Here is a 119,224-nt window from a genome sequence, read left to right as displayed (position 1 = left end):
AGGTGCTGGGGCTGGGTGCGGGCCAGCCGTGCGGTGCTGCGGCGGCAAAGGGTGCTCGGGCACCCAAGCACCGGTTCCTCCCCCCCAGCTCCTGAGGTGAACGGGGCGGCAGAGGTAGAGGCATAGCGGGAGTGGGATCTGTTAACTCTAAATTACTTTGAAAGAGTTTTGTATGCAGTCAGATAATACACACACATATGTACTTATTTAAACTAATTTAGGGCGTTAACACACTCTATAACCATATATGGATATGTACGTGACTATGTATACAAAGACATACATATATGTTCTCTATATACTAGAGAATTTACAGTAATCTAGATATATGTGTGTATGTACATGTATATATTTATATACATATGTCTGAACATATACAAAGTTATATACACATGTATGTGTATATATATTTAAAGTAATGTTTATATATGTGTACACATATGTATGCATACGTGTATGTACACATATATGTTGCTGTTAATCAATACAGGAAAGGTGCTTCTACCAAATATAAGAAAGACAACATTCTACTCCCACTAATTAAAAGTTAAATTTTGTTAATTTAGAGTGTTAAAAGAACATACTCTGTATACATATATATGTAGGTTCATATATATGCATATACATGCTATATAATATGTAATATTATATGTTATACATTATATATCATATATGTTATATATTTTATTTACGCATCATATATTGTATCCTATATTAAATACAATTATATATAGTATATAGTATAGTATGTGATATATTTAATATATAAAATAATATATAGTATTTTAATATCTGTATTATCTATATGTTGCCCCCTATCAAACATGTGATAGTCACAATCCTGTTCCTGTTGGTTAAGAGATTTACATTCTGTTATTTCAGGGAGTTAAAAGAACACACTGTATAAACATGTGAGTGTTCATACATATATTCTCATATATGCTTAGATAAATATATAACTAGTAATATATTACACACATGTATATGTATGTGTGTGTGTGTGTGTGTGTATGAGTGTGTGTTGCCAATACTGAACATGTGACTGGCAAAATCCTGTTCCTGAAGGCACTGGGATCCGATTCCATCGGATGCTGCTGAGCACCGGCTTTTTGTGCTTCCTGAAAGAATGGAATCTCAGCCACGATTTGCTCATGACTTCACCGCTTGTGAGTAAGACGGTATTCCAAAGCTCAAACTCATAAAATCTTTATAGCACACCATTCTGCATGCCTTTATAGCAAAGCATGTCTTTCTTGACTTCAGATAAAACTAAAGCAGATAGTAAGAGCTCTTCTTTTTGCCCCAAATGGCAACAAGTAACCAGTGGCTACCATTTCTGTAGGATGTTAAATGTTGTTATCTGTTAGCTGAGTATCTGTGGCTGTCATTTTCTCTCACGACCTGAAAACAGGGCACTAAGCCTATGGTTTTAACGACTAATTTAAAACCATGACACTAATAAAAGTTTTTTTCTTTATTTTATCTAGAAGTCAGCCAGGAGAACACACTTGAATACCTAACCAGTGTATACACCCTCTAAACCTCTAGCTGCATGTGATATCTTCATAGGTCCTTTTATTTGTTATATTAGATTCTCTGAAATAAGAGAAAAGGATAAATATTGCCAGTTCTTAGGACATTCTCTTTATATGCAAAAAAAAAAATTCAAAAAGAAAATGCTCTTTCATTCCTGAGTCTCCTGTCCCTGTCAGAAGACCATCCATAAGAAAAGAAGTCTCACCCTCAGGTGAAGGAGATAGCATTATCTCTCACATGCAAATCAGACTGTAAATCATAAATTTAATTCAGTCTAAAATCATAAGATCTGTAATTGTACTTGCATGTCTCACTTTATGACCTTTCCCATAGATGAAGAAAGCCTTTCTGAAAAATACAATTATGAAAGTGTAACTACCTGCTCTCCCAAGGGCAGTGTTATAGATCCTCTCTAGTTATCTAACCTGTGCCTTCAGGATATTGCACTGGTCTGAGAACTATCTTCAATAATGTCAATGAAAAAGCATTGGCAAGAGCAAGCTGGCCAAGGCTATTGGAAGTATAGTTGTTTATACACTATCCTATCGACCCTTTTCTCTAATACCACCTCATAAGCCCTCTCTATGCTGGGATTCATAGCATAGACAGAAAGATGCTGTAGAGCAGGGAACTGGCCCACTGTCCGACAGCCCTGCAGGCGTTTGGATATTGTGAACAACTGGATGAGGATTTTCAACTTGCCCCAAGAGGGGAAAGAAGCCTTTGGGTGGGAAGGTGCTGAGGCATGCAAAGGTGGAGGAAGGTCCCTTCTAATGGAAAATGTTCTTCATTGCTGCCCTTTTCATTACAGGCAGTGAGGGATGACAGAGTCCGGCTGCTGCGGACTGGCAGAGACAGAGCTATGCTTTGGCACCCAGCTCTTGCCTTTACAGTCACAAAGTTTCTCCCAGACGTAGGAATATGGACCCTTCCTTGGGGCAGCATCCACATATTTGCCATTATTTATACTCTTACTTTCCTCCTCTCCAAAAATAAAAGGGCACACACAACACCAATCCTTCTAGCTCTGATGCTGCTGTGGGTCTGGGTATTAGGCTAATTTTTTTTTATAATATTATGAAAATGAGAAATTGGTAAATGGGAAGCAAAAAAAACAAGGGAAAGACAGCATTAGTCCTGAGGCTGGTGACTTACATGCCAGTAATAAAAAGGGAAACAATACATTGACACAGACCCCAAAAACCTGGGAGAGCGAAGAAAACTGGAGTTGAGACTAATTACTAGAGTTGATACTGTCTATTGTTACCCCAAATAATCTGTTTTACGGATGGATAGTCAAGAATATCCAACATTCAGATAGGAATTGCCTTTACAGGATAACATGGTATAGCGGGGAAGTGGACCTCATTTGACTTTGGAGCTTGTTGAAATAGATGCAGGGAAGCTCAGTACAGTATAAGGTGCTGAAGGTCTGTGGAGTTTCTCTTAGTATTTTCAGCACTTGCTGGTTTTCATTGCCAGCAGCCTTGTGCAGCTGGTCCCACAGATGCTGAAAGGTTTCACCACCAGTGTAAGGTCTTTAAATCCAGCCAGAGATTTTCCCGAGACAGCAGAGTGGGGTGTGATATTCCCATTATCTCTGCTTCACCCAGGCTGTATGAGACAGCAGCAACAGCTTCACTCCCTCCACCACCGCTCATGCTGTGCCCAGCTCTGCTTGTATCTGCACAATAAGCGGCTTCGTTTGAGGGCATGGTCAGGGACATCGCCGGGTGGAGAAAAATATTCCCAAGTATCAAAGCTGCCCGGGGAGGGGAGGGAGAGGGGTTCCCTCAGCCAGGGAGAACGAAAGAGGAGATGTGAAGGTGTGTCCCTGGCGCCATGGTGTCTGGTCACAGCTCTGCCCTGACAGCTCAATGCATCTGCTCCCACTTCAGAACAATTTTCTGTCGGGTCACTCTGCACCATTTCAATGATAGCACAAACAGAAAGCACGTACGCCACACTTGCCTGATCACAACTGATCCATAGAGGACCCTCCCACAGTGCCCCCACCAATGCCTCACTGCCCGCGCTGTGCCGTGCCATCTGCGCCCGGGTGTACTTTCATCTCTTTAATTCTGCTCACAGGCATTGTCTGTTTTACCAGATACAGTGCTAACAGCATTTCACGTGACACAGCGCATGCTATTTTACACATCAAGATGGTAACTCACATAATTCAGTTTGTTTACCTTTTAATCTCTTTATTGATTACTACTGGAAATTACTACCAGAGCAAGGAGCTGCTCAGGCTACCCACGGCGTGCTGTTTGCGAAAGAGGCATTGGTAGGCACACCACGCAGGTTTGCAATAGCTCGGGTGGTTTGTTCGGGTGTTACAACAGTTCAGTTTTACTTTTGCTGTAGTAGGCATCGGGACCTTTTCGTTGTAGTCACAGCTTTGAGTTACAGGGTTGTACATCATCTGTTAATATTAATCCAGATTTATTTATATAGTAGGAAAAGATCTATCATTATTGCTATTATCAAAACTCTGCTTTCACAATGAAAAAAAAAAGCACTGATTTGAACAAATGAGGATTTTCACTGTATCGTAAATTTAACTCAATTTTTAGGGATTCCCTAAAAATTATGAGGTCATATTTTCGTACGTAATTTTCTGACCTTTCTTTGATAGCAAGGAAGCATTTCTGGAAAATGTTATTGTGACTACTTCAGTAACTGGATCTCCTATGAGCAATGTTATAGGTGTTGTCTAGTAAATACGATCAAAAAATCAGAATGGTTGGGGGAAAAATCATAAATATATTAATAAATATTTATCTGTAATTTTAATTGCTGTTTTAGTTTGACAGATATTTTCAGAAGATTAAAAAAATTATCATATTCTACTGCTGATATTTTATTTTGATGGAAATTAACTCTGTGTAAAGCAGCTTTTAGGTTGCATACTTCTTAAATTTTCTCTGACACAGTCCAGATAGCAGTAGTAAAATCTGTGTTCCTGGTTCAGAAGAAAAGTATAAATTTCACCCTTCTTCCTAGCCACTTCTCTAAAACAGACAGAAAGATTTTCTCCAATTTTCCCCAAAAGTATAGTACAGGAGACTTAAAAACAGACCATCTTGCTGAAATACACTACTGTGTTACTAAAATAAATTTGTTACAAATTCTAGTATTTCCCTTAGAACACAGAAGGAAGTTTTCAGGTTGCCTCGGGTAAAAAAGCAGTTCTTGACATCTGCAGCTGCATGGGGATCACAGTAACACAGGGGAAACCTGTTCCCATGGTACATGCAACCAGGATGGTCAAAGAGTTAAGGGAGAACAGACACCAAAGAGGTGGCATAGTTCTCTCTTACTTATTTAGAAATAGCTTCAGTGGAGATTTGAGGATTATAAAATAAAAACATGCTTGACTGAGAGTTGTTTTCTTTGGGAGGGGAACTGGTTTGCTACCTCTGTGCATTATGCTAGCAAACATTTCTCAAAATATCTCTTTCATTAGAGGCTGGATCCTTTTTATGAGGGCTATGTCATCAGGGCCTGACCATGTAACTCTGTCTCTAAATCTATTAATTAATGAAAGAATATCTCAGCTATCGAGTGATTTATTATATGAAATCAATAGTCCATTGAGGATGTGTTTTTCCAGAGCCTTCTCCAGGGCTGCTTAGCAACCATCCCCATAAACCAGGTCTACCAGAGGCATTATACCATCCTAATATGGGCACTTTAATGGCAGCAATTTACTTGTGCAGGTCTGAACTTTGGTAAGACGTTTTAGGGCCCTTACGATATTAACTGTTGTGTCTGCACAACTCGGTTTTTAAATTGGAAAGGATTGAGAAATGGCAGAGGTACTGGCAGATGCCTAATTCTCCAGAACTCGAGGAGTGGCAGGAACAGCAGGCTACCTGACAACAGGCGTGGAGCATGAAGGAGCATAGCTATTTTTTTAATCTTCAAAAGCAGCCCCATGAACGAAACAGCAGCAAATCTGAGCATGACTTTGTGGAGCAGAGCAGAGATGGCCAGCACTGAATTCAGAGCGATGAACTCTGCTTTTTGGGGGTCTCCTGAGGCTGCATGCAGGAGCTACTGCCCCACAGCACTGGTCACGGTTATTCCAGTGTGAAGCCCTGAGGGAGCAACATACTGCTGCTTCTGTGGGCTATGGGCAACCACCTCCCTAGAGTCAGAGCTAATCTGTGTGTCAGAGTAATTGCACCCCCGCGAACACTCTCCCAAAGACTTGTCCTAAGGCCTTCCCCAGCCGGCTGGTGTGTACACAGGCACTGCTTCTCACTGTGAGTAAGCATCTCTAGCAGGTTCAGTCAGGAAGCTCTGGGAGAGCATTTCGTGCCTCATACCAAATAGTGGAGAGGTTTTTGCAGTGCTGCAGGGCATCAGCACTAAATATCATCCGGAAGAACAAAAAAGGGGCCTGCCATCAGCTACTGCAAGAGGGCTAAGTGATATTTCTAGCTCCAGAGGGACACTTAGAACCCAGGAAGGCTAATAACCCATGAAGTTAATTTTTGCCATTACTTGAAACTAAAGTGCATTTCTTCTGTTCATAAGCCAGACAAAATCGAGAGGAGCTGCCCAGAGGGGGTTTGTGCTGTTTTTCCTTTCTTTCATTACTTGCTTTCCAGGTGATCTGAGTATCACCGGAAAATGACATTGTTGGGCACGTTTGCTGGAAACCCCGAACCAGAGATGACAGACTGGTCTCCATCTCTTAAGGATTAGAACAATCTAATTGTTTAATAGCTAAGCAACATGTTTAATGTTTAAACTGTAAATTCCCTCTTTAGCTCATTCTGAACCAGGACACTTTGTCGTTGAATGATTTCTGAGGCTGTGTCCCCAAGCTGGCTGTCAAAAGTAGCCACTGTTCTCAAGCCCAGCACCTGTCACTACCATGAATACAGAAATACTAATTTAAATGTTTAACTTTTTGGGGAAAAAAGTTAATGACTAAAAGAGTGCCTCCAGTTTCAGCCTTACAATGGCATCATGACAATGAGAATTTTCCTTTGAAAGCAGAGTTTGAAACATTTATAAACAGATTTTTCAATGCTTTCCCATGAGTTCAAGTGTTGGAGTTGGTGACTGAAGTGATTCCTTTAGTGCTATAGCTTATATTTACAACTCTGGCCACCTTTAAAGCACAGAGGAGTAACCTCTGTTTGCAAAGGGCAGGGTAAAGACTCCCCAGTCCTAGAGTCCTGGGAGGCCTTACACTAAGCTATAGTTCCTACTCTGCTACTACCAGTAACTGGAATTCTTATGCATATGTAGGTAATACAGGGAGCTGTTCACCCCATGGCCCCTTCCTTACCTCCTCCTTTGTTTCTGACTCCCTTTTGTCTCTCCCTTTTACACCAAGAACCCACCTGCAAGATACAAATACATGCACCCTGTGCTTGCTCAGTCAGAGCTGACCAGCACTGGTCATCACTGAGCCAAGAGGAACCATCCTTTAGCAATGGCATAAAAAAAAATACCTTAGATCCTCCACAATCCTCAGAGCTGACTCTCCGTCGTGGATGATGCTACACGTATCCCACTGAAGCCAGGGAAGAGTTCCTGACAGCTGAAGCAGAAGCAGTCCCAATACAAAGAAGGTGTTTTGTAGTTTGAGTTGCACTGAACAGTAGTTTGTGAATTGCTGCACTGGTCAGCCAAAGAGTTAACTGCCTGTATACTAATACTGTGTACACAGGGGTTAAATAGTGAGCATATGTTATCTAGAAAAAGAAGAAACCTAGAGTAGGTAATATTTTCTATACACTATGTATAACTTTGTTAGGGTTCAGAAATACACATTTCAGGAGTTGATGGTCTCTCACTTCCTTTCAGTGGCTTGCGTTTATGTTTTGCTTATCTGTCCCAAATTTTCCTTATATCTTATTTCTCTTTACAAGCCTACACACTGAAGTTAATTATCCATTGCTTGCATCTCTTATGTCACCATATTTTCACTGCAGAAGGTTGATAAACCCTTGCAGAATCTTTAACTCTTGATCTCAGTTGCTTGGCTTTGTGATCAGTAGACAGCTGTTGTGAATGTAGGTTTTCCACTTGACTTGGTGAAAGTTTGGCTTTAAATTTTACACAGAATGTTATATATGGCTTGTTTTCAGTAACAGTTAGTCCAGTTCATTGTTTTCCAAAGTCATGTGTAAAAATAAACCTTCCTCACCTCTTCACATAATCCTGTCCTTGGGAAACTTGGCACAGAACAATCAGGTAAGAAATTAATGAAAATCATTCATTCATTCAAGAAGAAATATCATGGGAAAGTCCACCCTCCACATTGCTGCATAAAGATAAAGCATATTTGGGAGAATATAGTCAGGGAGGTTGTGAGAGTTAAAAGAAAACCTTTGGTTCGAAGTTCCCTGTAGACACCATAGAGTCAAAAGGACTACAGCTGTTAAACTCTGCCACTCCACTCCAGAGATAAAGGGTACAGCATTTAGCTATACACGAAACCCTCCCTAACCTGCAGCCTGTTTTTTAGCCCTTCTGAAGTGGAATAGCACCAGTATGTGGGGTTAACAGAGCCTCAGCCTAAAATATTCAATGTTACAGTGGTTAGAATGAGCAGCAGCCAAGCATCAAAATCCTTTGTTTTATAGAAAGAGATTTCTCTTGATCTCAGAGATTATATGGTTGAACCCCATGCCTCATTTAACCTTCCAAAAGAGTGTAAAGAAAAATGCACAACATTTTGATTTTCAGAGCTTTCCAAATAAAAAATGAAAAGTATTACTGTGAATTCTGTGAACTACTAATATTGTAAAACTTTTCAAAGAATTTTAATGGCGTTTTAAGTTGGGAAGATGGATACAAGAGCTTTCAGGAATGGAAAATGTGGACACTTCATCGGAAAGCTTCCAGATGAGTGGAAACTGTTGCTAACAAACTAATGGTTGCTGGCTGCTATAGGAACAAACTGGACACATTGGCACCATAAGAAAGATGGCAAATTTTCTTTCTCTCAGTGAAATGACTTCAGTTAACTTTAACAGCATTTGATAAACTTTTAAAATGCAAGACGTGTAACTTACACCACTGGAAAGATCTGATGAACATTTTCAGTGGTCACAATCCTTTGGTGATCATCAGTATCACTTTGACTCCCATACCCTCTGTATCTACCTATATTCTGGGTTTGATTATACTAGAATACTAATGGTTCAGTAGAGAACAAATTTACTGCTTCTGCATGATCTAACAGCCAGCCTCTTTTCCTCTTATATATAGATATAGGTGTTTTATATCCATATCTATATATTTACACACAAACACACACACATATATATGTGTATAATATTATTTATATTTCATATATCCTCCATATAATTAGCTCTGATCAACAGTCCTACATTTCAAATTATTTCTCCCTTTCTTCATGAATGCAGATGTTGCAACTGGAATCTGCTCCTCTGTTTTTAAATTTTTATAGCTAGGCATAGATACTTAAATGTTAGAGTTCCCAACTTAATCCCAAGGATTTACAAGTTATAAAAAAAAAGCAATAGGATTTGGTCCCACAATTACATATGAGGATCAAAATGTGATCATACCTTTTAATCAGAGAAAAGGCTGCACAGGGGAAAAAAAACAACAAAAAAAAATAAAAAAAAAAAACCCTCAAGAAAACCATTTTAATAAGCATAGCAGGAAAGTGCGGAGGAATGGTAAAGTGCTTTCCGATGCCTACAACAAACAAGTCTACTCACAGAAGCCATGTCAGGATAGCATTACTTTATTGAGAAAATTATATCCATTTCCTTGTATTTTAACCTGCCTCTGATTGCTTTCTTGTGCAACACTCTTTCTTGGAACATTACATCACGGAAAAAAAAAGGGTGGAGCAATTATGTTCATAGTCGTTAACTACCAGTACTTTTTTTAACTCCTCCTGCGTGGAACTCCATCTATACCTCCTGAGGAAGAAATGTACTGCCAAAAAATAGAATTAGCAAAATTTCTAACAGAATTGGCAAAAGGGGTTATCATCTCCTGATACTCAGAGATAAGTAAATCCCCTTTTCCATTTGCAGGTACCTTGGAAAATGCCAGGGAAGTTATAAAGTCAGTTCTGAGGAGAGGAGCAGAGGCTGAATATCTGTCCTGTGCAATCAACCTCTGCTTGTCTTGTGGTGAAGTAAGTTTGTCACATAAGCAGTTTGGTTCTCATCTCAGCTAGACCAGCATGTTGGTGCCAGTCCTATAATGGCAGCAAAAACCATCCCACAGTGTTTGAAATAAACCAGAGCAGCTAGTTATCTGAAAAACCTCAGAGGGGAAAGAGGCATCAGTCTGACCTGCGTTTTCTATTGTAGAAGTCGAATGCCTTAAAACTTGAAGCTGCATGAAGTCCAGCAGCAAGGGATTAACAAATTTTTGATACTACGTGTAGTCCAGCCCTGGCAGTGGGATTCCCAGACTAGCTTAGGACAATACACACGTGGACAGATACGTTCTTAGGGCAAAATAGCTGGGCTGGTTAGATGAACTTGGGCACAGGGCTCGTGATACGGATGTGATACAGCTGTTGTGGTTCTGGAAGTTGCTTTTTTAGAGCTAATGCAAGTATCTGGGTACAGAACTACAGTAAAAAGTATCAGCACGCTTTTAACAAGTGCTCACACGTTCAGCCCTAACATCATATAAAATGTGTACAGATGCTGCTCATAGAAGGACCAAAATCTGTTAAAACCCCTTCAACTCCTCAGTAAGAGGTAGCCATAACTTTATTTTCAGAGTGGCTCATCTGTCCTTTAGCAATGGCATCTATGTCCCAGCTTGTCACCCTGGGCTCTATTTAGGGCTCCTGGAAAGCAGCAGGCACTTCAAAAGGGTCTGCTTGTTGCTTCCCAGTACAGGTCCATCAATCACTGCTTATAGATGCTGCCTTTTACAGTTGAGCATGAAAGGAGCCCTGGGTTGATAGGCTGGCACACACATCTGAAGCCAGATGTGGTGGATTCCAACCCCTCATTTGTTCTGCTGCTGCTATTAAAATCACAGGCAAAGCTGTGCAAGGTGCCTCCTCCCTCATTGTTCACTGCATGGACCTCTTTTCATGATTTTTTCTTACAGTGATGTGATGGAATATGGGTTTTGGCCATTGCTAAGAGACTGCATGCATTGCCCAGGTCTTCTTCAAGTGACTACTCACAAGAGGGGAAAGGAGCCATGGATGAGGGGTTGGACTAAATGACCTCCAGAGGTCCCTTCTCAACCCTTCTGTGATTCTGTGATGAGAAGGGATTTTACCTATCAACTTTGCAGTGGTTGCTACTTGGGAGATTTTGATGAAGCCTGGGATTGGGCCTCAGGTTTGTCCCACCTGCAGCATGCTAAAAGAGGATGAGAGATGCAAACAGAGAGATGCAAATTGCAAAAATCACAATGGTCAAAAGAATGGCAGGTTCAGATGCAGTTTTTGGAAACAGGCATAATTGTTAGGGTTCAGAGCTGGCACTGGGCAGAGATGTTGGCTTCTAACTCAAGAGGTCACTCGAACTCTGGGTTTGGACTGTCCAGTTTACCCTGAGAAATCATGCCCAAATGCTTCTGTGTGAGGCCAAAACCAGAAAGTATGTAAGTCTCCTCACTGTAAAAAATCAAGCAATTGACCCAACCAGCAATTATTGCAGAATCCAGATAATCTCCACATACACAGAGAAGTTTGACGCTGCTTGAAAGAGAAAATCCTGCCTTGTTGAACTCAGTTGCAAAAAAATCCAAATCCAAATATGATTTCACCCTACATTATGCTCTTGCCAGTGTGCAGATTTTTGGTTATAGATAAGGATCAGCCAGGGTTTATTGCAAAGTTTATTTTGTAGTAAGTCTGTAGCAGCAATTAAAGTTCCAAAACAGTTTTCACATACTAGTAATTTAAAGAAAAGTACATCTTTGAAGATGTAATTTTCCATTTTTAATCTTCGTCCAAAGATATTCTTTAACTTTGAGCAAATTCCTGTCAGTTAGTTATAATTGTATGAAAAAAGATACTTTTCCAGATGTAAAAAAAGATGACTGCTGACTTTTTCCTTTCTCTTCTATAAGATAAGCCAAAAGAACTGACCTCTGAAGGCTGGTACATAAATAACCACTCAGGAACTTGTTCATAAATGCACTGTGATATTGAACTGGAAAAGAACTAAATTATAAAGCCTGTATAAAGTGTTGGGTAATAAGAATGCACAGTAGAAAAATGGCAATAAGATATTTTGATTCCTTTTGAGTCAACCTGCTTCCTAAACCATACCTGAGGTAGCAAAGCTAATACACATGGAAATGGGGCTCAGCTTTAACACAGATATCAGAGCATGGGTGATTTCAGCCTTCAGTGCAAAAGTTGTAGCTATATGCAATATTACAAATGTTCATTTTAGAATTATGTCAAGCAACCTAAAAAAAATAATTGTCCTATCACAAGGTAAGCTCAGCAGGAAATAATTATTCTTTATACAGAATGGTTCTATGTGCTATTCTAACATAGAATTAATTTACTTAATGTATAAACTCTCCCAGGAATAGAGCCTTTTCTTGGGTTATCTTTAGAAGAGTGAGTGGGTAACTGGAGACCTTTAACATGTAGAGGTCTTTGTGTAGGATGCTAAATATATTGAGGCAAAGAAATCTTTGATCCAAACTACCACCCACCTGTACTTCCCATTCTGACCACTCTCCACAAAAATTTGTCAGACTCATGCAGAGTGAAAAAAAACAGACATAATTTCCCAGAATTCAATGAAGATCTTCGCCAGGATCATTAATTAATGATGAAAGATGCATCAATACTTCCTTCATGCATGACAGCATGAAGTTCTCAAATAGGTAGCTATAATATTTGTCTTTATTGTGAAATTTGTGTAAGATGCCATAACATTTACGGCATCTGTAACATTGCAAACCCAGTTTTATTTTAATGCTTTACATTTTGTGTATCTTGATGTTCTTAGATTGGCAGAGCAAGTACACCTCTAATATCTAGTTAATTATATCATAGTGCACTGATCTATTATTTCATTTTCTGATTTTATCTATATCAAAATAAGATATTGCTTCATGTACAGCTCTTCGTACTTTTTATTAAAACCAGGATGAACTTGGGTTTTTTCCCTCGTTACACTTGCAGAAATTATTTTCTACAAAGCCTGAATGAGGATACCATAGTGGATACTAATAAAGTTTCATTACCACTATCCATTTGTCTCTTGCGAGAAGGACATTTTAGGATCAGAGGGACAGCAGTGGTTCTGGAAAGTATACTAAAAATAAAACTTCTCAGGCTCTGATGGAGGCATTAACAAATTAAAATAACTGAACTGGGAAAACTCCCAGCTTTGTGATCACAGTCAGACCTGCCGTAACACCAGACATAGGAGGAAAAATACACCAATCTGTATTGCTGTGGCTCCTAAAGAAGCCAAACAGTGTGAGTACCAATTGTGTACTGGACAGCTCAGAAACATAAAATAACTGTACGAAGCCCTGACCCTCATTTACGCCTCTGTTTAATACTGAGTAGTTCTTAGCAAAAGTACAAGTCTGAAAAAAAATAAGGACATAATATCCCGATTTCCCCAAGCTACTTAGCTCTTAATGGATTTTTTTTTTATTGATTTCAATAGCTTTAATTGTACAGAATCAATCCTTAAATGCTTGGCTTTACTAATACTACTCCCAACCTTGAAGTTAAGTATTAAGGTCCAGATCCTTGTGGGTATTTATGTGTTTAATTATTTTCCTGGATCAGAACTAGCCCACAAAGACATGTTCCAAATTCTTGGTCATAAAAGCATGACAGTTCCTAGATACTTCTCTCTGCCACAGGCAGCCTGCCAACTGGAAAGCTTCTTTGCCTCAAAACTTCAAGAATACCGTGTGTCAGGCTGGCACAGGGAACTGGTCACCAAGTTCAGATCACGTAATACATGCAGGCATGATGTTTTCCTTTGGAGATATAAACTCCTGGAATGCAGTATAGCACTTCAAGAAACCACATCTCCCCTAGTGTCTTATGTCCTCTATCGTCATGCACATAGTTTTTAATTCCACATTAAAAAGGAACAAATTGTCTAAAAATTATTTTAAAAAGGCAACTGTCCTCATAAGGGTTCTAACTTCAGTGGGTGTTGGGAAATAGTCGTTTTCATATGCAGTCTGAAAGCTGCTCCCTCTTTGCACAGTTTACTTTTGGTCCTATTTAATCCTAGCAGAGGATTTGAAGGTGTCACCTCTCCTTTTTGGCTCTTTAAATACATTGCTTAATTCCATCAACAGAGGTCACTGCAGCTCTTTTCCTCTTCGATGAAATCATGTCTCTTCCAGCAGATAAAGCAGAAGAACATGCTCTCATCGATCAGAGTTTTAGTTTATTCATTAGAGACTGGTACAGAAAAATTTACACATAGTGGGAGGCTGAGAAAAAAAAAAATAAAAAAAATAATAATAATATTAAAAAAATAAAAATAAAGAGAGGTCTTTTGAGCTTTGGAACTTAATTCATGCAGACGTGTTTATAGTGATGTTTCGAGCTTTGTCGCTACATCTATCTTTCTTTCTTTTCATTACCTTGGAACAAGACTTGTAAATTTGGTCTTGTCACTGGCTGTTAGATCTGCTCTGCAGTGCTTGGTAAATCAGTGTCAGGCATTTTTGCATTAGGGAAAAATAAGAAAAAAGCTCCTTAAAGAGCTCCTTCAAATTGCTAAGTCTTGATTAAAAAATTTGTCAGCAGTCATCACATCATTTGAATCTATGTTTGCATACTTATGAAAATGATGGGGAAAGATTTTGCGATATGTATCATTAAGAGGAATTCAAGCCAAAGGGTCCATTTGAGCCAGCAGTAATGGGAGCTTTGCAATTTTCTATTCCTAAACCCATTACAGCAGATTGAGCCAAATACACTTGCAGACAGAGTCCTTTAGAAACAAACAGAATATAGGAGTTGTACACAGTGAGACACTGTTAAAAATATATATATATATTACCTTTTTTACATGTATATGCAGAAGTAGCTTAGTTTATTGAGGAAGAAAAGAAGATTAATCTCAAAGCTAAAGCAGTCATAATGCCTAGCTTTGAAAAGATGTTTTTCATTCGTAGGTGCCAAAATTGCTTAAAGGATGAGGACAGCGGAATTCACTTCAGACTCAGTAAGCTGCATTTAGATGTTCACCATGAAGGTGCCTACATGTGGGGTAGGTGTCTGAGCTCCCACTGGAGTATAAGCTGTTCATCAGATCACTGCAAGGTAGCCATCCACATGTGCTCAACTGATTTGTGCCATTGGCTGCCTTGTGCAGATCCCCATCGACTCCAGCCCCAGGGATGCAGTCCAGCTGCTGTAAAAGTGCCCCAGGGGACCTCCCTGGCTTCCAGTTGCTGATCCAGGGAACAAAGGGCTCCTATGGCTCCTGTGCCAAATCTGGCAACTCAGATGGTTTGAGGCACCTGTGATGACTTAGCTCTGAGAGTCTTTATCCCTATTGTACCTGTGGGAAAACGGAGGCGTAGAAAGCTGAAGAGATTTGTTCTAGGTCTAACACCTGTGCCAAAGACCTATAGCCTTCTATCCTCAACAGAACAAAATGGAGGAGAAGCAACTTCCAAGAGTTTTTGTTGCAGGTTCCAAGGAAAACATGGATTTAGCTTAGTATCTTCACTTCTTACAAGCCCCTTCAATGTTACCAAGTCTTTGTAACTATGCAAAATATGCAGAACTTATGTAGTTTTTTGAAAGGAACAACAGTGAATGTATGAGGGAAAAACAAGTTAATACATCTTTTTTACTTTACATATATTTTATAGGTATATCTTCAATATGGCAAACTTTTATGATGTCTTTTAGGACACTGAGTGTTTGTAAACAGCAAGTCCTTATGCCTGGCTTGAAGCAGTGCACAAACAATGTAAGTTCTGTGCAGATCGTTCCTTTTTTTTGTGGTAAGAGGTGGAGGAACAGTTTCAGCCTGTTCTTTTGTTCCTTTCTGCAGGTTTCAGTCACCTGAAAGCCTAAGAGAAGTAAAGGGAGACACGGGGTCAAGGAACCAGGGTCTCATGTTCAGTTCCTGGCACTGTTCCTGTGCTACGTGTACACACGGCTCATTTGCTTTGTGCAAGTTTCTCCACCTTTCACATAGGGTTTTAACACTGGCATAATTCTCAGGATGCCTTGCCTCTGAACAGTCTGAGCCTTGTGTGCACACACCACCTGGAAGACACTGTGCACCACTGCAAGTATTATCAATGTTAATCATCGTGTAATATTGAAGCTGACTATATTTGGGCAGGTGACTTTCATTTATATATTGTTTTCTCACCCAGTGCAAGCTTCTGTGATGGGAAATTTGCCCTTAAAGAAAGTCATGAATAAAGTTAGCTAGAGGACTATAAGTTTTATTCCAAGATATCTTAAAAAAATAAGAGCCTTTTCATTTTGGCATTTGTGCATAACCATTATTTTCACCCCTTATCACTGCTGATAATACATTAGAGCAAGGCGAAAATGGTGTTAGGCCCAGTACCAACTAATGAGTCTAAATTAATACCTGACATACATGCCAGCAATAAAAGCCATTTAACTTCAAGCCTCTTTTATGATAATTTTGTGTTTAGTGGAATAAGTTACTGATGGGAAAGCACTGAGACGATTTGTAATGATCTGACCTGTGTTTGCATGTGCAAAAATGATGTTGCAGGTGACTAATGTACAGTAATGACTGTACCCCTAGCTCACTGTGGCTATTCTTGACAGATATTTATTTTTTTCCTAGCTTGATCCCACAGCAGAAAAAGTCAGGGATGATGTTCAGTTTGAGTGTCTGCTCCTGACCAGCTGTTCGCTATGGTGTGGCTGAAATCTGCCCTGCCAAAGAAAGAAAACTGAAAATCAGAGCATGGCATTGTTTTCTTCAGTCCATGTCTCATTTCTTATAATTGGAAGGTAGCAGAATCTCGAATTTTTCAAGGAGGAAGAGCGGACTAGAAATAAAAAAGAACCGATATTAACTTTTGAAAATTCACACTTGTGAAACCAAAGCAGGAAAGAAAAAGAGTTTCACTTGTGATTACTTTTGAGACAGATTCTCAAAAGGAAATAAATTAGGCAACTTAGCTCAATAGATTTCTAGTCCTCTTAACTGGTTCAGAATATTACTCATGTTACCTTGCACCTCTATTTTTAAGGTTCTTAAGTACAGTGAGTTTGGCAAAACAATAAACGTAATTGTCCTACCTAAAAAGCAAACAAAATATAAAGATAAGGTAATCTGTTTTTCCACTCTTAATGTTTGTGTTTTATCCATATATGTACATAGAAAATTAGAAGAAGTATATGAAAAAATTATGAAGAAAAGAAGCTTGGAAATATTTGTTATATTTTCCGGAGTCTCCCACAGGCTTTTAAAGAGTAGATTCCATTCATACATGACAATACAACGTGAGTTTTCAGAGTCTAATGGCTGCAGGAAAAGCCTTGAAAGTGTCAGTTCTCAATACCAACATGCCAGCAAGAAAATAAGAATCATTTCATGAGTATTTTCATCTTCTGGTATGTAAAAATCAAGCTTTTCATCCATAGTAATTTGATTATTTCCCCTGCAGATATCACTGGTCCTCTTTCTCTGACTACCTCGCTCATAAATATGGATTAATCTATCCTTCTCATGCTGAACATGGTCATGGTTACTCCTTCTCTACCAGTCTCTCCAGCCTGAAACCCCCATCAGATTTTCTAAATCTCATATAACCTTCCTTAATTGCTCTAAGCACATCTGAACTAACTTTTGTCTTTTAAGTTGGCCTACTTTCTTGGCCCAGACACAGAGCAGTAAACCAGTCCATCTAGAGCTCCCGCCAGGGCAGGGATTCTTTTCCAACTATTACAGCGTCTCCTCTCTGGCTTTGATAGACACACGTCTGCTCCACTCACTTGAGTTTCGAGCCATACTATGAGGTGAATTATCCCCCTGCTTCTGCACTCCTTTGCCAATGTCCTCCCCTAGTGTGACACACAAACTGCTTTTAGGTCCTTCACAGCATCCTGCCCTGCCCTGCTTGCTGGCCTTATCACATAGCCAGTATGCTGTTTCCCTGGGTGCCGTACAGTCGGCAGTGGCAGCCCTGACTACGCAGTTGCAGACATTCCCAGTGGACACCATTCCCCCTGAAAGAGGGACCGCAGCAATGCCTTCTTTCCGTGCACTCTGTCAAATGGCATTTCTGGAGGTCACAGCCTGGCGCTCCCTGCACTAGCTCCTATGGTGTCCTGATTGCCCGCGCTCCTCTCACTGCTGTGTCCTTGATGGTAAACTCTCTGAGGAAGAGATTCTCCTTTTACTAGACATTCCTACTTGCCTGGGATGTTAGTTGGAGAGTAACAGCTGCAGCAAGAACAACAGGATCTAACAGTTAATCACACCGTGCAATAAATAAGAAAGTATTGCCAGTTGTTCACAATGTACTAATGACCTTGATAACTCCTTCCCTCTTTCTGCAGTATTCTGTTTGACCATTGTTGCTTTTACTATTAAAATATTTTCTCATTATGACTGTTCTTACTATTGTCTTATTTTTCTCTTTGGTTAGCAAGTTCTGTTCAAGTGTATCTCATATTTTCTCTACTGTCGAAGGTACAGGCTATTCATTATTTTTCCTTCCTGAAACTCACCTGTCCTGCACTATCCTCCTGCCCTGAGGAAATAATCTTAATTCCCTGAGTTCCTATTTCCTGTCTGGATTTTGAGTAATAATTCTTCACCTTCTGGGCATGAGTTTCCTGTGCCAATTCACCTTAAATCAGCATATAGTTTAAATTCCCCAGTAAATAATACTGTACCAGTCTAAAAAAAGATCTTGAATTAACTTACTTTTGCAAATTATCAGCACAAGTTTCTTGGATGTGACCCAGGTTAAGGAGTTTAAGAATGCCCACACACATGAGGACTTAAATCCACCAGCAGTGGATTTAAATTCATGCCCTAAACCACTTCAGTTTTCTTTATGGACCAAGCCTGAGAGCCTATAGACACAGAGTAAGTTATTTGTAGTGCAACATTGCTGTAGTTATTACTATTTAAAACATAAGCAATGTGCTTCTTTAAGGAGAATTCTTGTCCACAAGTATGAAATACCCATGAAAACAAATAAACAGTGAAACTTTATATATTAGAACACATTTTATATGGGCATCTGCAGCATTGCTTCTTGGCTAATGGTCAGCAAAACCATTAACAGCAACTAATGGCACAGAAAGAAATTTTCTTCCAGTCCTATTTTCTAATTGCTAGGAAAGAAAACTAAAAATAGATTTTACAAGTTTGGGGGCCAGACTGCAAAAGCTGGGAGAGCTCTATTAACTTTGAGATGCTCTATAGCTTTATACTCTCTGAAGATCTGGCTTACTGATTTTGTCAGAGGAAAGATTAGGAATGAACCAAAAGAGGAAGATTTGACTCCAGCTATGCACTAGTTTTATTTGTATTTTAAAAACACTTAATTATTTTTCTCTAGGTCTAATATAAATGGTCATTAGAAATTGAACGCTTTGCTCCCTACCTACGATGGGTAACTATATATATGCTCCACAACTTTTATAATATTTAATAAAGAATTTAGGAGTCAATTTTAAGCATGCCTTTCAAACATATCCTGACCAAATTGCACAGACTCTTCTTTTTCATGTTGTATGTCTAGTTCCTTTCCATGCCACTCCAGACATCCCATTAACCTTCCTCATCTCACACAGTTGGTGTCTGTCCAGTTCCCCCAGACAACATGTTGATTAAATCTTCTTAAAGAGGAAATGCTGAATTTGCAGCTCACAGTAATTCTTCTGTTGAATCTCTCTCCTGTGCCTCCCCTTGAAGAAGAGACTCTATCCCTTCTTCACCTTCCTCTCAGGTTTCTGCTTTCCCTTCATCTCTGTCCTCAAGGATTGCCTCCGGTTCGCATCACCCACCAGCCCGTTTTGGAGATCCCGCCCCCTCCTGACTCTGCAATGCAGAAGCAGGTCCCACACCTCTGTCACCCCACTCCATGCGCCTATGTCAGCTCTGTGGCGTAAGGACCACGTCACGTGGGCACTAGTTTTGCCCTTAATTAAATTTCATAGGGCAACTGGGTACCTCACAGTGCAATGTAAAACCTGATTTTGTATAACTCTTTTTCTTAAAATAATGTTTTCATTGAGATTTATGACATGTCAATATAACTTGCTATAGGATTGTGATCTGGCACAAGGCTTTTATTTAAAAAATACATGGAGCACTTCCTCTTTTGGTGGAGCTGGGTTTATTTGTTGATTTTCAGGTACAGAACTGTATTTCACTGCTTATTCAGTGTCGGTACAAAAGCCAAATCCTACCCGCTTTTAATAACGTACCACTGCTTTCATAAAAGGAAGTTGTATAATTTCTCTGACACAATGAGGAAATGCAAACAGAACTTAAGTTTCATAAAGCTTTGTACAATTTCAGTACAGATGATTCATTATGACCTGCTAAACATAAAAGCTGCAAACATGAGAAAAGGGGAAAAAGGGCTTCTATTTTTTCCTCTCGTGGCGCTTTTCAAATTTGTTAGTTTAGATGCTACCTGTCTTGAATCAGAAATCCACTGTAAGAAATGTGAAGTCATAACTTACACTTAAAAGTTTTTTTCTGGATCAGGACATCCAAGCACTTAACAGTAATATAAAAAAGAGAAACATAAAGTTGGCACTGCTATCTCTAATTCTTATGTCTCTGACTCTTACGGTAGCATTTACAGACCTTGAGCTGGGCAAATAAGGAAGCTCTGAATAGAAGAGAGAGAGGGAAACTTGAAGGAAGCATGACTGAACTTGGTGCATTTCTCAGCTGTAGATGTGAGTTCAGTGCAGCTATAAGGGTGGGTTTATGGACTTTTGGTCTCAAAACATCCCTTTGGATAAAACCAGCTCACCTACAGTTTCAAGACACAGATGACAGTGGCAAAGCTGCATCCATTTTGCAGAAAAGAGCTCCATCAGAGGAATAGTGTATCTGGGATTTTAGACTTCACCCAAAATGACTCAAGACCATGGCTTTTTGGTACCCCTGCCACTAGGGAGACCCACCATTGAGACCAGAGCGTGGTCACACAGAGCCATTTGGAAGGGAGCTCAGTAGGAAGGCTGGGATGTCACAGGCTCCGTGCATGACCCCTTGGTTCTTTCTGTTCTTTTTTAGCAAATGCTTCTTTGTAAAACATACAGGCAGACACCCCACAAAAACCTGGGAGCAAAGCGCAGGGCCCTTTTTTCATGCTAGCCAGCAGGCTACAGTTAGAGTCCCTTTACCTTTTGTCCCTGTTTCTGGCTCCCTATCTGCAGTGCTTGTCCAAAACAACTGTAGGTGGGAGATAGGAAGTAGCAGGAGTTATGGACCATCACAGCAACTGACTTTAGGCACTTTTGCACGGCCGAAACCTGAGATGCCAAGAGATTCCCAAGTGCTGAAAGTGTCCACTCAAGAATCCTTTTGACTTAAGTACCCCTTTAGGCATCTTCAGTGACATTTAGGTGCCCTAAAAATGCTTTTTTTTTTTAAATCTTTCCTGGAATATCTCAACTACTCTGAGGTCAAAAGCCCTAGACAGTTGGTTGAAGTTACCAATCTGGACACTCACGTGTCAAGCGTGTCCTTTGGTGTTTCTTTCTTCTGGATTTAGGCCATAGTATAGAACAGAAGGCGGCAATATCAGCTTCCATCCATAGCATTGCATGTGCCCAACTATTGTCATTTAAATCCATGTCCAAACCTCTGCAAAGATCACGTTCCCCTCTTCTCTGCAGTGTTCTGTTGGAAAGAGAGCTTGATATAAACATATAAGAATTTGAGTCTTCTCTGAGTCACTAAGTACCTTGATACAGCACTTGAAAGTGATACAAGAATGAGTGCACTGATCTCAAAAGGAAAATTGTGGTTTGGTTCGTACAAAAGCTTTGTTATTTTCTCTGGAGCAGTGTACAAAGGACCCTAGAGATGCAAACATCACTATTCTCTGCTCCTCATATGTCTAATGGCCTGGCTGGTGCCATCGTTTCTGTCTCTTCTTCTGACTCATACCCCTCTACTTCTCCTACAGTGAATCGAGACTTTGGCACTAGAGCTGGATTGCCTGCTCTGGTGAAACGATGCTGGCTGATTGAATTTCCTCTTCGACCAGACAGATCGGATGGGCCCGCTCGTCTATCCAAGCGTGCCATTGGAATCTGCTCTTCCTGGCGGTGCTTTGCTTCAAGTGGCCGTAGTTGGGGCTGAGGTCTGAACATTACCGGGAAGGCAGCATCAGAGCCACTTCTGCGATGATCTGAAGGAAAATAGACAAATAATTCATATTTTGAAGAAGAGAAAAGAGAAACGCCATGGTATTGACGAGGACAGTTAAAGGGTATTCAATACAATACAGCATTATGTTTTTAAACCCTAGATCTGAAGCATTTAAATAATTTCTGTAGAATAAGAGAGCAGTCAAGAACTAAAAATAACCCTAAATTTTTATCTTCATCACAAAGCTGAGGTTTAGAAGATTTTATTGGTCTTGCCTCTACCCTGAAACCCCGGTGAATAAGCACACTCAGCTATCTTTCAGTGCCTCACAGAGCTGCTCAACGCCTTCACAGGCTCCTTTATGCAGCTTTCAATTTTCTAAGAATTTCGCAAGTCTACCTAGTCCCGTAGTTGAAAAGCATTGTGAAACCCACAGCAGAAGACAAAAAGTGACCAAGGAGAAGACTCTAGTGCCACTGAAAATCAAGTTTACCAGTCACCTGTGAATAACAACTGGGAAGAAAACAGTTTCACCTGAAACCAGGAGTTTGACTCTAGGGCGCTTTGATTACATAGGGTGTGTCAGACCTACTCCTACCAGCTTTATTTGCCACAAGTACACAATAAAAATTTGCCTGCAATAGGCCAATAACTGGCTCTTTCATTCTGTTGAGTTTACAGAATATGCTTTGTTACTTTTCTTAAAGCCGCTTGTAGTCTGACTATGCACTAGCAAATTAGTTAGTTTAAGAAACAGTTAGTAACAAGCTAGGAGTTTTGGGGAGATAAACACAAAGGTCCATGAATAATAAAATTAGACTATATATCCTGCTGCAGTTAAAGCACACGTGTATTGGGTATAGACACAATCAAAATTTATCAAGTTATTGCAGCTTAATAACTATTAAGTTATTTTAAGCTAATGTTTACTTCACAGTTTGCGCAAAGTAAGAGTGCATGCACCAACACTTAACCTCCACTGAAGAGGGCCACAGATTTCTTTTACAGCAGAACCTGCTTCTGTTAGGCCACGTGGGCATACCACACCACCAGCACTAAAACAGGAAAGGTATTCTCAGATTTGGAGGTCTTCTACTTAGCCCTTTGGGGGCATCACAGCTACAAAGTATGGGTGATACATACTGTCAAAGAAATCAGTCATTTGTGTGAATGGCAGAAAGAGCTGATAGGCAGTTTAAGGATCTATTTGTAGTCACTTCTGACCTCTTTGTTACTAAACTTTCTGCACATGCTATATATAAGAGCTAAACCAAACTTGCTGGAGGATGCTTGTTCCAGGAGGGCTTGTAGGCATAGACAGAAGAGGTGGCATTTATCTCTGTAAATGCGTATGTGCATATATGAGGTTGTCATTCTAATTTCGTACATACTGAGTATTTCCCTTTTCAGTTCCCAAGTGCAATTCATCTCATTCTAACACAGTTTATGAGAGGAGTTTATGGTGGCTTCTTTCCACTGCAGACATTTAAAGTGGTGGGAATGCTATGCAATGGACGTAAGATGGTGCATGGTGTCAGAAGCTAGTCCAAGAAGTCTAATTATTCGGATTAATCACGAGGCAGGGCCCAAATTCAGGCCTAGCTATCAGTAAAAAGGTACCTGCCTTCATTGCTTCCTGATTTACTCCTCTCCCCACTGAAATAATGTGCCTGTCTGCTATAGCAGGACTTGGTCCCTTGAAAGTGTCTGAAATGCTTTTATGTTTGAGGCTGCTGTGTAGAATAATTTTAGTCTTTTAGAAAGGCGTATATCCCCGACCATGACATCCTGACAAACAGAAAAGAAAAGAATCAGCTGTATGGAAAAAAAATAAAATAAAACCCCTTGAGTAACTTTGATTTTCCCCTCTGAATAGACCCTATGGGTTTCTGTTCTGCCTCCATCAGGTGTGAGTGCCCAGACCCAAGGGGATGGTTTGTCTACACAGATCTCTTTTGCTTTCATCTCTTTCACAGTAAAACAGAAAGTGAAGAAAGAAAATAATTTTGCACCTGCAGCAAACAAACTTTGTTGTCCAAGTTTTTGATACAAAGACAAAGATTAAAAATATGGTTTCAATTGCTATAGCTAATTTTGCCAGAAATTAAAAAAGGAATTTTTCTAAGCAACACAAATGCCTTTCAGGTTCATATAAATAAACTCAGAAAGGAGTCAGGGAGATTACAGACGGAGACAATAATGAAGATTCAAGTGTCCTAAATTCCATGTTTTCTGTGACACTGTTCTGCTGTGTTTCCCCTGACAATTCAGTGTTGCTCCGTCCCTAACCTCTCTCTCCTTACTTAGAGTGTGAGGATGGGTCTGCATTTTACGGTGTACATAGGATAACCTGAGACTAGTTGATAACTTTATGCAGTAATACCAGTATTACTACAGAAATATTCCTAGAGAGCAAGCTGGGAATAGGGGAGAAGCGACCAGCTGCTTGGGGACAGACTCTGCCAGGATTTTTTGGTAGGTTATATGATCAGGGGCTCATGTCCACAAACACAGAGGAGCTCCGAGGCACAAGGGCAAGTGGAGGAGCCCTCGATACCCCAGTCAGAGGAATGAGCCTGAGATCCTGCCCTGATCCATCACAGGGGTGATCAGCCCCATGGGCAGAATGAGACCCACCATGATGAGAAAACACAGAGGGTCTCCGTGGGGCACCTCACAGATTGAGAGAGGATTGCCACGGACTACGGGGCTCCTTGTGGGATGCCAGGGGAGAGCATTTTGGGATCGTACAGGACGTATGATGGGATGTTTAAGGCAGGAACCAAAGACAGGGACAGGAAGGGATCAGGGTAATTTGGTGTAGGAGCAACAAGTGTAGGAAAATAGAGGAAAATGGGATAAAAAGGGCTGCTCGCATGTAAAATGGGGCCAGTCAGTACATTTGTCTGGCAGTGCCCTGTGCCTCATCAGTGCAGCCTGTCCTACTTTCTCATTAAACTCCACTTCTGACCGGTCTATAGACCGGTCAGCCTCACCTCCATCCCCGGAAAGGTGATGGAACAACTTGTCCTTGGTGCTGTCTCTAGGCACATCAAGGATAGGGCGATCATTAGGGGCACTCAGCATGGCTTCACCAAGGGGAAGTCATGCTTAACCAACTTGACAGCCTTTTATGAGGATGTAACCAGGTGGATACATGATGGTAAAGCTGTGGATGTGGTCTATCTTGATTTCAGTAAAGCATTTGACACGGTCTCCCACAGCATCCTCGCAGCTAAACTGAGGAAGTGTGGTCTGGATGATCGGGTAGTGAGGTGGATTGTGAACTGGCTGAAGGAAAGAAGCCAGAGAGTGGTGGTCAATGGGACAGAGTCCAGTTGGAGGCCTGTGTCTAGCGGAGTCCCTCAAGGGTCGGTACTGGGACCAGTACTATTCAATATATTCACTAATGACTTGGATGAGGGAATAGAGTGCGCTGTCAGCAAGTTTGCTGATGACACCAAACTGGGAGGAGTGGCTGACACACCGGAAGGCTGCGCAGCCATTCAGAGAGACCTGGACAGGCTGGAGAGTTGGGCGGGGAGAAATTTAATGAAATATAACAAGGGCAAGTGTAGAGTCCTGCATCTGGGCAAGAACAACCCCATGTACCAGTACAAGTTGGGGGCAGACCTGTTGGAGAGCAGCGTAGGGGAAAGGGACCTGGGGGTCCTAGTGGACAGCAGGATGACCATGAGCCAGCAATGTGCCCTTGTGGCCAAGAAGGCCAATGGCATCCTGGGGTGTATTAGAAGGGGTGTGGTTAGCAGGTCGAGAGAGGTTCTCCTCCCCCTCTACTCTTCCCTGGTGAGGCCGCATCTGGAATATTGTGTCCAGTTCTGGGCCCCTCAGTTCAAGAAGGACAGGGAACTGCTAGAGAGAGTCCAGCGCAGAGCCGCGAAGATGATTAAGGGAGTGGAACATCTCCCTTATGAGGAGAGGCTGAGGGAGCTGGGTCTCTTTAGCTTAGAGAAGAGGAGACTGAGGGGTGACCTCATTAATGTTTATAAATATGTCAAGGGCAAGTGTCATGAGGATGGAGCCAGGCTCTTCTCAGTGACATCCCTTGACAGGACAAGGGGCAATGGGTGCAAGCTGGAACACAGGAGGTTCCACATAAATATGAGGAAAAACTTCTTTACGGTGAGGGTGACCGAACACTGGAACAGGCTGCCCAGAGAGGTTGTGGAGTCTCCTTCTCTGGAGACATTCAAAACCTGCCTGGACGCGTTCCTTTGTGATATGGTCTAGGCAATCCTGCTCTGACAGGGGGATTGGACTAGATGATCTTTCTAGGTCCCTTCCAATCCCTACCATTCTGTGATTCTGTGATTCTGTTTTCCTGAGTGAGCAGCTCCCTATACTGTGTGCATGTGTGTGTGGAGGCCTGAGTGCCAGCAGCTGGAGGGAGTGAAGTGTATGCATATCATGTGGGTGTATATGTCAGTGCAAAATCACTAGCAATCACCAAGACAGAGTAGGATAAGAGGCTTTGGAACCAAGCATTGGAGCAACTGTGAGTCTGGGACTGAGACTGGGGAGAGCAGAATGTCTGTGAGTTGACTACTGTGGGGGGCAGGAGGTCCAGACCAATGACTGAAGAGAGCATGGGGACTGTGGTTGGCTACTGGTAAGGCCATCATCTGGAGCAGGTACCAGAGAGATTTGTTGGCACGTGTTTGTCCCTGTGTGTGAGACAAGGGGATCCAGGACCCCACTATGGGGAAGACTAGGTGTCCAAGGCCTGCTACTGGAGGGATCTACAGTGCATAGTTGGGGGGAAGAGTGTCTGTGCATGTGTGTACCTCTGTGTGTGTGCATGTCTATGGGTCCGAGTACCAGCAGCTGCCACAGAGCTGTGTCCACAGGGGCTCGTATGCCCCAGTGCCACCAACTGGGGAGATGGAAGGTCCAGTACCAGCTACTGGGAAGACTGTGTCTAAGGCCAGCTTCTGGGGGATTCAGATAGCATGTGTGTGTATATATTTTTCCACTAACAGGCTGTCGTCCTGATCAGCCAGAGAGAGGACCAGGATGAGGCATCAGTGCTGTTCGCGTTTGCGTGAGCGCTGTGCCCTGTCTGTGCTGCTCTGTGTGTCCGGCTGCGTGGTTGTGTGCACTGAATCACAGTGTGGGGGTGCCTGTTGGGAATACCTGCTCAACCTCGCTGCCCATTGGACCTGGGGGCATGGGGCTGCGCCAGCCTTGGGTTCAGCAGCTCCTAACAATTCTGCGTGTAATTGTGTCTCCGGGGCTGCAGGGAACAGATAATTTCCTTTCTGGGGCTTACATGGATGCCCTCATGGCCAGGCCAAACTGCAGGGATTGCAGGAATATTTGTGCGAGAGGGAAAAAGAGAAAACTAGGCAGTGCTGGATTGAGATAGAAACTGCTGTAGTGATGGCCGTATAAACAATATAGATAAAAAAGATAGGAGAGAAGCGTGTACCTCATTTAAAGAGGCCAGAGACTCCCATGTGAGTATTCACTTAGTACTGTTAAATACACTGAGCATCTTTCACTGCTGGAGCAGGATACAGAGTAAAGTACTTCTATTACCTGTAAAAGTAACACGCCTGGCTTTTCGTCTGGTGGGCTGGCTGGGGCCCTGAGGCAAAGAGAGGTAGCGTACTTCCGAGGTGCTAGTCTGTGTACGGAGACAGAAATGTGTTCAGTGCCTGTGATTGCCTCCACAATTTGCACTTATTTGGGTGGGATGGTAAAAAGGGATGGTTATATGCTTTTTCTGCTGTGTCTCTGCACATTTACAGCTAAATTTAGAGAGCTGTGGACAAGATCAATGCTTGGCTTGGATGGGTTGAACTCAACATCAGCTCCAGTGAAAATGTCTGTGTCTGATATAACAGCCCTAGGTTTTTCCTACAGTCAGTGGAAAGAACTATGTTCTTCTAAGATTCACCTTTCCAATTTTAGGTGACAACTTTAAATAAAATTAATATACCCAGCAAGAACCTATTTCTCTTCCTTAACTGTGATTATCTCAGCTGTAGTAAATGTCTGTGCTATCCAATGCCTACATTTGATCAGACAGGTCTTACTGTTACTGACTGAGAGCCCAAACTGTCAGTGCAAGGTGTCCAGGGCTTTGCATCAGGACTTTGTGAATCCACAAATTGACACAGCTGTGATTATACTATGTTTTGCACATGCCAAAACAATGCAAGTTACATTATTTTAGTACTTCAGCCATAGTAGCTGATTTCTGACCAAGTATAGAGGTAGGACATAAAAATGTTACTGTCTACATGCCAGTGAAGCTCTTTGTTCTTAGATGCTGCATGAGGAGATTGGGGAAAGTATCCATTTTAATTATTGCAAAAAGCATATAAAATGAGTGTCTCTTTCCTTATTTACAGAGAAGCAGGGGCATTTTTTACATGAATAGTAGTTTACGTAACAGGTACCTGTCTACCCCAAGGTAAGCTGTTTCCCTTCCTGCAAATCTGCGTCAGGCTGTTCTGCCAACGGATGAGGATTTCTTGGGCTTGTTTCTCATTTGGGTTGGTAGGCAGGTTGTATCGGTTGTATGTTGGTGCCTGAAACAGAAAATACACCCAGTTGATTCTCTTTGTGCTTGCAATGTTAACAACCTCACACAGTCTGGTCAATCATGGGCCCAAGGGGATACCTGCTCTGGCTCAGCCACTGACTTACCACAGATCTCTTTATCACATGGAAAAATGCAGCCTTGCACTAACCTCACTGCTGCAGAGCAAGATGGGAGGACGCACGAACACAGCTGTAAGTCTCAGACCTCAAGGGCTGCATTTTGATGCCATTTTTGATGGACTTCTTCTTGCTCAAAGTGTGCCATAAAAATACGCCTACCTACACAAGGCTGTTAAAATCTCTGGGCTTATCCTCCCTTTGTCATCCCTCTTCTCATCACACTATTGGGAGCTACAGATCTGAGGCAGGTCCCAAGAGAGAGAGATAGCTGGTTAACACACCTCTGAGTCTTGGTACTAATATTACTGAGCCAGGAGCAGGTTGCGCATGTGTGCGGGAGGAAAAGACTATATGTTAAGAAGAGTACATCTCCTGAATGAGATGCACAGCTGAGTTTCCTTTCCATATTTGGACAAACTATGCCTTAATATCACCCTAAAACTGAGTATCTGGTAGGACAAGCTTTTTAATTTATCGCATACATCTAGTCGAATGAGGGAAATAATTATCTGCCTTGAAGAGAAAAATTCACTTAAATTTATAAGTCCTCTTAAAACACAGAATCTGAGCTCAGTCTCACTTGCAAAGGTCTTTATAAAATTGGTCTTGTGAGCCAGAGCGTTACCAGGCCTTCAGAGTTGAAAGTGAAGTATGAGAAGTGGCATTATTTTTCTTCCTATCTTTCATTTCCAAAAGCACACAGTTTTCAATACCACATAGGAAGTGACTGGCGCAAATAGTCATTACTGTAATTGATTTTGAAGAGAAAGAGTTCATTTCAGTAGTCTAAGAGACAGCCATATATGCAAGTTTTTGCTGGTAAGATAAGAAATTAATATCATAAGGATAATTGGCCATGGCAAATCAAACAATATTAGGAATGAATATCATATTAATAATGACACATTTAAATGAGCAGGGACTAGCATTTTCCAGCAAATGTATGTTACATGAGTTAGCCCCGTTTATCTGCATAATTTCAAGGTTACTGCAATACATCCTTTACCACTCATTGCTGTATGAGAGCACTCAGTTGTATATTCTGGGCCCAAGACTCGATTAAGTAGATGTTATACATTGGGCTGCATCAGAATCAGTACAAACTTCTGCAAAACAAATCCCTGCGGAGGTATTATCACCCCCATTTTAGGAGTGGGGAAAAAGAAAATAAAAAACAAAACTAAAAACCCAAAAGCCTGTAAAGTAAAGCTCCAGAGGAGGTGGAATACGTTTTTTCTTCTTCTTCTATGGCGAGGGTAAACTGTGACTCCCACAGGGACCAAGGATTTACCAGCCCAGCTCTCAGCTGACTTTGGGCTACGCAATGTTTACACCGCTGCTGGTCCACCCACCTCCACAGGGCAGTTTCGCTGCTGCTGGCGACCTGCCAGCCTGCTGCCTCCCACGAAGCCCTGCATCCGTCCCGGGGTGCCGGGCAGCCGTCTGCCCAGCTTCCATCCAGCCCGCTGCATGCAGGCTGCCCAGCCAGCCAGCCTCCACCATGCCGGCTCTGTGTGCTCCCAGGGAGAGGACCTGGGACCTCAGACTCCCCCGGGGATGTTTGGCAGCCTCAGGAAGGGTGTTTCTGAGTCCCAGGTAGCTGTGCAGCGAGGGAAGCCTGACCCCTACAGCTCAGTCACAGATTTTCCTGGCTTTTCGCGCTGCCTTCAGAGTGAAAAGCAGATGAAAAAAAACTTGCTTTGCTTTTTTCCACCCAGGAATGAGCCGCGAGCCAGGGATCCTTCCCCTCCTCCCCTTCCCCATGCAGCTCCTGGGTCGGAGAGGCTGCGGGCTCCGGGCCCAGCGTGACCGCAGCGCCGGTCCTGGTGCTACCACTCGGCGTGGCTATGATATGGGGAGGGCAAACAAGAGCTTTCAGTCTGCAATGTGTGACACCAGGTCACATACGCACCCTTTGTCGCACTTGATATAGATTATGTGCCAGGACATCTCTCATGGACTCCACCTCTGCAGGGGAGAGCCTATGCACACGCCGATTTCTACTGCTCCTGTAAATAAAAGAGAAGTTTAAATATTATATTGAGTTGATTAAGTACTATTCCCATGAAATGATGCATGATTTATTTTTAGTGCTAGAACAGAAGGCTATGGAGAGCCTTTCAGTACTAGTGACAACACGAAATCATCCAAAGATGAATAAAAAAATGTCAGATTTTGTTTTTTCTGGGTTTTATCAGTATACTGCGTAGTCAGAATGGGTGCTAAGCCCTCATACAGATGGCAGCAGAAACTCTTCTTTCTCAAAGCTTCATGAGCAAGATCGTATTTAAGGATTAGACTGGGCAACAACCAACTGTACTTTCAGGAAGGCACTACAAGTTTCCTTCTCTGTCTGAATATATTTTTCAGCATGGTCTAACAGTCTGGGCCTTGTGGTCCTACTGGTTTTAACACCTTTGAGAGTTAAATGAAAGAACTACCTAAAAGATAGCCATCTTTGTATTTTTAACAACCTGTGATAAGAAGCCCACAGTCACTTGTAGCTGCCTGGCTTTTTCACTAGCAAAACAATGGAGGAAGGCTGCTGTGAAATGTTAACGTTTTACTAAATCGGTCAATCTGTGAGAGTTAGTGTTCAGCTGAACTCCTAGGAAAAGAAAGGGAAACAGATAATGATCATCCAGTATGAATCAGTCTGAGTTCATCTTGATTCTGTTTTTTTTCTTTTCTCCATTTTGCTTTCCTGCCTCTTTTTTTAAAAAAAAGTAATTGCAAATCTTCGTTCTCAGCTAAGTGACGTCGCTTAAAGTGCTGTTTGTAAATTGTGCAATTAAAGAATGGATTATGATCAATGTACAGTATTGCCAAAGCTTTGTGTGCATTTATTTTTTACTCCCTCTAAAATAAATTTAAAACTTTTAACAGCCAAGGAAGGTGGATTCAAGCTAAACTTAGATTATACTGTAGACGTAGGAAAAGGTTGAAATTTGAAGTTACAGCTAGTTTAACAAGATTACCATTGTTTTCTGCTATAATCTAACATGAACATCTTGAAAACTTGTAGGACCATCATGAGCTGCCTGGATTCTACATTTTACTGCCTCTTACCATCAAGTAGACAGTGAGCACTGGTGGCCTGGCCCTGTACAAAGTCCCTGGAATCTAAGAATTAATTCCTGATATATTTCAAGGTTTCAGAATGTGTTTTCATTCTGCATCAGACCAAAACTGAGATCTGCCAAGTTTTTCATGGAGTAAAAAGTAAGAGAGAAATTGACAATAGGTTAAGGTGTAGTGTTAAAAGTAGGGCGGGGGTAACAAGTAGGTTAAGGATCTCACTGAGTCATGAGAGACCCATGAGTCTATCACTCAGCTATTGGCAAGCCAGAGTGACAGAAAAAGACTCCCTTTCTGGATTTGACCAGAAATCTTATCCTGGCCCTGATAAATCCTTCCCAAAAAATGTTTAATTGACATTCATCAGCTCTCAACAACAGCAACAAAAACAAAGCTAGGTGTTTACCAGCAGGGAAAAAAGACCATCACCATCATCCAATTCCAGGCCAGCTGGGTGGATTGGTTGGATGGTTGGTTGGTTGGCTGTTTTTTCACTTGCTTTCAGCTCTCAGGGATAACACTGAGAAGATCCAGCAGGCTTAGGTGTAATGCACCTTTATTACATACTGGGTCTGGTGTGTCCCAGGCTGTGGGACAGCCCATGTGTGCTACTTTCTACAGCAAGGAAACCAGTCTCTTTGCTGTCAGCAAGCCCGAGCTACTGTCCCTTTGGACAACAGACAGACCCGAGGTACACCTGGGAAAGCAAAAGCAAGCACAGCCCCTGGGGACTAATGACAATCTAGCCTGTGAATGAGCAGTGGTCTATAAAATGCAGGCTTGGCTCATTTGTGTAATGAAAACTGAACAGACATAGTTGATGCAAGCAGCTTTGACATCATAGGGAATAACTGCCTTTCTGGTCCACACTTCACTGAATGTCTCCACAGGGTCTTTATACCTTACAGTTGGGAATAAATAGGGGAAAGCAGATAAATAGGGGAAAGCAGAACTCCACTGGGAAGACATCAAATCATCTCTTTACTTTTCCAGTTGCATACCTGACCCCCTCCACATGTCAACACAGAAGTGGCCAGTCCTAAGTCATTTAAAGGCTTATCATTTTGCTCTTAAAGTGACTTAAACAGAATAAGCAAAATTCCCTGAGTTTCAGCTGAGCTGGGATAGCAAGAGAACAAACAGCATGAAGATAGTCTGTATTGTTCTGGAGCACAAATAAAAAATGTGTGTTCTTTTGATGGGATTAGATATTAACCTATTCAACCGATAACAATGCACAGGTATGGTAATAAGGAACAGATTGCTTTTATTTATTGCAATATACAACACATTAAAAAAGAACTTTCAAAAAAACCCAAACAAGTTTGATATGTTACCAAATCCACAAAGCAGTCCTTATTGAAACTATTTCTTTGTTCTTATTGAAACTTCCAGTGTGTAACAACAAAGCACGGCATAGGAGATATATTTGTGAAGAAAAATACTGAAATGATAATATGCCATGAAAACTGACTGTCTCTCTATAATGAGTACCATGACAGTATCTCTTTCTTCTTTAGACATAGAGATGGTTGATACATGGAGGAAATAAAATGCCTTCCACAAACCTTGTAAGATTATTTTTTACATATTTTATCTAAAATTCTGAACTTTGTGAACTCTCCACCAATCTTCACTAGTCCTTTGAAGGAAGTAACATTCATCAGGCACAGCTCTTGCACAACTGCAGCACCACTAATGACAACACAGCACTTGATTCTGATCTAATAGATTCTAAGATTTACTCTTACCAAAGTCAGTACTGTGGTAATATGAAGCCAATGTTAAGTAAGCTCAGCATCAAACCATCTCTCTCTAATGGGCATATTTCCTCCAAAACAAGCCATACAAACACAGTTTTGATAATATCTGCTTGTCTCTGCTTTTGCCATTTTTATCCTTATTTCTAAGGCTTATATTCTCCAAAACATCATAACAAAATGCTCTGTTTTCATTCAAATGTGGATTCTTTGTGGCACAGTCCATGGGAAAATTTCTGCAGTCCTCACTGGAAATACTTACTGCGTATTGGACACCCACTCCACCTGCAGGAATCACACCAGCATTAATGCAATTTCTGAGAATAATGCTAATGAAGATCTGCTCAGCAATGAAGATCTGCTCTGATTATTATAGAGCATTTCCCTTCATGTGCCTGAAGGCTGAAGAACTTATCAGAAGTGCTAGTGAGAGAGTTTTCTCGCTACTCTGGCACTGCAAATACTGCTTTACATGCCATACATTGGAATTTGATTTCAAATCTCCACTTCCTCATGGCCAGATTTTTGTATCCTCACTGAAGACAGGGACTTTAGGTACAAGCTATCTCAATTATAACAATCAAACAATTTACGAATACATTTAGAAACCTTTTCATCTTAAGCAGATTCTCTTAATTGCTCAGGAGAATGGAGATATAAGAACTGCTGCATTGTCTCAGACCAAAGATCCAAAAACTAGCTCACTATCTTGTCTCCTCTAGTGCTCAACAGCAGACACCTATCAAGGAACAGAGCTGGGAAAACATATATTTTCCTAGAACACTCTCACAGCCTCCAAGAATCAGAATGTTTCTAAGCCACAGGCTGCACTTTCTTTTTTGAAGTTGACACTTCATTTTTAAAAAGGCTGTCTCGGTAGGAGAATCTGTGCATCAAAGTTTGATGCACAGTAGAATTCAATTACAGTTGGAGTAGACCTGGCAAAAATTAGTCCATCATATCAGCTGTTTATTATAGAATATTGTTCAATATAAATTCTCAGCTCAGGAGAGAATTTCTGAACTGTGCTGAAGCAATTTGTCTTGTTTTCTCTTTCCCTCAAAAAAAGAAAAGCAATGTGGTTTGATTGCCATAGATTGTCTCCCAACCTTGCACTTTTTCTCTTGGCTCAGAACAGTTAAGGGAATACAGCAGACAGAAAGGACCCTCACAGACACACTAGCTTTTTTCATATCATCCATTCAGCAAAGAATGATTTAGAAAGAAAAGGGCTAGATTTTACACTGCATGCTGATACCAGCTTCAAAAAAGGAGATGAATCTTGACATGATTAAGCCAAAGTTTCAAGAGAGATTTTAATTTAACGTCCAGTTGGTACTTGGACTTTCTGGTATGGGTTTAGATGATCATTCAAAAAAGAAAATATGTTGGGCCCTGCCAGAGGCTGCTGCAAAATGGAGGGGGGTTGAAAGATGCAGCAGCAGAGAGCAGGTAGCAGCAGCAACACAGGCCAGTGGGAGCCCAGGAAAGAGTATGTGGGGACAAGTGCCATTAGCAATATCCACACTCAGGAAAGCGGCTTGCAAGGTGAGGCTAAATACATGCACAGCAGTTAAAGTATGCAGGACTGAAGACTTGTACAGTCTTCTCTCCTAGAGGGTGGTTCCCTCAGTGATGGCTCTGGAGATCCCACCAGTTTTCTCCCCTGGTCTGTCTGATGCCAAGTTGCATTACTGTTTCATAGAATCACAGAATCACAGAATGGTTTGGGTTGGAAGTGACCTTTAAAGGTCATCTAGTCCAGCCCCCCTGCAGTAAGCAAGGACATCTTCAACTAGATCAGGTTGCTCGGAGCTCTATCCAACCTGACCTTGAATGTTTCCAGGAATGGAGCATCTACCACCTCTCTGGGCAACATGTTCCAGTGTCTCACCACCCTCATCATAAAACATTTCTTCCTTATATCTAGACTGAATGTACCCTCTTTTATTTTAAAACCATTACCCCTTGTCCTATTGCTACAGGGCCTATTAAAAAGTCTGTCCCCATCTGTCTTATAAACCCCCTTTAAGTATTGAAAGGCCACAATAAGGTCTCCCCGGAGCCTTCTCTTCTCCAGGCTGAACAACCCCAACTCTCTCAGCCTGTCTTCATAGAAGAGATGTTCCATTCCTCTGATCATTTTTGTGGCCCTCCTCTGGACCGTCTCCAACAAGTCCATGTCTTTCCTATGTTGAGGGCCCCAGAGCTGGACGCAGTACTCCAGGTGGGATCTCACCAGAGCGGAGCACAGGGGCAGAATCACCTCTCTCAACCTGCTGGTCATGTTTCTTTTGATGCAGCCCAGGATATGGTTGGTCTTCTGGGCTGCAAACACACATTGCTGGCTCATGTCCAGCTTTTCATCCAACAGTACCCCCAAGTCCTTCTCCGCAGGGCTACTCTTAATGTTTAATTGGACAAATTTGGTATGAAAGTACCAAAATATGGCAAGATAGTTTGAGAGACTGCAAACTGAGGTAGCAAAAATTGCAAATGCTACAAGGAAATCTGCTCTCAGCAAAAATTTGTGATTGGGATAATGGAGTCAGGACATGTGCTCTAACCTCTCCTGCAGGTCTCTCAGCACCTAGCAGTGATGAGCAAAACCCACGGGCCAGCTAAGTGACATGTATGGCCACCTTGAACCACAGATTTGATTTAAAGCAACCAGAGTGGCTTCTGCACCTAACTCATGATTCCTCTTCAAAATTGCCCCATCATTGAAGAGAAACAGAGAAAATGTCCCTGGTTTTAATTTCACTCTGTGAACAAAAACCCAAAATGCAAATATGATGAGCAGCAAATTGCCGGTACAAAGCAGTGACTTCTCTTTTCGTAACTGTCTTTTTTTTCTTACATTTCTATTGAAGTCATAAAATTCCTCGGGTGTTTCCTCATTCTTGTCCCCTTCTTTCCTGCCCCTATTCTGCAAAGGGTCAGTAGGTCAGTACTCACTGTAAAGGAGGTGTGGATGATTTTGAAGTTTTCATGCCACTCTCAGCCATCTCGATGGCCAGTTTTATCTCCATCTTTTTGTATAATGACACAATGCTGGATTTGGGCTGGTGTTCCCGAATTAAGATTTTCTTCAAATACTTATTGTCAAACTTCTTAAATCTGCAAAAGAGATATTAAAATCAACGTGTAAAAAAAGGAAATGTTTTTTGATTTCTGTGGTGCAAGCTGATCTTCATTCACATGCACACATATATATTTCAGTGGTGGAAAATGAATCCAAATTGGAAGCATCTGTGGACTTCTGAAGGTGTAGTGAGTGGAGACTTTTAGGGAACATTTGGCATGGTCTACTGGTCCACAAAGATTGCAAAGCCCACCAGACAAAAGGAAGAAACAAGCTGCAATCAGAGAAAAAAAGAGGGCTGGGTGTGTGTTTGCATAGAACACCACCACATCTGTCAGAAAAGAATATGGCCAGTCTCCATGCATTTGTACAAATGTTGTGTTCTAGTAGGGTACACTACTAGCAGGCAGCTGCTCTTACAGTAATCCTGGCCCATTCAACCAGCCACCAGTGAGGCTCTAAATGGCCCAGCAGTTACAGTAGTTTGGGCCCATTATGTTGCTGATAATTTTGAATCCTGACAATTAGAGCAGAGAAAATACATTTCTTTGTATTCTGAATAACAGAGAGATTGAATGGACCACAAAATACTATGTGCTCGCATGCTGAAGATTGTAAAATATCACTAATGTGTGGCATAATTTGAATGTGAATGTGTGTGTGTGCTTTGGAACAGGTATGTTCTTTCAGGCAGACGTTTAGCAGAACAACAGCAGATCTTCTTATAGGTTTCTTTCAGAGGAACAGTTTACCACAGCAAGGTGATGTGCTCCACAATGCTAGGAAAAGCACTGCAGTTTGTACGTATTTTCTTAACAAAGGCTAGTTTTTATGCATTAGTAGCAGAGATAGGTACACAAGTGTTTCGACTGGGATGAGAGCTCTTTTATGTTTTTCTGTGTAACAGAAAGCCTCCTGGAGTGTCATCACTTAGGTGATTAATTCTGATATATATATATACTAAACATCTTTAAAGTTGTGGAGAAAAGTCTAGGGAATGCCTTTTAATATGATCTTCTTACATTAAATGTCTTTACATACAGTGTGTTTTTTTAATCAGCCCCTGAAGTGAAACACTACATTTAAGGCTAGTTTGGGCAAAATTCTCTTTTCATAGCTGTTGGGTAGACGTCAAATAAGGTGTTAACATTTTCTCACAGATACGTGTAAATGCAGGTATTTCAATGGAATTACAGCTGCAACAGGGATTTGTTTAGCTTATTGACTGCACAGACAGTGGTGTGGTCCCAGCAGATGTCCTAAAGCTACCTCTGTACTGTGAGAACCAAGAGGACATTTAGCTTCTGGATCCAGGTATGTGCCCTAGCACATTACATCATTACTCTTCATTGGGACAAGAACTGGATGCAAACCAGCCACCTTCTTCCCACACTTAATTCCTGATTTCCTTAGGGAGAAACCCAGTCATGAAAGGAGTCACCACATGTCCCAACAGACCCCGCTGGCTGGATTACTGGAGTCCAATGCTGAAAGGTGAGACAGAGTACTCCTGCACAGAAGTCTAGGCATAGATAGGATAACTAGGGACAACTTTTAGCCCACAGCATCATGATAAGATGTTTGTGGGAAAGGAAGATTAGTCTCTCCCCACACTTCACATGCTGCGGTGGTGGCCAACATGATCACAGAGCTCCCTTTGGGAAAAGGTAAAGGGAATGGCAGCTCAGAATGGCAGGTCCATCTCTTCTGGGCAGTGCCTGGAAAAGCCACAAAGCTTCACAAAACCACCTCATCCTGCTTATAGAAGACACAATGCAGGTCCTGCATTTCTGAGTGAAGAGTAACTTGAAAGTATCTATGGTATCTATGTTATGCTACTGGATATTTAAATTAAACCATTCCCTTCAGTACTCTTATTTTCAGTATTACTGAATGCAAAGACCTGTAAGGATGGGTGACTAATTATTATTGAATTTGTACTCACCAACAAGGGGTTGTTTTTGCTGTGGAGGCTTACAGCAAAAGTCAGTGAAGCACAGACACCTTAAGTAGCTTCTGTTCTAAGTCCAGACCAAAGGGGCACTGCCACAGATCTAAGACTTATGCCAAAGCTATGTGCACAGGCTGATGTCTGCAGCGTGAGTTCCTGTGCTATGTTTTTTCTTTCAGAAGGCTTATTTTCTGTTTGTTTGTGCAGAAGCAATTTAGCAGGCAATATACGAGCACTTCACTCCCAAGAGATAACAGTTACTCAGGAGTTCACTTTTTAAAAAGAGATAGTGCACATGTCCACCAGTATTTTCATACTATTTTATGGGGCTTTGTGTGGCACAAGACTGATTTCCTATTCTATTTACCCATTGTATTTTATATGATAGATAGATAGGTTATTTTATTATAGTAGGCTGCAATAAGAGATACTTACTTATCTCTCAGCTGATAATGACTCCAATGTCCACATATGTCTTCAATACCAGCCTTCAAGTGATCCATTAACTGGGGAAACAAACATGGAAAAATTTTGATTGGCCATTATGAGAAAATAATGTCACAGTTGTTGACAAATATACAATTGTTGACAGGACTGTGAGATTTTTTAATTGGAGAGTGGGAGTTAATTCTGAAAGCATCTACATTTCTCTAAAAATCAAGGCAAAGATCCCACTGTGGCAGCTCTCAAGCTTGGCTGCAGTGGAGATATTTTGATGAAAGTGACAAGTCTGTCAGTCTGCTGTCATCTCACCATCACCCAGCAACATATAGGCCCAAGTAAAGGACTATGTCCAATGGAAGATGATACTGAGCATCCAAATTTTTTACTGAGACAAAAAACTAAATTCTTGGTTCTGTCAACCAAGTTTCCCTTCTGCATATATGACCTCCCTGAGAGGGAACAGGGCCATGTCCTCCACACCTCAACCTTTGCCTTGACCGACAAGTCCTCTGAGGATTTTGCAAATTGCCTTGGGACTAGTAAGTTCATCACTGCTAACTAATAGGATTTTCAGTCATCTTTTGTGTGTTTCTAGCATTATAGAAACAGACAGAAAAATGGCCAGTTCTTATATACGTATTGTTATAAGTGGTCCTTTTAAACGTAAATTCCTTTCAAGGTTAAGTGTAAAGGCTGAAATAATAAGAATTAGATGTACTTCAAATTCAAATCAGTTGAGATGCTCTAATTTTGCTAATGTGTCTGCATATGCTTAATTTTAAGGCACAATGTCTCTGTTATTTTCAAACATATTCCCTATTGTGAAAATGAAAGCATGTATGTATGTATAGAGTTGTTAAGTGAGTTTGAGCAGCTTTCTGTTGTTTTATATAATGGTAAGTTCAGAGCTAAAGCAAATTTTGAGAAGGGAAAAAATCATTACTCAGAATAACCTGAAACTATATTTGCAGACCAATTCTTCAACTGATTTCAGTTGAATAAAACTGATTAAAGACTTTTAAGGTGTCAGTGTGTCTAGAGCCAGTCAAAAGATGGCAACAAAGGTATCTGACAAATCTAGCTGGGAAGGATGATGAGTGCATTTTGTAAACACTACCTCTGTGTTTCTGTCCTTCCATGGTCACAAGGATGAAGAAGGGCCCTGATAAGCCATGACACCTGTGGTACAATATTATAATATGATAGTCACTACAAATATAAATGAGATATCATTTTTTCTAAAATTATGCCTAGGGTTTCCTCCAAATGTTTTTAAAAGCATTCAGTGTCCAAACCCACTGAATGCCAGTGCTACCAAATGCCTCCCTCTGTCCAGCTCTTTTGGAATACCCTTTCTCTTCTTTTAAGGATACCAGCTACTGATATAAAAAACTTACTCGCACATGAATTTCTTCATTGATAGACTCCTTTTTGTTGGTCTTTTTAACATCTAGATATCTGACCAATGGTCCAATTGTGATTCCCTGCATTTGGAACAATGAGTTGAGATGTTAATTGTCTTTTAGAAAAAACAGAAGGAAAGCAAAAGGATTAAATTTTAATCAATTGGGAAAGCTGTGTCTTAGACACAAGAATGATCTATTACTTGTATGGAGAGCTACAGAAGAGGATTAAAACTCAAAAACCTAGAAAAATTATGCAACAAGTTTTTTTTAAGTGAGATTGTATTTATCAACATTTTAACTATGTAAAGTAACTGACTCATTGCCAACCTTCTTCAAAACAACACTCACTTGAAAGAAAACATTATCTTTGTGAGGTTCTTACAATCTTGAAACCTCTTACTTCAGCATTTTCTGAATTAAATATTTTGGGGTTTTTTCACTTAGAAACCATTTTCAGCTGTTCTAAATTCTTTAGTTCACTGCTACAGAATAGCATTTAAAAAGGGGAAATAGAAATAAAATGTTTTTTCTGAAACATTCTGGTGGAATCTAAGTGCCTAACCAGAAGTGCATAGTTTCCCATTGGCACCCTAGAGTATCTGAGATATTTGTATGGGAAAATACAGAACATGGGACGCAAGACCTCCAGAAGATCCTGTTCTTCCAGGTACAGCAGTGTAAGCAAGCCAAGTGGAATAACCCAAACATCTGAAGTAGACACCTATTCTTACAAATCTGAATTATTCACTTTATTTTTCTTTAATATTCTTTTACAAAGGATTTCAAATTATTCTCATTTGGTCACCAAGATGAATGAAGATAAAAGTAAAAAATTCAAAATCCTTCATAGAACAGACATATTGTTTTCTGTTCAGTTTGAGATATACCACTAGTAGAGAACGATTCTGTGCTAATGTGTAAAATGCTTCTTAATTTGGAAGCATTAAGAAGCACTTGTGGAGTGAATATAAGAGATTTCAGCCAGAAAGTGCCCTTTTCCCTGAATGTTTTAGAAGGCACAGGTTTTCAATACAGACTTTCTGAAAAAGTTATTTAATAATACCTAAAATAGACCTGAAAGTGTAATTACACTGTGCAGTGCTAAATCTGTCCATAAAATATGATAGCTTGTCCTAGTTTAAGAGTAAATTAAATGTAATCTTCACTATGAAGTTTTCAGTTACCTCTATTACATGAAAGCTATCCATTAAGAAATACACTTACTTGGATGAACACAGTGAAATATATAATTACAAGAGTAGCCGTAATGAACAATTTTTTTCTTGGGAAGAGATTCTCTGGAAGCAAGAATGTAAGAGAGAAGCTGCTGGCTCCTCGAAGGCCACTGTAGGAAATAATGAGTTGGTCTTTGAAGGTGAAGGGATATGTTCGGAACTTGTTACTGATGTAGAAGAGAGCAAATACACCTAGGAAGGGAAAAAACCACAACTATTCTTAATCAAGGAGAAAAGGAAAACATTTAAAGCAAAACAACATCTTGGCCCAGGCAGCTGTTGACAGACATTTCTTTTCAATGTTGGGTTCTTGTAGCTTCTCTTTGACCAACTGCTGAATCTGTTTTGTGTGAAATAATCTCCTAGAAAAGATCGTGGTTCCTAACTGCGTCAGGATCTAAATTCACTTATGTGGTTTAGAAGTGAGATTAGGCAAATGATTTACTTTCTGTTTCTATGTTGCACAGTTCTTCTCTGAAGTGTTCTGGAGACAAGGCAAACCACTGGATGAGAGTTTTTCCTCTGCCTTCCCTTGCAATGTTTCCTGCTTTCTGCACAGCATCTGCCCAAAATGTTTGAACAGTACTTTACCAGCAAGTCCTGTGGACAGGTTCACTGAAAGGCAAAGAGTAATAGCATTTTAATTTTTAATCCTCTGGTTTATTGTGTCTCTAATTCTCTGTTTATTTCTCAAATTTCATTTTGCTTTTAATAAAAGCTAAAGTTAATCAGACAGTCTGTGGCTGTGTAAGGACTGCAGCTTTTCTTCATAGAGTACATCTAACAATTTGCTTGATTTACTCTTAATCTTCTTCATCTTCCATAAGAAACATGTATCCTATGTTTTGTGTGGAAACTCTTAAATTACTGAAATAAAAGCTGACAAATGCTGATAATTACTGGTGTCATTTTACACAGCTGTCACTGATAAACTCAGTGGATTGTTACAGGTAAATCCAGTAGCAGTATCTTGTTATGTAGGTTGCTGGATACCTCTTTATATAAGACCTTTTTTGGCTACTTATAACTATGCTAGACATCAGCTACTCAGACTGAAATTGTGTATGTGAGGTATAGCCCTCAGGCCAACTCTCTTTATTCAAGCTTCAGAGAAAATTATGTAATGATTTTAGCAAACAAATTTAGCGGAATATATTTCGGCCTTCCTCTGGAAAGCTCTAGCACTCCCCTTGGTGTTTGAGAGAAGGATGGACATGTGGCAGCAAAATATCTTCTTTACTAAGAGAGCACTTTTTCTGTCTTGATTGGAAGGATATTCCAATATGGACTCTGAAAGTAAGCCTTTAAAAACTTAGAGGCCATGCTTGATCCAGGATTAGACAGAAAATATTTAATTACTTTCTTTTTGCTGTCAACCCACAAGAATCACATCACCTCTACTGTTGAGTACTTGTGTCATCCCTATATAATAGAGCTGTTCAGATGCACGTACTTGAACATTCACAGGTTTCCCCTTTCCTCTTTTTCCTCTGGTTAAATGCCTTCTTTCAGGGCTCCCAGGCTTCAAAGTCAAAGGTCCTGAAATGTATATGGGCTTTGAGGGTCAAGCCAACATCTTCTTCCTGCTCTGTATTCTTTTTGACTGACGGATAAGCCACCTGAGAGATTTAAGAAATAGTACCTTAATCTCAGGTGTTTGATGCCAACACTTAGCTGGTCCCAATATTATACTCAGAGTACTGTAGGCTGGAAAGGACCTTTGGAGGTCAACTAGTCCAAGTCCCTACTCAAAGCAGAGCTAATCAGATCAGGTTACTCGATGTTCCAGTCAAGTCTTGATTGCCTTTAAGAATGCAAAGCCCGATCACTGTTACAATATTGGATCACCCTCATGTTAAGAAATGGGTTCTTACTGTCTAATCAGAATTTCCCATGTTCCAGCTTGTGTCTGTTGCCTCTTGTCGTATTGCTGTGCACCTCTGAGAAGTGTCTGGCTCCATCTTATCTCTCTCCTCTGATCGAGTACTTGTAGAAAGTCATAAGGTCTCTCCTGTGCCATATCTTCCCTGTGCTGCATAGACTCAGCACTCTCAGACTCTCCTTGTACATCCAGTGCTCCAGCCTCTGACCAGGTTGGTGGCCTCTATTGCACTTGATCCAGAACCTCCATGTCCTTCCTATATCGAGGAGCTCAGAGCTGGAAAGAGCATTCTGGAGACAGCACACACTTCCACCAGTGTTGAAGAGAGGGGAAGAAACACTTAGCTGAACCTGCTGGTTACACGCTTGTTAATGTAGTCCAGGACACGGTTGGCCTTTTTTGTCACAAGGACATAATTTTGGCCTGTGTTCAACCTATTGTCTACCAGGCCAGGTCCTTTTCTGCAGAGTTGCTTACTAGACTCCAAGCCTATACTGGTGCACGGAGTTATTCTAACCCACATGTAAGTCCTTGCATGTGCTCTTCTTGAACTTCACAAGATTTCTGTCAGCCCATTTCTCCAGCCTGTTTGGGTCCCTTTGAATGGAAGCCATCCAGAATATTGTCTGCTCCCTGCAGTTTGGTGTTGGCCACAAACTTGCTCAGTGTGCACTCCATTCCATCCTCCAGGTCATTAATGAAGACATTAAAACAATATCGGTCCCTGTACTGAGCCCTGAGGGATGCCATTAGCCACCAGCTAAACCAGTATTTTAAGCCCATCAGTCCAGCCAATTCCCTTCCCACATTATCAACCACTTCAACTGGCCAAAATCTGCTCTTTGAAGTCCAGGGTTGTCATTCCGCTGTTTGTTGGCTTGCTCACTCCTCTCAGGATCTTAGCATTCACAGTCTCACGGTCACTGCAGTTAAGGTTGCCCTCAATCTTCACATCTTCAGCCATTTCTTCCTTCTTTGTGAGTGGTAGAGAAGACAAAGTATATACTCGGTTGATTCATCAACCAGTCTCTAGCAACTATCACTTGCCTTTTCCTCTCAACTCCTTTTTGCCTTTCCCTTTAGGTCACAGCTGGCCCTGATGAATCACCTGACAGGTCTTGTTCCTTCTCAATACCATAGCAGATAATGCAGGGCCAACACCCAGAGCTCAAGCCTGGGCTTTGTATGTAAAGGGGAATATAGACAAGGGCTGAAGGCTGGAGGAGGTGGTGGCAGGTGTTCAGTGTAGATTTCTGCTCCACAGGATGCTCCAGAGAGGCCTCCCTTGATTATAAATGAAGCATGGGGGAACTAACCTACTTAGTTAGCCAAGGTAGGTGCCTAAATTTCAGTGCTCAGAATATCTCCTCTAAGGCCGCCTGATGAATATTTGGATTTCTCATTTTCTTTAAAAATATAAATTACTCTGAAAAATCCTACTGAAATTCAAAAAGAATGTTATTAAGATGGTCAATTCAGGCACTCAGAAGTTAAAAAATGTCAGAAATAACGTTGCCTGCATAATTGCATTTTTGGCCTTCTCATGTGTACTACTTCCAAAACATCTTTCATTACAAAAGCATTGTTCACTCATATTTTCAACTAAATTTAAGTGACAAATAACAATGGCTGAGTAGGGTGTTTTCCATAATTCATCACTTCTCTGGGAGTAAATGCGTTTGCTTTCTGTTGCAGCAGTTACAACTTAACCTGATGCAGAATAGAATACTCAGGTTCGCAAAAAGGATGGCATAATTCATGGGCAACAGGTTCAAAACAGACCCCTATGTAATGTAGGCAAGGAGGGTACCATCTTGCATCCCTAACACAGTGACTGTAGATGCTGAGGAAGTAGGAGGTGAACAGAGCTCAGAAAGTGGCCAGGCTTGAAAGCCTTTCCTAATTAGCATCTCCTGCAGGCTCTGTTGAAGACACTACTAGAGGGTTTGTCTGACCCAGTAGGTCATTCCTTCTTTTCTTATGTCAGCTAGAGTGTTTGGCTAGACTGTACTAGTAGATGAGAGAGAAGATGGCAATGTGTTTCCTCTCTGCTTCCACTGTTGTGGTAAATTGGCTAATAGGCACAAAAGCAGCTCATATGAGAAGTCTGCCAGGACTGCTACCACCTCCAGAACACCACCAGCCTTCTTATTTTTTCTCCTTTTTCAACGTTGCTGTCAACCCATCCTGGACATTAGAAGATGAGAAATTGTGTCCCACGGCTCGTGTGACATCATCTATAAACTGCCCTGCCCATGCTGGAGGAATCCCAGTCTTGCATTCGAGGGAGCAGGAGACCTTTGCAGAAATGGGGAGATATTGTGTGGAGAAATTGAGTAATTTCAAATAGGCACTCTTTTCTAGCAGTTAAAAACTTCAGAGTTGACTTGTGAGGAGCAGGAGCATAGCATGGTTGGCCTAGATGTGGTATAAGGAAGGAAAGAGTCCCTGTTCATTTATCTATCAGTGCTAATTTCCACCTTCCTTCTTCTTCAATGCCTCTGGCACTCCTCACCCAGGACCTGTACTGCTATAGTGCCAGAAGTGTGGTGATGTACATTATCTAATTAATAAGTTAATTACAGTGTACAATGAAATTATTATGAAGCCCACTTACCCAAGGGCATATAGTTAACTAAGATATAAGCATCTATATAACCATAATAATGGTAATATTTTAATTTTGCTTAAAATATTCCATTCTCACCTAATTATAAAGTCTGTGCTTGAAAACTGGCATTCAGATTTGTTTGGGGCTTTTTCTCTCTTTTTCTCCTTGTGTAGATTTGTGAAATTCATATGTCAGTAACATAAGCCTCGTAAATTTTTTATTAAACCGGTTATGCCAGTCAGCACAGACTTTTCTAACATATCTTTGCACAAAGGCTTTCTCTCAGAGGTGCACAGAAGGTGGCCTGCAAAAGCTGACTTACTCAGTGTCCGCCAAACGAGACAGAAGAACAGAGTGAAGCAAATGAAGGCCCAGTTCCACTCGTGGTTTTTCCCCACTGTAGACACTCCCATGAACACAAAAATCAGGGTCTCACTGACGCTGCTCAGCATCTTCATGAAATATTTTATTGTGGTATAGGAATTCTGGGAGACATTCTCCTCCACGTATTTTTTCATTGTCACTGCACATGCTGTCATCCTGTACCAGGCAAAACATCAGATATCAGCCACAACCTGTTTTGCTTTTAAGAACAACCTCAGCCTTCATTCCCTGCACTCTCCATCACCAGCCTCTGACCTTTCTAACATCAAGAAGCATTTTATTTCTTCATTAATATTTGCTATTTTATTAGATAGAAGAGCATCTTCATTCAACTTTACAAATCCATTTGGCATACAGGAAAAAGGAAGCAAACGAGTCAGCCTTCCTGATGAGGAAGTGAGGGTATCATGTTCTAGTTCAAAGTCCATTTTATCCTGAAAGCCTAACACACAGCCACCAAGCACCAAATATTTGAGTCTCAAACAAAGGGCAAGTTGGTTTTCTACCAGTCTGTGGATGGATCAGTTAGAGAGACATAACCTCTTAGTGATCTTTTCCTTTGAGGTGGTGGTGGGAGAACATGGTGGTAGTCCCATGCTGGGGCCAAAGCTTCTGGTGGCTCCCTGCTAGCTGGCTGGCAGATCAGCAGGGCCAGGCTAAGCTTCAGTGACTCTCCACTCACAGCAGCCCATTGCTGTACAGCAGGGGGAAATTCAGTTATCCTACAGATGTGTCCTTCCCCACTTCTTGTTACCCAGGGTGTGGGTAATGTGCCTAAGGAAGCAAAGGGATGTTTTCCACCTCTTTGCTGTTAATGAAGACTAGAGCCTGCTTCAGAGGCATCAGCAGCCACCCAACACAATCAACGCTGGTAACAATCAACGGAGCAGTAGTATTTGAGCAGCCCTACTGAAGGGAGTTTCCTCTTCTCCCCTTCATTTTCCATAGTCATAGGTAATAGATAGTTTGAGTGCTATGCTAGTAACATGTTTCATCATCTATCTAGTTTCTACTGATACTATTTTAGTCTTTGGGGGCTTCTTGTGATAATATTTTTCCAAACTTGTGAATTCAGAGAACGCTGACTGTTCATTAAATAACCCTTCATCTAGTTTCTGCGCATTTCATTTCCACTGAAGAGATCTCAAGGGTATTCTGGTGGAGCTAAGACATTTAGCAGGCCCAAGAACACTCTAAGACAAGGCCATTAGGCATTAATGTTTAATGCTGTTGACTTTCAGCAACACATACATAATAGACTTCCATGATCCAAGTGAAAAATGAATGAATTCCTCAATAATTCAGAAGGGTGGCAATAAGTTCCCATCCCTAAAACAAGCAATAATTTCCTTAATAAAGCAGTAAGAATAATAAATTCCAATTATATTAACGTTCTTTTATTACTAATAATTTCAGCACTGTAATGAAAATAAGAAGCAAAAGAAATAACGAGCTATGTAGTCTAGTGTAATGAATAGGCAGGGAAGCAGTACTTTGGGAAGTGCAGGTAGGAGAGGGTCCATATGGTATTAGCGCTCACTACATAGTAGGTCTAACCCCTCTCAACTAAAGTCATCAGTCACCTCAATCAGAGCAAAAGTGTTGGATATGCAAAACATAGTACGAGACTCGTCTGCTTTGTCTAATTGCTCAGAAAAACATATCTCCTGTCTAACTACTTATTTAATATGGTTAAATATTCAAACATTGCTTCCCAGGGCCATCCTGCAAAGGTTGTTTTCACAAAGCCAATTCTGCTCTGAATCTGAACAAATTGGGGTTTTTCAGCCTGAAGAAGAGAAGGCTCCAGGGAGGCCTTGTTGCTGCCTTTCAGTCCTTAAAGGGCACTTACAAGAATGATGGGGATACAGTTTTTAGTAGCGCCTGTTGTGATAGGGGTAATGGTTTTAAACTGAAAGAGGGTAGATTTAAACTAGATATAAGGAAGAAATTTTTTACTATGAGGGTGGTGAAACACTGAAACAGGTTGCCCAGAGAGGTGGTAGATGCCCCATCCCTGGAAACATTCAAGGTTAGGCTGGATGGGGCTCTGAGCAACCTGATCTCGTTGAAGATGTCCCTGCTCATTGCAGGGGGATTGGACTAGATGGCCTTGAAAGGTCCCTTCCAACCCAAATTGTTCTATGATTATATGAAACCAGGGGTTGACAAGTGGAGCCTGCAGCAGCCAACAGTGCTAGCTGGAGCATTTACCTCCATCAAGTTCCCATTTCTTTACACTTCACCCTGCTGAGGGGCTGTTTGGTGTGGTATCTTTGAAATTCACCTACCAGCAGTTTTCTTGTAAAGTCTCTCAATTTCACCTGTATTCCTTCCTTTCTCTTCTGACTCCTTTCCTGCTGCCATCGTCTTTCCTTCCCACAATACTTCCCACAAGGGAGTGGAACATCTCCCTTATGAGGAGAGGCTGAGGGAGCTGGGTCTCTTTATCTTGGAGGAGAATGAGGGGTGACCTCATTAATGTTTATAAATATGTAAAGGGCAAGTGTCATGAGGATGGAGCCAGGCTCTTCTCAGTGACATCCATTGACAGGACAAGGGGCAACGGGTGCAAGCTGGAACACAGGAGGTTCCACATAAATATGAGGAAAAACTTCTTTACAGTGAGGGTAACTGAACACTGGAACAGGCTGCCCAGAGAGGTTGTGGAGTCCCCTTCTCTGGAGACATTCAAAACCCGACTGGACGCATTCCTGTGTGACATGATCTAGGTAATCCTGCTCTGGCAGGGGGACTGGACTAGATGATCTTTCGAGGTCCCTTCCAATCCCTAACATTCTGTGATTCTGTGATACTCACCCTCTCTGCATTTACTGTGGTCGATAGATGTGCCAGCTTCCTCCCTGAAGTGGGCACCCGTGCCACCACAGAACTTTAAGGAAGCAGTCCCCGGCATTACAGCAGTATCAAGCTACCTTGACCACATCAAAATATGATCATCAATATCCATATAAATGACTATATGTATGCATATGTGCTTGACGTTTTTGGTTGTCTGGTTTTGCCCAGTTTCATTTCCAGTGATGCTGTTCAAACGTAATTCCAGTAAATTGTGTTAGAGCTGATGTTCACACCTGTATACCAAAGCAAGAACTCAGATGTTCTTTATTATGTTTTCCATACTCATTACTTTTCTTCTCTCTTGTAAGCTGATGGTGATGCTGCTTAGAAATACAGATGCACTGATCTATTATCAAATCATTCTCTCATTCTGCTGACCTTATCAGAAGTAGCAGCCAGATGGTGGCAGCACTAGTCATTTTACCCACAGCTTGCAATATTTTTTCCAACAGGCAAAAATCTAAAAAAATTTCAGAGCAGATATGCACTCCTCAGTAGTACATCTATGCCTACATGGACCATGGGTTTGTTCTTCCTAGTTACCAATGCATTTTACAGATCCCTTAGAAGACGTACACTGCAGATCTCTAGGCCAGAGACTGAAAATCCCTGTATTGTACCAACCTCGAGCAAACCAGCTCCTCAAAACAACACCACTTCCCTCGAGAGGGCATCCAAAAAGCCATAAGGGGTACTCACGCCAAAATGCCTGAGATGTAAAGGGTTTCAGCGGACAAGTATGACAGATAGCTGAACATGAAGACCAGCAAGGGTTCGATAGCAGAAACGTTGTGGGTGAATCGAGTCACGAACGCTGAAATAAATCCAAAGACGATGCCAAACAACACGCCACCCAGCCCCACCACGAAGAAGCGAGCAAAGCCAGCAAAGACATCGATGGATTCTATTTCTTCGTATCTGTGCATCTGGGTGAAGGCGATGAAGATGTTATATAAAACCTACATGTGAAAACAAGGAGACAGCAGTCAGGTGTCTTTCTGAACCTGGCAGGCTTACTCATTTTATGGTGGGGGAGGGCGGTGTGTGAGTGTGTGTATATATATATTATATATATGCCTGAAATTGTTTTAGACAGCTCAGCAAAGTAACAGTTGAAATCTCAGCTGGTTCTTAACAAGTCCCAGAATTAAGTGTCTGTTAAGTATCATGAAAAACAGAAAAAAAAAGAAGAGTAGATGGTTATGTAATAAGAGTGAAAATCTGGGGTATCAAATGCAATTGAAGTAACAAAAATACTCAAGCTTTTTTGTTTTCTGAAGGTAAACCTAATTATTGGTCTTGGTTGCAGATGTTGAAAGCCAGCAGGGTATGTTGCCAACACCAGGCTCTCCCCTCCACTTTCTCTTTCTGACTCAGGATGAGGCAGGGCAGCTACTAAGAATCACACTTTTGATTTAAATCCCATTTAGGTTGTCTGTATGATCAGTAGACTGGACACACTTAATTAGACAGACTCTGGAATGTTAATTGTTTTTCAATAGTGCTTGATGCATAAAAATCATGAAACATCACTGGGAATGGGAAAGGAAGCAGGAGAAGGAAATGGGAAGGGAAGGGAAGGGAAGGGAAGGGAAGGGAAAATAGTAGCCTCAGTTTCATATTATCTCTAGCTAGATAAATACAGCCTCTCTATCCTCACATGTTTTGGGTTTGATGTCCCTTAACCTCCTTACCAGGAACTCTGTGTCAATCTCAAAGTGGGAACCAAAAGCTGTGGCACTCTAAATGGCCTAAAGACCCTTCACATATATATTTTGACTAGAAAGCTTGAAATGACAAAAATAAAAAAAAAAATGTCAGATTAGAAGAAAGATTGAATTTGCTACATGATATAATTTGGTCTGTGAAGAAAATTTCATTTAGTTTAGAGCACATAAGTTTACCATACTTCTATTATCAGTAATTTCTTTTCTGCAGAAATTTGTAATGAAAAATCTTCAGTGTATTCCACTTTCATCCATCTTTTAGAAACTAATAGAGAGTTTCCACAGTAATGAGTGGTGTAGTAATAAAAAGGTCTTAGAGGTTGTTGACAGTCGATTAACATTAAGTCCTATCAGATTTGTTTACAGGGAGTGTGTAACACATGAAAGTCGCCTTTCAGTTTTCAAGAGAATTTGGGGAACCTCTAAAGACATCAGCTCTCTAAAGCTGTTGCACCAAAGCATTGGTACAAAAAACACAAAACAGACCAAAATCATTTGCCTTATCTGTTTTTCTTTGGTCTTTCATCTTCATATAGTTAATCCCAGAAGGCTATTAAGAAGATTAAAGCAGGTATTTGCAGGTAGAAGAGTCAAGCTCATTAGGATAATAGTTGCTCCCCAGCTACTATCACATCTTAAATTGCTACTGGGAATATATGACCTTGAATTGTCACACAGCCTGTTCTCCAGGAGGCTCATTGCTAATATTTCTGGGGGACAGACAAAGCACAACAAAATACTTCATGTGAGAAAATACCCAGAGCTGTTTTTTGCTATGTGTGAAATTAGGCTCTTCAGTGGCAGATAAGGAAAAGGGGGTTCACGTCTCAACAGTAAGTAAACCTTACTGTAACTTACCATATAGCTTTTAATTACAAAGTCTGTTTTCTCTCTGTTCCCCCTTTCTTGCAGACTTCAACCTCTTCCTAAGACTTGTGGTTCTTTATAAATGATACCCAGGTGAATCTATGCTGACTTATGAATAAAGCAAATTATCCTCAGCAAATGACTTAGTTTTTCTCTCTTTTTCTAGTTCCTAAAGTGTCTATATGATATAACTGAATTGGCACTGAAATGGAAATTATGGAAATATGACATAATTTCCATTTTTTGGTAAAATGCTTTGTGGGAGTAAAGTGTTCTGTACAAAATCCTGCACTGCATCATACAAGTAAGGCTCCATGTGAATGCTGCTCGGCTAAGTTACATTGCAGTGTTTATGCCAGTAAATGGAGTGCTGTAATTCTTTACATGGTAAGAAAGCCTAGATCAGCTTAGAATGCCTCTGTTCACTCAAAAAGAAGGGATGATTTGACAGTTGGCCTCTTTGAACAATTCTGAGAATGTCATGCTTTGGGTTTTTTGTGGGGGACATTACCGTGTAGTGGTGTACCACTGGGTGGCTATTACAGCCAGAGAGAGGAAGAGAGAGCGTGACACTGTAGCCCACAGGGGACGTCCCCTGGGACTCGTCCCTGCTCCAGTGTCTATATGATACAAACATTGCACATACCACCCACATCAGAAGCATTGGAAAAAAAGATTTTCAAGTGACTGCCTTAACCACCAATTAGAGAAAACAGTCACTGCCACTTCATTTTGAGTACAGCATGATGTGTAGGTGTTTTCAGTGTTTCCAAAATCAAACCTCAGACATGAAGTAGTCAGGGGAAATATTCAGTTTCCTGATGCACACAGGTGCTCAGCTCCTGTTGAGACAGAAATGGCCTGTGTATATGCAGGAGCAGAGCTTCAGATACCTGAAACACTTTGCAGCAAAGTCAACATCCTCCATCTGTGTTCAGGTTTGAATGAAATCTGCACTGCATTTACCAATATCACTGTTTTGAACGGGGCTTTGAACTCCACTGATGTATGATACATGCTAGGACCAGTCCTGTTGCTGTCTGCGCGATTCTGATGCTAACAGTTCACTCAGAAGCAACTGGGAAAAGAAGCAGTTAACAGGACCTGAAGCCTTCATGTTCCATTTGCGGACATGGCCCTATTGAGGAGAATGGGAAAAGGTACAAATGGGTAAAAAGGGTAAATTATCCACTTTTGTCCCAGTCCCTTAAGTCAAAGGCATAACTCCTGAATCATCCTTCTAATTTCACAATCCCTTATTTTGCAAATATTTTATACCACGATATTAAATTAAGTATAGGAGAGGGAGCAATTTTTGCCTCAAATATAATATACAAGATCAGCAAGATTCATACTAGTTTTTCCTGCTGGGGAGAAAAATGTTCAAGCTGATAAGCAGGCTGGAGAGAACTGGGGGATATTTGCATTTAAACAATAGAAAAATATGTGTGCTTAATATATCTAAGTGATATTATCTTTTTAAACACATAGAGTTAACTCAAAGGAAACTGTTAAGAGAGAAATGAGGAGGAAATGGTAAGATAAGACACCTGAGGTAAACAGTTTTAAGACTTTTAAAAAGCAAGTGGGGTATCACAGATGAGAAAACCACCTATTGAGCTCCTTCCGGGTGACAAATAGTTCAGTCTTCTCAAATATGAAGCCACATATAGATTCGAACGCCCAGAAAATGGGTGAGAGGTGGGTGATGCGCAGATGCATCAGCAGCACCTGACGAACGGATTGCAACATAAGTGCTGTGAGAAGAGCTCCAAAGATGAGGGCGCGTGGGGCAAAGAGAACTCACAGTGCTGTAGCCAACATTCCCCATGTACAGCTCTTTGATCTCTTTTGCTAACACACCTAGAGCTGCTGAGGATTGCTTAAATACCACTGGTTTAAAAGGCTTTCTGTCACTACAAATTTATGCTGTAACAGGATCCTGACTGAAAGCTCATGTAAATACCATCATGAGTTGGATCCACATTGTAAATAACAGCTGGGAGCAAAGGGCTGACAAGGTAGAGAGCCAGTCAAAAAAGGGATGAAACAAGCTCTTCCAGAGTGAGGCAGAGGTATCCAGAGTGAGGCAGAGGTATTACTTTTTGAGGTCTGCACTCAAAGGAACCAAAAAGACAAGTAGAAGTGATAGATGCATTGGGAATTTTTTTGTTACAACCATAACACATAAGTAGTTTCCATGTGAAGTTAAGTCACGTTTGTCTCTTAGTTCTACATCAGCCCTACTACACCTCTGATTCACCAAGACGAAGGATTTATGATCAATAGGCTGTGACTGCAAGAAATTACTTCATTCCTTTTCCTTTTCACATTACTCATAAACTGCACTTCTCCCATGAAGCCTTTCAGCAATGAACTCTGTACAGATTTTACAAGTCCAGGTTGTGCTGCACCTCATGTATAACAGTATTGGGATAGATTTTATGTGTTTTAGATTCCTGTGATTTAAATTCTGTAAAGATCTTATCTAGCAAAACTCCTTAACCTGCAGTTAACTTTCAGCGCATGAGCAGTCCTGTTGGTTTCTGAGCAATTAATTTCCTGCTTGAAATGTCTTGCTTGAGAAGCATGTGTGTTCTAAGTGGCTTTGTCAGTTGTGGTTTACAGCCAGAATTTCAGATTGCTCCAAGTTTTAGTAGAACTAATGGGAAGATGGGAAAAGTATTAGCAAAATGAAGTCCGTAAAAAACTCTTTTCCTATTTAAAAAAAAAAACAAACACAAAAAACTTATTCCAAAAGCATTGTTTCAGGACACTTGAGATAAGACACCTAAGAAAGGTGAACATTTGTCAGATGTCAATTTTTTTACTGATAGAAACAGGGTTCTGCAAAGTCATTACTCGGTTTTGAAATTCCTGTCTAAGGTCTCTGGAGAACTTTCTAGAGGGAGCTGGAGGTTGTCCACATCTGGCTTTTTTTTTTTTTTTTTTTTTGCAGAGGGCTCTCTAAGGCATATGACAAGGGAGAGTGTCCTGTATTGCTACCCCTGCTGCCTTCAGTCTTTAAGCAGTGCAATTTTTTATTTATTTGCTTGCATAATGTCAAGTTCACTCCTAGGTCTTACACTGATCCTACCAGCAAAATGCAATGTAGCTTATCCATTCACTCCAGTGGACACAAGAGCAAGATGTGATGTTTAATGTGTATGCGTATGTGTATGCTTCCCTCTTCCAGCAGCTCTAAACCAATATGGTTTTGAGTTAATATAAGATGCAATATTTTACATACATCAAAATTACTTGTGTGTTGCCAGTGGAGTATCCATAAAATAAATAATGTATCTAGGATCTCCTTAGAGATGCTCTTGCCCTGTGCCAAATAACCCTACAAGTCACGAGAGCCCAAAGAGGGGAAGACAAGGCATGGAAAGAAACTCACCACAGTTATGCCATCATTTAGCAATGACTCTCCAAAGATCATCATGTAAAGCTGCTCATTAACGGAGGCTTCTTCAAAAACTACCAGAGCTGCCACAGGATCCACAGCTGAAATCATGCTGCCAAAGAGCAGGTTCTGCAGCAGGTTGAGGTCAGTCAGGCCAAAGGCTTCAATCTGGCAGATTCCGTAGAGTGAGAGGCCGATCCCAAATGAGTTTAGCAGAGATCCCAGCACAGACCACCAGAGGATAGATCCAAAGTTTTCAAAAAATGGGCGAGTTGGCATGAAATAACCCTCCTCCAGGACAATGGGTGGAAGGAGATACAAGAAGTAAATACTTGTGTTCATCACTGGTGGAGATTTGTGATGAGAAGCAAAGATGATCACTCCTACTAGTGCTCCAATGGCAATCAGGATGCAGCTTTCAGGCATGAGTCTTGGTAATCGATGATAGAGATGGAAACCTTGAATAAAACATTAGGGTATTTACATAGTTTAAATTAACCTGAAGTCAGAAAATGTTTTGCCTGCCTTTGAATACTTTGTCTTTAGCCAGCCAGGTTTTGCTTTTAGGATTATGAAAGTAAATACATAAACAGTACTGTTCCGTTCAAAATGAAATGTTCACAGAGTTGTATCACTACAGCAGGGAAAGAGCTTGGCCATGAATCTCTTCTCTTCCCCCTCCCTAGCTCTCGGTTTCTGAACAAGTGTGCCTGAGTCTAAGTTCCAAGTCTAGGAATGCAGAAACCTCTTTGAAAAACTACTCCACAATTTGGAAGGAATATATTCTTCAAGAATCGTTGCTGTACAACCGTTGCTGCCAAACCTCTGAGGGACAATATTGTCCCTCCACCTCAAAGAGATTCCCCCATCCCTGGCCGCAGGTTTGAGGACAGCTCCCGACAGTGCCGGGGAGGGTCCCTGGCTGCAGAGCTCCTGCTGGACTTGGGCCAACCAGGAACCTGGAGAAGCCCAAGGGAGCAGGGAGCAGCTCACATGCCACAGTCTGCTCAGCCCCCTCCATTTCCAGCACTCCCCTGAAGCATAGCATGGACTCCATGTAATCCACAGACTGAGGGAGTGGGTACTCATGAACACCAAAATGTCCAAAGCAGCTCAGGTACTGGCAGGAATCAAGCCATAGTAACATAAGGCTTTGTACAAGCTGATTAACCTTGCTTTTCTGGGAAAACTGCTGTTTCTACATAAGATAAACAGCATTCTGTAAAGAACCATATGAGTTAGTTTACTGAAACAAAACTAGTGATTTCAGCAGAGCTGAAAGAGCTACCAGTAGCCATCAAATATCTGAGAAAATAATGCGTCCTGAGGGATTTTTTTTCCTCACTAGAATAAAAGCTGAGTCTACACTAGCAAATGAAGCAGGCCAAAGACTTTTCCAAACAGAAAGATTCAGCTTGCATCCATACAGCTGAATTCTCTTCCCTACCCCAGCAAGAAGTGATCACATCCAACCTGCCTGGGGGAACAGACCCTGGCCCACAGCCTGCCTGGGCTCTGCCTGGGAAAAGGCTTGTCCCCACAGGCCAGAGCTGAGAAGGAGCACACCAACATTGACGTGGTATGGACACTCACACACAGCTTCCTGACAGGGTGCTCATTAGTTTACAAGCATAGATGTAGCTAAGATGTTTTACAGAGAAAGGGCTACACTTACCATATAAATGTTGTGGGTGTGAATCTCCTCCTGCCTACTTTGATGTACTACTGCTGCAAGTGCACTCATGTAATTCTTCCCATTAGACATGAATACTGATACCAATACTAAGATAATGTCTAACAATTGCTCATCTAGTCGCTATAGCAGGAACTGTGTAATCATATCGCGAATGAGAGGTACCTCAACTAGAAATGTAAGGAATTGTTCAGAATTTACAAGAATGAGAATGAGACAGACTAAGAAACCTATGAATCCCATGACTGTGTCTCCATGTCTGAAGTTAGGTCAACCTTCATTCCATAACTCTAGCAGCTAATGACATGACTGCATTTCTGTGACCCTCAAGTTATCAATGTTCAAAAGTAAAGGAAAAGAAAAACATTTTAATGAAATTTTAAATAATTTATTTAGTAGACTATTTGTTTTTACAAAAAAAGCATGTTATGATAATAACTCTACTCATCTCCTTTTTTAACTAAAAAAATTTGTGTTCAAGTCTTTTGTCGTTTTCCACAGTAAGGGGATTGCTTTTCCTTTCAGGATTTCAGAAATGCTTCCCATTCTGAAATCTTCAAATCCAGAAAGACAATAATACTTGAATAAAACTCTGAAAAATGTTAACAGTTTGGAAATCATCTACCCTGTGTAACCAGACTATTCAGACTAACTCTTTCTTCCAAGTGGATTTGAAGTCAGCAGCTCCACACTTTTCATCAAAAATAATAAACAAACTTAATTTCTGAAAATTTTTATTATTATTTTAGCAGTGAAGACATTTTTTAATAAGAGTTGGATTGAGACCATCACCTATTATGAAACTGGCAAATCGTGGTCAGCAGTAACAATCATCTTTGACAATTGTGTGCCTATGACATGAAAAATGGTCATCTTGTCATGGTTTAAGGCTGGGCCGGCTATTAAACCTGTGGCAGATGCTCTCTGTTAACCCTCCCCCCACCACCCGAAGGGAAGGGGAAAGGGAAAAGGGAGAGAGGCTTACGGATTGGAAAGTTAAAACAGTTTTAATAAACTATAATAATGAAAAAGAGTACAATAATAATATTGGAATAATCAAATACATACAAATATATACAAACCCAAGATCGAGCTCCCCCGATGTCGGCCACGTCACCACTGGCACTGCAGGGCAGGCTCTGGGAAGGCCCAGGCTGGGCCCAGCAACAGATGGGAACTGGATTCAGGGATGCACAGATCAGGATCGGGGGCAGCAGGAAAACCGACAGAGTCCTCCTTGGACGCTGGCCAAAGGCTCAAGCAGCAGAAGCAGCCCAAGTAGGCAGAGGCCCCCCCAAAAAAACAGCAGGCCGAGACCCCCGTGATCCCCTCGCTTTATACTGAGAATGACGTGTATGGGATGGAATACCTTCGTTGGTATTTATGCCACCTCCAGAAAATCATCAGTGCCACCTACCAGCCTATTCTATAAGAATGTTTGAAAATCCCACGGAAGATCAAAAAGGCCTGGAAATAACATATGTGCAGCTCTTCACATAATTACCATCTTCTTCATTTATTTGATATCGCTGCATTAATTCTGAGTGGTCAAAACAGTTTTACCCCAGCCATGCAAACATGTAAGACACATGGTGAGCCATTTTTGCTGTGTTAATTGCAGTCCCTACTTCTCCATGTGTTGTCTTTCTTCATTCAGATAGTTACATAGAGCTCTAACAGAAGCTAAATGTGTTGGTATGTATCCAAAAGGCACTTACCCTACATCTCTGATGACCTACACCCTCTGAAGACTCTCAGTCCCTCTCCTCTGGTATTACTTTCTGAGCAGCTTTAAACAGGAAACATGTAAAACAAAGACTCATAGGGAAATGTTTCCTATTACTCAGACAACAGAAGAATTCTTCCCACTTTCCTCCCCCAAATTCAATATGCTTGAAGTCTCAGTCTGGTGTTACTGATTTCTACTATGTGGAAGGTTGGAAATCCTGATATCTTGTGATGTTTAAAGACTAGAAAAAGGGATGGACAGCACTGTCTAGGGGAGCTCCCTTGCTACACGCTAGCATGGACAACCCAAGAGACTTGAGGGTTAGAGGTCATATATTTACTTAAGTAAGCTGGAAGTGTTCAGAGGTGGAATTTTGTCATTGTCATGGTAATGAACACACCTGTTCTTTTGAGGACAGGACCTGTAAAAACGATCCCAGGTACAAAAACGCATGAAAGATACTTGGTTATATGGTACATTTTTAACTTCTTGCCAAGGTAGAAGGACACAAGATCCCATTTTCTACTTACCTATTTTTGCAAGAGAGGCAAGGAGGATCCAAAGAGTAACTTCATAGGGAATTTGCACATAGTCATAGTCCAATGTGAAAACATGTAGTCTCATTTCTTGTGAAGAGCCACCAGCACTCTTGTGATCAGGTTCATAGTGAGGCAAGAAACTCTTGCTCAGGTTGGGCTCATCCACATAAGCAGCAGCAGAACAGCACACCAGACTCGACAGCGACAGCAACCAGTTCAAAAGCTTTGCATGTGCAAGCGCGGCACAGCCCATGTCCGAGGCTTTAACTATTTTATTATAGAGATAGCATATAGTGGTGCATGAAGGTATTCAGCACTCACTCCTGTTGATTCGTGCTGCTCGTAGCCACGGCAGCTTCTTCCTCAAGGCTGCTTCATTTGCCTATTAGAGGTCATTTTAAAAGCCCTAATGTGCCTGTCCTGTTCCTTGTGTTACAGACAGACCTGGAGCTTTTATGAAGATACCGGTTCTGCAGGTTCTTCCAACCCAGATAAACCTTGGCCACAGCATCACCCTGTTAAGGAAAAAAAACCCTTCCAACTACATTAGTTATCCAGCCACTCTGATTTTTTTCCCACTGTCAAAAAAAGAAAAAGCTGCAATGCACACCCTCAGGCAGCAAGCGCAGCACAAGCAAATAGCATCAGGTGGGAGAGATGGTGGCACCCCGGGCAGGCAGGACAGCCTGCTCCATACCTTCCTCTCCTGCCCTCACTCCCCGTCTGCCTCCCCAGCGCAGCTGGCACCTCAGGCACCACGCTTGGCACTGCTCACTGGTCCTGTCCCACCTGGTGACAACAGCCTTTATGTGTGTCAATAAAGGGACTCCGCAGGGCTGGCAGCAGGGACACCTGGCGGGGGAGCACGAAAATTACGTGTTCCTTTAGAAACGTGTGCTCTCTCTTGAATGCGTGTGTGTAACTGTGTATTATAACAATAGAAAGAGGAAGGTCTGAGTCACATTATGTGCCTGTAACTGGCTCTTGAATTGTCTTGTACTTAACATTTGTTTTACTCATGCCAGCAAGGCATTTACTGGACAACCACGTTCTCCTCCTCCAACACGACATTCACCCTTATGGAATATTTTTTTAAAAAGTCAGCCTCTTCTCTCCTCCACAAAAACTAACATGTTTAGTGTTAGGATAACAAAGTGTGTAAACATAGTAGCGCTGATTTGAAGCTGCTAAGGCCTGTATTACATACATTAGAAGTGAGTAGATTTAATTTACTGAAAAATTATTCAAATTGCCCACAGATTTGGTTGTGTGGGGAAACAGTGCAGGCTAGTAAGAACGGAGATATACCCGAAACAACTATTGCTGAGGACCCCACATCCGCACTGCACGTGTTTGGGAGGGGATTCCTTCTGGCCAACTGGTCCCACAGACCGAATGTCCCTTCATAGGCAGAGAATATCTTCCAACTTGACTTTCTGTGGAAAGGAATCCAGTGTGTTCACTTGTGATGCTCTGTAGTGCAAAGCAAAAGGCAACAAGTGGTGACTACTGGGAAATTTGCTTCAAAAGCTTATCATTATCTGAACTAAATCCCCAGTGAAGGTGCAACTGCAGTGTCAAAATTTTCTGTGGTACAGCCAGCAATGCCGTTTGATGTTCTACATGAGGCACTATGTTCTGCTTCTGCCCCACAGCACCACCACCAGTTCTCCCACTGAAGGCTTTGAACCCAATACAAAATTAGGTAGATAATGCTCAACCTCCTTGCAAAAAAGTTGTTCTTTTTTCAGTATACTGGTCCTGTTGACAGCAATATTTCTTTAAGTCCCTTTCCATCAAGGAATCTGGCAGATGAGCTATTCAATTAGCATTATAAAACAAGGATTTGTTAATTTGAAGGTCAAATGAAGTCAGCAGAACACTGGGGCAGTGGCTCTCCTACTCAGATTTTCTTAACACTAACCATTGCATTTCACTTAGCTACAGCCAAACACACACAGACTGCAAAATGCCTTGACAGTAACAGATATGAACCCTGGAGAGTTAGAAGCCAGAGGACTACAAGGAAAAGACTTCAGAGTCCCTGGAAGTCTACTAGCTGTGACAACCAGGATTTTGATATACCACTGCGACACACCCATAATACCAACAGGTTCAGTGAGACCTATAAGTTACCAGCACCAGACAGGATCAAAAATGTGCAGATGTCTTCGAGTGTGAAATGTTTCACGACTGGTAGAAATGCTTTCTCCCATTGCAGGAAGGATGAAGATGCCTGGGATCAGCCCTGACACAGTGCTCCTTCTTTTCTCAACCCCTTCAGCATACCCAGTTGTACCAGTCTCCCATGGTACTTCCTTGGTGCTCCCACAGAAGGAGGTAACTCATTTAAAGAGTTTGGATTTGTCCCACTGGACTGCACAGGAAAATTAAACTGCAGGCTTCCTCTGGAGTTCCATTTTTTAATCTTTTTCTAGGAAGCAAGTATAAAAATATTCCAGAAGAAGTATAGCACAAAGAACAAAACATTCACATGTATGTCTCAAAATAACAGCAAAGGAATACTATAAATATAATAAAAATAATAACAATAAAAATAAAATAATAATTTATGAAAGATAGCTCTTACAGCTCTTACAGTTGTATGCAGTGCCACTTAGTTTTACTGTGGGGCTGCAGCACTGTCACACTGAAGTTCTTCTCACTGTTTTGGAGTGAGCTATTGCTGACAGCAGTGACGGTCCACAGTGGTTAGCCGATGTAGAAAAGGTCTTTAACAATCACGTCACCATTTCTGAGCCTGCTGTCATCCCTCTGTGAAATTTCTGCTATTGATATACCAGGCTGAATAATCCTTGGAAAAAGCCCTTTAGGCTGCACTTTCCCAACATCTTAGTAGTTTTCACTGGCATGTGGTAACACATATATTTCCAGAACTTCTTGTTTGGAGCAGCAGAAATAGAAGACTTCCAGGTAACGACTGGTAAAATCCGAAGAGCTTTCTTCACTACTGGAGGCAAAGTCTCTGGCTCTTGGAAAGCCTGGAACTTTATTAATACCAGTTTGATCTTTCTGTCTTCCAACGCACAGTTCACTGCTGCCTGCAGCTCAAAGATGCTTGGCCCGCTGATGTAGGCTGGGCTCAAAATAATTATTGCTCGTCTGCTTTTTTTAATAGCTGCAACAACTTCATCTGTGTATGCTGTAGAAGAAACAGCAATTGTTACTGCATTCTATAGTGGACTTTTTATCTTATCAGTTCCTTTATCAACACCTAAAACCCAGAAATAGGGAAAACAAAAAACAGGGATTCTGAGCAATCACATAACCCCTACAATTGTGTTTGCTATCAGAGGGTGCTGCAGCCATTCTTACACAGCCGGGAGAACACAACTTGCTGTTCAGGAGGTGGAGGGCACATCTGAGACCTCAACACACTTTGCTGCTACTCAAACTGGGTCTCAAGGGACACTTGGACTTGTCTTTGTCTCTCCCAGGGACAGGTACTGAGGACTTTCTAATTACTGCACGTAGCACTGACTAAATTTTTTCAGAAAGTAACTAGTGAAATATTTGCAGTCTTCTTTTCAGGAAATGGAGTCTGCTTGCAAAGAAATTCTTGGACAAGAAGCTTTGTCTCAGCCTAGTAACTCCCAGCGACCGCACTCAAAGGTACGTATGCCTGAGGTGCAGGGGCCAGATATAAAGATAAAAACATTATGAGATTTGAGCAGAAACTCCAGTACCAAAATATACCTTTTACTGATCCGGTGCATGATGTTTTTTTGAAAGTGAAAAACAATGTTATAAAGAACTGAAGATTTTCTACCATCCACAGAGACCTTACCTCCTCCTGGAAGAATATCTCTTTCAAGAATGCATAACTTGTATCCATATTTATTTTCCAGCATATCTGGAAGAAGGTCCAGAGCAAATTTTTCCTCACTAAGTAAAGTAGAGGCACTTTCAGAAGAGTCTAGTTTTGCATAGGACACAAAGGCATCAAATTCTTTGCCATCTAAAATAAATAAACACTGCATACATTAATAAGTCTGTCTGAAGTGTTCAGCTTCTTTCTTAATACTCAGTTTCCATTTATATCTACTTAACACAAACCTAAAATTATCACCTGTTCATGAAGTACAGCCATCCAGTTACCCAAAGCCAACCCTTACTCCTCACTGTCTTACAAATTTTGTAGACATACACTTTCAAAGCAAATGAGGAAGCTACAGATGACTAGTGCAAGGAAGTGTAAATCAAGCATTTTTCTGCATTTTCACAAACATGGTCCAGTTTTCACCAGTGGAAGATCTGGCCCCTTCCAGACAAAATTCATGTTGTAGGGAATGATTCCCGATCTTTTCTCTCATTTGCACAAACGCTGATTCCAAAAATACTCAATGCATAACCAATTTTGAAAATACAGTGAATTTTAAAGGAATGGTGTTCTTAAATACTAGCTACTTGAAAAAGATGCGCTATTTTCATACAGTTATGTTTCTGATCAGAGAGACTGGTGCAAGTAGCAAAGTCTAAGTCTGATCCAAATATCAGCTCAGATGCTGAGTATTGACCAGTTCCTGAACTTTGTTTCAGTCTCATTAAAAGAATATGTTTGTGAAGTGCAGATGAAAAATATATAAAGAACTTTTCTCAGCTTTGAAACACCCTGGTACTTGAGGGAAGAGGAAGGAAAACAAAAGGAATTGCGGGTGGAAGCAAAAGGTACAGTGGACTCAGTCTGGTTCCCCATATGTAGTTGCTTGATGCCATTTAAGGTGTCGTAAGGTTGATGGGACTGCCAAATTTGACATGGGAACTATTGGAGACTCAAATCTTTTGGAATGGCAGGACATCCTCAGGCAGCACAAATTACATCAGACACCTATGTTCATTCAGCTGGGTTGTATCATATGTCAGCACAGTTAATAAAAAACAGAAAAAAATTCAGCTGTTTAGTGTAGAGTCACACAGAATCACACAGAATCACACAGAATCAATCAGGTTGGAAGAGACCTCTGGGATCACCGAGTCCAACCATTGCCCTGACACCATGTCAACTACACCATGGCACTAAGTGCCGTGTCCAGTCTTTTCTTAAACACGTCCAGAGATGGTGACTCTACCACCTCCCTGGGCAGCCCATTCCAATGTCTAATGACCCCTTCTGTGAAGAAATGCTTCCTAATGTCCAACCTGAACCTCCGCTGGCGAAGCTTGAGGCTATGTCCTCTTGTCCTATCGCTAGTTGCCTGGGAGAAGAGGCCGACTCCCACTCCACTATAACCTCCCTTCAGGTAGTTGTAGACTGCAATAAGGTCACCTCTGAGCCTCCTCTTCTCCAGGCTAAACAACCCCAGCTCCCTCAGCCGTTCCTCACAGGTCATACCGTCCAGACCCTTCACCAGCTTGGTCACCCTCCTCTGGACTCACTCCAACACCTCAACAAACTACTACTACAACAGGGTGCTGCTGCAGGGCTAGCTGAGAAGCTCTTTAGATTTCACCATATTGACTACATCTTCACTGCGTGGGAACTGAGATGCCTACCTCCAGCACAGATACCTAAGTAATGGTGTTGAGTATCACCCCATGCCTCAGTGTTAAACTCCTGATTTCTATCCTAGATGTAAGATTAGGATCAGAAACCGGACCTAGATCCATCAGGTTCCCACAGGATCTAGAAGAGACCATATGGATTCCAGGAAGCAAAGGAACTACACATGGAAAACTAATGACATGCATGAGCTGGGGTTGAACAGCTACACTCAGAACCAGCATGTAGCAGAAAGTAAGTCATCAAAACAAAACATAGGTGTGCAGATTCGGTTTAGAGGCCAAGGATATGATTAGACAACACACATTATAACTCTGCTCCTCCCCTCTGCTCCTGGCCACATGCTTCCACCACTTCCTTCTACTGGTGCTAAAGCTCTTGTGGTAAGAGAGGAAGCTGATTCACTTTGCTAGATGCTCACTATCTTTTACTGAGTTATTTTTCTGCCAAGTTGAGCCAATGTAGGCCCACAAGAGTGAATCACCAACAGCTGGCACGCAGGACTAGTGTGGGACTTGAAGGTGGGGCAGTGGGTCACTAGATTGCTTTAACTGAACTTCAACTATACCCTGAACAGAAGCTCCTTTGAAAACAGTTTTTAAATGGCAATAAATTGCACTACAAGCCAGATATTCCTCATTTCACCTACAGAGGTCACTGCAATTTATTAGACAATGACCATTAATAAATACATCGACATTTTCATTTATGATATTACTATGACAATAGCAAGTTAAACACACATACACAGTAAGCACCACTGGGATTATTTTTCCCCTGGAATTGTACACAAGGACAGTTATAACCTGAGGAACTTTTGGCACAAACATTTAAGATGTCCACAAGGTAGGTAATGAAGAATACCTGAGTTAAGCAAAGCCATTGCGTACGTGATCTATAAATGTTAGTATCACAGCTTCTGCATTGTTTCTTTCTCCTTGTGGAAGAAAGCAAGACTTTTAAGAGGTTTATCTGAATTGGCTAAGGAGGGTTAGAGAGGCACGAGAAGAAAGGTGACCTCACTGCTGTCTTCAACTACCAAATGGGAGGGTACAGAGGTGATGGAGACAGATTCTTCTCTGAGGTGCACAGTGACAGGAGAAGAAGCAACAGACACAAGACGCAATAAGGGAAATTCTCATTAGATGTTTGTGAAAAAAAATTGCACTGTGAGAGTGGTCAAACACTGGAGACGTTGTCCAGAGATGTTGTGGATTCTCTGTCCACAAGGTCCTGAGCAACCTGGCCTAGGTTGGCTCTGCTTTGGGCAGGGTGTGGGATTAGATGATTCCCAAGGGTCCCTTCCAACCTTGTGGGATTCTGCAATTCTCTGATTCTGTGCTAAGAGGGGTGTGAGAGAAGAAATGATTGAAAAGAAGAAACGGTAAAATTAAGTCGTAAGTTCTGCTTTGCTGATCTACGAGCAAGTCCTTTCAGACCTCAGGTGACTTGATTGCATCCACATGAAGTGAGAAGGACATAATCCTACAGGTGAGAACACATTTTGTGGCCAATCACCTTAGGCAGAATGCTATCTGGTAGGCACAGCTGGTCTGCACGCTTCGTGCCCCCATGCTGCAAATGGTGCTGTGTGACTGCGGTACATGAGCATCGGGGAGCAGGACAGAGGCTGCAACGGTGGAACCCAACGGTGTCTTCAACTTCAATGCACAAATCTTGGCAGGTCTGTCTCTGTCCTACTGACACACAGGGTGAGTTCTAAGGGGACTTTCCTGAGGTTCTTAAATCAATTTGTTACCAAATAGAGGGGAAATTTTGAGTGATTTCCCAAATTGCTTTTGCCAGCTGCCTCAGGGTTTACAAAAATACTTTCCAAAAGGGCAGTTAATTGTCTCATTGTGTATGTATTTATAGACACAGTTATTTCACACTCATGCATGTTCTACATGTACACACACACACACAAAAGCAGACTCAGACACATGTATCTCAAGCTGCATCAAGATTCAAGAATTTTTAGAAAAATTTCCTTGGGCACATACTGTCAGATTTCTTTCAACTCATGTAAGATTATATGTTAAGTTCTTTGAAGTAGGTGCTGTCATTTCTGATACATTTTTATACTGCCTGATATGTTGAAGACCCATTTTAGCTGAGAGCATGGGGTGACACTACTACAGACATTTGAAATATCGGAAGCTGATCACTCTGGTGTAAATGTCAAGATGGCTGACGTAATCTTTAGGAAGAAAATACGTATATTGCCCAAACATACAGTTCTTAGCTGGTGCCGTTATCATCCTATTTCTCTATTTATTCTTCTGGGAAATTATTTGGCTTCAAGTGAAAAATACAATAGCTCTGGAGTCCTTCACTTAGTTCTGCAAGGGCATTTGATTCTTGTCCACAGGTTCTGTTGCATGTTTTGTGAGAATGAGGTTAAAACGCTGGTGATGCTCTATTATTCCCTGTAAAGGGACTGCCAAAATCCAACTTCGGGTCTAATCTTCCATGGGTAAACTAGGAATCTTGTAAAAGTCTGTGACATTTCAGTTGGTGTTAGATAGTTCCTCCACACTGCCTGGCTTTTTTTCCATCTGAATCTACTGAGCATCTTGCTAGCTAACAGCCTTTATATCGGCTCAAAGAGAACAAGGTCATTAAGAGAACTGTTAATGGTTAATTCACACTAGATTAATCCATATGGCAAAAGGCAATAGAAAAATTGAAGAAGATTAATATTATACAATGTTTCTTACCTCCTGTAGTTTCGTTGTGGACCAGATAACTTCGGTACATCAACACTATTTCAATCCAGTGCTGGTAAATAAAGGCAGTGCACAAAAGGAATGCAAATAGAGTAGAAATGGCACTGCATAGTATGTATAAGAGAAACACTGTAGAAAGAAAAGGGTCTATCATAACTCAGGCTTTCTTCATTCTTGCCCCGCTGGCAAACTAGGGAAGTCAGGAATTCATTTAGCTGCAAATCTTAACAGAGTTTCATTCTACCATCAGGGACCTTTTTTGAATGGTTTCTCCTTGATGGTATGAAAAGCCAATCTGTGATGGAAGGCACAGAGAAAACAGTCTGTGATACACTCAGCAGGCCTGAAAGTAGTCATTGCTTGAGAAGGGAAAGACACATCAGAACATACACAGCTGCACACAGTGCCTTGCTGGAGACTTTCTGTGCCACTCCAAAGATGAAACTCCACTGTGAACTATGGTTCAATGGTTTAATTTCCAGACTGATTCTGGTTTTGGCCTTTGCTTGAAAGGCTGCCACATTCATATCAGTTAGGGTAACTTCTCAGAAACACGCATGCTAAGGACTGAGGAAACAAACAGAATTGTTCTATGAAAATTAAGGAATACTATTGCTTTCAGCAGCTGCTCTGCTTCAGTTTAGTAGATTGCCTATTAACGTTCAGAGATGCTACTCTCCTCTTCTTCCTCCCAGTTACTCTCCAGCTTCCACTTGACCCACCTGCCTGCAGCAAGTTCCCAGATACCCCCATCCTTCTGTGTAGTCCTCAGAATAATGTGCCTTTCTAGACATCTGACAAACCAAAATTTTCCCATCCAGCTTCAAGAAACTTCTGCATCAGGCTAAAAACCTAGTGTCAATGGGAAATGAATTTGCAGCAGTGAGTAAATCAAAATATGTTTTCAAGGGCAAATAGTCATCCATCAATAGTTTTACCTCTCTGCTTTCTTTTCAGCTGTATCACAGCAGTGGCATTTCCCACCGAATTCTCAGCAAAGCACGTGAAGTTGCTTCTGAGGTCCCTTTCAGTAACTTCTTTCAGTTTCGCAACATGAAGAAGTATGTACCCCTTTAAACCTTTTGGATAAACACTAAAGAGAAAAAAATATGTATTTGCATGATACCTTTGCTGTTCATTCACATAATCCCCAATAGTCTTAAATACAAAGAAAGAGGATTTTGCAACTCCTTAACATTCATCTTGAACTTTTAACACCAATGCAATATTCTGGTTTGGAACTTCCATTTGGTTTTTACATTGTAAGAAAATACTAACATCAAAGGTCTGCAGATTGAAAGGTTTATTCTTAATTCATCAACTCAGCAAAATATGTAAGCACTTGCCTAGTTTTAAATATATAGCCCCCTTTGACTTCTATAAAATTATTTGTGTTTTCCTAAGGTGTTTTTCTAAGATGTAAAAGATTCCCCCAGCAGAAATGCAGGAAAATTAAACTTCAAAAAGGAGCCCCAAGAGACAACTAGCTGGGCAAAAAGGCTGAGCAGCACAGCCTCTTGCACAGGGGTAAAAAGCCCAAGAGCAGGATAGGCAAACAGAATAAGACAGATACAAGGGAAGGATGTATAGGAAATGAAGAGGTAACAAAGGAAACGCATTAGGGCTGAGAGAGAGCTGTGGGGAACAGATCTGTGTCCAAAACCACTCAAGGATACTCAGAGTTTCTGAAGCTCAGAGTTTTTCTTTGAAAGCCACAAGTACAGGCGCCTCTGTGTGACCCTGAAGGTGCCTCACATCATGCCACTGCAAAATGACAGTCCACCATGGCCCTGCCTCTGCTAACTCAAGGTATACAGGCACAAGCATGGGCAAGGATTCAACGTGTACTGAAATTCCGTTGGGAATGTTTTATTCATTTGGGTTTTTAAAAAATAAACAAACAGAAATTGCATGCACGCAAAAAAGCTAAAACTTTGGTAAGAAGAACATTACAAAGCTAGACATTCAAAAGCTAGGAAAATCCAATTTCCAGTCTACCTCATGAGTGAGTGTGTGTGTGTGCATGTGTCTGTGTAATATCATCTTTTGTTATTTTTTTCCCATATGACTCTTATTAAGAACTTGATTTTAGCAGTGACAGCAGGGCTTTTGTTTCCCCCAGTGTACAGAAAACTTTTCCCATAAAGATGACCCAGGGCTGTGTAGTGAAAGACACACTTGCCTGTGTTGCCTCCACTATGTTTCTTGCTGAAGTTGGACACTGCATAAGTGCATGAGACAGAGAAGTACAGGAAGGAAAGGGAAGCGTGATGACTATTTGGGTTATCCCAAAGTCACAGGAAACCTTTCCCTGACACATTGCTTCTCTGCAGAGTCTAGTCAATTCTTGCCAGGGAAGACTCCTGAAATTCAGTGTCCTGAAATTCAGTGCTGCAAGTACTCAGACTGACTCAATAAACACACCCCTGCATCTGAGGCACACAAACTCCTTTCAATGTCCACAGTACTGTTTTACTAATCTGGTTTATTCCCCACGCAGAGACATGCAGGCACAGGCAACCAAGCATCATTCATGTTGAAGTTGTCCATGTGCTAAATCTTTAGGAAGAAGAGTTAAGATTGCACAGAAAGTTTGAGTTCTTGACTTTATGGCCATCCATATGCACTTCTGTATGTGAAGCGCATGTGCCTGTCACATGCTCATGGACATGTGAGGAGGAATCTGTCTTGGTTGATGAGGGCTGGGTCAGGGACCAATTAAGCAATCTGGACGTCCATAAATCCATGGGCCCTGATGGGATGCACCCGCGGGTGCTGAGGGAGCTGGCGGAAGTCATTGCTAGGCCACTCTCCATCATCTTTGCTAAGTCATGGGCAACGGGAGAGGTGCCTGAAGACTGAAGGAAAGCAAATGTCACTCCAGTCTTCAAAAAGGGCAAGAAGGAGGATCCGAGTATCTATAGACCGGTCAGCCTCACCTCCATCCCCGGAAAGGTAATGGAACAACTTGTCCTTGGTGCTGTCTCTAGGCACATCAAGGATAGGGGGATCATTAGGGGCAGTCAACATGGCTTCACCAAGGGGAAGTCATGCTTAACCAACTTGATAGCCTTTTATGAGGACATAACCTGGTGGATAGATGATGGTAAAGCTGTGGATGTGGTCTATCTCGATTTCAGTAAAGCATTTGGCACGGTCTCCCACAGCATCCTCGCAGCTAAACTGAGGAAGTGTGGTCTGGATGATCGGGTAGTGAGGTGGATTGTGAACTGGCTGAAGGAAAGAAGCCAGAGAGTGGTGGTCAATGGGACAGAGTCCAGTTGGAGGCCTGTGTCTAGCGGAGTCCCTCAAGGGTCGGTACTGGGACCAGTACTATTCAATATATTCATTAATGACTCAGGAGAGGGAATAGAGTGCACTGTCAGCAAGTTCGCTGATGACGCAAAACTGGGAGGAGTGGCTGACACACCGGAAGGCTGCGCAGCCATTCAGAGAGACCTAGACAGGCTGGAGAGTTGGGCGGGGAGAAATTTAATGAAATATAACAAGGGCAAGCGTAGAGTCCTGCATCTGGGCAAGAACAACCCCAGGTATGAGTACAAGTTGGGGACAGACCTGTTGGAGAGCAGCGTAGGGGAAAGGGACCTGGGGGTCCTAGTGGACAGCAGGATGACCACGAGCCAGCAATGTGCCCTTGTGGCCAAGAAGGCCAATGGCATCCTGGGGTGTATTAGAAGGGGTGTGGTTAGCAGGTCAAGAGAGGTTCTCCTCCCCCTCTACTCTGCCCTGGTGAGGCCGCATCTAGAATATTGTGTCCAGTTCTGGGCCCCTCGGTTCAAGAAGGACAGGGAACTGCTGGAGAGAGTCCAGCGCAGAGCCATGAAGATGATTAAGGGGGTGGAACATCTCCCTTATGAGGAGAGGCTGAGGAAGCTGGGTCTCTTTAGCTTGGAGAAGAGGAGACTGAGGGGTGACCTCATTAATGTTTACAAATATGTCAAGGGCAAGTGTCATGAGGATGAAGCCAGGCTCTTCTCAGTGACATCCATTGACAGGACAAGGGGCAAAGGGGGCAAGCTGGAACACAGGAGGTTCCACAAAGATATGAGGAAAAACTTCTTTACAGTGAGGGTGACCGAACACTGGAACAGGCTGCCCAGAGAGGTTGTGGAGTCTCCTTCTCTGGAGACATTCAAAACCTGCCTGGACGCGTTCCTGTGTGATATGGTCTAGGCAATCCTGCTCCGGCAGGGGGATTGGACTAGATGATCTTTCGAGGTCCCTTCCAATCCCTAACATTCTGTGATTCTGTGATTCTGTGGCATACACGTTCATATGTTGAAGAACAGAGCCTTCTGAGTTTCTTTCGGTAAAATGTATTCAGTAAAGCTGTTGTAGAAGGATGTTTACAGTTGCTGACTTAGTAGTAATCAGACTACTGTTTTTTTTCTTACCTTGTTTCCTGATTCAATTTCTCATTTATATTTTCTTTGTTGTTTCTTTTCCATGTTACCCTCATTGAAGAAACTCTTTCGAACCCAAACTGTACACGGCATTCCAATTCAAGTGGCTTTCCTGGAACAAATTATCACAGGAAAACTATGCATGGAGGTCACCAGAATATTTTTCTTTTAAATAGTCTGGGATCTTGCCATCCAGAGGGACCTTGACAGGTTTGAGAGGTGGGCCTGTGCGAACCACATGAAGTTCAACAAGGCCAAGTGCAAGGTCCTGTATGTGGGTCGGGGCAATCCCAAGCACAAATACAGGCTGGATTGAGAGCAGCCCTGAGAAGAAGGACTTGGGAGTGATGGTTGATGAGAAGCTCAACATGAGCCAACAATGTGCGCTTGCAGCCCAGAAAGCCAACCGTATCCTGGGTTGCATCAAAAGCAGTGTGGCCAGCAGGTTGAGGGAGGTGATTCTGCCCCTCTACTCCACTCTTGTGAGACCCCACCTGGAGTACTGCATCCAGCTCTGGGGCTCAAATGTAAGAAGGACATGGAGCTGTTGGAGCGAGTCCAGAGGAGGACCACGAAGATGATCAGAGGGCTGGAGCACCTCTCCTATGAAGAGAGGCTGAGAGAGTTGGGGCTGTTCAGCCTGGGGAAGAGAAGGCTCCGGGGAGACCTTCTAGCAGCCTTCTAGTACCTGCAGGGGGCCTACAGGGAAGCTGGAGAGGGACTTTTTACAAGGCATGTAGTGATAGGATGAGAGGGAAAGGTTTTAAACTGAAAGAGGGTAGATTTAGGTTAGATACTAGGAAGAAATTCTTTCCTGTGAGGGTAGTGAGACACTGCAACATGTTGCCCAGAGAAGCTGTGGATGCCCCCTCCTTGGCAGTGTTCAAGGCCAGGTTGGATGGGGCTTTGAGCAACGTGCTCTAGTGGAAGCTGTCCCTGCCCGTGGCAGGGGCGTTGGAACTAGATGATCTTCAAGGTCCCTTCCAATCCAAACCATTCTATGATTCTATGATCTGTATAACACACGATGCTTCCTTTAATATCCACAAAGATATATATCAAGAAGAAAACTACACTTTATATAAAATTCTCATATTCCTAGAAAGCAAAGCTGTTTTGCTTTATCAAGATCTATCATTATCTATCAATACCTCATTTAAACATTGTCTTTCACTTTCAGATAAGGAATTGAAACTTACCAAGCTCTGCTTCGAGGATCGCCACACCATTGGGATACAAGAAGTTTGGTGGATTGATAGTGTTTTTTGCTGCAATTAACAGGAATACTGTTAATACCTATAATGCTATCATCAGTGCACAAGACCAGAGAAAATACCTTACAGAATTTTCTTTTTCAAATGTTAGGTTGAATTTAGACACCTGAGTCTAAGAGGATGACTTACAGTTGTTGAGGTGTCTGAAAGTGCACAGGTAAGGGAGTTTTGACTGCAAAACTTATGTAGCTACTTAAAGATCTACTATCTTAGTTACTCTGAGGCATTGCCATCTTACATGAGCTGAGGAACTCAGCATGTAGCCTGCACTTAAGGTTATTTAAGATTCAGAAATTAGGGGTCCCCCTTGCAAAACACCCTGAAGGACGCAATCCTCATACCAGTTCCCTGCCAAGCCCCATTCCACGCCCAGTAAGCACACATACAGCACACACACCTCATTCACAAGAACAGGCACTTGCTTTAAAACAACCATGTTTTTTTTCAAAACAAAGGCTGCCAAAGGGCAGAGATAACACCCACAGTTCATACAATCTACTAAGCAATTACCCAGGCTCCGGAAAAACAGCCTGAAGGGGCTAAAACCCACAGCTCTGATGTTCTAGGAAAGTCCCATATTGCAGGAAATAGTGCCACATGACACTTTTTGTTTTAAAAAAAACAAAGCCACAGCAGAGAAGTGTGTGCAAGATTCAGGGGGAGTATATATGTATATGGCACCTTTCAAGCGTTCTTCTGACTGTGTTGTGAAGTGAGGGAAAAGAACCGAGAAGCCCAGTGCGTTAGCTCAGGTTCAGCTAGATCAGAATAAAAGCAGAGCTAGTCGATGCCTGCTTGGAAAATGTTGTGGGAATATAGCCACAAAGAGTGAAAGAGCACCAGACATTGTAACCCAGGACATAGAGGTCTCAAAAGTTGGTGAGACATGGTTTCCAGGCCCTGTCCTAATGGGGTGTACATATTTTTCCCATGACTTCTTAGTACCAAATGCATCAAACATTTGCTAAAAAAGAGACCAGCTATTTCAGACGAATGCTGTCCTTACTAGACCATAGAAGCAGGTTGCCTCACCTGACACCTTTCTTTCACTCCCTAAACCTTGTTGTCCCTTCCACAGAGTGGCCCACTTTCCACCAGGATGCTGATAATAGTTCCTGTGCTGTTGGCATACAGAACCAACTGTACTGGGTCCATCCAGCTCAGAATATAGAATAGATGTAGCTATGCTTTCCTCTGGGACCTATGATTGACTGGAGTGACTGACGAGTGTCTTACAGCACTTAACCACAGATACCTGGAGAAAAGCAGAACCACATCTCTCTTTTAACAAACTAAACAATCCCCCTCGTTCCTGATCCTGACTTGCTAGCATGCTCCCTTGCACAGTGCTGACATTGTCCAAGAGCACTCTTCCACGTTATATTTGGGCTTCATCTGAAGGGCAGCAGAGGACAATAAATATTACAGAAAAAGTCACTATAATTTGAAGGAGAATATAAGGGTCATGCCATATCACTGTGCCATAGAGTTCTGGCCAGTTTATTTAGTAATTCATACAAAGCCTAAAAGAACAGGTCATGCAGGCAGTGATGCTTTCCTCCAAACAGTACATGTAACAACAAATGGCTTGTTTGTTAGATTGCTCACAGACCTCCCGTTTCCTCTGCTGTTAAAAAGTTATGTGGAAAATGGGCAATGATCCCACCATCACCTTCCTCATCATTATCAAGTGAAAAAAAAATTAAGGTGTCATCCATGCCACAAAGAATGATTTTTTATCTGACTCTGACTTTCACATAAGCCTCTACTTGAGGGACAGAGGTAGGATTGAGATACACTACTTTTGTCCACATTTCCCATGCAGGATTAGCACACCTTTCTCCTAGTATATGAATATCTTCCTAGCACTCCCCATACAGTACATGGAGAACACTGGCACCAGTTGGAGTTTCATGAGTTCTACTCCCAGATCAAGAGATCTATATCCTTTTGTAGATTTGGTCCCCGCTGTTAGGAACTGCAATAAATCCAAGGCGGAATTAGATCTTGAAAATGATGGCATTTTGTGCTACATGTTATTACTGATCATTGAGATTCTAGTCAATGTCCCAAGATGTCCTCAGAATACTTGGAAGAGGATTTTAATGATCGTGTAGCTAATTCAGTTTATGGGTTTTTCAGAGCAGGAGCCTGAACAAAAAACATAAATAGGGTAGGAAAGAATAGAGAAAACGTACTTTACTTCAAGCATTTTATTCTGAGTTATATTACTCACCAATGACTTCTACTGTTACTGTTGTTCTCATTGTCCACTCGGTAGTGTTGTCATAGAGAGTGTAATCACACACATATATTCCAGCATCTTTGTCATAGGTTGGATTCAAGACAATTTTATTATGCTTAAGCTTTAGGCTTTGTCTGCTTTTCCTACAGTTTATCTGATGGCCATCCTAATGAAAATAAAAGAATATCAAGGAGGTAGAAGTCCTTTTTTTGTTGTTGCTGTTGTTATTAAATTATATTTTAAGATATTTCGATAGGATTACCATGGCAGCAGGGCTAAGCTAAACTCTTTCCACTGAAGTCCAAGAAAAGATTTATTAGGAATCTGAGGACATTTGCCAGTTATATTAAAAAATCATGGTCTATAACATGTGAATACCGTTGTCTTTTTAAAAAATTATTTAAAATTTGTGGTTGCTGAGAGAAATGTAAAATTATGAACCTAATGTAAATTAAACTCCTATTATGAAAGAGCAACAAAAAGGATCGCTTTTTTGATGGACTGGGTATTTTTTATTTTGTAAAGAAAATATTTTGAAAACATTTTCATGTTCTTTTATGAGAAGTAAAACATGGTTTTGGATTGTCTGAGATGGACAACACTGTCACTACTTTTAAAAGGATGAAAACTGACTAATTTTTAAAATGCATCATTATTTTTCAGCTTAGTGTATTCATATTCTCCAAGACCACTAAGAATTTTCCTTAAATCAAATTCCTGAAAAAAAATCCACTAATGCAAAATGGAAATAATCTCCTTCAATTCAGTGGGCTTCAAATCAAGATGTAGGTAAAGATATACCTCATTTAAAGTCTGAAAATAAATGAAGAGTAACTTTGACTAGATCATAATTCTACTTGATAGAATAAATAATGTAAAAAATACCAGGTAGTAAAATGCACAATTGAAATTTCGGTCACTTTCATTTGCTCATTTATACAGGTTTAGATAGTATATTACAATCCTTACAAACACAATACGAATAAATTTTACCTTGCAATTATTTTAGTGGTCATTTGAAAAAGACTAAGTCAGTAATGTTTCAGTGGAATAGTGTTTCATTAAAAACAGGAGTCTTGGAAAGAACAAGCTGAAACATTAATATTAAAAGAATTTTGTTTCTAACAAAGCCACTTTTTCTTTGGTATATTTGATATTTTCAGAATTTAAAATATCAAAAAAAACCTTAAAATTTTAAATTTCAATCATATGTCAGTTTTGTAAAGAACCTATTTTGATTCTCAATTACTTCAGTTTCTTAGTTGAAGAGAAAACATTTCTAGGCTTCTATTTCATGGTATAATATTTTGGGTATGCCAGATTTCTTCAAAACTCTTACTTACAGACTTGATATATAGCAATTCAAGATTTTACTTTTGGGTTGAATTTCTCAGGCTGTATTGTCTGCTAAAGAAGAGTTCAAGAACCTATGGCACATGAGCATTAACTAGACCTAAAGCTATACCTCCACTGAGCTTTTTCAAATGCTCAAGAGAGTGATTCTTACCTTGTACCATTTTACATTTGTCTTTTTTATATGGCTGTAGCATTTTGTCCCAGGACAAGTTATTGAATTCCCTTTGCCAGCAAGAAGATAAAGCATATTTGTGCCATAATCTGAACATTTTGCCGCCTTCTTTGTTTGAACGTCCAGAACAATTTTGAGACATGGGATTTTTTCCCTGAGTGATGTAGAAAAAAAAAGTTAAACATTTAATACACAAAACAATTCTTGTACAGAAATGTAAGCCTTTTGCTCCATCACATACCTTATCATACAGATGTATACTCCAGAAGCACTGTCTCTTACTGGTTTAAACAAAAGCGCACCCCCTTGGAGAGCAGGATTAGAGCCTTCCTTGATAGCCTTTAGTGGCTCTTTGTCTTTCTGGTGCCAGAACCATTTCACTTGATTTTGTTTTAGAAGTGAGTTGTTATAAATGTGAGTAGGATCTCTCTCTGGTAAACCACATTGTAAAACAAACTCCTCCTCACTAATTGCACGATACTGTATTTGAGGTTCAATATGGGAACATCCTGAAAAGCAGGACAATAAGGTATCAGTACCACCTGAAAGAACGCACAGTCATCATGTTTAAAAAAATAATTAGGAATGCTACAAAAATACAACTTTTCTTTGTTTTAAATAATTTCTTATGTGACTGGGTGCTGGTCTAATAGGGAATTGATTCCCTTAAACATGGAATTTGCCAATGTTCTCAAAAGTTTATTCAAAGGTTTCCAAAGATTTATCAGGCATTTTTCAGAAGTCTAATATGAAAATAGCCTAAGATTTTTAGTGAACTGAAGATTTTCACATGGGTACTAACCTGTTAAACCTTAACTTTCTAGAAAAGCAGATGCAGCTCTTCTAGCTCCCTTCATATTAATGGAGAAGGGACTGACATAAACCTGACAAAGCAGAGCCTGCCCACCACACTCCCTATTTAGGGTAAGATTGACAAGCATTATTGTCTCACTGCTTTCAGATCTTTCCCCTCTTACGTTTCAGTTACTGTCACTAAAATTAAACAAATTTTTGGATTTCAAAAGCTGTGGTCACCCATCCTAACCCCAAATTCTTTAAAGGCTGACTGACCTTGCTGCATAACCCCTCCTGCCAGCCAGGATGTGGTAACCCTTGAAAGTATGGCAGGATTTCACTTCAGCAGAAGGGAGGGCATGAAATCTTCGGTTCCTTGCCTGTCCACCTGGGAGGCTCTGCGCAGTTTCAGTTTCTCTCTGCAAACTGAATCGGACCAAGCTCCTCCAGATATTGTGTCGGTGGAAGACTTTAATATATCAGTCTCACCCTGCCTTTCTCTTCCTTCTCCCTCCTGACAGGCTTGGACCAGCTGCTGGAGACTTCAAGAAGTCACAGAAGCAATTCATTTGCTCCATTCAGTTCTCAGAAATTCTCCTTTACATTTGCCCTTTTCTTTTCATTAGGGAACTGAATTTTGAATCATATTTAGGGTAAACTGTATTACCAATACTTAAAAAGCTTGCAGAAAGGCTAGAAACAGCTGTTTGCGTGACACTAGCATGAACAGGTGTAGGAAAAACTCATGAAGGCATGGCAAAATGCAGATCCACTTTTCTCCGTTGTCAGAAATCACCACAAACACCAAACCTCACCAAAGCAGACTCTTACCTGGCAAATCAATCTCTCTAACTTCTGCCCCAGTGACAAACAATAGTAGGATCCAGCACAAAGTGAGCATGATTTTCTTTATCAATTTTGATTGATATTCTGAGACATTTTCTGTAAGAATCATCTTGCTTTCTGTAAAAGAGGAAAATAGATATTTTTGTAAATAATGCTCCAATAAGGTAGATAGGCAATTAGGTATTTTATTATGTAGCTCTATAAAATGTAACAGACAGCATTTTCTAGATATCCTGCTTTTTTAAAATGAGGTTTGCAGCACTCCTCCTACTCATACTATTTAACACAAATGCAGGATAGATGATACTCAGGAGTGTGCAACAGTGTCTTTAAATATGTCTTGCATAGAGTTGCTTACAGATGAATTTCCAAGTTATACCTACAGCAATGCAGAACTCCACATCTAGAGTGGAAATGCAGATCTTTCAGCAGCTGTTGCTGTTAGAAGTGGAACCTGTCCTCTACGATGAGAGATAAGATACCAAATAACAAAATTAGCCTTTAGCTAATGACACCTACCAGCAACAGACTGAGAAAGGCATAACTGGCACCAAAAATTCATGGGGCTCTGTTGTATCTTGAAGACCAACAGGCCCAGAGTATGTAAACTGGATTCCTCTGGGATTAAACCAAATCTGAAGACGTGCTGCAGCTGCAAATGGCATTGAGTCCATGGGACTGCAGTAGGACTATGCAGAAGTAAAACCCTCAAAACATGTACTGTGTGGACACCAGGTCTTTGGTTCTAACTCTTTCAACAGAGACATGCTTCTATTGGGTTTTATTACCAGCTAAAATGGACACACTCTAAGATGTCTCTTGAGGTCAGCAGAGCAACCTAAAAAACCCTTCTTCTCCTGCACATGCAACTCAGCCTTTGCTGCTGCACCACAGTGCTGTCCTGCACTGCTTGAATGACCCTAGCAGAGACCTGCTGAACAGGGTAACATCCACACCATCATCAGGTATCAGCTCTGTGGTGTGCCATCTCTTAGCTGAGACCAGGAACACCCAGGGGATTTGGGAGCAGCTCCTCAAAGCACTCAGCGCACCCAGACCCCTATATTACGGCATCATGTCCAAGGTGAAACTCCAAACCCTATTGTATGCAGTGTTTTGCCTCTCCTGCTAAGAGGTTTGATCTGTGTCCCACAGCCTTCTCAGCCACAGGGCTAGAGGGAAGGCAGGGTGTCAAGCATACATATTCAACAGCCATGGCTTAATTTGGGTATTTAGTAAGAACATATCCAATGCCTGTGATTGACATGTCTGGAGTGCCTGATTCAGAATCTCAGTGAGTAAAGGCCATGTGCTTTGCTGATGTTCACATTGTGCAACTGAGACACCAAGGAGCTTTTTTCTTTGCTCCTTTGGCCACAGACTGACTCTGCATTTGCACAGCTGCCAGAGAGGCACTGAGTCAGACCAAGGGCAAGAAAGAAAAGGTCGGGCAAAGGCTAGTCTGTTATCTGTTGGCACCTCATGCAAATAAGACACGAATCATACAGGCAAACAGCAAGAGAGCATCCAGTGCCCACTGAGCTAGCAAGAGAAGTGAAGAGAACTCCCACTCTGCACTTTTTCAGGCAGCTGTTTTGTGTTTTAGTCACCATTCTCTTCAGCGTGTCTCTATTCCTTGCAAGTGAACGGAACGATTTATTTTTACACTCAGAGGTCACATGGGGTAAGTTAACTCATCTGATTTAACCCGTCCTGCTGCTTTGCTACATATTGGCTGCTGCCAACTGTCATCGCCCCACACATCTTTTAAAATCATCCTGAAACTCCAAGCCAGTACGTATGTCTGAATAAAGAGACAGTTTCCTATCAGCACTGGGCAAAAGCCCTCCTAAACTTTAAGACTGTCTTATCTACTGCAAAAGGATCAATGGATACTGACTCTTGAATCCGGGTTTATGACAGTCATAAAGTTCTCTCTCAAGGCATTCATTAGGGTTGCATCTCTAGCCCTACTAATACTGTATAAAACAAAGGATGACGCTTTGAGTTATGTCACCCACAGCCCCACGTGGCAAAGGCATATTTGTGCCAGTAGCAAGCAGGACCCAAGGGCCTTGTGTGTGTTGCAGTATGGTAGTCCCTTGAGCAGGTGAGCTGATGTAATGGGTCACTTGTCAAAAGGGGAAGATCTCATCTACTTCTCCGTCCTCCCAACTTCCCTCTCTCTTGATCCCAGGCAAAAGGTCCAGCGCCTCTCCTGTGACAGCTCTAGTCCCTTCTGGTGACTCCTTCAATCTCTTAAGCCATCAGAAGCTACCTGAGGAGTGCCTGACCTGGCACAAGATAAGCAGTGGAAGCATTTACTTCCCAGCTGCCCATTTGTCTGTAATCCGGGACACGCAGGCTACGTGTAGTGAAACCACATCAAGTGACCACTGATAAAGCATTTAATAATGCTAGTGATGTATAATCTCTCTGCTCTCCAGTTTACTGCCATGCTAACAACACCCTCTTCAAGCTCAAAAAGTCAACACGAACAGGGAAGAAGTGTGAAAGGAAGGGTTAACTAACGAATGTTATAGGTTTGGTTAGCAATCTGTATAATTTTCTGTTGTCTTCTGCTAGCCATGGGAAAATATACCACTACCAATTTTTTTTTTTGCTAACTGATAACACTTTTATTAGAGAACCTCAGAAACTTTGCATTTTTATAGTGCTTGAAAAGTATGGTAACATGTGAAATTAAGAAGTGTCATCTCGCAAGCGTGCTTGACAGGAAGAGAGAAACTCACAGCAGAAGCAGACAGAAATTACCAAAGAAGGGGGTACCTGAAACAGGATAATCTTAAACTGACCATTCAGGTGTATTTGCATTGCAGGGGGACTCAAGGTGATTCAGTGACTCAATATATTCAGTGACTGATTTTATCTTGGTCAGTATCTGCCAGAAAAAGAGAGCACTCTACTCTGGGCAACATATTATCAAGAGTGTCTCTGCCTTCTCCTGCCATCTACTCACCCGTATTATAGTATCCTTAGCCTAGGGATTTAGGATGCCATTTAGTTGGAAAGTAACTTATATACAAAGGAAACTAATGTGTTCTTAACATAATTTCCTGTGGTAAAAATAATGTAAGAAAGAAGAATAAGAACTGTATTATTTTGCCTATGTTTCAACCCCTAAAGGACTCTCACAAGAAAAGAGTAAATCTCTATTTCATAGCATTTTGTGTGTATTTACATAAAATATAAGCAAAAGAAATTAATATGAAGTTCTTGAGAGCTGCACCAAGTTTCATGATATCTCTGAAGTCTAGTAAATAGTGGTGTGCCACAATCTTACAATCTACTACTCTGACCCTGATGATAATCACTTCAGCATCAGAGCTATCAATTCCTGTGTCTTGTATTGAACTTACATCAACAGAAAGACAAACATAATCTGATTCTAGGAGTAAGATTAGTAATAATTACAGAAGAAAAAACTTCACCATACCTACAAAGCAAAAAAAAAAAATACCTAATGAAGCTACTTACTAAGACACTACTGTTTTGTCTGACCAAGCAATTTAAAACCAATTTACTTTAAAATGCACATTCAAAGACAATAAAACCAACTCACCTATCAAGCAGATGGGGTAGGGAGGGCTAAAAACTGAAGCTAAAATCTTCAATTAAAAAAAAAATTATCTGAAAATCTTACCTGCACATCCTACACTACATGATAAGAATTGTGGTTAGCTCTAGCTGTGCACTGTGTTGAGTCTGTTTCCTTTACAGGAATTTCCTCTACCTCACTGTCATCATCCCTTCCTTTCTCAGTTTAGTTGTGCTAGGTTCAAAATTTCCAGGTCATTTTCTTGTAAAAAGAACAGGGGAAAAAATTTCGCCCGTAGTAAAAGTCCAGAGACTTTTGCGTTTTAAAATCTTCTATTTGCATTGTGTGCAAAAATGCATTGGACTTTTTAGTTTGCTTCATTTAAGAGGAGGAAGGATAAAAATGTATTTCTTTTTTGCCCAAATACTGCTACTAGATCACAGAATCACAGAATCACAGAATGTTAGGAATTGGAAGGGACCTCGAAAGATCATCTCGTCCAATCCCCCTGCCGGAGCAGGATTACCTAGACCATATCACACAGGAACGCGTCCAGGCAGGTTTTGAATGTCTCCAGAGAAGGAGACTCCACAACCTCTCTGGGAAGCCTGTTCCAGTGTTCGGTCACCCTCACCGTAAAGAAGTTTTTCCTCATATTTATGTGGAAATATAAGATGGTTCCAAAAAGTGTGTAATATCTGAAATCTATGAGAACCACACTTCTGCCCAATACTGAATAATATTCATTATAAGAGCTGAGTTCTCCTTACCCTTAGTCTCCTCAGCTACCCTGCACACCCACTGCAAGTCGGCACTATAAGGGGGCTGGGACACACTATTACTTCTACCTGTGTCCTCCCAGTTAAGTCTTGTTGGTTACCCAAACACAGCTTTGGCAGAAAGACAAAAGAGAAGCCCTGATGAATCTGAGCTATCTGTGGCTTGCCCCTTGGACCTGGTAGACAGGCAGAGCACTTCAGCGTATACAGTCCCACACGGTCCAGCCCCTCTTCCAGGCTTCCTGTATGGATGAGAAACCCATAAAAGACAGACTGCACACTGACTCAAACTACATAAAAGCATCTGAGAGCACCTTGTCATCAATTCAGACCCCAGTTCTCCCTATTTCAATATAGGTTATATAAATATATAGGTCCACCATTTAGCACCAGACTTATTTCAAGAGCAGTAGGACTTGTTTCATCTTTTCTTGTGCAAAGTTCGCTCTCTTTACTGCAGATTGGGTCAATGACTATTTCCACAAGAAGTTAAAAAAGGCTTTTTGCTCTATAACAGGGGATTTCAGTGTTGCCTCTGTTTATATACACATTCCTTTATACAATGACCCGTATTAATGCTTGAGTCTGTTGGGTTCTGAGCATTTGGAGATACGGGATTTGTATTCTCAGCTTCAACCATGTATTTAGCACTCTGCTCTTTGCAGAACAGAGCACACCAACTATCAGGCTTGGTGATTGTCTCCTAAAGTATTTTCAGTGTTTTGCCACAATGCAATATATGTTTGGTATATAAGTTACTGTCACAGTTTAAAGCTGGGCCGGCTATTAAACCGATAGCAGATGCTCTCTATTAACCCTTTCCTCCTTCCAGAAGGGGAAAAAAAAAGGGAAAAGGGAGAGAGACTTACAGGTTAGAAAGTTAAAACTGTTTTAATAAACAATAATGAAAAAAAGAGTATAATAATAATAATGGAAATTATTATATACAAAACCAAGATCGAGCTCCCCCGATGTTGGTCATGTCACCACCGGCACTGCAGGCCAGGCTCCGGGAAGACCCAGACTGGGCCCAGCAACAGACAGGAACTGAATTCAGGGACACACAGATTGGGATCAAAGGCAGGAGAAAACCAGACAGAGTCCTCTTCGGACACTGGCCATAGAAGAAGAGAGCGAAACCCTCATGATCCCCTTCCTTTATACTGAGAATGACGTGTATGGGATGGAATACCTTGTTGGTCAATTTTGGGTCACCTGCCCTGTCCGCTCCTCCCTGGGGGTGCGACCCTTCTGCTGCTCTTCCCTCGTAATTAGTGAGGAATTTAGCAGTGACCTTAGTTTCCCTAGGAATAATCACAAGCAAGAGCCTTTCTTCATACCTTTCCTACTGTTACCTCAGTGATAACTATAAACTTCAAGCGTTGTCAGTCCTAGAAGCAGACACTGTCTGAAAAACATGCAGTTAGTTTCAGAAAGTGCAGTTACTTAGAAGAAACTTAACTGAAAGGAAAAATCACTGAAAAGAAAGTTGGTTCTGTTTTAGTCCAAACCAGAACAGTTACAAAAGGCTCTAAAGTATCTCTGTAGATTTCAGTATAAAGAGTTAAGCTTTTTGAAGGTGTCCTTTCTGACTAGAAAAAAAAAGCATTTTACTTTCCTCTTCCCTTGAAGGAATTACAGAGTGCAGCACAGATGAAGTCAAGTCCATGTTGCTTTCAAGCCTTTGCTTAGACTATCAGAAAGAGAAGATGGTTCTTTCTCAAAGATGCATCTTACAGACACAAAATATATTTTGTTCATTTTAAGTACTAATTTTCGTACTCTCCAAGTAATAGGTTTATTACATTCAAAAAATTAAGTGGAGCAGTCCAACTGTTAGAGCAGATCTTAGAAATGTAACAGAAGCAGCAGACACATAGAGCTTTGAAAGCCACACTGCCAGAAGACAGAGTGGTATGTTATACTGGTTACCACACTGGATGAAAAACTTGTCAAATAGTACCAAATATTTGTCTGAGCCTCTGCTCGAATTCACTCCTCCCTCTTTTGTAAAAGTAATGTATATGCTAAAAAAGCAGCCTCACACACCTGTACTTCCCAGTTTCATATTTATCCTTTGCTGCTAGAGCAAGTTTATAAAGGAGAGGGTAAAGGACCACTCCAGAATAGCTTTCCTGCTTCCTCTCTCTCCTCTCCCTCTCCTCCTCCTCACTCACTTACCCTTCCACACACACATTTAGCATATTTTATGCTATAGCTCCAGGAAATTGTGCCTCTGTATCCCTGTGGAAAGTCAAGATGGAGGTCCATATCTTACCTTGTCCATCTCACCTTTGCTCAAGCATCTTGCCAGCCAGGAAACGGGGAAAAATGCACCATCTCAGCCTGTATGTATTGTAGTCTTATAGTGCTGGGAGGATTACATCTCTTTAATATTCTGGTACTATTCTGGCTTGACACATTTACACATCACCTCCTCCTCTGCCCAGCTATGGTTAACACTGACTGGGTAAGAAATTTTCCGCTCCTATTATTTTCTGCACTGAGTCAGTGGTGTTGGTTCTGCGGTCACAGGAGGTGTCTGAACAATATATAAACATGAACTTCTGTCCGTATTGTACTAGGTTATACAGTCAGTGAAATGGCATACAGTCAAGTGCAGTTTATGGAGCAGTGAGGTAACTCACATATTGCCTCTCTGTGAAATAAGCGAAGGTGATGCTATTTAGTACAAATTTGCTGTGCTACAGTGCATTCTGCCTTGGGCATTGGGGTGTAATGTGGCTAGTGCCACAGAAGTACTTTGGATGTACTAATAACTGAATAGATCACTTGCCGATAAAGTGCAAAGCAAATACTCACAACCCAGGCCTTTAAAATCTTTTCACTCTCACAATCTTTAGCAGTTAATTAGAAAAGATTGTCTAGCACCTCAAATTCCATGGCAATCCCTTCTTGCCTTCCTTGATAGTCTAGCCTGCTTACTGCAAGTCAAGAAACATAAAATTGACAAGGATGACCATTGTGGTACTGTGGGTTTTCTTTCAGAAACTTACTGTGCTCCAGCACAAAAGTAGGTCAGAATAGTTTCCCCATTGCTCCCATAGGAGACCCTACTGTTCTAATAGTTTTAACACCCATTGTAAATTTATTCATGGCCGTGTGTCCTTATGTGAATACCATTCCTTAGCTTAAACAGTTCTTCTTTCTAGTGCTTTTTCTTTTCCTGTATGCATTTGTTGACAATGCTCCTATTCCTTTCCCTGTTCATTTTACCAGCCTAAATAATTTAAACTCTTCTAGGATCCTTTCACACGACTCTCCTGGTGATCCTCATGGCTCTGCCTCGAAGGTCTCAAGGTCTCACTTCACTGGCAGCACTTCATTGATATTTGCACTGTATTGTTTGACCTTCCTTCATCATGCTGGCAGCTGGCAACAATCATAGAATCATAGAATGGTTTGGGTTGGCAGGGACCTTAAAGATCATCTAGTTCCAACCGCCCTACCACTGTCAAGGACACCTTTCCACTAGATCACAGAATCACAGAATCACAGAACGTTAGGGATTGGAAGGGACCTCGAAAGATCATCTAGTCCAATCCCCCTGCCGGAGCAGGATTACCTAGACCATATCACACAGGAACGTGTCCAGGCGGGTTTTGAATGTCTCCAGAGAAGGAGGCTCCACAACCTCTCTGGGCAGCCTGTTCCAGTGTTCAGTTACGCTCACTGTAAAAAGTTTTTCCTCATATTTATGCGGAACCTCCTGTGTTCCAGCATGCACCCATTGCCCCTTGTCCTGTCAAGGGATGTCACTGGAAGAGCCTGGCTCCATCCTCATGACACTTGCCCTTGACATATTTGTAAACATTAATGAGGTCACCCCTCAGTCTCCTCTTCTCTAAGCTAAAGAGACCCAGCTCCCTCAGCTTCTCCTCATAAGGGAGATGTTCCACCCCCTTAATCATCTTCGTGGCTCTGCGCTGGACTCTCTCTAGCAGTTCCCTGTCCTTCTTGAACCGAGGGGCCCAGAACTGGACACAATATTCCAGATGCGGCCTCACCAGGGAAGAGTAGAGGGGGAGGAGAACCTCTCTCGACCTGCTAACCACACCCCTTCTAATACACCCCAGGATGCCATTGGCCTTCTTGGCCACAAGGGCACACTGCTGGCTCATGGTCATCCTGCTGTCCACTAGGACCCCCAGGTCCCTTTCCCCTACGCTGCTCTCCAACAGGTCTGTCCCCAACTTGTACTCATACATGGGGTTGTTCTTGCCCAGATGCAGGACTCTACACTTGCCTTTGTTATATTTCATTAAGTTTCTCCCCGCCCAACTCTCCAGCCTGTCTAGGTCTCTCTGAATGGCAGCACAGCCTTCCGGTGTGTCAGCCACTCCTCCCAGTTTTGTGTCATCAGCAAACTTGCTGACAGTGCACTCTATTCCCTCTCCTGAGTCATTAATGAATATATTGAATAGAACAGGTCCCAGTACCGACCCTTGAGGGACTCTGCTAGACACAGGCCTCCAACTGGACTCTGTCCCATTGACCACCACTCTCTGGCTTCTTTCCTTCAGCCAGTTCACAATTTCCCAAAAATGCAATCACATTTTCTTTTTCAAAACACTGAATACTTTCCAACTACATCTCAAGCATCTCACTAGGAAAGGCAGCATTTCAAACATTTTATTAAATATATAAAGAATTTAATGGTGTAAAAGTTTCCTCTTCCATGCAAGCCAGACCATAGTCACCTCTAAAAAGAAAGCCAAATTTTTTTACTTTCTCTGAGAAATCAAGATAGAAAAGGACAACTTTAATACATAACCACAGTTCTAGAGAAACCTTTCAGGCCAGACTCACACGTCTATCTTCATACCTGCTAAACTTTCTTTTCTTGCCATTTTTAACCACCTTTAATGACTTGAGGCATCAATCTATCCATTTCTGGAATGGTGACACATAGAATACTGGACCATCCTGCACAAATCAGCTGTGTATTTCCTTTAGATACGACATGTCCCTCATACACTCACCTTGCTCTGCACACACAGTAGTCATGTGCCCAAGGTGCATCCCTGTTGCAGCTCTCCTTTTTGTGCTGACTGCAACGATTATGTTTAACTTCTGGTTCGGTAAACATGCTACAGACAACTTGCTTCTGCACACATTTTCCATTGCTCTGCAACATAACCAGCAAATCTTACAGTTCTCTCTGTCCTCTAGCCCTTCTGCAAATCTCCTGCTTTCTGTACAATCTGGAGAGTGGTGGAAGAGGTAGGATTTGTCCTTAAGCTTGGACACAGAGTGACACAGCTGCTTGGGAAGGGCATTTACTCCTGTTTCACAAGTTCTACCTCTCCTCATATCTCTGTAAAGAATGCAGATGGTAATGAAGGAACAGAAGTGCTTATAGTAGGAAGAAATTATGGATATGGAACTAGATATGGTGTCCATTTCGAGGGACCCCTTCACTCAAAGATCCTCTCCAGAATTGGTGCAGACACTGAAGGTGGACACACAGGACAGGGCACATGGACAACTATAATTCACAAAGCTTCTACATTTCCAGGCCCTTATACAGTACTACACTATAGTACTGATACTATATACAATAGTCCCAACTCTTCCCAACATTTGTGTTCAAATTATCAATAGACAAGAAGACTTTTTTGACATGCTTTTTCTTCCAGCCTGCATTGTGTGTTGTAGAAAGTGGTCAACCAGGAACACTAAAAAAATGCAGACAGACTATGCTCTCACAGTCAGTACTACGTTGTAGTACGTGCAAGAGAGACAAGAATCTTCAAGACTTGTGACTTACAATAGCTTTCTCCTCACTCATCCCATCTGCTTCCTCCTCTGGGAAATTACATATTCCAATCCCTTGTTTGGATTTGGCTTTTTTTTTAAATTGTTCTAAAGTACAAACAAGACATTTATTGCTTGTGGAGAGCAAGTCTAACCACAATCTTACTTTTTCTTCTTACTCTAAGTTTGATTTTTGACACCTAACTTCTGTCTAACTGCAGCAAAAATGGAAGCCATAGATGTGGACAGGGGGAAATTAAGATTTATTAAGTGCAAAAATAGAACAAAAAAATGCAATATAAATCACTAAAATGACCCATTACATCAAAAAAACTGTCATGTGAATTCACTTATAAATTGACATATACATGTTCAGGCAAATCAACACAAGTAGTCTGTAAAAGTCGTGTTAGCAGCTCCTTTTCTCTAGAGACTGGTAAACAGAAAGCAGGCATTTCCAAGCCCTAATTAATGTCAGTAATTTAGGATATAAGAGCAGTAAGAGCAACATCTGGTGTTAATATGAGGATGCCTATCCTTAATTTCCCTTATCTCCCTTTACCACAGCATGGGCTGTAACGATCAGCTATAGAGACGAAATGACTGTGTCACGATACTATTTGGTGCAAAAATACTTGCCCTTTTACAGATACTGAGTAGTTCATTGTACTACATCTGAATGTCTGCTTTGCTGGCATTCAAATAACTTTGGAGTTAATGCCATTCAGCTTTTAACCTTCCTATGTATAGTCCTCTTTTATTCTGTAAAACCTCAGTGCGGTCAAATTCTGTATGGTCTCACAATCTTCAGGGTAGAGCTTCATGAGGTATAGCAGGTATACACAGTCACACCATCTCTCCAAACTGAGGTGAAGGGTCATTCATGGCAAATTAAATCTCAATTTATAGTAGCTGATTCTCATAGGGCATAGGCTCAGTCCAGAGCTTTTAACAAACCATCTGCACTATCCTATTCACATGCGTAGTATAACACATTTGACACTTTATGTTGTTAGGCAATACATTGATGACAGCATATGAAAAACTATGTGGCTGAGGAACAAGTTTAACACCTCACTTAAGTACCAGGAAAGTTACTAACTTTTCTGTCAGCTGTTTGTCCAAGAAATGGATGTGCCCAGTGTGTCTGATGGCATTTCCAAAGTAGGGGCAATCATTAGTCCTGCAGGAGAATGTTAAAACTGATCTGTGATTACAAATCACAGGAAGCACTACTAAAGAAGAACTGAACCTTGAGAAAGATTTGGAAATGTAAAGACATGCATATTTAGAGACCAGAAATCCTCTTCAGTAAAAGCTTAAGCCAGAGAACAGCTTTTGCCTAAGTAGGTACCATGTTTCAATAGCTCTTTAGTTGCCTGAAGGAAAGAGGGAGACCTCTTGGAGGTGATCTGAAGGACACCACAGATATGTGCCTTATTCCTTTGTTCCTTTTAATCTCCGTGTTAACCTGGCAACAGTGTTGTCTTCATTTTGTTAATCCACATTTAGCCTTTACTTTTACCTGAACATCTGTCAGAAACTATGCTTGATTACAGGATATTTGACAAAAACCAAGATATTTCATTCTCACGAATCTTGAGACATTGGCATGACACCCAGCACTCCAGTTGTGTTCTCAAGTGCACTGAGAAGGTAATGGATCTCCTCCATTACAGCTGCGTGAATTAAGTGTCAGTGTCAAAGAGATGTCTCCTCAGAACTAGCACTAGTTGAATGCAAGACAATGATGAGAGTGGGCTGAGCCTTGATGTTCTCTTAGTAAACTGACAGATCTTCCAAAATGATTCTCCATTGATTTCTCCCCATTGGTACTAGGAGGAAATATGGTTCCATTTTATCCAGGAGTTTATGTCAGATTGTATTCTTCTGCCAGGCAACTAATAATAAGGGAGGATTACTGGCTTTGAATGGCATTACTAAGTTTGTTTTAAAAAATAACACTAAGTACAAGTGTTCCAAAGGGTTAGGAGTATATGTACACACCGAAGATCTCATTTTCACATAAATCCCCTACATCTTTCAGCTGAAGGTAGGTCAGGGTATAATGTAGGTATCAGTGTCCATGAACAAAATACTGTTATCTCTATCCCATCCCCTTCTTCTCCCTACCAAAATGTGCATTTACAGTATTCTCAATGAAATAGGAGGATAGAAACAGTCTTTACCATTCCTCCAAATCACTCCTACTTGGCTTGTCTAGATAATGTACAACTCAGTAGCAAATACTGTTAGCCTGACCACATCGGCCCTACTCTTTCTAACCTCCCTTTTCTCTGTTTTCACTTTCTTTTCCTGCTTGACATTGCCCAAAGCCTGCATGCCAAGCTCTCTAGAGCAGGAGCTGTTTGGGTCTACTCCCAAGCAGGATCCTTAGGAAATACCAAATACAAAATGAAGAGCAACTAAATAATAATATTTTGTATATACTGTTACATTTCTTGAGGGGCCTCAAAAAGTACGCAAGTATAACTAATATCATTCTACGTTACTGGAAAATGTGAAATCAAAATGTTTTGGATTGTGCTTTGTGGCAGGTGGTGAGTTCAAAGCAGAATGAAATTTCTGCTCTTTGTACAGAATGCTGAGGAAACTCTCTCTGGGATAACACGTAGCATTGTAGGTAACATCATCCTAGCCACTGTAACAATTTCTACTTTCTTCTCAGATCTCAGACTTGGCCTCTTGTGAACACTATCTTCCCGAAGTAAGTGTGTAGTTTGTGTTTTCTATTAGTTAGCAAAATGTGCAGTTTCCTGCAGCATCTTCTGTCTCCAGAACTGTTATATGACTGCATTAAAGTCACAGCCCTCAGTCCGTGGTTGAGCCCCTTCTGAGCCTAGGTCAAGATTATTATAGTGCCCTTTGGTGTTTATCTTGGTAGGTTTCGCTGGCATCAGGTACCGAAGGTTCTTCCAAAATCTGGAATCCACAGGAAGAGATTTATCCTTCTTCCACTTCACAACCCTCTTTGATGGTAAAAGAGACAGCGATTCTGGCAAAAAATTGTAGTCACTTATAGGCATATATTCAATTAATATGATCTTAGTTTTTCTTTCAACTAGGGCTTTATGCAGTCCACTCTCAAGTTCGTATATGGCTCTGTCAGAAACGTAGTTCTGGCTCAGTATAATGATTAATCTTCGGCTTTTGTCAATGAATGAATGGATATCATCAACAACCGCTGCAAATTAAAGATAAATGTGTTATTAAACTAAATTGAAAGGATAGGCACTGTATCGATGTATCCTTTAACAATCACGTATGTACCAAAAATATTCCCCTAATAAAGTGACAGCATGTAAGCATCCTGTCCCTATGAAGGGATTAATATGCATTACAGATTAAGAGTCTGCAAAAATGAGCTCAGGTATGGCCAAAGCTTGTTCTCTGGAGCAGACAAAAACCTACATACAATCTCCAGCTACCCTAGACAGCTGTCTGTCAGTAGTCACATGGATAGAAAGTGACAGCAAAGTTTATTTTTCCTCCAACCAGACATGTCTTTGCTCTTTCATAATAGAAGCCATTGGAGTGATTCCACAGAAAGTCACCAACAGCAACCTCTCCCTAGATATTCAGTAACCCTCAGGTTACTCCTTCTTTTATATCACCGAATATCGAAATCTATTGCCAGTAATCCAAGGTTGAGAAGTCTAGCATATGATGACAGAATGAGTTCCAACTGTGTTTTAGATTCATGACTTTCATCATGACAAGTGATGAATTAAATCAAATGGTGATACCCTTCAAACACCCGTGCACCAAATTGAATTCTCATGCACAACTTCCTGTGCTTGCTTCAGCACCATGGGACAAGGCCTACAGAGACCAGAGATGTAGAAAACATGCCTTGTAGGGAAAGGCAAAGCAAACTGCAGGAGAGACCGAAAGAAGAGAAAACTGAGAGGAGGCTGACAAGGGTATTACAACACACCAAAGGCTCCTATAAATAGAAGGAAATTCTCTGTTTTCCATATTCATAATTGATCAGAGCAGAGAAAAGGAAATAAGCAAAAACTATTGAAAGAATCAGATTGAACACTTCAGAAAGCCTTTTTTTAATACTTAAGGAGAGAGAATAACTGGAAAGAAATGGCTCGGGAGAGCTGTGGCACCTCTCAGGTCAGAAAAATATGTCAGGAATGTATACAAGGAGACAAGAAGTGCTAGGTTAATGGTTGGACTTGATGATCTTAAAGGTCCTTTCTGACCAAGGTGATTCTATGATTCTATGATTCTAAGATCCTGCCTTCTGAAGGAGGCTAATTGACCTTATTGTTTTGTGTTTTTAACAATGAAATCCTTTTCTTCAACTAGATCTTCAGACTAAATGGAATCCTCCAGTATCTTTTTTCCCAAACATCTGCAAAAGGCCATCTATCCATAGGCCATTTAGAGAAGCAAAATTCTGTGTTCTCATTTCTCTTTTGTTATGGCACCCATTACATTCACAAAATGGTTTCTTCCACCACACTGAAGATACAACAAACATACAAGTTACCTGAGAATAACTAGTACTAGAGACACCAGCTGCTCTGTGTAGTAAATGTTAGTTCACTCATAGGCACCTGCTCTCAGCAACAGCAGAGCAAGAGCGCTATTACTGTGAAACACCTGACATCTTCTGTTCTCACCTTAACTTTCTCCATGCTAGCTTTTTCATCTGTTCATCATGGTTCTGTGTAATTAAAGATATCTCTGTGTCTGTGTATGTGTGTAGGTGTATATGAATTCATAAATATATCTATGAAATGTGTAAAATGTGTGCATGCAAACTTTGCATGTACATAGTCTAGATTAAATGAAAAATGTAGCATTTCAATGCACCACACATTTGACAGAATTCCTTCTAATTGCAGACTTTTAACTTTGTGTGAAAATGATGTGCCTATTTAATGACAAGATTATTCAATACGCTTACCTCCTCCAGGGGATACATCCCTCTCAAATATACATAATCTGTACCCAAAGTTTTCTTCTAATATCATGGGCAATATCTTCAAAGCAAATTCTCTCTCTTCTTCAGTAGGAGAAACGCAGTCTTTCAGGTAAGACACAAATGCATCATATTCTTTTCCGTCTGGAAAGAAATCACCAATTGTCTTGTTAGCAACCATGAGAAATACAGTATCTGATCCACCATTCTGGTTTTCAAAGTTACTGTCTCAGTAGCAAAGCATCTAGAAACTCCTGTTCTTTCCTTTGATACTCCGAACAGTCTTAAAACAACAACAAGAAAAAAAACCTGAATCAATTTAAATTTGATACAAAATATTCTGATTGCATTTGGCAAATATTTAAAAATAACATATTATTTCTACACTATGGTGTTTTTTAAAAATATCAGATTAATTTAACCAGTTAATGTCACATCTCTGATGATGAAGAAAATGAAGGGAAGCAAAAAAAAAGTGTCTGTAACCTGATAAGAATATTACGCTGATTTCCACATTTATTTTACTCTTTGTCTAAGACTATAAAGTAGTTCTGTAGAATGGGTACTGACAAAAGAGAATAAACCAATTTATTATTTTAATTATAAGAGTATACCATATCTGGTCATGCTTTGGGCAGTAATTTACAAACATGAAATCCAAGACCAATTCAGAGGCCAGGTCTACCACACTGAGCAATGCCTAATTGAACCTTGCCATGGAACAACCATCTGGATTGATATAGTGGCGCACATAGCTTTGCATCTTAAACTGTACTTCTTTGATTCCCTTTCAGGATACTTTACTACATGTAGTTCATAAGAAAGAACACAAACTAAAGCCCCTGAAACCCTACACATGCTCTGGGAGTAGGAAATCCCATTGCCTAGTATCAGACAATCAGTCCCTCCAGGGTGGACTAGTCCAGGTTCTCGGAGATCCTCCCTGTACATCAGTGTGCGCAGTGATAGCTAATATCAATAGATAGGTAAATAATGCTGGCAGGCATAAATGACATACACCCATTACTGAGAAATCTCCAACCACTGCAGTTTATTCAAGCTATATTCAAGCCGATTTAGAGACTAAAAAGGGCTAAGAAAATCAGGTACATATACACAACAGGCTTTTTCACCACAATTTTCAGAAAAAATTATACCCAGAATTGGGTAACTGTCAGGCTTGCTCCTTAAGTCAAGGTCACAGTGATGCTGCCTGGTAAGATACTGGTAGTGCACTCTCCTGCTCTCCTTAAGTGCATTTGGTGACAGCCCTATAAACATTGCAATGGCCTCTACAGTCAAGGAAGCATTTTAACCTTCACCTCACTGAAAGGCATCAGTGAGGTGAAAATAGATTTCTGCCTGTCTGCCAACTCTAGAGTGCTCATCCTCTTTACAGGTAAATAATTGCAAACTTCTCCACCTTCATCAACTTTTGTGATGAAGAATATGGCAGAACAGGGTGCATCTGAACAGCATGTAACCATGTCCCTTCCACTACCTACTCCAGAGGCAGCTTCTTCACTGTGTTTTTCTGCTGTTACTGCCCCAGGTGTATAACAAACTCACTTTAGCACCTGACTATCAAGTTCTCTTTTACATATTCTTTGCTGTTTCTACTCACAAAAATCTTGGATTTATTTTGTCTCTTCCTCAAAGATGTTTGTCTTACGGAACCTACTAGAAACTATTTTTTAATCGGTACACTTATTTCAATGTCAGCATTAGCCAAGTCATACCTCCAGCAGTGTCGTCTCTTCTGCATATGTTCCTGTAAAACAGAACTAAGTCAACTCTAAACATCACACAGACAAACACCGCAGCTACAGCAACACATGGAAATAGTACAGCAAGGACCATTCCAGTTGTAAATATGTGCACAGGGAGATCTCGGGTGTTCCCTGTAAAACAGAAACCCAGGAAATTACAGCCTTAACAAAGAGTATTATATGACAAGATTACTATATTCAACACTGGTGGCATCTTAAAATCACCCCAAAAAAATCATAATGTCGATGTGAATCCTTTCCTGCTAATGCTTCAAGCATATATGCATGCCTGTTCTCCTGAGATGGAGAACTACAGAACATGAATTACTCTAAAAACTGAAGAAACAATTTTGCACGCATTCACACATCCTCCACACATATAAATGAAGTGTATGTGGGATCGGGACTGACACTACGCATCCTCACAGATGTACAGCATCCTAAGCTGGTGGTCAACCACTTTTATGATGAGTTTTATTCAGGTTCTTTATTATTTCCTGTTATTCTCTAACTTTCACCCCTCTCTCTGTCCATCCATAACAGTCCTTAATGTCCCCTTTAATCTCTTTGGCCAAGATCTTTTTTTTTCTTGTCTCTAGTCTCTTTCAGGCTTTTTTTTTCCTTAATTATTATTCTGTTATCTTTATCCTTTTAGTTCCAAATACAAATTTTTTAACCTTAAATCTCTGTGAAGTCTTTATGAAGGCACTGTCAAGTCATGCTCATTGTATTCTGCATTTCATTTGCTTCATTATATGCATCATCTTTTGACTAGTCTGTTTTCACATATTTCCACCCAGTGAAGGTTGGGGAGGTCTGAGAGAGATAGAAAACAAGAAGGGAATGCCCATTTGCCATGAATCCCCAGGCTGTCTGGACTATATATGTGAAGTACTACTACATGGCGGAGTTCAGCTTTCCATAGCTAGAAGGATAGAATCCCTGACAAGAGAGAAACCATCAACCGGAACGTTTCAGGCATTATCAGGAATATAAAAGACTGACCTTTCCAGAAGGAGGAAAAAAAACCCAAACCCCACAAAAAACAACCAAAACCTCAGATTTTAATTTTAGAGAGAGGTGCTTAATAAAGTGATCCAAACAGCAGACTCTGGGCTGCACCAAGCTTTGGGTAGTTAATCCATGTGATCCCATCAATCTGATGAGTAGGAGAGCACAGGGAATGCTCTGTCGTGGGATCTAACAAAGTGCCACGCAGGGATCTGTCAGCCAGAGCACAGCTCAGCATCCCCCAGCTGTGTCCACAGCAGCAGCGGTTGAACTACAGAGCCCTCACACAGCTGCTCTAGCAGTTGTAGCAGTAACCCCTGCTGCCTCTGTCTCAGAGCAGGAGGAATCACCCAGGGCGGTTGTTAGCTCCAGTACTAGATGGAGCAGGCCTTCATAAGCACACAGACATATTTGGAGACATGTTCTGAAATCAGTACCCTGCCCTCAGGATTGAGAAGGCTGGCATGATTAGTAATTATGTGTGAGAAGCACGATTCATAGATTATACCGTACCTTTCTTCAGTTTCACTATTTTTATTTGTGTTCTTTCATCAGCTTGCAACATGCAGGTGAAATTATGATGCATGTCCTCGTCTGTTACTTTTTTAATCCGTAGTAGCCTTGTGACATAGAACTTGTTTCCCAACCTGCAACAAGGGATAGTGTTAGCAACGCTATCTGTACAGAAACCTGCAACCAGCTGAGAGGCAGATTTTGAGGAAAAGGTTCTAAAATAACCTCAGACTGAGGTTTTACTGAATTTGCAGTTCCACAAAGTGCAGGACATTACCACATACGAACAAAAGTGCAGTATTTTCATGAAACCTACTGTAATTTTTTGAACTCTTCTTCACATATTGAAGGTTCATTCTCTGGGATACCTGTGCATTTTTCTGGAAACGTTTGATTAATTAACCAGTAGAGACTGATATCTTCGCGCATGTAATAACCCAAGAAACCTGTGCAATTGAGTATCTCTTCTTTACCTAAACAAAGCATAACATGAGAAGATCTAGTCAGGAGTAGTATTCATGTTCACAGTGCAGTAAAATGTCAGCTTTCCAGGCAATGTATCCCATGAGCTGTGCTCCTTTCTGGACTTTGTAGCCCCTGCACGATGTTTCATAGGTGTTCCACCTGCGCTGGTGGTGGCTTCGGCAACCACGCACAGGGTTCTGTTGCACCTTGTTGCACAGTGACAGTCATCCGCAGCTTTCTCCCAGATAAACTGTCACAGCCAGAAGAGTTTAAATAGGCCAGAGAATTTAGGACTTCAGAGAACTAAAGGGAGTTGGACTTGATGATCCTTGTGTGTCCCTTCCAACTCAAGATGCTCTATGTTTCTATGAACTAGATTGTGTGCGGGAGGCAGTGAACAGGAGAGGACAACCTATCACCAGTGCCCCAGGGCCAGGTAAAACTTTAAGTGGAAAGGGGAATTACAACCAATTGATTATAATAGCTAAACTATACACTATTACCAAATAAAACCAAAACCTGTTAGAGCTCCTGCTGAAGTCTCACAGAAGAAATTCTCATCCCAGCACCACACCTGGAAATCAGCGTAATCCTGAATATGTGAACAAGTCACTTAGTCAGCCAGCTGCTTTGTACCATTTCAAGGCACTAATTGGAAGTGATAGGAACCACCCTGTAGAGTGGTTCCTCTGATGAATGAGGTGGGGGCCCTGGAGACAGAGGATAAAAAGAAGGCAGAGTTACTGAATGCCTTCTTTGCCTCTGTCTATATTGCTGGAGGCTGTCCTGAGGAGCCCCGGACCCCTGAGGCCCCAGAAAAAGTCAGAATAGAGGAGGAATCTGTCTTGGTAGATGAGGGCTGGGTCAGGGACCAATTAAGCAACCTGGACGTCCATAAATCCATGGGCCCTGATGGGATGCACCCGCGGGTGCTGAGGGAGCTGGCGGAAGTCATTGCTAGGCCACTCTCCATCATCTTTGCTAAGTCGTGGGCAACGGGAGAGGTGCCTGAGGACTGGAGGAAAGCGAATGTCACTCCAGTCTTCAAAAAGGGCAAGAAGGAGGACCCGGGTAACTATAGACCAGTCAGCCTCACCTCCATCCCCGGAAAGGTGATGGAACAACTTGTTCTTGGTGCTGTCTCTAGGCACATCAAGGATAGGGCGATCATTACGGGCACTCAGCATGGCTTCACCAAGGGGAAGTCATGCTTAACCAACTTGATAGCCTTTTATGAGGACATAACCCGGTGGATAGATGATGGTAAAGCTGTGGATGTGGTCTATCTCGATTTCAGTAAAGCGTTTGACACGGTCTCCCACAGCATCCTCGCAGCTAAACTGAGGAAGTGTGGTCTGGATGATCGGGTAGTGAGGTGGATTGTGAACTGGCTGAAGGAAAGAAGCCAGAGAGTGGTGGTCAATGGGACAGAGTCCAGTTGGAGGCCTGTGTCTAGCGGAGTCCCTCAAGGGTCGGTACTGGGACCAGTACTATTCAATATATTCATTAATGACTCGGATGAGGGAATAGAGTGCGCTGTCAGCAAGTTCGCTGATGACACAAAACTGGGAGGAGTGGCTGACACACCGGAAGGCTGCGCAGCCATTCAGAGGGACCTAGACAGGCTGGAGAGTTGGGCGGGGAGAAACTTAATGAAATATAACAAGGGCAAGTGTAGAGTCCTGCATCTGGGCAAGAACAACCCCAGGTATGAGTACAAGTTGGGGACAGACCTGTTGGAGAGCAGCGTAGGGGAAAGGGACCTGGGGGTCCTAGTGGACAGCAGGATGACCATGAGCCAGCAATGTGCCCTTGTGGCCAAGAAGACCAATGGCATCCTGGGGTGTATTAGAAGGGGTGTGGTTAGCAGGTCGAGAGAGGTTCTCCTCCCCCTCTACTCTTCCCTGGTGAGGCCGCATCTGGAATATTGTGTCCAGTTCTGGGCCCCTCAGTTCAAGAAGGACAGGGAACTGCTAGAGAGAGTCCAGCGCAGAGCCACGAAGATGATTAAGGGGGTGGAACATCTCCCTTATGAGGAGAGGCTGAGGAAGCTGGGTCTCTTTAGCTTAGAGAAGAGGAGACTGAGGGGTGACCTCATTAATGTTTATAAATATGTAAAGGGCAAGTGTCATGAGGATGGAGCCAGGCTCTTCTCAGTGACATCCATTGACAGGACAAGGGGCAATGGGTGCAAGCTGGAACACAGGAGGTTCCGCATAAATATGAGGAAAAACTTCTTTACAGTGAGGGTAACTGAACACTGGAACAGGCTGCCCAGAGAGGTTGTGGAGTCTCCTTCTCTGGAGACATTCAAAACCCGCCTGGACACGTTCCTGTGTGATATGGTCTAGGTAATCCTGCTCCGGCAGGGGGATTGGACTAGATGATCTTTCGAGGTCCCTTCCAATCCCTAACATTCTGTGATTCTGTGATTCTGTGATTCTGTGATTCTGTGAGTCCAGTTAATAATAAGAAAGGGCAAAACTAAAAAGACAACTGTACACTTGGGAAAATAAAGGCAGAAGGCTGCAGCTCTGGAGTGTGAGTTTTGATGATTTGCAAAGCATTTTATCTTAAACATTGTCATGGGAAGCTTGACCTGAGGTTAGCTGCAACTTTACACCACCATTTCCAGGCTATGCCAGCATCATTTCCAGGGAACACATCCAGAATGCCCTTTATTAAGCCACAAAAGGTGCATGTTAGTTCTTGTTCAGGCCATCGTGCACAAATGCTTTCCAGTAAGCAAGGTCTGCCCAGGAATTCTCTAAGGGCACACATTATAAGCTGACTTCTCAAGATTTATCAGAGTGGGTGCTTCCAGTGGAATTGCTTAAGAACCTTTAAAGCAGGATCCAGCTGAAAATCTGCCCATCTTAGATTCGGACCTTAGAAATTCAAATCGCAGTTGCACAGATGATTGAAACACAGACCTAAACTTCTAGTATTATCTGCCTTGCAACTCTAGCTTTTTCACCATACACAACAGCTATTTTTGGGGAATATTATAGAACATCATCTAAACAATAACAGGTTTGAAAGACCATGGACCTAGCTCATCCAAAATTCCCTTCGCTCTCCACCATGGCATCTGTCTCATGACTCAGCAGGTAGTTCAATGACCTTATCAAATGATCTTATCAAGGCAGATAAGGGATGGAAGACAGGTGGTTCATAATCATTTGATGCTGAACCTTGTTACCTTCTAAGGGTTGGGAGAAGCACAGTAAGTGGGAAGAACTGTGCAGAAAGGGTGTACTGGGAGGTTGGGACACATGAGGCATCGTAGGATTGGGGTACTACCATTGGAAAAAGGACCTGCGAACTGGTATTTGTAGAAAGGAAGGAAAATCAGCATCTGAGGTCCTGGCTGAACAAATGAGATACGTGTATGAGCAACAGAGGAGGTAAATGTGATTTTTTAGACTTGGAAAGGAAGGTCTATGTAACCAGATGGGAGAAGCCCTCAGGCACAGAAGAGGAAAAAGACAGGTAAATTTCTGTTTTTAAAAATTAAGTACAGCCTCAATCACAAAATCCTGGATGCTGTCCAACACTGTGTGAAGCCTGCAGACCATGTTATCTAACCTACTCCCAGCTAGAAGCACAGTTAAGGTCTTGGCTTTTGACAGTATAACCAATTCTTGGCAGCAGTGACAGATCCGCATGCTCACGTTGTCAGGACTGTCAGCCCTCACACTTCTCATTTCCCTGCAGAATAACATCCTCAACTGCATCAGGTATTAAGGGGATTACTGTTCACTGAACAAACCGGACATCTTTCGCACATCACTCCGTGAGGTTTGCTATCTACAAAAGAAAGCCATGGAGAGACAGTTTATCATCACAGCCACTTTCTCTTGCTGGTCATAGCAGCAACCTCAGCTTCTGCCTCTGTAAAAGGCTACACTCGGTGTACTTGTATATCAACCATGGAATACACTAGGCAAAATATCACCAGATGTAAGGATGGATCAGATCCACGAGGGTGCACAGGCAATTCTTAGTTTGATTATACTTAACCAGACCATCAACGATAAAGACATCAGAACAAAAGCGTATACATGCAGTAGATACCGCAAAGATTCTTGTACTAATTTGATACCTATTTCTGTTTCAATTTCTTCATCATGCCCAACTATCTCCAAAGTTACAGCTTCTGGTGCATCTAAAAAAGAAGGAAGTATTGCTATTGAAATAAAATCTTACTTATATTCTACCACAGTAAAAATTAAACATTTGCTTTATTTCTAAAACTAATCACATACATTCCATTTAATTCAAAGAACAATGTCTGGACTCTGGCATTACTGAATAGTTTAAAACACAGTATGTCCTGTTGAATTTTTTTCACGTGCATATATAAACACTGCACAGTTTACAAAGGTTGGAAAGACTCTTCCCCAAAACTCCTAGTAAGTTTGTGTGACTGACTTACAGCAGCTAATTTCAAAAAAAATAAAACTGCAGGGAAAATATACTAAAATTTTCCAAAATTGTTAATATGTCATATGAATTTCTGCTGCTGCTTTTTTGTTTTTGAAATTGTTGTGAAATAGTTCAGATTACCAGATTTGATCACCTTTTTATATATTTATCAAATGAGAACTGTAATTAAAAATCTCCATGGTAAAGAGAACCAAAAAGCATGCTTCAAAATTTTAGAAAGCTTTCTTACCTTCTTCTACTATCAGCTTAATTGTATTTGTGCTGTGATATATCTTTCCTTTATGACTGATTAAAATTTTACAGGTATATATCCCAGAGTGCTGTACTGTTAAGGTTTTAAAATCCAGTTCCCGTTCTGTTTCATTTTCATAGATCTTACAGTCCTGCATAAATAAAGATAGAAAATACCATTCTGTAGCAAATATACATTCAAAACCTTAAAGAAGTTAAAAATTACTTTTGAAATTAAGTGTCACCATCACTCTTTCACTACCTCAATGACACATATCTGACCTAAAAGACATGGGGGCCTAATTTTCAGTCATGGTCACTTAAATGCACATATGAACATTTAACCCATTAAAAGTTGAGAGCACTACAATTCCAAGTAAGCATCTGAGTATAAAAATACTGTATCAGGAATTTAAATGCATTCATTTGTTTTTTTCAGCACAATTGCTTGGGTCTGTAGGTGTCACCTGCTTGTGGCCAAAAGCTGTCTAGACTTAGGAGGAGCTTTCAGGTTAAAGCAAAATGCCTCAACAATAGGGAAAGTGACCAGCTCAGAGGGTGGCAAGAGTTGGACTCACATTTGTTTACCCTCCCTATCCCCCAAAACAAACTCTGATTTGCTTTTTTTTTTTTTTTAAATTCATAGCACATGCTAAGTGAAATGTCCTGTGAAAACGCAGCAATTTTTGGTTCTGGTCTCAATTACCTTAGATCAAGAAGGAAAATGATCACTGCTGGAAATTGTCCAGGGAATGGACATTTCCTGGATGCATATGCTTACTACCAGGCTCTTCTAAAAAGGCATGTGTGACCATCCCTATTTTATCTGTCTCAGGGTGTGATAGGAAGGCTTTGAAAATTTTCACCCAATCAAGCGCCAAAGGATATTTAGGCACAAGGATGGCTGCTTAATCTGTCTCACACAGTATTAGGCATTAAAATATTAGGCATCAGTATACTCAGCTTAGCCACAAGAGAGGTCAGTCTAGGGTATGGTCCTTTACTGAGGAAAACATATCCACCTATGGCCCTATCCATCAATGGTCCTACCCTCCCAGGCCCCGAAGGACAAGGAAGCAGGGCTGTGGCTCATTCTGCCAGGCAGAATCCAGATGCCTGTACTTAAGCTGTCAAAAATCCTTCCCTGAAACTGATTCAACATAGAGTGAACAGGGTCTGTTACTCCAACCAGGACACCTGAAAGGAATAAGGAGCACTGGTCAAGGCGATGCATAGGGATAGGGTGGAAGAAACCTATCCAGGGTGCTTCATCCAATGGTTGAGCACAAGACCCAACAGTTACAGGTGCTTACACAACTATCATCAGTGCTCTGACAAAAGCTAGTAAAGAGAAGACCAATGATTTGCCTAAAATGAACAGAACTGGATCTGTTGTTACACATTTTTTAAAAAGTGTTCAGAAACAACAAAATTGAAAAGTTTGCAATTACTTTACAAACACATGCCAACTGTAAAACAAATATCTTGGCACCTCCTTTACTGTCAGGATAATATCTATATCAGCAAAGTAGCAGCTGGCTAAACCAGCTGCTGGCTAAATCAGCGAACAGACATGTGCATCAGATCTTTTACCATTCCAACTACCAGTTTATTAATAATTTCTGATTATAGGTACATTTTTCTAACAAATCTGAGAGCAGAGAAAAACTGTCTTTTGTATATCTGTCTAAAGGGTTTTTTCCCTAATGACATGAAAAATTAAAGCTTTACAAGGTTTATAGATGCTTCTAAAAATTTGTTTGTAATTAATTTTTCCTGCAATCAGATGTTTTGTTTCTACAGCCAATGCTTTGAGTAACACTGTTTCAGTAATTACCTTGTACCATGTTATGCTGTCATTTTCATTGACAGATAAATCACTGCATTTCAGTGAATGACCAGTTCCAGCATTTTTAATTTCTGTAGTCAAATGATTTTTGTTGAAACAGCTGCTTTTATTTCTTTCAAGTACATTCAAGGTCCACTTTTGAATTGTGAAATTTTGTTTTCCATTGCTATGAAAAAAAAATTAGCAAAATCAGGTTTAGGAGCTTTTTAAAGGAATGTAGCTTAGTGAGTTACATAACAAAATGCAAATAAATTCTCTAATACATCTGTTAGGTAAAAACTACATTTACATTGTGATCTCATTATTTATATTCCCCTTTATTACTTTTCCACACCCAAATATGTGTTATTTCCCATTACAAAAGAGGTTAACTAAACTACATCATCTATCACAAAACATTTGACAATACAATTTTATCTATGAAATATGATAATATATGCTACATCAGCCAGAACAAGGATGCAACAATCTGTAGCATCACGTATAATTACAAGTGAACATAAAAGAGTTTTAGGACCTTGAATCAGCTAGTGATTTTGCAGGTTTAATCTCTCATGCATTGCTAAGGTTTAAAGCAGTAACTGAAAAATATATTTGTAGAATATTTCAAAAATAAGATGGGCAACTCTGCTATTGTTCACAAAGCAACACTATCCATTGTTTGATATTGTGCACATAGTCACTGATGTTTTGGAAATATTTCTAAACTACACAAGTCTCACGAATTACAGAATCACTTATGGATTCAAGCACATCTTCAAAACAAGGCATTTTGGAAAGGATTGATCTCTTTGAACAGTGCAGACTGAAAGACAGAGACCTACAGTAGCTGGCTGCCCCAGGTTGACTGGAAGAGACAGGAACTACACCTTCTAAAGCAGAGTCATCATGTCACATGCAGTATCTGTAAAAGACCAGGTGAATATGCTCCAAAAATGCCGCTTTTGAACATCTAGGAGCTGACCACTGTCATTCAGATATCTAGTATGTTCTATCCACATATTCCCCTAAAGAATCAGATTATAGCTGTGAGTTATTTCATTGCTGGATATGTCCAAATACATGACTACTGAGGGAAAAGAAGCTGGAGGACTTTTGGCTTAAGTCTGGCAAAGTCGGCCTAACTTTGGAAAAGTTAGGGCTTAAGAGAAAGTCATATGCTGCTGTAAGTTAGTGGGTGAGATTTCACAATTAGTGCTTAAAGCTCTCATTTTTTACTGAACAAGTAGGGTCTGACAAAGCAAACGCAGCAATCACAGAGCACTTCCCTCCAGTGTCAGTCATATCTTCATAAATATATTTGAATCTTTCTGTCTCCAAGAAAAGAGAAAGGAATCGTTCCCAGGAGAACTGAAACTAGACAAGAATCATTTCGATGAGAAGGGCTAAAGGGACAAATCAGTTGAAATGGAGAAGCAAGTCTGACGAGCATATCAGTTTAAACACCATTTTTGACTGACATGCCTTTTACTGTTACATGATTCAAAAGAACTATTAAGACATCATTTGTATGATTAATTTAGATCAAGGTTTGATTTGGTTTTTTTCCCTTTTAAAGCTCTCCAAACAGATGTATTTATGTATTTTGCTCATCCTCTTCACAACGCAGCCCTTTTTCAGCCTACACAAGTTCTCCTTGTTCTCCTTACTCACTTGAGATACTCATTACTCATAATTGCAATTGACTCTCTAAATCAAAACATAGTGTTTTGGTTTCTCAGTAAGTTAACTATGGTGTCATAAACAGGAAAAACCTTATCAAAACTTCCCCATCAGAGATGCACTTACATGGGTATTCATGGTGGGTGGAGTCTTTCTCACCTATTCTTCAACATCACATTTACCCATTTAAATCAGAGCTACTAATCACAGTCATCAGCATGACCACAGTCAACAGTCACCCTTTTAGAGTGCAGTTTATGTGACTTATTTTATATGTTTGGTTTAGGACAAGCTAATTTGTGCCCCAGAAATGCCTCCCTCTCCTTGACAATAAAGGTACCTAACATAAGTAGCTTAACTGTAGACATAAACATTAGTTGCAATTAATTCCAAGGAGTTCATGTGCTTGTTTACGCATCACACTAGTATCTGAACACTGCTGGAGAAGCAATTGTGGATCTAGCCATAAAATACGTATGGTTTTACTATCTAGATTCAGCAAATGGAAGAAAAGGACCAATAAAGCCACATGTTCTCCTCAGCACTGTCACTCCACAGAGGCTTTCTTCTGTGATCATATTTGGTGAAAGCACTTCAACAAACATGAGGACTTCACCTGAAGTGGATCAAGATATCTACCTGATGAGCCAAAATCTGTCAAGGAGTGGCTCCCTGGAAGGTGACAAAACCACATCTGTGCAAACTAAGATGAATTTGGCTTACATAATTTCTAGCTGTCTGCCATATACATGATTTTCAGAAAAAAAATACATTAAGTTGCATCACTTAAGATGCTAGTGTCTGAACTGTTATATTTCTATCCTGGTTTTCACTTGCTGAGATTCTTCAGTGATAATTTCTGCGAAACAAAACCATTTCTGGCTTAACAGCCTTTCAACTCCCCCCACGAAACCCACCAAGAAGGAACAATAAAAACTAGCTTGACTCAGGGAAGGATACAGAGAAGTGAAAGCCCTTAGAGAATATAAACCAAGTTTATGGCATACATAGACAACTCTAAGTCATCCTTTAGCTATTTCACTGCAATAAGCCAGTGTTATCTCAATAGTTCAATCTACTGCAAGAAACACTCTGCCTTCCAAACTACAATATTAACTCTAAATGTGTGTGTTCCCACTGCTTTCAACTGCTCTAAACACATTGAAAAAGTGAGCAGTATTAGGATCTTAAAACGTATCATATGTTTACCATGGATCTCTGTACTTTCATTTTTTTCAGCAACCTGTAAGTTCCCTCAGTTTCAAGGTCACCAACACAGAGCAACCAGATGACCTGCTTTTTTTTGTATTCTGTTTTTTTTCTTTGATAACCACAGGATACAGGGTATGAAAAAACATACAAATTAGAAATCCTGCCAAAGACGTGTGACAACAGTTTTGCTGCTTACCACTCCCACTACAAGTATATACGAAATCCTTTATTTTCAAGAAATGTTGCTGAAGATGGACACACTCAGGCTTACAGCTGATGTCTATCAATTCCTGGACTTATATCCTAAGTCTACTGTACTAACAAATGCATGTGAACACATCAACACACACATATACACACGTAGCTGTCTATGCTATGTCTCAGCAGAACACTTCTGCTTTAACTGGAAAACTTCTGATACTTCTTTAAGTCAAAAATAAGTGGATAATACACCATAAATACATTGTTACATCATTTTCACCTCTTGCTTCTTGTATATTGTCAGTTGTAACATATCAGGGAAAAAAAAAAATCCCTAAATTTAATTAGTTTGCAAAATCTGTCAACATGTGTTGTCTTATTTTTCTTGAAAATCTGCAGTATATTTAATTGTCTCTTTGTTCACTAAAACTGCTGTCTGCTTTCAAAACAAAAAATTTAACCTATTATAAATGCTCTGAAATGAAACTAATTCTATTCTAATTGTCATTCTTATTAAATCTTAAACCAGTTCAGTAGTCCACAATAGCCCACAATTTTTCCCTATCAATAGAGATTACTAAAAGTCCTTTGCCTCTGCAGAAAACTGTTTCTGCAAATAATCTTCTGCATTTGCTGAAATGTAACCGCTTTAATATGATTGCCAATAGTGAGAACCATCGTATAATCTAAGCCCAAGATCCCACTGAAGTCCCATGAAAAAAAAACCCTTATGCCTGTTCTTCCAGTGGTGAGACCTGTGAAGAGTTCCCATGTGAGGACTACAAGATTCTGGTGTGTGCCTTCATTCTGACCCTAACAAAAAAATGAGTATCTGACTGGGTCTAATTAATAAAAAGAAATTGGGGCGGGGGGGGACAAAAGTTGTTTCCAAGTGGTCAAAATATATTCTTTTAATTAAGAAACCTTTTTTTTTCAAAATAAAAATGCTTTCTTTCAAAACTGAGTTTTGAAATGTAGCAGCATAATATAGTCTTAGAAAATGAAACAAAAAAGCAGAAAATCAAAACTCTTAATTCCCAATGAATGCTTTGATGTAATCAAAACCTTTTTTATGAGTTTTTTGCTTAATCAAATCAGCAAATCAAGACATTTCACAAAGGATTCAGATATTTTTCTGTTTTCCAACAAATACTTATTTTAACAAACTTCATCCTAATAGTTTTACTTACGGTCTTCTCCTGTCACCTCCTTCTACATGTAAGGCTCTTTCCTCAGTTTTGAAGTTTACATTTTTTTCATATTCATTTTACAGCAATAAATTCTTGTAATTTATTGCAGATTTACTGTCATTACTCAAGTCCTCAAAACGATCACAAAACCACAAGGATCGTGAATTAAGGTTGAGGTTATCATCACAGCTTTCCTCTCTTTTGTCCTTTAGTTCAGATTCCTTATGACAACCTCCTTAGGCAGCCTGGCAATTCAGGTGTGACCCTCACCTAGCCCTCCTCATGCCAAAATAAGTCAAAGCATGCATTTTATACCCCTGGTTAGGCAGTGGCAGTAGAGCGGATTGTTAGATTTAATAGTTCTTTAGCACCATATTTAGTGAAGTGACTGTATAAACAACTGATCAAGGCCATAAATAAAGCAAAAATTTAAAGCTAAACTCAGACTTGATATGAAAAGTACAGGTCCATGACAACAGACCTGACAAGCCTATGTCAGGTATTATCTAATGTTAAACCCCTACACATCAAAATCGAGCAGCTGACTTCACCTGTGCTACTTCAGACAAATGTCTGTACTCAATAATATACCCCCTTTGCACGACCTTGCACAACAAAGTAGCCAAACTACCATACTCATCACCTCTAAAGACAATTCTCTTAAGATTGGGTTCAACATACATGAATAAAATTTTTCTCAAGCTTTACCTACCATTTGGATAAAGAGTACCCTACAATTAAAAAGGTATCATAGAAACCCAAAAGAAATATTCTACCAGCAGACTTTTCATTTATAATATTTAGCATTTCAGATACTGTGACTCAGTATTTTTTAAAATAATAACAGTAAGTTGCTAATAGTAATGATACATGGAAAAATAAAACACAAAGTTTTCAGCTTCCAGGTTAACTTGGAAGTTAACAATTGAAGTCCAGCTTAAAACTGTAAACTTTTAAACTTGTGTCTGCAATGTTACTGGAGAAATGTGGAGAGCGTTTTTCAGTATCTGCAGTCCTAAAACCTTTATGAACCAGGCAAGAACCTTAAAAATGTTACCTGGAGAACAGCACAAATAATTACATGCAAAATAATGTGTTTAAAATTAATTATTGTTTAAATTGTAAATGCTGAATTACAGTTTTGGTGCAAGTTAGTCATAAGAACTCCATGTAGCAAACATTTGATTTAGTCTTTTAGTCTTTCCTAGTGGTCTAATGAAGATTATCACCAAATAATTGAGGCCCACCCTTACTTCCCCTTTTGACTCATGATGTTCTACAGTGGTAAGAAATCAAATCATTTCATTTGTTCTTTGAATGGCTCCAAGCATTCAAAGGTTTGCACAGAAACCAGAGTTCGGCTATGCCACTGTTTATTACTTTAATACACAATTAGACCACTTGGCAGGCCTCATAGCACAAGATCCACTCAACGCAGTAAGGAAGAACAAGTCTGGTGGAGAAGACAAGCAAATGTTTCCTTTTATTTGGCAGTGGACAAAAGGGTGCCTATCACTCATTTTGCTTAGGCAATTAATCACAAAGCAGCAGAAATGCTACTTGCCTTATCAAAACATTTACAGAAGCTTTAAAAGGCTGCATCTGCCCATAGCTACTTGTAAATATTACAGGTTCACCTGGGTGGTTATTGTGAAATGATGTGGAAAATGACACCACAGGTAATGTAGTTCCCTGCACCTCCTTTGTACAGATGCCACTAACAATACAAAGCAAGACAAAGAAATTAGCTTCCTCATAGACAAGTGCAAAAGCAGGACGTTCACCCACCGGCTTGTGTACCCACCTGTGAGTGACAGAGTAATTCCCAGAGTCACTGAGTTCAGCTGGCCAAAACTCCAGAAAATTCATTTGGGAAACGATTCTGTGTGTTTCCTTTATCAGTTGCTGCTTTCCAGCATTTTCTTTGTACCAGTTTATTGTGTATGCTTCTTTCATTGACTCAAGATAACAAAGGAAAAAGTATTCCCCTTCTAGCACATCAATGGAGGCACGAAGGGGACACAGCTTCTCTTCAGAGAAACAGGAAAAAAGATACATTAGGAAGCCAAATACTTCTTTCAGAAAATGACATTAGCTTGACTTTAAAGTGATTTGCTGTGCTATTGGTCTTTCATAAAGTGACTTTCTTTCAGCAGAGTGGTTTGGCAGTATTTATTTATTGCAATAATATTTGTTTCAGTCTAATAACTCAGTTTCCCAAGTCTTTATTCTACCTCACCCAAGAAAAACCAGAAGGAAAAGGAGGCTAAAAAAAAAGGATATTTCCATAAAATTCTTTCACGTGGGTCCAACAGCATCAGAATAAAATGGGCACAAATGGCAGAATCCAGCCTCACGCCACAGTAAAGCAGTTGCCACAAATGGAAGCGGAAAGGAAAAATTCTTCATATATGGTTTGACTTGACAAATATGGCTAATACTTAGACCTGGTCAACTGCCATAAAAGCAGAGATCCTATGAATTAACATTTGCATTTTCTTATCTTCTTAATTAAAACTAAATCATTAGGTGGCTAGGTTTCTTAAAAACTTTGGATAAGTTGCCTTGGAATGAGATGATGTGTGTAAAATTTAGTCTCAAAGTCTGCTTTTCCATTCAAATTTCCCAAATGTACCTTTGCATACAGAAGTCACAAAAAAAAAACAGAAAAGGGACCACGGTTTAGCATTAATAGGCATGAATAAAATAACCCTTCGGTCTCTATTTCTACTGAGGTCCTCAGAGATTATTGTTGTTTAGCAGCTATTGCAACCACACTTCTGAATGGCACAAAAAGAAGCAGACTCATTCTCTTCCTTGCTGTGGCTTTTCATACAGCCATGCTCCCATACAACACCATCAGATGTTTCCAGCATCTCTGCTCTTTTTATTTCATAATTTTCGTATTTTGGATCAAATTTTCTAAGTCTGGAGCTAGGCTGAAATTGCCAAAACCTTTAAGATTTTGTTCTTAGCTGCAAAATACAAAACTTTCTCCACTCTAAGCAGCTGTCAAGAAGATGTCACATATTCAGCAAATATTTTGAAAGTTCTACTATTGAAATGAAGATTTATACTTACCAGTGGCAGATTCAATTATAACCATTAAAAAAAAAATCATCAGAGTCATTTTCTTGAGTTACTTCTCACTTCTTCTCCAGAAAAATGAAGCTGAATTGTTCTCGCTTGCTCCGAAAGCCTAAGAAAAACAGATTCAGAATTCGTCACCAGTGCAGTGAAACAGATTCCTTTGAGCATGTGAGCAGTGCAACTATGGCCTGGTACTGAAGAGGGCTTTACAAATGGAAAGTAACATATTTTTATCATAGCAGCTATTTTCATACATCAGGTAATGTATCTAGATTTTTCTTGGCAAGTTCATTTGAAATTCAGAAAGCACTGCAGGGTTTCCTTCCTCCATTTTCTTGTTCATCAGATATATTTCACGTTTCTGTTTAAACTGACAATCTTATAGAAGCACCCAAGCTTAGATCCAAAGCCAGTAGACACCTACCACAGGACAGGACAGTGCTTTTTTTCTCCGCAAGGAGTATGAACTTTGCAATACTGGACCTTGTAGAAAAGCTAGTAGAAATTTCCCTCACCTTCAACAAGAACAGCACAATGTTGACAGATTGGACATCTTGATGGCTAATTTTGAGCCTTTTGGAAAACAATGAGATCTACAATTTTGTCTTACAATTTTGTCTATGGAACCAATAAGCACCAGCTGAGAGTGCTAATGTTTCCACTGAGGGGGAAGAGATGAAGAAGCTCATATTAAATTGCTTCATATGTAGTCAGCTGTGTTTTCAAAGGCAAATGGAGAACACCACTAAATAATACCAGCGTGGATTAACTTCTCTGAGATTCCTCAGAACAGCAGGTTAACTGACAACGAAAGGCAGAGCCAGTACTAAGTCTGTGACTCAGGTTTGCTTACAAAACAGACAGATTACGTGATAATAAGCTCAGTTCAACCTCTGCAGCCAAGAGAGACAACCTTGTTTAGTCACTGACCCAAACAAATGAGACACACACACACACGAGATTTATTTCACAGAGAGCTGCCAAAAGAAATCTCATTAACATTCCGTTTCTTTGGTTTTATTATCTAAACCTCTTGCAATTTGAGAAAGCACGTACTTACTCTTGTAAGACACTGACCTGAGATTTACAGTCAGAATCTTTCTGTGACGTAAAGCAGCCGGAGGCAGGAGGCTACTCCGTTCCCAGAAATATTCCAGAATGACATCAAACTGTGTAGCTGCTCCCTCTCTCTTATCGTTCTCCCCAGTTCATTACAAGTATGCCATCATCCCATAAATCACTGTAAAGAGATGAAAGAACTGTTTCACATCCCGTTTTTCAGATTGACTGGTAGGAGGATCCAGATTGAGAAAGCAGCTAAAAAAAGTTGGATGCTGAGCACTGCAACAAGCAACTTTAAAGGGTCATACAGTAAACTCGCCAGACCTGGTTTCAGTTCCTTTCTACACATGGAGTTTCTAACTGCTGCACTTTACAAGGAAAGAAGAGCTTTTCTCTTTATTTTCATTTCTTGAATTTAGTTTTCATTTTTCACCCTATCACATCCAGAAGAAATACAGCTGTCACAGGCTATGAAACCATGATCCGCTACATAAAGATAAAATCATTTATCACCAGATTTCTAATTCTAAATCCCATTCTTTGTTGGCACATCACGTCAGCACACAGTGGAAGTTTTAATGAATGCAGAGCTGACTGCTTCTTTCTTTTAACAAGGATGAAAGAACAGAGTATAATGCAAGCTACTCAGTAATAATCAGGTCTGAGATTAGTGGCTACTATTAACAAGAAAAACACAGGTCCTTAATCTTACTCTCACATTGCTGTTGAACCTGATCAATTTGTCTGATATTGTTCTACTCCAGGCTAACAGTATTTACATTTGAGCCACATGGTTTGCATATTCTTCTATGAAACACGAGGGATGGGTGGGAAGGGGGAAAAAAATATATAAACACTTTTGGTGAAACTCAACTAATATAAAGAGATTCTTCAAGGAACAAAATAAGATTTTTAATTTTCAGAAAGAAATACAGAGATATTTAAAAGTGAAGGCAAAGATTCTCTCCCTAATAAAGGAGTACAGAAATACTCAATGGGCAAAATGCAAAGGAAATAGTGGGGAATGACAATTTCAATGAAAAAAGTAGTAAAAAACCCCAATTGTCTATAAGGCCCAAAGCGACAATAGCTTTAAGCGTGTTTTTCAAATTTCATACATGCTTAAAGCCACAGATGGAATTTCAATAATAAAAAATGGTTCTTAAAAATCATTGTGCCATTGTGAAGCCAACAAAATCTTTAAACAAACTGAAGGTTTAAGTACTGCAAAGTGCGTTAATGATGCCTCATGAACTAGACAATTGTGTGTATTTAAGCATCATTATAATTATTCCTGATTTTCCTAGAATCACCAGAAGATTTTGGAATGAGAGAGGGCTGAATCATCGTAGTAATCCTCAATTTTGGTCCAGTAACTTGTAACACTTTTGGAAACCCGAATTTGGTCCCAAAGGATTGTGGCTTCCTTTTTTAAAAAAACAAGAGATTCTTCTGAATGTCAGACTGTTTGAACAAATATTTTGAGGTTAAAGGAGGAAAGCACTCACCTCTTTAAGGATGGCTTCTTGTGGAATTTAAGTCTTTTTCAAATATCACTGTACAGTGCCATAATTCTCATAGGATTCATGCAGGAAACAAAAGGATCCAGCAAACAGTTGCCTGAACCACACTAGGTCTAATCACTATTCTGCCAGGGTTGTTATTTATTGGTTAAAGTGAAAATCCATCTTCATCTCAAACAATACAAGTGAAGTTATTTACTCACTATGCAAGTCTTACCAGGTGGAAAGTAGACGCAGAGGTAGTCTTCCAAACTGCAGAGGATTACAACTTGTACTTATAAATCTTCTGAACCTAATTAATCACTGAAACAGAGAGTAATCTCTCTCAATGAGTCAATACATAGACAGCTCAGTCTGAAGAACCTCCTGAAAAAGGAAGAGTGGTACTTCTCACTTTGTGAACTGTTGACTGCAGGGAGGAAAACGGAAATGGTAGATGTGAGAAATTCATTTTTACTAGCATTAGTGGAAAGGTAATAGCAAATTATGAATATTAACTTTTCTAAATGAGGCATTTGAGGGCTGATAGACAAGTGTTTTAGGCATCATCTTTGCCTGCTACCATCTACGATAGCACTCAAGGAGACTGTCCTGCTCTAAAGCCATTTAGGTATGAGGGCTGGGGCAACTTTGCACTGCCAGTGAGGGACTGTGCGTTGAAATAAGCCCTTTCCAGAACTAAATTATTTATGACATCTCTGTAACAAGGAAAAAGTATATCATGGGCCTGGGAGGGAATCAGAGAGAGGTGCCCGAGCGCAGCGCAGTGCCATGAGCAGGAGAAGTGCGGCAGGGAAGGCAGGGTTGGGGGGACAGGCAGGGTTGGGGGGACACACAGGGTTGGGACAGGCAGGGTTGGTGACAGGCAGGGTTGGAGGGACATGCAGGGTTGGGGGGACACACAGGGTTGGGACAGGCAGGGTTGGGACAGGCAGGGTTGGGGGGACACACAGGGTTGGGACAGGCAGGGTTGGGGGGACAGGCAGGGTTGGGAAAGGCAGGGTTGGAGGGAGAGGCAGGGTTGGGGAGACGGAGCCACGGCCCCGGGTAGGGACTGCCGTCCCTCAGCAGGCTGCCCAAGAGGGGCCGGAGGAACGGGGCTGGCGGGGCAAAGCGAGGGACCCACCGCACACCCCCACCCGCAGAGATGCCCTGATCAGGGGCAGGCGCTCGGCTCCTCCGAGGGAGGGAAGAAGGAGCTGTCGGCGCCTGGCCCTCTCCTCCCCCAGCCCGCCTGCCCTCCCCTCCCCTCCCCGCTACCCTACCTGGCCGGGGGCGGCCGGGGGGCTCGGGGGTCTCCGCGCCGCCCCGCTCCTCCCTGCGCCGGGTGGGGGTCCCGGGAGGGCACCGCGGGGCCGCTTCCCAGTTTCGCTTGGCAAGAAACGCTGCCCGGCCCCAGCCCCGGCTCCGGCGCCGGGCAGCAGGTCGAAGAAGGCCGGATGAAGTATTACCAGGGTGCTGGGCTGCCAACCGGTCGTGGGTGACACCCAGAGGTGCCCCCCGCCAGTAAAGGGGGTGAAGATCAACTTTTTTTAGGAGCCGGGGACTTCCCCCTCACAGTCTTCTGGGGGAGGCAAAAAAGGCGTAAGAAGGTGATGTCTTCGGATATCTTTAGTCGAAACGCCTCTTCCTCTGCTGTTCTGCTGAATGCCCGTTGCAGGATTCTCTTCGAAGAAGTGTGATGGAAGTAGGATGGAGACTTAGGAACGTGTATATTAAGCTAAATATAGCAACTTTTATCTCTGCTACAGCTTCCTCCCCCCTCCCCTCACTGGCCCTTTTGAGAATGAGGGTGTACAAAGAGATAAATTGTATCCTGAAAGGCTGATATCCTGCAAGACCTCAAAAGAAAAAAAAAAAAAAAAGGAAAAAAAGAAATAAAAAAAACCCAAAAGCATTACAAAATATGGTCTGCAGAAAAAAGAGACAAGGCAAAACATGTGTTCCTACAATACTTTGATCAGAAATGTCCCTATTTCAGTGCTATTTTTTCTGTGCTACATCCCCTTCAGGGAGAGAATAATGTAAGCTTTCAAGACATGAAACGTTTTACAGCTCCATTACTGCAAAAGGGAGTGTGTGTGTTCACTTCTAAATAAGCCCTCATGCCAGTTGCTGAGCCTGCTTTTTAGCCAAATGTTGATATATTGGAACTGTAGTTCCATCAGGGGTTTCTGACAGCCATATTTCATATTTAAGTACTGTTCCTGAGTAAATGAATGCTTGCCACTGTTTATTCATGAGTGGTTTATTTGATATGTACTGTGCAATGATCCACTATACTTCTAAATAAAGTTATTTTGATAACAGCATGAAAAAAATCATCCCATCAGGATTTCTTTTATTTTCATATCAGCCTTTTCATCTTCAGAAACTAGTTTGGTGACAGTTACCCTTTTTTTTTTTAACTGAGGACAGCTGCAAATGCAGAAGTTCCCAATAGCAACAGGAGCTGTCACTTCAGAGGTAAAACAAGCACGTTACACTAAAAAAAAGGAGGGATGCCACAGAGCTGTCTTCTTTGCATATTCTTGCTGCTGAGGTGAAACAAAGAAACCCTGGAGAGTTTTACTGTCTCACCTCACTTGTTTTCCCCATCACAGAATGAAATGATTGTATGTAAAAGCAATCAGACCATTAGGTAAAGTAAATCAGCACAACTTCAGGAGAGTCAGCTAAGGATCTGACCCACTATAACTACTTTAAAAATGTGTACAAGATACTTTGTGGTGGTTTTTGGTTTTATGATTCAGTGCCTGATTTTAAAACTTAAAAGAAAGCATATCTATGATAAAGAGGATAATGATTTTACATGAGTCCGAAAGCAATTTAGCAGTCAACAAATCAAATGGTAAAGTAAAATGTCATTGGCTTTTTACTTTGACAGGCTAAGTCTTGATAGTGGCAGTTCGGAAACATCTAATTTTTTTTATTCACTCTTTTACAACAATATTTTCCGTGAGCTATTCTCACATTCTTTTGCTTTCATATCCTTTTGAAATACTCTCAAGTTTCTGAACTTTCATCTGTGTTGTAGAAAGTGCTGCGTTCAATTAGTCCTTTCAACTAACGTCGTAGCTAACTCTGAGATATGTGAATGTACATGAAAGGAGAATAAAGTTCACATTTTTTAGTCCTCAGACTAATACAATTTTAATGGAGAAGTCATAGCCTTGAAATAGGGAAGTAACACAACTGAAAACAACTACAGCTCAATTTTTCATTGTGAAAATGCCATGATGAAAATGAAAGTTTGCACTAATATTGAAAAACAGATTTTTGTATGAAGCTCTGACCACCTGACTGATCAACTAGGGCAGATGAGTTACTTCTCACAGTTTTTCACATCTTCCTTTCCATCCAACATACACTACACAGAGGTATTAACTGAAAGCCTAAACTGTGAAACTATTTCCGTCATAAATAGCAACACATCCAACTCTTGTAACCACAGTCTAAGGCTGTTTGCTTCTAGCTGGTAACAGTCCTTTTTAATCTCCTTCTGTCATCTCTGTATACCAGTTATATTAATTCTTAGCAGAGGTTAAGTTATATTCCACTGTGTTTTCGGCATTCTCCGTCCCTGATGTCGAAAAGCAGATTCCAGACTGATAACATGTCTGTTAGAGCCTCATATGTTTCTCAGAAGTTTTAAAATACTCACGTTGCACATTTTCAAACTTTCCTCCACATTGTAGCATCACAGAATAATCCAGGTTGGAAGGGACCTCTGGAGATCATCAGGTCCAGCCCCTGCTCAGGGCATGTATAGCTGAGACTCAAACACCTCCAAGGATGGAGATCCCATTTCCTCTCTGGGAACAATTTCCAGCATGCATATGGTGAAATTTTTTATCCTAATACGTAAAATAAATTTACCATGTTCTAATTTGTGCCAGTTGCTTTTTTGTCCCATCGCTGTGCTCCTTTGAGAAGTGCCTGGCTCCATCCATTCTTTCTATCTTTCCATTAGATTCTTTTAGACAGAAACAGGGCCTCTTATCCTCTCCCTCTATGTCCTGTGCTCTGGGTGGTCTTTCTCTGGACTCACTCCAGTATGTCAGTGCCTCACTTGTACTGGCGAGCCCAAAACTCGACATAGTACCCCAGAGGTGATCTCGCAAATGCTGAATATAGGGGAATAATTACTTTCCTCAACTACACTCTCACTAGTAAGGTGCCGGGTGCAGTTGGTCGCCTTTGTCACAAGGACACACTGCTGACTCATGTTCACCTTAGTGTCAACCAGGACATCCAGTCTCTTCCTGCAAAGCTGCTTTGTGTTGGGTTGACTTCCAGGCTGTGTTGTTGAATGGGTTTACTCCATCCCAGGTGCAGCACTTTGCATGTGCCTTGGGTTGAACTTTGTGCATTTCCCATCAGTCCATTTCTCCCCTCCAATGTGTCAACTATCCTTCCTCAGTTTGTTTTTCTGTCTGAAAAAATCTGTTGATTGTGCAGTCAGTCCCATTGCCAAGGTCATTAATAAGGATGCTAAACAGTAGCAGTACCGACATCAGTCCCTGAGAGATGCCACTAGTAATTTACTGTGAGCTGAGGTTTGTATACTGATCACAACACCTTGATCCTGCATGGACTTCAGTCCCACTCTTTTTGCACTCACCTTTGTCCAGTTATCTATATCTCACCAACAGAAACGGTGTCAAAGGCCTTGCTTGCTCAGTTCAAGGTCTGCAGCATCCAGGGTTCTCCTGCTGTCCACAGCATGGCTGGATATCCGTGATATGCCTTTTGTAAATCCAGTCACCTTCTTCTCCTTCGTGTACTTTGAAATGTCTTCAAGGAGGATTGCTTCATAACCTTCCTACAGACAGAGATCTATAAAAGGCTGGAAACAGTTTTAGAGAATAAACTGCTATACAACAAATTCTGTCTTTCATATAAAATTAGGCACATAGCTCATGCTTTAAAGTGGGAAAAGGGAACACATGAGCACATGTTTCTAACACAACAGTTGTAGTTTTTCAACCCTTGAAAGAGTCAGGAACATACAGTTTTACATGTAGAATTTTTCCATAGAATATACTATGAATTTTACATATTCTCTTCCAAACATACCTTTGTCCAATGCTGTAAGAAATTAATGTTGCATCCAATACATATAATAGTTTGCTACCAAAACTTCTAAAAACTTTCTTCTAGTGGTCAGTCTCTCAGGCTTCACAACCATGTGAAGCAAATATAGGTAAAACTCTCTCCCTGCATGTGGCAGGAGCAATAGCTAGGCTGGCTTTTCAGGACTGTGGTTTAGGTGAAGAAGCTAGCAGAGGTCATGGTTCATTGAGCTGCAGGAACACCCAATCTCAACAGTATAGGAGACCCCAAGGCCAAACCATTAAATATGTTCACACAA

The 119,224-nt window shown here is 41.1% G+C and overlaps 3 protein-coding genes across 3 annotated transcripts; all 3 read right to left on the bottom strand.

The window, feature by feature from the left end:
* Nucleotides 1-21,574: 21,574 nt before the first annotated feature.
* Nucleotides 21,575-59,513, bottom strand: SLC9A4 (solute carrier family 9 member A4). The gene is made up of 12 exons (XM_068423820.1): nt 59,177-59,513; nt 55,219-55,682; nt 49,924-50,183; nt 46,301-46,518; nt 41,475-41,677; nt 40,242-40,328; nt 38,836-38,906; nt 36,323-36,484; nt 30,439-30,535; nt 28,262-28,393; nt 27,396-27,483; nt 21,575-21,876 (listed from the first exon to the last, which is right to left on the bottom strand). The coding sequence occupies exons 1-12, from the start codon at nt 59,436-59,438 to the stop codon at nt 21,575-21,577; spliced, it is 2,346 nt and encodes a 781-aa protein (XP_068279921.1). The 5' UTR covers nt 59,439-59,513.
* Nucleotides 59,514-61,974: 2,461 nt separating this feature from the next.
* IL18RAP (interleukin 18 receptor accessory protein) lies at nt 61,975-78,656 on the bottom strand. The gene is made up of 10 exons (XM_068395578.1): nt 78,533-78,656; nt 77,148-77,415; nt 76,886-77,060; nt 75,370-75,544; nt 73,059-73,127; nt 71,851-71,971; nt 68,374-68,528; nt 67,427-67,564; nt 62,994-63,164; nt 61,975-62,348 (listed from the first exon to the last, which is right to left on the bottom strand). Exons 1-10 carry the CDS (start codon nt 78,654-78,656, stop codon nt 61,975-61,977), a joined length of 1,770 nt encoding a protein of 589 aa, XP_068251679.1.
* A 12,811-nt stretch (nt 78,657-91,467) lies between these two features.
* IL18R1 (interleukin 18 receptor 1) lies at nt 91,468-111,305 on the bottom strand. Its single transcript, XM_068395253.1, has 10 exons — nt 111,257-111,305; nt 109,980-110,205; nt 103,899-104,076; nt 102,060-102,213; nt 101,487-101,549; nt 97,233-97,389; nt 96,917-97,050; nt 95,363-95,524; nt 93,609-93,767; nt 91,468-91,868 (listed from the first exon to the last, which is right to left on the bottom strand). The coding sequence occupies exons 1-10, from the start codon at nt 111,303-111,305 to the stop codon at nt 91,468-91,470; spliced, it is 1,683 nt and encodes a 560-aa protein (XP_068251354.1).
* Between the last annotated feature and the right edge of the window lie 7,919 nt (nt 111,306-119,224).

This window comes from Nyctibius grandis, chromosome 2, assembly GCF_013368605.1.
Source record: "Nyctibius grandis isolate bNycGra1 chromosome 2, bNycGra1.pri, whole genome shotgun sequence".
Lineage (NCBI taxonomy): Eukaryota > Metazoa > Chordata > Aves > Nyctibiiformes > Nyctibiidae > Nyctibius > Nyctibius grandis.
The sequence above is the reverse complement of the archived record's forward strand: the minus strand, read 5'-3'. Positions and strand labels throughout refer to the sequence as shown.

Excerpts from the sequence above, each read along its gene's own strand:
- IL18RAP (XM_068395578.1), bottom strand. The coding sequence starts at position 78,656 with ATGATTCTTACAGAAAATGTCTCAGAATATCAATCAAAATTGATAAAG. Across the intron at positions 63,165-67,426 it reads CCACAACGAAACTACAGGAG|ATGGCAAAGAATTTGATGCC; the intron begins GTAAGAAACATT and ends TATTTATTTTAG. Across the intron at positions 62,349-62,993 it reads AGATATTCTTCCAGGAGGAG|CATACACAGATGAAGTTGTT; the intron begins GTAAGGTCTCTG and ends TTTCTTCTACAG.
- IL18R1 (XM_068395253.1), bottom strand. The coding sequence starts at position 111,305 with ATGACTCTGATGATTTTTTTTTTAATGGTTATAATTGAATCTGCCACT. Across the intron at positions 95,525-96,916 it reads AATAGTGAAACTGAAGAAAG|GGAACACCCGAGATCTCCCT; the intron begins GTACGGTATAAT and ends TCTGTTTTACAG. Across the intron at positions 91,869-93,608 it reads GGATGTATCCCCTGGAGGAG|CGGTTGTTGATGATATCCAT; the intron begins GTAAGCGTATTG and ends TTTAATTTGCAG.
- SLC9A4 (XM_068423820.1), bottom strand. The coding sequence starts at position 59,438 with ATGGGCTGTGCCGCGCTTGCACATGCAAAGCTTTTGAACTGGTTGCTG. Across the intron at positions 55,683-59,176 it reads TGCCTCTCTTGCAAAAATAG|GTTTCCATCTCTATCATCGA; the intron begins GTAAGTAGAAAA and ends GTTTTATTCAAG. Across the intron at positions 36,485-38,835 it reads CATTATCAGCTGAGAGATAA|ATTTAAGAAGTTTGACAATA; the intron begins GTAAGTATCTCT and ends TCTCTTTTGCAG.